This window comes from Strix aluco, chromosome 4, assembly GCF_031877795.1.
Source record: "Strix aluco isolate bStrAlu1 chromosome 4, bStrAlu1.hap1, whole genome shotgun sequence".
In the NCBI taxonomy this organism is placed as follows: Eukaryota; Metazoa; Chordata; class Aves; order Strigiformes; family Strigidae; genus Strix; species Strix aluco.
Window position 1 is genome coordinate 20,516,080 of NC_133934.1, and position 143,735 is coordinate 20,659,814.

At 39.1% G+C, this 143,735-nt stretch overlaps 4 protein-coding genes across 13 annotated transcripts; 3 read left to right on the top strand and 1 right to left on the bottom strand.

The window, feature by feature from the left end:
- Positions 1-17,836: 17,836 nt before the first annotated feature.
- SEPSECS (Sep (O-phosphoserine) tRNA:Sec (selenocysteine) tRNA synthase) lies at positions 17,837-47,736 on the bottom strand. 2 transcript variants are annotated; one of them, XM_074822272.1, is made up of 11 exons: positions 47,480-47,736; positions 45,952-46,106; positions 43,551-43,669; positions 43,305-43,463; positions 37,570-37,723; positions 33,575-33,677; positions 31,202-31,331; positions 30,992-31,083; positions 23,549-23,642; positions 22,819-22,909; positions 17,837-20,817 (listed from the first exon to the last, which is right to left on the bottom strand). In XM_074822272.1, exons 1-11 carry the CDS (start codon positions 47,591-47,593, stop codon positions 20,568-20,570), a joined length of 1,461 nt encoding a protein of 486 aa, XP_074678373.1. In that variant the 5' UTR covers positions 47,594-47,736; the 3' UTR covers positions 17,837-20,567. The 2 variants fall into 2 exon arrangements, with proteins under 2 accessions (XP_074678373.1, XP_074678374.1); XM_074822273.1 differs by lacking the exon at positions 47,480-47,736 and adding an exon at positions 47,018-47,447.
- Positions 47,737-51,191: 3,455 nt separating this feature from the next.
- On the top strand, positions 51,192-73,771 carry PI4K2B (phosphatidylinositol 4-kinase type 2 beta). 3 transcript variants are annotated; one of them, XM_074822275.1, is made up of 11 exons: positions 51,231-51,578; positions 55,552-55,594; positions 55,951-56,108; positions 61,337-61,537; positions 62,028-62,159; positions 63,407-63,560; positions 65,075-65,142; positions 65,606-65,705; positions 68,277-68,410; positions 69,475-69,534; positions 72,094-73,771. In XM_074822275.1, exons 1-11 carry the CDS (start codon positions 51,486-51,488, stop codon positions 72,265-72,267), a joined length of 1,317 nt encoding a protein of 438 aa, XP_074678376.1. In that variant the 5' UTR covers positions 51,231-51,485; the 3' UTR covers positions 72,268-73,771. The 3 variants fall into 3 exon arrangements, with proteins under 3 accessions (XP_074678378.1, XP_074678375.1, XP_074678376.1); XM_074822274.1 differs by lacking the exon at positions 55,552-55,594 and having other exon boundaries at positions 51,193-51,578; XM_074822277.1 differs by lacking the exons at positions 55,552-55,594; positions 65,075-65,142; positions 65,606-65,705 and having other exon boundaries at positions 51,192-51,578.
- A 202-nt stretch (positions 73,772-73,973) lies between these two features.
- On the top strand, positions 73,974-86,672 carry ZCCHC4 (zinc finger CCHC-type containing 4). 3 transcript variants are annotated; one of them, XM_074822278.1, is made up of 13 exons: positions 73,974-74,127; positions 74,444-74,562; positions 75,898-75,980; positions 76,695-76,970; positions 77,485-77,565; positions 77,869-77,941; positions 79,542-79,692; positions 80,192-80,292; positions 82,539-82,660; positions 83,276-83,351; positions 83,873-83,924; positions 84,667-84,811; positions 86,433-86,672. In XM_074822278.1, the coding sequence occupies exons 1-13, from the start codon at positions 74,016-74,018 to the stop codon at positions 86,554-86,556; spliced, it is 1,515 nt and encodes a 504-aa protein (XP_074678379.1). In that variant the 5' UTR covers positions 73,974-74,015; the 3' UTR covers positions 86,557-86,672. The 3 variants fall into 3 exon arrangements, 2 of the variants coding, with proteins under 2 accessions (XP_074678379.1, XP_074678380.1); XM_074822279.1 differs by lacking the exon at positions 77,485-77,565; XR_012623046.1 differs by lacking the exons at positions 82,539-82,660; positions 86,433-86,672 and having other exon boundaries at positions 84,667-84,755.
- Positions 86,673-87,640: 968 nt separating this feature from the next.
- Positions 87,641-107,360, top strand: ANAPC4 (anaphase promoting complex subunit 4). 5 transcript variants are annotated; one of them, XM_074822284.1, is made up of 29 exons: positions 87,754-87,816; positions 88,266-88,378; positions 88,463-88,568; positions 89,505-89,637; positions 90,902-90,976; positions 91,120-91,146; positions 91,252-91,296; positions 92,991-93,075; positions 93,464-93,574; positions 94,119-94,202; positions 94,450-94,536; positions 95,209-95,273; positions 95,368-95,410; positions 95,523-95,599; positions 96,044-96,144; positions 96,224-96,275; positions 96,583-96,638; positions 97,832-97,881; positions 98,796-98,852; positions 99,009-99,065; positions 99,585-99,678; positions 101,353-101,450; positions 101,949-102,010; positions 102,093-102,131; positions 102,215-102,316; positions 103,447-103,524; positions 104,273-104,443; positions 105,637-105,760; positions 106,098-107,360. In XM_074822284.1, exons 2-29 carry the CDS (start codon positions 88,376-88,378, stop codon positions 106,311-106,313), a joined length of 2,298 nt encoding a protein of 765 aa, XP_074678385.1. In that variant the 5' UTR covers positions 87,754-87,816; positions 88,266-88,375; the 3' UTR covers positions 106,314-107,360. The 5 variants fall into 5 exon arrangements, with proteins under 5 accessions (XP_074678382.1, XP_074678383.1, XP_074678385.1 ...); XM_074822281.1 differs by lacking the exon at positions 88,266-88,378 and having other exon boundaries at positions 87,641-87,816; XM_074822282.1 differs by lacking the exon at positions 88,266-88,378 and having other exon boundaries at positions 87,641-87,816; positions 97,832-97,878.
- The last annotated feature ends 36,375 nt before the right edge of the window (positions 107,361-143,735 follow it).

The window sequence follows — 143,735 nt, forward strand, 5'->3', positions numbered from 1 at the left end:
AGTCTCACTTCTTTAGGACACCAAGCAAAAGAAAAACCCCATAGACAGGATGACAATTCTATGAGAAAAAGAGATTTTCATATTTGCAGGGTGACTGCATTTCACTATTTCGCTATGTGAAATTTGGTATGCTATTTGGCCACCTAACCTCCAAAAATATCAATAAGGAATTTCAATTTTTCTCCTTCCACCTTACAATCAGAAAAAAATATTTCTGAATTAGACTTGTAAATGAAAGTAAAATTCATCCTTTATATTCTTAAGGACAGAATATCTATAGCATTGGCTACAGAAAAAGTGATCCACTTGTGGGTGGATTATGTCCTTTGAAATCAGTGAAACAGAATTACTATATTTTTTTCTATGTATGACCAAAGCTCAGATAACCTGCAGTCCCTCAAAAGCATAGGCACTTGAAAATAAATCCTTAGATAACTCATAATTTCAGATAACCCACAAAAAGAGGGAGGCTGTGGAAGAAGGAAAGCAGGCTTTGTGGGAATCATGGCAGGGGACTATTAGGATACAGAAGGCTAGATTTTGCCTTGTATATACCTGTTTACTGACAAATTGTACAATCAGCTAATAAATTTTAATGCCATTTGATCAACTGCAGTTCCCTGACCATTTCACCCCAATTCCGCTTATTGATTTCATGTGCACTGAACTACTTCAGACCTTGCCATTCAAACCAGGATTGCTGGACACAAACAAATCCTTATGGAACAAACAGTCACTACGTTTTAGAAAAGGACCAATTCTCTGCAGTCCCAGTTTCCCTGAAAATGACCCCAAATTGGCTTTTACACATTTGAGATGAAGCTAAAGATAATGTCCATCACACAACAGACATTGCTCATCTTGGAGGTTGTAAACACCAGGTTGTAAACACCAGTCAGACTTAATCTGACACAGCTTTATTTATGCTAGAAAGTGCTATGATATTTTATGAATTTCAGGAAAGTCAAACCCCATTTTCTCAGCAAAGGAGGACAGGCAGAACAGTTCAAGACCACCCAAAGAGTTGTGGAGCAGCCAGGGTGTATTTGCAGCATAGTATTTGGTGCCTTCTTTGCTAGATTTTTCTCACCTTCCTCCTAATTTCTAGGTGGTTTCAGTCTGTTATGCAGCCTGGGCATGCTAAATGCTGCTGGAAGTGTGAAGGGGCAGTGCTGACTGAAGCATAAAGGACCTTGTCAAGCTCTGCCTGCTCCTTTCTCTGCCTTGTAAGTCTGTCCTGATCCATTTCCACCACAGTATTTATACACTGAAATACTTGTAGATGCTTCTGCTCCCTCGCCAGCTCTTTCTTGATAAAGCAACTACCTGAAGGTGGGTTGCTCATCACTGGATGCCCTCCCACTTGTCTTGCCCACGTGGAGAGCATCAGTATGGAAGGAGGCTCCTCCATTGCTGTTTACACTTATTTCCATGCGAGAATCCCTCACTTCATTTTCTCTCATCCCAGTTCCATGAAAATCATGTGTGGTAATCACTGTGCTACAGGGTGTAATTAGTATTTTCACTAAGTACGTTCTGTGTTTAATGATGTTACATTATGTTAAAGTATGTTTTATTTTTATAATTTGCTAGAACATACAACCTAATCCAGTGCACAGAAAAGCTTATCCCAATGTACAACAGATAACAAAGAAGCCAGGTTTAAAACTGCAGCTATGAAGTAGGTGGAAATCATGATATGGAGACCTCTAGCTTACAATAATCATAGCATCATTTTGCCTAATTTGTCAGACTATATCACAGACTGAAGTTTAATCTAAGCAAAGCATAAAATTGCCAAATCCATCTATATTACCTATGTCAAAGAGTTAAGCAAGACTCATTTGAATTGATTTGAGACAGTACAAACATTCCTGTGTAACAAGATCAGGCATATCCACGTGTGTATTTTAGCAATTAACCAAGCGGGACATGCATGGAGAGTGCTGAGGAGCTCAGCGCTTACACTGCCGTTCCCCTCTGAAGGCAACACAAAGTCCCTGCTTGGGCTCTGAGTGAGCAAAAACTAAAACTGACTTGGGTGATGACTTCAGGTGTGTAACTCCAAGTGCCTTTTTCCTGCCCCTCCTCTGCCCATGGCTAATTACCCAACTCAGAAAAACTTCCTGCCATTGTTCAAAAAGTTTTTTAAAAGCTGTCCAGGTTTTTCACCCAAAATGTTCTTGACCAAATTTGAATTTTTCCTCTTGGCTCTCCTAGACTGTTCCCTTGCCAGCAAACAGAGTCTGCCCTCTCAGTTTACCCCACTGCTAAAATGCACCAGAAGTTACCTCGATCTGCTTACTCCCCCCTTTGCTCCAACAAACCGTATCCAGACCAGCCTTGGCACTTCCCAGCTGCCACCATCACACCAGGCCTCAGCGCTGAGAGGCAGGGTTGGAGGAGGAGATGACCACCAGTGGGTGAGGATCCAGCCAGGAACCTCGAGAGAACTTGACCCATAGGCATCCCTGGGACTTGGTGGGCTGCATCCAAGGCTACTCACAGTGCTGGCTGTTCCCCTTGTAAAGCCAGTGTCACCTTTGAAAGGTGCTGCAGAGCAGGGGAGGTCCCCAGAAACTGTAGGAAGGCAAATCTTGCACCTCTCTTTGGAAAAGGCCAAAAGCACAACCTGGGGAACACAAGCCTGACTTTGGTCCCTGAGACCTGTCCAGTTTAACATCTTTATCAATGACACCATGAGTGCACTCTCACCAAGCTCACAGATGACACCAAACCGGGGGGACCAGCCAGTACACTGGAGGGCACTTCTGCCACCCGGAGGGACCTGGGCAGGCTGGAGGAATGGGCCAGCAGGCATTTCCTGAAATTCAACAAGGATAAATGCCATGTCCTGCACTTGGGAAGGAAGAGTCCCCTGCAATGACACAACTGGGGCTGAGCTGAGCTTGAGCCAGTTGTGTGCCCTAGCAGCAACAGTGGCCAAGAGCAATCAGGGCTGTGCTAACAGCAGCATGGGCAGGAGGTCCAAGGAAGTAACTAAACTCAGCAGTAGTGAGACCATGTCTGCAGTCCCATGTCCAGTTTTGCTCCCCTCAAATAAAAGAAAGAGGATGATCAGCTGGGGTGAGTTCAGCAGAGGGCCCCCCGGCTGGCCGGGGACTGGAGCACTTCCCTGTGAGGAGAGGCTGAGGGAGATGGGCTTGTCCAGCCTGGAGAAGAGATGGCTTTGGGGGCACCTAAGAGCAGCTCCCCAGCATCTACAGGGAGGTCATTGAAGAGGCAGGGCCAGGCTCTTCACTCACAGACGTGCAAGGTAGGAGAATGAGAGACAACAGATGATGAAACAAGAGAGTTTCAGAGTGGATATATGGTTTCCCCAGGAGGACAGTCGGTGGGACAGCTGCCCTGGGAGGCTGTGCAGTCTCCATCCTTGGGGGTTTCAGGGAACAACCGTATCAAGCCCTGAGCAACCTGGTCTCACCTCAGAGCTGGTCCTGCTCTGAGCAGAGGTTGGACTAGTGACCTCCTGAGGTTTCTTCCAACCTGAATCACCCTGTGATTACATGAGCCTTGGTAATGGAGCCTTCTTATAGACTCCATAAACAAGAAGCCTGGTTGTAGGTGGTGTCACTGAGAATAAGAAATGCAACTTTGAATTTTTTTTCCTTCCCTATATTTAAATTCTCATTAAAATGATGGATAATTTCAGGAGGTTTTTTTACATCACCCAGATATATTCATATACACGCATGCCCTTATATATAGAAACAGAGAGTGTCTGTGCATTTTCCTCTGTGTATTTATCCACTAAATGCATGTTTTATAATCCTCGGTGTTTTGCAAGGCTACAGGGTAATCTGCTTCATTCAGTAGTTACTCTTGCTCAGGAAATGCACAACAGTCACAAATGCTCCACAGTTTGGTTGCTGGGTAAACGGTAGCTCATTTGTATTCAGCACCCTGCGTAAAAGTGATAAGAAGCCAAATACTCCTAGGAAACAGCACAAATGAAATACAGCACGCAGGAGGCAAAGTATTTATAGAAACAAAATATCAGCATTTTCCACACATTTACACAAAGCAATTTCAGTCTTTTCATAGGAAAAAAAGAACATCTCTGGCACTCATTTACTCATTTCCCTGCAGTCATATATTTTGGCCAAAAAGCACTGACTACATAGAAAACCTTCAAGTCACAGCAAATTAAAGATCAATGACAACCTAAAATAGACACTGTCATATTTTCACTCTTAACATGTCTTTGTAATAAGAGCATTGTTTTAGTAAGTAAATAACGTGACATTTCTGCTTGAATGGGATTTTAGCATCGTGGCTGAACCCTGCCCGCAGATCCCCAGCCTGCTATAAGAGAAAGAATTACATCTGCATTTAACTCCTTGGGATCTCTGGGTTGATTAGCTGAAGTCTGGTAAGTGCAAGGCAGAGGACTGCTGATCAGAGAAGCAGCTGACCACCTCTTCCTTCATGTACGCTTATCAGCCGTCTCTCTGTTCATCAGCTGTACCTTCTGCTATGATCCTTAAACTTAAATCATTATTTCCCATTTGTGGACTTTGGGGGTGGGGATTTAAGAATGCATGAAAAATACATGATAAGATCCCAGCTGAAGTGTGGATTTATCTTTTATTGCTCTTTTATTGCTGTAGTCTTTATTAGGAACATTGAGAAACAGGGAAAACAAGACAAAATGTTGTAATCTTCTAACACAAAACAAAGAAATAAAACAGTGAATAAAAGAAAGCACCTGAACTAGGAAACAGCAGAAAGATGTAAAAATGTCTTTTTTTGCTGCCATAGCCTACAATCAAGTCAAAAATATGTTAGACAGAAATTATCATATCTATTAGTAGAAAGGACATGAAATTTAATGGCACTTAGTAATCTTCTGCACATCTCTACTTTAACCTTCATTCTCTTCAATCTCTGTCAATGTTACATAAGTGACTAAACAAGTACTGGTCAGTATATGCCAGTGATTTACAAACAGCAAAAGGTAGACTTGGTCACCAGTGGAGGCTGTGTGGCAGGAGCCACGTGGTGCTGTTGATTGCATATAGTTCGAGAAGGTATTTTCTTGAATCTCTTTTCTGTCTGTATCAACACACATGGTGTGTGTAGGTAAAGCAAAGAAATTTGAAAAAAATTATTCCTGCAGCACAGCTTTCTTGCTCAACAGGACAGCAGTCTGCAAAGCTTCCTACCTGGCAGAGAAGTGACAATATATACCAGCTGCAGACAAGCCGTAGACAAGCCTGATAAAAAGGAATAAACTGGGGAAAAAAAAGATGCAGTTAAAAAATGTTTAAAAACTTGATCCTAAATCTGCTTCAAAACAGCAAATCCAAGACTTTCTGGCCAAAACTGTGGAGGCCATGCAAGTTACTCTGCTTAGGAGAAATTGATGCAATGCTGTTTCTTACAAAAGTTCTGAGTCCTGTCCCTTCTGGCATTGGAGGGATTAAGAAAACAAGGACAGTTTCTCTGCTTCTACCAAGTATCTTCCAGACAGTGTATTTTCAAACCTGCCCTTCTGGGCTTTTCCTCGGGGTCATGCTTATTTAGGGTAGGTCTGACTTTCTGCTCAGTTCTGTATTTTTCTCTTCCCTTACATCTATAGTCAAGCATCAGAAAAGTTCCTCTTCCTAGATGATTCAGTTTCTTCGGTGAATTTGCATATGTCTTATACGTAGTGCTGATACTAAGTGAAAGATGGTTGCTTCAACAAATTCTATAACACAGCTAGATTAGTATAAAACCTATTTGAGACAGAGATGAATATTCAAGCTCAGGACATCTGTTTCACCCTTCAAGACACTTACTGATTTTACTGAGTCTTTAAAATTAACGCAGATACTCCATTATGTTTTGGATCATATGGTTAACCTGATCTGGTTTCTCCAGAGCTGTAACATGGACATCAATGTTTCCAATTTGTGTACCGAAACAGCATCTCTTTTCCACATATCAGATTTCTATTTCCCTTGCTAGGATCCTTGTCTACATTTCAATACTCATAAATCATACTGATGCAACAAAATAATTTCTTTTATTGTGAAGTCTCTTACAGGGTCAGCAAGATCTTATCTAGAGCAATGCACACACATCAGAAGCTGCAATTTAGGAGTTGTACCTTTCAGTTAAAGAAAAAAAAAAAAGACAGGCTAGGAAAGTAAGTTAACAGCTCTCTGTACAAGGTCTAGGTGCAGAACAATGAAACCTCAGCAAAGTATCAGACAGACCTTGAAGGCCACATGAGGGAGCGCACAAGACTCTTCCCTCCCACAGGCAGGAGGATGGGACAACAGCTAACTCAGGGTAGGCTGGAGAGAAGAAAAAAGGAAAATCTGATGTAGAGGTGCTAGATTAAATGATTGAAGCATCTCTCCTTGTGCCTTGACCTTTCAGAGAAGAATAATTACATCTGAAGTCAGGCAGGCTGCATAGCTTGGGAATTTGAGCATCACCTACAGAACACAGTTTTCAGTAGCAAGGTATTGCCTCACTCTGGTGGGTCCTAAGTTCAAAAGGTGTTTGTGCCCAAAACTGCCCAAGACTTAGGGATCCAAATCAGACATGCTCAGATTCAAAGGAGATGCAGAAACAAGATATTTCTTTGCCTCTGTCCCCATGAAAGCCTTGAGCCACTATGTTTTCTCAGAGCACCTTAACATACCATGGGATCAAGGCCTTCATGAAATGCAGTTCCAGCCACTACTTTTAAAATTATTATAAGAGCCACCTTCCCTGAACAGCTTCGTGATCACCATTCTCAAGAAAATGACAAAGCTATTCTCAGTTTTGCCCCAGGCAACTCTCTAAGCCTCGAAGGAAGAGTCTTAGCCTGAGGCTTAGAGTGTCCTCTGGAGGAAGAGGCGGGATGTACTTCATCCTTCCAGGTGTGCCAAGGAGGAAAAAAAAAAATCCCCTCAACGTTCATTAAATTGAGCAAGAGGAACAAAGAGGTTGGTGACCTGTGGCCTCACGACTCAGGAAGGAGAGGGCAGTGCTCCACGGGTGCCACTGCTCTTTGAGTGAATGGTGTAGGTGCCCTAGCTAAGGCCCATCCGGGGAGTTCCCATGGCTGCCCACACCTCCCAGTGAGGCACTCTGGTTCTTTGGACACATCAAACGGCTCAGAGTTTCTATACTTTTAGGTCAAAAAGATTTCTGACAGCTTCTTTATAAACGCTCTGGGGGCTGTGGATGCCATTCAAAGGGGTTAGGGAGTGCAGCATTGCACTTCAAGGTACCCATTTTTTTTTTGTTGCTGACTGTTAGGAAATAAACCTCCAGGGAGGCAGTCTCTTACCAAAAGTGTTCTGGCCTAGACACGCCCTGAAGCAGGAATCAAGAGGAAGCTGAGGGACATGGACCGGCCATACTGTACCTCGGAGGCACTGGAGATGGCAGATTTCCTCCCCTTACAGGTTATGCCCTACTCCAGACCCAGGCTCGTAGACACAACCCAGAAGTACCCCAGTTAGCATATCCTCAGTGTTAAGTCTCTTGCTTTTAATAGCCAGCACCGGAAAAAAGAGGCTTAGCAAAGCCATTACAAATACAAATATGTACCCTGAGTATCACAGCTACAAAAAGAGGTATGCTGATGTCCAGTGTGGAGGCTTGGCTCAAGCAGTCCCTCCCTGGCCCAGCAGTCACTGGCACTTCTCGGCTCCTGCATGGGGCTCAGGAACATGTAATCTGCAAGGCTGACAGCTGAGCAGTGACAAGCCTGGTTCTCTCTGTCGATGCAAATCAAACATTATGACTTACATCAGGAGAATCAGTACTACAGTGTCTGCTAGGTGGGGTAACGGGATATTGCTCTGAACCAGTCACTGAAAACAGAAAACACCATTCAGTTTGAATTCTGAATCAATGAGCTAAAAGAATATCCTTGCCTAAGAGAAAACACTGAAGTCACCAGAGTTATTCTATACCGTTCATCTGACTTTGCTTTATATTTATGACCTTTTCCTTTCTTTACATTTTCCCTTTTGCTTTCAAAAGCAGAATTTTAAAAAAGTTGTATTAAAGATGACTTTGAGTGAAAATGATTTATTTGTTTGGAGCAACGTTAAGACCCATTTCCAGAAAGAATGGAAAAATACAGTCAAGATCAAAGAACTTTGAACAAAGACAAAGACAAAGGAAAGCTCTTCAGGAGTGCAGCCAAAGCGCTGGGCGCAAGAATCACGTTCCCAGAAGTTCCTGCTTGACAGTTGGCTGCAACCAACTGGAGCATGGGGAAAACCCAAAGACTAGCATGCAAGAGCAACTAAAGGTCATAGCAGCAAAGAAGGAATATGAAAAGATGAGATTAATCTGCTGGGAATTACACATTTATCAAGAATAGGCTTTGAGAAAGATCTGCCAGGAAGATCTGCCAGGCAGGCAGGAGAATCTGCTTGAGGAACAAATGTGCAGAACCTTGTATTGAATTTGGAAATAGTTAGCACCACCTATTGGTGACCATTTTAGGTGGGAAAATGCTGACATATTCTCAAGTACGCTTATGCAGATAAAAGAGAAAAGCCGTTGCTACTACAGTATTTGTTTTTATAACAGACACTTGAGATATTTATAAATGGGATTTACAGATGGGATTCTCAGTTGCACTTCTTGTGACATAGTTTAGGTTGATTCTCAATAATGCCCTAAGTACTTGAAAGATACATAGGTTTGAGCTTAACAAGATATGATTAGGCCAGCATTATATCTGGCCTCATTTCAATTAAAATAAGAGAAAATCCATTGAAAAGCCTTTCCCATGTCTCTCACACTTATTAGTATTTGAAAACGCATGCAAAAAACTCCATATGCACTAACAAGCAGCAGAGCAGAAAAGACTACAAGATAAATACCTGTAATAAAGCACTTGGTGCCTTCTTTCCAAAGCCCATCTAATCAATCAAAATGTATTTTACTCTGCATATTTGCCTATTATATTTGCTGACCTGTGTGAGCAAAGCTTACAAATATTGGCAGTCGGGTTTTTTGGGAAAGGAGATTTCAAGTAAAGTGCCATCCATTATAGCATCAGCGCTCTTCGGGGCTGTTTAGAAATAAGCTAGGATTTCCTGGGTTGTTCTGGGGGTTTTTAGTTAGCACTTGTCATTGTTATAGGAATCGTTACTGAATGTTTACCAACGATGAAGGGGTTTCTATAATGGCACATGTGACTTGGATATGGACAGTTGCTGCCCTAGTAAGCCTGCAGTTTAAATGCATTAATTTGACTATTCCCTGCATCTATCTTCTTCTATTTGCCTTTTTTTTGGTTTGGGTTTGTTGTTTGGTGTTGTTTTTTTGTTCTTTTATTGCTAGCCTGTTAGCTAGAAACCTCCACTCAGAGGAACCAGACTTGTCTGCACTTCAGGCAGATTAAACATTAACGGGAAAAGCCTGTGTGGAGAGACTTGATTAAGGTCCATCAGGAGCTGCAGTCGCTGCCCCAGCTGATGCCAAGTACCAGCGAGAACCTCAGCTTTCTTTGAAGTTCATTTGCTGGTTGTCAACAGCTGGTAGGATCAGGTCCTGCTCCTGCAAGCTCTATTAACATATAATTGGATTTGTTCAAAGGCATTCCGAACAGCGTTGTTTTATCTCGTACCTTGGTTATCTTTCTTCCATTTAACAATTGCTTAAATAAAGGGCACAGGCAAGAGCGAACAATTCTGCTGGGACCTGCCTGTGCTTGGCCCAGCCACGCGGTAGCGATCAATAACCGACTGATGTTCCAGCCCCCGCACAGACACAAGCTGGCCTGAAATGCTGCGTGCACAGTTTATGTCTCTGCTTACCACACGTGCATATTACTTAGAAGGACTTAATTTTTTAATGTTTGACATTTCTGAATGTTGTCGTTATTTCTATTAACTATTAAAATTATCCAGATTTCTCAAAAATCTTGGAAAGGTATTTGTATACTGAAAGCTTTCGTGTAAAATGTGAAATCATAAGGGAAATTTTGTGTATGTATGGGTTAAGTGTGGCTTAGATGATCAGGATTTATGGGACGTATTTCTTACTAAGATAATAATTTAAATTATTTGGATTTTTAAAAAAATATGTCTTAGAAGTGACCAGTCTTGTTAATTTTTGCCTTTAATTTTAAATATTTTTGTATGCCTTCCATTTATTTTATTGTTGAGACTTTGCAGTAAAACTGAAAGCAGAGCTCAGCCATGCCCTATGTTTGGACAGAAATTATAACCTCATTGGAAAACAAAGCAAATCTCTGTGTATAGATGCAACGTATGCTGCTGCTGTTCTGTACTCTCTGTTAAAATTAAAAGATCTACTCTGAGATAGAACCAGAAAAAGAATTAATATTTCCAACTAACTGATTTTTTTGCTGTCAAAATCTTATTTTTAGACACATTGTTTTCTGGAAAGCTACAAGTAACAGCTTAAAAAAAAAAAAGTTTTATAATACAAGCAGACTTCCATTGCATGTGGGCAAGTTATTTGCTTAACTTTAAGCAAGCTGTATTAAACTTTCCTAAAACCATAGACTTCAAAGGTAGGATTGGCAGTGTGCAAGAGGCTATGTAACTATCATTGCTGAGGTACTTCAAATACTTAAGAAAAATATCTGTTGACAGGCCTGAAAAAAAGGCATGTTCTGGCAGTGCATATTCAGTGAACTGAGCGCTATAGAAACAGTGATGGCTCATTGTCACTTCCCTGCTCCTCCACTGTACCTCTGGAAGGAAATCAGAGGTCTTTGTATTTTCTAAGCTTCTTTTATCTTAGGCACTTTGAAATTATCAAAGGAGCTAGCTAGTCAAAACCACCAGCCTGGAAAGCTGCTGGGAGCTGCTGATTTTACCCCTGTATATGCCAAAACGTGGTATTTGGTCTTGTGAATCCTACACCAAACCTTATTCAGGCAAAAAAAGTATTTATCATTGTTTTGGCAGAAAACAGTTAAAAATGGAAGAGTTGAAGTAATCTTCACCTTAAAGAGAGAGATGCAAGGACAGGTACAGTATGTGTCCTGCGCTACCTGTCTCTGGCATCAGACTTTGACCTGCTACTTTGGGCTTTCTGAGATGGAACCAAAGGGCATAACCAGCATCAACCAGGACAGCTACACAAAAAGCAATCGGCACTCAGAGGCGATCGATCCTTCTGTCTTTACTTTCTTACCTATAAAATAGGAAGGATACTTACATAGCTCCATCTCACAGAATGATGGAGAAATCCATCCTTTCCATTTCAGGCTTTGTAGACCTCAGGCAAAACTAAAAAATACACACAAGTGTTGTACAACTAAGATCATAAAGTAAAGGATGAAATTGAATTTTTAAATGAAAAGATTTAGGGGTTTTTGTACATGTAAAGGTTTCTCTGAGAACAGCTTTTCCCCTTTTTATGCTAGGCACTAGTTTCTACTGGTCTTTCTGGAAGGCCTTGAAGCAAGTCCCTCATGACATATGTGCTCTTAGTCTGGATCAGCGACACAATCAATCCTCTGAGCCACCGTCATCCCCTACACTTCAGGACACAATGCTTACACTGCTATATTTTACTGAGGAAATGAGGTCACGCAAGACTCTCAGACTCCTAAATACGAATGCCTGTTACTGTAGAGTAAGGCAGAAAAACAGGAGCAACCTCAACCCCAGTGTGACTGGAGAGGAAATAACAGCCCTGTCATGCAGGACATACGACCAGGGTATGCTTGTGCAGGGGGCCATGTAGCAAGGGGGCCATAGAACAGGATTTTGGCCAAGGAAATCTGTTTACATCCAGCATAGGGGTGAGGAAGAGAGAGAAGAGCTGCAGGACTGCCCCGTATATGCAAATAATGTCAGCACCGCTGTGGAGGAACAACAAAACTAGAGCAAACATTGGGGACGGGAACATTGAAGCCACCTTATCATTTAATAAACTCATGCCTGATCAATAAAGAAGCAAAACCAAATACAAAAACCCTGCATAAAGGACTGGGGTAAGGCTTGAAGTAGGGCTAGCCGCTTCACAAGCTCTGGAGTTACAGCTCCTCTACTCCATACCGAGTTTCAGACCTATTTAAACCTCTCCGAGCAATTCTGTTCAGCACTTTACAGACACCAGCTGCAGCTGTGGCACTGCCAGCCATGGTCACATTGGCCCATGAGGCAGCACCACCTGTGTCTCCTCCACGAACAGGCCCCACCTCGATTGAAGGTGGGACACAGCAGAAGGTAGGTGCAGCCACAGAAATAGAAAGCAGCAACACGCAGAAAGACAAACCCATAAGGTAAAAGGCAGGAGAACACATAGCTGCTATAAGAAAAAAACCAGGGGGTGACAGCGACCTGGTAAACTAACAAAGGAGGAGGAAGGAAGAACTGTTAGAAGGGTGAGAAGATTTATCATTAAAAAAATACCCGGCTCTTCCCGATGTGTTTATTTTGGTAACACATTCATTGTGCATGTGCAGCTTATCTCTGTAGCTCAGAGAAGAGTATAGATCAGCTCTCCGCTGTCATCTCGACTGACAGACAGCTGCTGCTGCAGCAGAGTGACAGCTGAAAAGCTGCGCGATTGATTCCAATCCCGTCTTGCTCCATTGCAGCTAACGAGAGGCTTGTGTTCATTCTGCTTTTATTGAAGTGATTTCTTCTAATTGCCTATTTAACACCTTAAAATATACCGGGAGATACAGGTCAGTGCTCCAGTAAGCTGATGTTCAGGCAATGTTTTCCAGGTACAAATGAAGATTTGCTTATGCTCAACACAAAGGCTGCAGAGAAAAAAATTAATGATCTTATCAGGTAAAGCAGGTGTTGTGGTCACACCACCAAGGTCACTAGCATTAACAAAACACTCTGAAAACAGAACTGTGGCATGTTCCCAGCAAGGTGCTGGAGTGTTGTAGAGATAATGTGCTCAGCCTCCAGGGGAAAAAAATATGATGCGCTAACACTCACTAACAGCTGTTAATGGCAGAATATTGTGGACAGGAGAAGGATGCTTGACCTACTAGTCCTTTGGAGGAGGATGTAAACAACTGGCTTGATTCCCCACTGCCTTGCCCCTGCTATGGTCTTCTATGCTTGTGCCAAGTAAATGCAGCATATATGCTAAATGCTCTCATATCGAAAGAGCTGAGTTTTACCACCACTTGCACAGATGTAAAAATCTACAGAAGGTGCAAGGTAGGGAAAAATTAGGTCCTGGAAATGCAGGAAGAGGGGCTTATGCAAGAACAAAGTGAACAAGGAGACTCAGAAATGCAGTTATATAGCAACTAAATGAAAACAGCATCTTTTAACTCTACTAAGTGGTGCCCCAGGAGCCTTGTGAGTCACAGCTACTTGCTTCCATGACAAAAATACATTGTTATTGCCTCTTCTTCCTGAGCCCACTGCAGAGGCATCGCATCTAGAAAAGAGAAAACACAACTCCATTCTGGATCAGCAGACCAAATAACTCAAGGCCAGCTGCACAGTTTGCTCCTGTCTAGCTTACACCTGCCAAAGGGCCACCACAGCCCCTGCCTCACTTGGCGGTGCAATGGCATTTCATCATTCGGAGCACAAGGCATACCATCACTGGAGCTGAAACACCCTTAGCCTTGCTCCACTCCATTAGCAAATCCACCCAGCCTGGCTGAAGGCGGCAGTACGTGCAATAAAGAAGCCTTTGTCCTGCCCATCTCAGTGTGGGAAGGGATCAAAAACTCTTTACCTGTAAATGAGCACATGGATCCAGAAGTCACTGTATGAAGTCACCACAAGGCACCGTGAGGAGTATAAATAGCCTACGAAGACCTCCAGCAGCCACAACAGATTCCTTCTAAAGACACAGAGTCACTGCAAAATAGTTCACTTCAAAAGGCTTTGGAGCCAATGACGCTGAAATTCCTAAGCATGCCTTCAGAGAGGGGAGAGGAACTGCGTGGGGCCTGGAAAAAACATCTACTGCTGGAAGATGGACATCGTGTGCATCTTTTCTGAAACTTGAAGTGCTGCCCTGATACAAATTTAACATTCAGCTGAAATGTTTAGACACAAAACCAAAGGGAAAAGCAGAGTGTGACAATTTGCGCTACCTGCATGGAATATGAGCTTAACTTTTAATAGTATCAGTTATATCATTATTAAAAAATATTTTTGCATTCAAATCCATTTACTGATTATAAACCCTTCAACAAAGTAAGCTAGCGGCATGTGCGCTTGCACCTGCTGCCTTTGTGTGCTCCAGTTAACTTCTTGCATATGAAGTTCTGCATCAGTGGGGATGGCAATAGACTGGTAGGCATCCTTCTCCCTCTCCCGTTTCTGATGCACTAGTACAGCAGAGTCCACTAAGAAAGTCACCTAGAAATACTCAACGGGGTGAGGGGAGAACAGGGTACTAGAAATTAATACTATTAGAGGGCAGGCTAATATAGCGATGCAACGAGCACTGTAATTTGACATTTGTATCCTCTGGTGCTTGCAGTGTGCAGCCAGTCAAGACTTCACTACGCATGCTCAGATCTTGCTGGAGACTCACCACCTCCTCAGCTGCACAGCAAGTATTTCAGGCTATTTCTATTTTTATAAACTTCCTAGACACTTTCCTCATCTTCCATTTAAAAATGTATCTTTAACTGTATCCCAAGCCCCTCCACCTACTAAGCCATTTGCAATTCCTCTACCACTACTGAAATAGATGCTGTATAGAATCAGAAGCCAGAATCTGCATTATAGCTTTATTACAGAGAGAACCAGAAGAAAACAATGAGAGTTGGAAGACAACTTGTATCTAGTCAAGAGTCTATACAATATGTTGCAGGTTTTTTCTCTTTAGTTACATTTGACAGATTCTTCTTCCCTCAATAGTTACATTCCTCCTTTGATATATTAAAGACCAAACTAAGCGCTCTTTCCATCTGCAGTTCCTCAGGCTCCAGAAAGACTAGTTATAGGATTAACTAATTGCTCAACAGTATTTGTGTCTGCAAACTAGTGCTACTTGTCACATCTGCTTGGCAGCCCAGTATCAAAGAGAAGCGGGAATGTTTTCCCCTGCTTGGGCACCAAATTCTCCTCCTGGGGCCAGACCTCACGGCTGTATTAGCGAGTGATCTGTCAGCTGGGGTGCCGGGGCAGCGCGCCCCAGTGCCCACGGAGGTGTCACCACGCTGAATTCAGTTCAGAAACAGTTTAGGTAAGGGATGAGAATGGCTGCAAACATTTTTTCAAGAGTTTAGACTGCAGTATGAGCTCTACACATAGCAAAAGCCAAACACATATAACCAATCTAGAAACCTTCGAGTGTGTTGGAGACCTTGTTCCTTTTCCCTGTATTTTGGCCATGTGCTCCTCTGGTACCATTTGATCACAAGAAATGTGCCTGAGAAACAGCCTTTGGAGAGAATGGACCAGTAGAAACACTACATTTGTCTTGAATTGCCATTGAAGGGGTGTGTTCCCAATTGTGATGACTAGATAAAAGATTAATAATGCACACTCCTCTGTTGCTCTCATGTTACTTGTACAAGACCAACTTCCCCTCGCCCCAACCAGCAGTAAGCATAAGATGGTAGCCTGATGTTTGCAGCTCTTTGAGAACAAGTAATAGGAAAGATAACACGCAGCTGAAACCACCGTGTTCTTTCTATTCACGTTAGGTTAAAATAAAGCAGTTATAATTTTGCTATAGCTGACTCAACCTGGATTTGAATCCAGGATCTAAAGGCAAATTAAATTTCACCATCCACATTAAGAAAGCAATTCAGCTTCTGAACTGGATCAGCTTTGATGCCACGCTAAAGAATTTCATTGAAATGTAGTATGATGAAAGACTCCTGTTCAGCTGCAGATATAATTATCACTCCAATCTTAATTAGATCATGAACTTGACTTTAGGATCCCCAAAGGAGTATTGAAAGCTTGGTCCAGTTACACTGATCTTGGTCCAGAACACTGAAGCTTATCCATCAAGATAAATATATTACTAGTTCTTTGATATGACAGATGTTTGATGAGTGACAGAGTAAATGTCTTTTTAACTATGATTTTCAAAAAGAATTCTTAAACTGTGTTAGAGTGTATGCTGTTATCTTCGAGGGAAAAAAGTATAATACATGAAAAACAATTATTACAGAGCACACAGAGCACAATTTTTCAAGCACTGGTTTCAGAATTAAAAACATTTGAACAAAGGTTTTCTCTGTGGAGAGTCACTTTGTAACCAATTCAAGCCTTTAAACAGCTATTGTTTAAAAAAATTGTCAGCTACAGAAATTGTTTTTCCTTCAGATTCCAAATACTGTCAGGCCAGGTTGATTAAAATGTTGCATTTAAAAGAAGAAAAAAAAAAGAAAAAAAGGCAATCTAATCACCCCTTATAAAAGTGAAAACAGCAACTCAATTTTTAAAGCATCACGAACAAAAGGCTATAGCCCATCTATCATTCACATATGGATTCATGTAATGATTCTTCAATTAGAATTATTATCTATACAGCAGCTGAAGACTGAGAACTGCTGATACACTGCAGATGAGAACATTTGCTAGTCTCTGGGCTCCAGCCTTTCTTAAAAAATGATGATCGCACAATATAGATTGCTCGGTTTATATGTGTATTAAGCTGCAATGCCAGCATTTACATTTGCAACATTACAATTTTGCTTTCTTAGGCTCAAGAGAATTTGCTGCATCTGGTAGATTTTATTTGCTTTGTATCTTAGGCAATCGTTATGAACAAAGTGTGAAAAGGCAGTATTATTGCTCAAACAGTCCTTCGTTTTGTTCATTATCTCAGATACTACAAAAGAAGTAAACTAAGAGTGGGCCTGTGAGATGGGTCATTCAGTGTCAGTTTGCTTGCACTATATTATCCCACTGCTATTTTTATAAGGCAAGTCCATCTGCTCCTTCATTTCTTTCACCTATATAGATCCAGATAGCATAAGATATTCTATCAGAAGGAAAGAAAAGCATCTCACAGAACAGCTACAGGCACCATAAGGGTGGAAAGTCACTTTGGCGATTCAATCTGCAGCAATCTGAGAGGTCCCTGCCTAACCACATACTCTGCCTCGTTGTCAAATGCTACTGGCTCCAGAAGCAGGGATCCATAGAACATACATACCACAGAAGCAGAATGGGAAACGTGCTAGCTCTACAGCCACTATTTTTCATACCTGCAATGCTCAAACACACCTTAGTTTCAATATTTGTTAATACACTGTATGAACTGTGGCAGCTTTGGAGCAGACAGATCACTTTGCTACCTCTGCCATAGGGCAGTAACTTTTGACAGAGCAGCAGACTAGGTAGCAATAATGGCAATCTCCTGAACTTCTCTCTCTGAATCTTCAGCTCTTCTGGAATATTTCAAGTGCTTGCCCATTCCTATTGCATGGCTGGTAACCACATGCTGTGACCTAGAAGATGACAAAGATAGGTAGCTCCACAAATAATAGCTGTGAGATAGCTGTACTAAACGGGCATCTGTTCTTGGTGCTTCCACTAAGAATTCTTGCTGTACGAACCCCAAGTCTGTTCTGAAGCCCAGGCAGCCTCCCTAGGTGTTGGCTTACATCACTAGTCATGTGGATGCTGAAGACAGCAAGTTGGTTCTTGCAGATTTTTGAGGTATGTGAAAGCCTTTAGTGACATGTGCTTATGTAGAGATTACGAAAAGGACTTTAAGAAGCTTCTTACTTCACTGTACAATCTTAGAAAGATCTTCATAGAAGGCAAATATTGTTAATATATTTGATTTACTAAAAATAATTTGACAAATTTATGCCCATGCTATTACTATCTTTCACAGTATTATTAGTGGGTGAGACCTGCCACAGCCATGAAGTCTCCCCATATCTGTTACACAAAAGAAATGAAAACTCTGATCATGGGTGTATGTTCCAATATTATTTCACTACTTTATTACAGATATTAGTGAATAGATATAAGTGATTTATACTCTTCCTTGAAAAATTATTTTTATCTACTGAATCTCCTAAATAACCAATTCATCTCCATTTACTTGAAAGTATATTGCCATTTGAATTACTTAAAATTTAATTCTATTTATAATGACATTATATAATGCTTCCATCTCTAAAAAGTTAACATTAACTTAAGACATTTAAGGGGACAAAGCAAGCAAACAAAACTGGAAGCTGCTACACCAGCTTACTAGAGTAACATAACACAAATATTTAGTTCAAGAGTTTATACACACGATGGGGCACATTTCCCAAAATATCTTAAATTTTATGACTTCGGGTGGTATCACTAAGATTACCAAAGAGATGTAATGACACACAAACTAAAATTTTTGGTTTTTATTTCAATTAAAGCCATTATCTTAAAATGTGTTTTTACATAAAAAAAGGTTTAAAAGGTCAAAATCAGAACAAACCACTAATTCATTCCATGGATACTTGTTTATAGAGAAAAATATAAATTTCAACAAATTTTTGAAAACATAAATATCAAAAATTTGTTGAAATTTTCAGCTTTGATTTCAAATGGGAAACATTTTGAAGACAGGAAAAACACTACCTGAGAAAGCAGTTCAATGTATAGTAGAAGTGAGTGAATTATTTGCAGCAATTTATTATGAGAACATAAAAGGTAGAGGTTTCTTCCTCTCAGAGAAGGCAACTGCTGTTTTCTTATTCAGTTTCAGGATATTATTCATCAAATGCTTATTTTAGCTGCTACCATACACCTCCCTAAACTCTTGTAACAATAGTTCCAATGCTTGCATTATGTGACTAGTCATCTAAATCAATAATTTATACTAATTCAGGCACAAAACAACAATATCAAAAACTAGGAAGAAAGGTATCACTAAGGCCTTGTGGTTTTTACTGGCTGTTCCAAAATACTGAATACTGAGGCAGTGAGCTGCAGAGTTTTGGGTCCCAAGCTTGTGGAAGAGATTTACTAACTGGAAAAACTGAGGTACAGCATGCTCTCAATAAAAAAAAAAAGGGGGGAGGGGGGGAAGAGAGAGAGAAAGAAAAGGAATTTACATCTCCTTATAGCCACAAGGACTCAGTCGCCAAGTTATATTACATTTCTCCTAGGATGTATTTGTACAGCAAATAACAACTATGACTGTAGTCTGGGGATCCATACTTTCACAAGCTTTAATCAAATGTGTAACTGTAGCAATAAAAATGTAGAAGCAGTAGTTCAATTTAAGCTTAAGATACAACAAACCTCACTAAATGAGAGCACCTTCATGATGATTAGCAAACTATTAACTTCTGCATATTAACATCACCTCTTGTATCAATTCATTGGAACACAGTGGATAGACAATCCTTTCTAAAGCACCACTATTTTGATTAAGCAATTTACAGAGGGCTCTGAAGGATATGTCTTGGATCCCACCAAACAACATAACTAGAATATTTCCTGACGTTTAGAACTCATTAATTGTGGTGTCCCAAGTATTACTACATTACAGACAGACAAAGAAAATGTCTTCGAACATTAAGCTCACTTCGAACAGTAAATGACATAAAAACTACGTACAATGTAGTAATTGCATTTAAGAATAATTAACTAAAAGTTTTGCAACCTAGAGCACTGTCACTCCAGTGATATGGAACCTTTGTTTCGGGAACAGACTCTGAATCTATTGTTTGCTTAATGAATTCAAATCAGCAACAGCACACAGCCACAGAAGCAACAGTGCCAATGACAAGAGACACTTCAGAAATGGAAGTCTATACATTTTAACAATGGGCTAAAAATGCCAAAATACCCTCTGGTCTCACTGGCTCTTGAAACTGCTGCATTAATCCCACAAGGCATTCCTCCTTTTCAGTGGGTCTATGACCTGATCGCCCTATCAAAGAAAAGATGAAATGGAAAAAAGAAAAGACCAAAAAAAAAAAAGTAAAAAAAAAAAAAGACTGCACCTCTCCACAACGCCTTGCTTTCATTATTAAAATTGTTTCAGGTTGCTGAACTGTGCAAATGTTTCCAAGAGCTGAGTACTGACAGGATATGAGGTATTCTAGGTTTTTCTTTGCCACTGAGGGCTGCTTTGTTCTAGGCAGTTCATGAGAGGTGAGAACACCTGAAAAATCCTACTAATCCAACTCTATAATTTCCTCATGCAGTTTTAACATTGTATTTAGTAACGGCTATCCCAACACATACAAATCTTTGAAAAGTGTCAAGTATGCTGATGAGAAATGAGATATTTTGAGAGCAGCGAAACATTTCTTGTTGGATGGTCTATACCTAGGAATGAATTCAATCACTGTCTCAGAAAATCTTGTTAATCAAAAAACAAGTGATTAAGCATTCTGTGATTTGGTGAACGCTGGTCCAAAACAGTCACCCACAGACTGAAAGGCCAGCTCAAGGTCTTTATGAATGTAAAGGTTTACTTTGGCAGATATTAAGTGCATTTATATGCTGCAAAAGACTTGTGTCTGGCCCTCTGTCTTGGAGAGAGTATCACCTCTTTCTTTAAAGCTGAATTTCACTCAACTTTTTTTTGTTATTGTTTTCAGATCAGGAGCAAATTTTCTGTACTGCAGATTCACAGGGCTAACCCAATACAAACCTGACATACTTCAAACAAAAGTGTATCTTCCTGTGTTACTAAATCTGTATTTTCTAGGCTTCAAGTTGTTCCGTGTCTGTATTACAATTACTTATTTCATTCACACTTTTTTCTTTCTTTGCTTCTTTTTTAGAAGTTTTCAAACACTTGTCGAGTCTTTTTAGGAATACATCTACATCTTGCTTTTTAATTCCAATTGCGGAGGCAGCATTGAGGTAAGCACAGGGATAGTCATTTGCATGTGACATAAATCCTTTAAAAGTGTAGTTATTCACTGTTTGTACAGACCCACAGGGAACAACCCTGAAACAAAAAAACAGAATTGTGATTCAGTTACAGATGCCTTGGATGTTTTATGTGATACCCTATGATGAACACATTTACACAAGTTCCTATACAGTGTAATATCTGCTAACTCTAAACAAATTAACATAAGCAGGCTTAGCTCAGGCATTCTCCAAGTTAGTGCCCAAGCATCACTATGAGTGACAGTAGTAGCAGACCCTGAATTAGCTCAATCCTGTGTGCACATGTGCGTGTCCCTTCCCCTCTTCAGTTAAATTATTAAGGTCTTTACTACTGTTTTTTATGAACTCCCCAGTGTGGGGGGAAAAGACATCTGCAGCAAACTTTCCTATTCCATAACAAGCCCTAACTACCTGACCTGCTCTGTCTCTGACCTGAGACAGTTCACCCTTCCTTAGGCAACCTGGTGACCCTGACCTCCCTGGGATCACCATACTGACAGCAGCTTTAGTGCAGACATCTGCTTGGCATAGTGTACTGCAGTCCAAAATGTCTGGGTTCAAGTGATTCAGAGGGCTCAGGATCCCAACTTCCCCCCATCCCTTCCTCTCTACTGCACCTCCCTTTTCCCCCATCCTGTGATATTAACCTCATATTCATTCCCTCCTTGTAGTGGATACTTTTTGCCACTGCTTCTCCCTCTTCCTCATACTAAGAATCTCCACCTATTACACCCTATTTCTCAGCACTTTGAGTACATATGCATTCCCTGATAAATCAAGACTCTAATCCGCATCCTTACTTGTTAAAGGAACAACTCACCCTGTGGCCACAGTTAAAGCCTACATAAGCAGTTAACACAAATCAACTGATAAGAATTACTACCTCTATACAGACATTCCCTGCAGTTCATAAAAGAAACTGCATTCAAATACCACTAGTTTTAGCAGATCCTTCCACTGTCTAAGTACTCCAATGACAGGTTATGCAAAAGCCTGTACGCTACTGAAGTAAGGAGTTGCTATTCCTACCACTGACATTCAGCACAAGCATAACACTTAAAATCTGTTGAAATGCCAGGTCAAACAGTGTATATATACTACAGAAGAATTACATAAAAAAAGGAAAAACCTGAATCCTTTGTATCAGCCAAAGAAATGGAGAGTTTTAACTTCAAAAATTGAACCCCCTGAATCATTTCAGCCAAAGATGGCTGAAATTGCAGGACAAGCCAAGGTTAGGACAGGCAAATTAAAAAGAGCATCTAACTACAATACATATAGATTTACTGTCATTCATCTGTGCAGGAAGTGGAATAATCTAAGCTAATGAAGCATACATTCTGATGTGGAAACATTCAGCTCTGCTACAAAAAAATGACATTAAGTCTACAGCAGAAGTTAGCATGGCAGCAGTAATATTCAGATTAAGGAATCCTGCCAAAACAAATTTTAAATCATTCTCTTCTTCTAAAAGGTTTAAACCAAAATCATTAAAAATTATTTGGCTTGCATGTCCACATTCCAGTGTCTCTAAGAAGAAATTCAGCCCAGACTGGATCAGGTTGTAGATTTTTAAATTTTTAAATTTTTTTAAATACAGTTAGTTCCTGAAACCAGGATTTTCTTCCATATGACAAAAAGCGATGTAGGGTGTTAAAAGCTTATTCCCCTGACATCCAGCACAACCATATTTGTGCTGCAATAAACAAAACAAAGATCTTCCCTAAGTAGCTTACAATTTAACTATAAGATCAGACAACAGCTGGAAACTAAATGAAACCAAGGGGTATTAGGGAACGATGACACTAAATTAAATGGGCATAGATTATCTATTTAGCCTACCAAAGCTAACAAAAGGGGCCTCATTGCTAACTCAGGCAGGTAGATATTATTAGTAGATAACTGTGATGAAGAAGGGTGTAATACTCTCTGACTCCTTATTGTCAGACTGTAATCTGTAATCATGAGACTATTATTACAAAACAAACATGATATGATTTAATAAAATATATGCTAATACAACCCCCCAAATTTTTCAAATTCATAGCATCCTCACCTTGCTCCAGAAACTTGTCTTGTGAAAAGCATAGATCCAAGCTGGGTAACAGCAACATCATTATTTTCATCTAGATTCTTCAGTGACATGGCTAAAGTAAAAAAAGGTCAGGTTAAAACTACTACAAAGCTGCTTCTTCTCCAAAGAACCACAGAGAACAAGCCGTTTTCCAACAATAAAAATCTAGCCAAATATTTGTGTTCAGATACAAGGAAAAAAAGAAATATGAATACTACATTTCATAATTTTTAATATCCCCACAAGCTGTCATAAATTACAATTCTGATTTGGTTAGACTGTATGTAAGGCAGATTCTGCATAGGTAGGCAATATTACTTTGGTGTTTTGGTTAGAACAAATATCTTGAGTAGGAATTCCATAATCTCTTTTACAGCACTATAAGATGAAAGGTAAAATAACGATACCCTAGTTTATTTTTAAATCTACTTTTTAATAAAGTATTACTACATGCTAACATCTTCTGTTTGCCTTGATTACAATAAATGAGTATGCTGGACAGGAATAATTTTGTAAAAAAATAAAGAGCCCAAGTCACTACTTTACTTTTATAGTAGGTTACCTTACTGGGTTCAATGGTTTCATATCAGCCTAAGCACAATTCAGTGGAGTGTAGTGAACAATGTTTAATATATAGAAACTGTATGTGAAAGTGTATTATGAATGCACAGCATATTAGAATTTTTTTTTAAAGATAAAAAACAACAATTACCTAAGGAAATGGGATTATGTGGCGTGTCTAACAGTCTCTCATTGTGGTTATCTGCCAGCTTCTTCAGCTCACTTGAAAGATAGGAAAACATCTCCTGGAAAAAAAAAGATGCAATATTTTTGTTATTAGTTATCAAACAGAGAAAATAGTACCTATTTCACAAAACTTTTAAGTCTCCATTATATCCTACAGGTACCCAGCTGATCCTCTTTTCATGTGTACCAAGTAAGTGGACAAGAAAATTCTCTGAAATCATTCTATAAAGGAACAGCTCCATTTCCTGAACATTATTCTTCCCCCTCAAGCTGGTACAAAGCTCTCTATCTGGTCTATAATACATGTGCTTGGGATGTCAGTCATTTTCTCTGTGGCCCTGAACCCTAGGGAGGTAAAATCTTGAAGTGGTTCCCACTGCACAGCAGGTCTTACCCCACCCCACTCCTGCAAGAGGTTTCCCCCACTCTAGCCCCTGAGCCACAGAGAATGAGAATGAACTGTTACCATCACAGGTAGCCATGTTATGGCAAATTGCTCCTTACTTTGTTTTCTCTCTATTAATAAATTCCAGACTAAAAGCAGTGTATTTTGTTACCATGTATCACATAATCACAATTACCACTAGTGCACAGACTTCTTTATCTGCATGAGAACAGCAATACAGTCTCTTAAGGAGAAGGCTACGAGTACACATTTGAATGTATTTTGTTTCACACAATATATACTCTCCTGAATACTCAGCTCTGTTGTGTAGCCAGTCCTCTTCCGCAGACCAACCCCTTCTGTTCAAGCCTACTAAAAGAATGGAGATATCTAAATTTCTGCTATCACTTAATTACATTGCACCTTTATTGAGAAAATGTCATAAAACTGAGGTTCATAAATGTTTTGGCTCAGATACAAGTCACACTGCACATAAAAGGCTGCTTCTCTTACTTCATCCGTATTTTATTTCCTCCCTCTTCCCCAGTAGTAATCTATGATAATTGCTCATGCTCTTCCTCAGTTTAATACCTTCCTCTCCACGTATCAGCTCAAAACACTTATGGACAGAGAGAGAATAAACACCATCCTCTTATTGTATCCTTTGGCTTCTTTTCCATCCTTTTTAATGCTTAGTCTCTCATAAAATCTAGCAAAAAGATACAGATACTGGGCAGTCTTTTTAAAAGATACTAAACACCAGATTTTTCCTCTTTCTGGCCATAAAGATTGTGCTGCTCATCTGCTTCAATTCGACTGCCTGTTTAAGCATCCTCATCAATTTCTAGACCTGACAAGTGATTTTTCATTCCTTAAATAGAGTTCCCTCTTCAGTCTGTAGACCAGTATCCTATTCTGACCCGTGCACTCTGACAGATACAAATTATAGCTTGTGATCAAAATTATGTTTTTGAGCAAATTCTCCCAAAGGTCTTACAAAACCAAATGAGCTTTGTGGTAGTTAAGTTAGAAGAATGTTACAGTTGCTTTTCTTGAGCCACTGCAGTGAACCCAGTCTCACTTCATGAGTGAGCAAATGAACACAGCTCCTGACTTGTTCTTCCTAATACCATAGAATAAATTCAGACAGAGGGGAAAAAGTACCATCTTACAGTCTAAATTAATTAGGCTACTGATTCAAGTATCAACAAGAGCATAAAGTTTCTGTAATACTTGGAACAACAACAAAAATTTTGGGAGGCATCTATGATTAATTATCAGAACTTGAAATTTGTGAAAAATCGTTCTTATTTTTCAGAGGCATTTGTACATTGAGTGGTTTCAATTCATCAACTTTATTTACAGTTCACTCACAGAAGTTGAAAAACATTTATGTTTCAAATGTTCAGACACTTTAGTCTTCCTTCTGGTCCCTCACTGAATACAAACACATTACACGTTTGTAACTGGCTTTCCACAATAAGCATCACCAATGTGTTAGCCATTTTACTAGTATTTTTTTGAATGCAAATCACAAATTAATTTGTGCTCCCTCTGCTGGCTACTTACCTCTACAACTGAAGCAAAGTATTACAGAAACATACATAAATTGTGTCTACTATGGAGATACTATTGGTGAAATTAGTACTGAGAAAAACCTGTATTGCAACAGGAAAAAATTCCCAAATAATTAATTTCAGTGTGTTGTACCTAGGAAATTCTCTGATTCACCTCTTAACAGTATTTATTACTGAAAGGATGGCAAGTTGGTATAACCAGTTACTCACTGTATGAGTGTATTAAATTAAATTAAATACCTAGGCTACTAGATGAGCCTTTACATACTCAGGAATTTGTAAAACAAGAGAGAATGGAAAACTGGCAAAAAAAAAATCCAAGTATGTATTTTCATCAGTTTGACTGAGGCTACCTGAACACAAATTCAAACCTTCATATTTTTATGAATGATGCTATTTTGCATCTTTCTGTTGGAAGCCCTCTAGGTATTTTATAGTTTCAGAAGTTAAACAGTTTGTTGCAAAATAGATTAATGGCCTTTCCAAAAAAAGGAAAAAAACAGTATTTCTGTGAGGTCAAATCTATAACCAACCTCTATTATAAAATATTTCTATTATGTGGAAAATTTTTAAGCACCCTAAGCAATTAAATTCAAATGAGCTCTTACATAATTGATTTTCTGTGGTAGGCACTCAGATTTTCTCCAATGAAGCTAACTATTATGCTAAAGTTTCACTGAACAAACCAAGCACTAAATGTCAATTAAGTTTCATTGTTTAATTCACTCTTTCCCCTCAGAAACTTATTACAAAACCTCACCAGGTTAGTGAAATTAACGTTAAACTATGTGAAAATACCTTGCACTTCTGTTCTTTCTAGCACCTAAACAATAAAATACCTCAAAAAATATGAAGAACAAGTCAACAATGGCATATGCATCAAATGTGCTAAATGACTCAATTATGTGGACAAAATAGCCTACTTCCACATACATTTACAAAAATATTTTCATTAAGTTTTCTAACAACTATTAAAAATATTTGAATCATACTGTATTTACATTATAAAACTATTTTTTAATAGAACCTACACTAATACGGGTGACTTTTCATTTGCTGCTCCATTTTGATAGGCACTGTTCTTCCACATGAAAATAGAGGGAAACAAGTAAGGAAAAAGCATAACTTCAGAGAAAAAGCAGAAGATGGGGGCACTGAATATGCCATTAGTCCCATATCAGGTGTCAGAGAGACAACTGATGAAGGCCAGGAAACTTTCCTAGCTGGTTCTAACCACCCAGCTTGCTTATGCCCTGAGTCTGTAACACTCTGCCTTCCTCCCTGTTTCACTCTCTGAAAAGATGAGTTGTTCTCAGAGAACAGCCTGTTTATGGTGCTGAAGACAACACTGCAGAAGAGTAATTTTACAGCCTCTTTGCACTAGATACAGACTGCCAGCTCTCATATGCTGTACCTAAGACTGATCTGGTCCCGTCTTAAATTACTTTGCAGCAGCAGCTGTTCATAAAGCAACCATCATAGCCTCTCTTCTGCTTTGTGTATCAGACTGACCAGCTGCATCTGACCTGTGATCTGATCCCTTTGCACACCACTTCATGCAGACAAAGAGGCTGCAGTGCTGAGCATAGAGACCTGTTACTACATGCCCCAGAAAGCCCCAGTAGAAGGCTTACTTTCTTGAAATGCAGCCAAACACGACAGAAACTGTACATGTACATCTGTGATGCTTACATAAACCACATACCCTCATATATAGATGCTCTTGCCTTGCAAGATCAAGAATCTTGTTCTGAATTTATAATACACTGAAAAGTTTTAAAAATATGAAATTAATTATGGAACCTTTAAATCTTTATATCATAGAAAAGTAATCTAACAAACTGTTGAGTAAGTCTTGCCAACCTGGTATGCTAACAGTAATGCTGACAAATCACCACACTAATTTTTTTTTTAAAAGGTCATTCTTAAAATCACCAATCATCACATTTTCTCTTCAGCACTTGCAAGACCTTGAGATCAGGCTCCTTGTGGGCCATACTTCTCCAATACACGCGTTAACTACGTAGGCCTCTTTGAAGCTTCCATTCATACTTGTCACTTGTTTAATTACACAACACCATTTAAGATAATGATTACATTCAGTTAAACTATCTTGCCTTTTTTTTGAGTATGGTTCCACATATTTCACACAAGGAAAATCCTGCAATATTCCCACGTTTGACAAACTACAGTGTAGCAAACTGACTAGACAAAGAGGAGTAACAAATGTCTGTCTTGAAAGAATATTTGATTTTTTACATTTTTAATATCCAGCGTTAAATGGCTTTTCTCTTATTCTTAAATTCAGTCACAAGTAGAGCAGCAATATAAACTCACCCTGAACTGTACAAATAATTTATTCCTATCAGAATAATTACATCAATAATAAACGATGAAACATAAGCCCAGTATTTTACTGAATTGTAAAACCCAAACGATTTCCTCCCACTCAGTGTGATTTTAAATATTTTAGATACATACTCCATAAGGACATAAAAATTACTCCAGTTAATCACTCTTAGAAAGTATACAGACAGATGGATACAGATATAAAAAGCTCCATCATGTCCCAAGTAACACAGAAATACATGTAAGAACATCAGAATTATCTTGATCGTTAGATTGTTAAGGAAAGTCTAATGAGGAAATCCATAACTGCTGAAAACAAAATGAAGCCATCACCTCTTCAATAATACCAGTGTAATAACTAATTAAATGGATTAAATGGACCACATTGGAAAGTAGTTAACAGGTATTAAACCTGATATGTAAGGTCCTGAATGTAAACCCTGAATTGCTCTCCATCAATTCTGAGGTGACAACTAAGTCTACTGTTTATGCTATTACACAGTGTAACCACTATATTTGCTACATGTGTCCTGGTTTAGACACACACATACATACGTGAAAATAGAGAGTTTTAAGACCTGAGAACACAAAATACGGGACACAACATAATCTGTACTGAGGAAATCAAAGGAGTTGCTACAAAAACATAACCTTTACATAACGTTGAGTTCTTTAAAACCAAAGACATTACAAATCTGACTAAGGATCCGTTGTCATTATCTGCATTACAAAAGGACCTAGAATCCCCTACTGAGATCAGAAAACCACTGTTCTAAACATCATATAAACATATAAAAAGGAATACTGAAAATTTAGAACAAGTGAGAAAACATTGTTGTTGGTGGTCGTCTTCCATCCTTTCTCTGGAAACACCAAGGCTATGTATGACTATTGAAAACATTCCTTATTAAGCTTTCATATATGGCCACCTTTATTCAGACACTTGAACAGCATGTGTGTGTTAGTCCCTTGTTCTTCTGTCCTCAGATCCACTGCACCATTTTACTCCTTCAGATCACATCATAACATATAATCTCATACTCTTGGACAATCGCGTACTCCATGACTGCCAGCTTGTCAGAAAATCCCACTCCATGTACGTGCTCCTCTCCCTCACATAATCTCTTCCCTTCCTATATTAAACTGTTCATCTGTTACCATTTTATCTTACACATCCATGTAAAAGAAAAACTGGGCAGACTATTTTTTTCCTTGGTTGTGCGAGATTAATCTCTTCCTGGTAATATTGTGGTCTTTCTGGCTTGAGCTCAAATAACATGAAGTAACACCCATATGAATAAGGATAAGGTAAAAAGAGAAACTAAAAAAAAATACTTGAAGTTTTTTATAGCTGACTTTTTGTGTGAGTAGGTGCAGCTGCACTGATATAGAAAGGAGTACTCAATGTCAAGCTATAAATAGCTCCTGCTGGGAGCCTAATAGCTCTGCCTCTGCTTTCACAGAGCACAGGCAATAAACTATCACTATTACATTTTTACAATTCAGGAACAGATTTAAGCAAAAAAAGGTTTCTATTTCTACAGCAAATCCAATAAAAGAAACATATTTATGCCATATATAAGGCTGTGTTTATAAAGTATACTCACATTTGAAATAAAAAGACCTGAAGTTGTAAAAATACAATGCTTTATTCACTTTAAAATTCTACGTCCAAGAAAATGACATGATTCAAAACATACAGCTATTCATTAAGACATTTTATTTATGAAAGAATTATTATTTATGACTTGGAGAATATTTATACTGCCCATTATGTACCTTCTACCAGTGTAAATCTAAGATCAAAATCAGCTTTGCAGAAGACACAATAAATTCACTTGAGATTCTTTTGGAGATGCAAGTGAAGAGGGAAAAAAATACAATTTGCTTTTAATGAAGACTGAAACCATACATGGCAATACATACAACAGTCCAGAATAAAATGTTAGAAACTATTGCAATAGTGGCAAAAGTGGTAACTGCTTTCAGTGTTTCATAAGCCATGTTTTCACTTTAGTTGCAAAGATCACTTCTCAGTCCTTGTAAGGCTGTCACATCCCGTTCACATAGGCCACTAAGCTGGTTTGGTTTTCTATAGTCTAGCTATTCCTATGCGATCTCAATTCCAGCACAGAATTTCTGGATGCCTCTACAAGCAGCTAGAAACAAGTCACAGCATCCAGCACTATTGCCCTGCCACGTAATCAGAGGCAACAGCAAGCTGTCAGCAGGAAACAATTGGAACATAGTTTCTAAATAAAATAATGGAACAGATAATGCAAGATTTAAAACTATTAACTTAACAGTACTTAATTCACAGTATTTCTTTACCTAAAACCCTCTACAAAAAGAATCCTCTGTGTTTATATATTAAGATAGCACAATCAGGCCTGTATTATGCCTAGAATTAAGGACGACTCAAGATGTACAGGTTCCAACCTTAGACGACTTGAATGTTTGTGCAATGCATTTATACCCAACATAAAACACATAGTCTGAGAGAGGCAAAGAAGAAACCTAGCTTTGTACCTAGATGAATAACTTAAATAACGGTATTTTTCTCTTTTTGTGGCGATGTACAGTATTTATAACTTAACCAGAAGCTGTGATTCTCCAGAAAACACGGTACAGAAACATTTAATTAAACACTATCATAGAACAAAGGCACAACAGGGCCAAATGAAGAAGAGCAGAGACCCCTGGGTTACAGACCTGGGTGTCCGGTCTCATGCTTTAGTCCTGCAAGCAGCATGACCATGATAACACAGCACAGCGCTTCTCAGATTAAGGTTTTGTGGACAAAATTCTACTGTATTAATCACACTTTAGAACAGCAAATATGAATACTGTACAAGATAGTACAGGACCTCAGTTTAGCTTTCTTGTTTGGAAAACAACATGGAAATCTTGCTTACTCATGAGCACCATTTAGCCAAGAAGTAATTATATCATACTGCCTTTTCAGATTCAGAGCTGAGAGCTCAGAAGCAGTTCAATGGCTTTCTAGACAGAAACTGTATTTACTACACAAAGCAGTTTTGCAACAAGACTTTGTTAACAGCTGACTTCAAGGATTGCTGCCTGCCAAAAAGCTTACCTTTCTCTCTTTCAGTAGCTGTTTGTAGCCACTGGCACCTAGAGACAGAAGTGTAATGAGGACATCTAAGGAAGGAGAGGCAGATGCTCTTCCTGAAAAAAACAATATACAGATTAAATTGGCAAAAATAAATTTTATGTGAAAGAAAGCTGATAATCAAGTTTTCTACAGCTATTTCGTACGGATGCAATCAGTCCATGAACCAGTTACCTGGATACATTTTGCTGATCTCCTGCACGAACGACTCGTTGAAGCCAGCAATGATAGCGCCACCTACTGGAACCATGAAATTTTTGTCCAAGCTCTGAACAAAAGCATCTATTCTGCCTACTCGAGCACCCTTTATCAAAAGGGAAGAAAAAAAAATCCAGAGCATACATTAGGAAAACACATGATAGCATCATAATTACACAGCAATGTAACTGAAATAAATATAATTCCTGAAACTCTCTCAGATACTGTATTTGTGATGAAAAATTAAAAATCATAGTATTACTTTTTCTTAGCATTGCTCACTATTATTACCGTTGTCTGCTTACATAGTACCTTACAAATTCCTATTTTGCTGTGATTTAAAATATTGATTTCAGTTCCTAAAAGTCTAAGTGTAGCTTATTTTCAACAACAACCAATAAGAAAATCCTCAGAATTTAGTGAGAATTATACAGTTAAAACTGTACAACCCAAAACATTTCACAGATTCTCACAGTAAAGGGCTACAGGTTAATGCTTCATTACCAAAGAAGATTTTTCTTGATACATGTATAAATTTGCATTAAAACAAATGGACTGTGACAGCACTCCTTATAAAGCTGCTTGCAAAATCAAGATGCAGATAACTTCCTATAGCAGATTTTCCCACTTCCCAGAAAACAAAACATCTTTATACCTAGCCACTCAAATATTTTTAAAGGAAAAAAATGTAGATTCTGCAATACGTCTTCAATTTGAGTAATATGCTACTGAGAACTGTACAACTAAAAAGTATGCAGCATAACAAAACCTGAGAAGTATATTAAAGAACATACATATCAAAGTATATCCAAATACCCACATATTAATGTACTACAAAGTAAACCCAAGAAATAGGGAGTTAACACTTGTGGCAAGAAGAGTGAAAAAAGCAGATCCAGCTAAATCACATTTGTTATTTCTATGTTTTAATAGCTTAGTACATGGGAGATAGGAAGAAACACTCTTGAGTTCGTCAGCTTTTTGATGGGAAGATAAATGCCAGCAGCTATCATTTGATTTAATTGACAGGAGACCACCAGAGGAAAGGCACGACAAATGAAAAGGTCTCAAAAGCTCTTTCCTGTGATACTCTTGCAAGTTCTGTTCACACTGTGCTCAGCATGTACATATTCCTGAGTATTCATTAATAACTACTTCCTCATAGACATTACATTTTCTATCACAGGAAATAAATTTTTGTAAATAAATGTAAAACAAATCAGAGCTCAGATGTATACATTTGCATAATCAAAGAACAAACAAACAAACCAACTGAACAAGAAGCCAAGAAAAAACAGAAACCAACACAGTAACAGTTCTATTTGTAGCTTTATGGTCTGAAAAGATTATCATTAGATACATTTAATGCCGTAAAATTCAGCAATCCCACAGTCCCTTCATGTTAGAATTTCACTAAACTTGTGCAAGTTAAATATAATAACTTGTACCAAGTACATTACAAATAAAGCATATGCCATTTCCTATTTCACATATCACTTCAAGTTTTGTCAAATCCCTTCAGTCTCTCCAGATTTAGAAGTGCCAACATGACATTCCTGTCATAATTATGTATCAAGCTGGTCTGTGCCCAGTTAATAACATGATGTATTCTTAATTAGAAAAAAAACAAACAGTAAATTTTAAATGCATAATAGTTCAGGATCCCCTGAATCCTGTTAAAAATATCCCCCTACTCTTTTGATATGGGCAACAGAGAGAAAAAAGAAATATTCAAGAAACAGTGCACATACATTGTAATGAGCAAAAATGCAAGAATTCCAAGTTTCATGGCTGATCTTAGATATGAAGCAACCTCCTCTTCAAACTAAACAGAAACAGAAATTAAACTTTTTTGAACATAACACTGAACTTAACCCAGTTTTCTCAGCCCTTTTCTGTGACAACAATATTTTAACAGTGACAACATCTATAAAGTGTTGCTGTAGAATTTTGTAGCTTCAATTGAAAATCTGTAACTCACATTCTGTTGAAGGCTTAATCCTTATCCAAGTATGATCAATTATTTTATTTTTAGTCAACAAGTTTAGGAAATATTTTAAGAAAGCTTATTAAGGACATTTTTCCATTATGAAAGACACTTGAACATAAACAAAACCTAAATAAATTTGGGTTTATTACATAAAAAACACATAATAGAAATAACAAATATTATTTTTAAGTTCTATTTTCCTCTGCTCCGCTTTCCCAGAAAATTGTTCAACTATCAGACATGCATGGGATTAGTCTCAAAGCTGTGAAACATCCGATAAAATTTACTAGTGTTGTCTACAATCAGAGATTTTCTTCTAGTTGTTTAAGAAAATATTATTGGAAATACACAGCTCCTACCTGCTGGATAAGATGCATACATTTGGAAGACTGAACTCCATATGCATTGTTGACAATATGGGGAATGTCATAATTTGCACAAATTACAGCCAGTTCCTCCAGCCTATGAGCATAAAATTGTAATTCAGAGAAGCATTGATAACTGTAACTCATGTTACAAATCAGACCATTAAAAGACTGAAAGGTCTCCAAGGAGGTCAGAATGAGAAAATAAACTTTTTTGATTAGTACCTCAAGACAGCACTTGTCACTTAAGCTATAAAGGTTAAGAAGAAAATTCTTTAGCTTTTACATATACTACAAATTGTTGAGCTGGGCTGAAATTTTTCATGTTTCACTGAAAGTTTTGTCTGGAAACCAGTAAGTAGATCCCAAATCATTCTGCTTCAGATATAAGCACTTTTTATACTACTTTAATGATAACCAGAGCTTTAGGTATTCACACCTTTTTTCCTTTTCTTCTAATATTCAACTTGAAGATGGCCTAATGGAAGTTTCAAGATGTGTCTTGAGAACCAAAAGCATCATGTAACAGGAAGTTTTTTACATGCTTCTGTTTATTTCAAAGAACTAATATTTCAGCCCTTTGGCTGAAATCTCACTTGTATATTTCAGATAAACTGATTAACAGAAAAGATATTCTTCAAAGGAATGCAGAGCCCTAAAATGTCTGAATGTGAAGATCAACAAATTAAAACTCTGTTCAACTGTTTACTCAGAAATAAAGACAAGTCATCATTTGCCTTTGGAAATCCTTGAAATCACAGTGAGCTCAGCCTGGACTGATTTCTCAGTCAAACTAGGATTTATGTGGCTGCATAAGTCATTTTGGGTAAGGGCCTTCAGCATTTTAAACATACATCTACTTAGTACCCTTTTTAAAGCACTCCAATCATGTTTTCTTTCTTAAAAAAACTCTTGATTTTCCCCAAACTTGTGAAAATATCTTAGAAATAAAATCTACTTGAAAAAATAAGGTAATATATAATAAAGTGATGATAAAGGTAATATAATTTTTTTTAAAAAAATCAGGAAACTCTAAACCTCCAATGCATTTTTACTCTATCTCCTTCTGTACAGCCTTTCACTGTAATTTACTGACATTCATATAAAATGCGACAGAGTATGAAAACATCTTCCAAGAGGTGACATTCTTTTGCATTGTAACCAAAATTCAGCTGCAAATCTCAGATTAAATTTTCTGAACCTCAATCCTTAGGAAAACATCACCATCACCATATTATCCCTAAAGAAATCACAAGTATTTAATGATTAAGAAACACCAGTAGTATAATATACGTATTGATCTTCTACAGTCAAGATATTTGGCAGGAGCTGCACGTCCAATAATTTTTCATATTTATCAAGATCCTGAATCCTGAACTACATAACATTAACAGAATACTTTAGGAAACATAACACTATACAGGGCAAAGTTTTTGCCTTCTGATCTAATCTTAATCAGGCTCATTCCTCACCTTCCAGAGACTCAGAGGAAAACAGTTCCCCTCTTACAGACTTCTGTATCAAGTGTAGGTCGAGAATTTCACCAAACTGGAAACATACTGCTCTTTATGTTTGTCTTTTTCAACTCCTGAGACTTAAAGGAGCAATAAGATAGCTTCCACAAGTACAGAAAACCAAAAAGTCTCTTTACTTTTCCTAAAAATATTCTATTGAACAATTAGATCCATATTACAATACAGGATGAGAGTGCTACAGTTTAAAAAGAATATGTGATTGTGCAAGGGAAGCAAACAATTATGCACAGCACTTGCCTCCAGGGCTTAAAATGAACCATTAAAAGTGCTGCTAGTCATATCACAAAAATAAAGCATTAATGTAAGTTTCGCTACTACTTGAATTCTTAAAAGTCACAAATAAGACTTACAGAAGTATTCTCCAATTTATTCTTTCTTTCTCTCTTGCTTGTGAAAGTTAATAAAAATAAAGCTTTGCTCTCTGCTAAGTACATAAACTTTTTCAAGACACCTTTTTTCTTTTAGTTCTCTTTTAAATACAGTAGTTTTAGAGACAAATCCCAGCAACAGCAGGTGAAAGACTGAGAACTGATGTCTCTCTGAGGAAGGGGGTTTATACATTAGTGGATTATTCCTGTAAAGTTAAATAATACTTCAAAGGAAGGCTATAGGTACACAGGCATAAAACTCTTACCACTGACCTTTCAATAATCCTAAGCCACTTAAAATTTTAAAACACCACCACCACAACTAAACTAACTCTTACAAATGCAAGATACTTAAAAATAGACATTTAAAATGGTACCCTCCAGAAATGCTGTACAGGATTTTCCTTCCTGTAGGAAGATGAATGTTATGGCCTTCAGTAGTTGACAGTATCCTTTAAATAGAAAGTGCTTTCAAATCCTCCTATATCTGTGGTATATCATAACACAGTGCCACTACCTAATAATTCATCTCTTAGTTGCAGAGGACAAAACAATTGCATGTCAAAAAGAGGAGGCAGATAAGGAAAAGATTCATTTACCCAAGCTATAAAATAGACCATTCAATTTTGATAGCTGTGATTTAACTTAGCCAATAAATCTGCAAGTCAACTTCAAGCAACGTTCATAGTATTCTGACAGAATTATACGGTTTTAACTTCCCTCTAGCAACTGGGTTAACCTATGATAAATACTAGCGCTTTTTTAAAGGTAGGAAAACAGAGTGAAACATATCTTTACTTGCCATGTTTCAGAGTCAATAATGTTTCTTTTCTACACTTGCAAATATTCAACTAAATCTTCGAGATAACAAAGTAATTAACAAAAAAGCATGCACTGCAGAGCAACTCTAAACATAAGTCTTTTCAATTTTGTGATAAACTGAAAATAATTAAAGTGGAATAACTGAGTCACTACATTTAAAACCATGTAAAAACAAACATCTTACTAGTATGTCATACTTCAGTGTACTACATAAAAGCCCAGGAAAATATAGCTGTTCAACTGTAAAACCTAATGAATTTGCTTTTTGATACTTATTTTTGTAAGCAAATAAAGAAAGTAGGTTTTGTGAGTAACAATGGTGCCCATTTCGGACAAATTACTCAATATACCAAGTACTTTAGCCACCTCTACTCCAACATGCCATTTTCAAATTGAGAAGTTTTTCAAATATTTCACAACCAAACTACACGTTGAAATAATGTCTCAGATACTCTCTTTCCCATCCATAACCGTAATGTTCATCTCAGCTTCAGCAAGTGCTTGTATGACATCTTTGTAGCAACTACGGAAGTTATGTATATGGACACATAATATTAGGAAAGAATGCAATGTATTTTAAGCTTCTTTTAATGGTGGTTTAACAGCTGGAAATTATGAGAAGTAGCATCATGCAATCAGGCAGCAAATGTTCAAACCAAGATAAGTTACAGCAGGGCAAATCATATGTTATACTCATACAGCACATCTGCCCTAGATGCTTCCAAGAGTTTACTTATATCAGTGTATCTTAATCAGCCCTATAAACATCAGTATAATACAGGAAAGAGTAACTCAAGCAAAGATTTTAAATTTAGCTGTAGATTATTTTTTTAACTGTATTAAGGGCCTAGGAAAATCCATCACTGGAGTAGAAAAGGCAACAGTAATATTAAAATGTGGCATTAGCTGTGGAACTACATTTCCTGGATTATGTTTCTATGAAAGTCTACTTTTACTACTTCCATGAAATGACAAGAAAACCACTGCCAAAATGGCATTCACTTCACCCCAAGAGATCATTAACCTCAGTCATATGACAGAAGGAAAACCTTCTGCATTATTCTCACTTTTTTAATATACTTCTCTGAAAGTTGAAACATTGTTTCAACCTGCCATTTTTCCTTAAGCAAGGGGATTAAAGTATCTTTACTAATCCTTGGCAGCAGTTAAGCAATTTTAGGAGCATGGACATTCAAACCATGGAGGTTTGCTTGTTTGTTTTTACAGTAACAAATAACACACACCTCTTTCAAAGATGACTTACCTATCAGGTACCCTTGGAGCAAAGCAAGACGTTGTAGAATGCACACAAAGAATATTTTCAGCACCAAGAGCCTTGATTTTAGCTTCCACTGCTTCGATGTCTGTCCGTAGCTCATCACCTTCTAATACGTTTTCTATCACCACAGGCTCAAAACCTGACCAAAAAGAGCAAGATCTGAATGCGTATCATCAAATCTCTGACTAATTGTGAGGTCTCAGTTCCAGTATAAATCTGAAGAATCTTCTTCTGTTGTTTTAACAGATTCTTTCAGACTTGGATTAAGAACACAGATACATAAACCGTTTTATTGTACAATGTCCACATACCTAAAAACTACAGTAATATTCTTGTTAAATACTGGACTCCAGACAAAAGCTTACCTTACATTCTTTGCATGCAACAGCAACAGGTTTGAAGATTGTTTTAAAAACAGATTAACCTCTTCCCTCCCAATTAAAAAGAAAGTGTTTGAGTGGCATTCTTGTAAAACATTAGCATATTAAAGCAGCCTCTCTAAAAAAGGATGGCATTAGATGTAGCAATGCAATAATGATCATTATGAATTGGCTTTCAGCATAAGCCTCTGCCTTATTCAATCTATAAACTTTCAAATTACTTCTTAAAAGATAAAAATGTTCACGGTTGACCTCATTTTGAAAGTGAACTTTGTCATATCATAAAATCCAAGCTATTTCCTAAGTCTTTTATTTTCTTAAGTTTCCAGTTTAAGTTTGTATTTAAGATGGACAACAGTTGAACCTCAAAAGGTTGTTTCTCAAGGACACATGAGAAACATTCATAAAAAGGAAGTTATTAACACAAGGGTTATTGATGTATTAGAAACCACGGAACCACCTGAGAATGGTCATGTAGGAATTAGGGCTTCTCCCCCCAAAAAGGTGGCAGAATCAATAGCCCAACTGGAGTGCATCTACACCAACACGCTCAGCATGGGCAACAAACAGGAGAAGCTGGAAGCCACCATGCAGCAGGAAAACTGATACAGTTGCAGATACGGAAACAGGCTGGGATGACTCGCACAACTGGAGTGCTACAATGGATGGATATAGACTCTTCAGAAGGGACAGGCAACAAAGGAGAGGCGGTGAAGTAGCCCTGTATGGTAGGGAGTGTTTTGATTGCCCAGAGCTTAATGACAGTCATGATAGAGTTGACTGTTCATGGGTAAGAATCGGGGGGAAGGCCAACAAGGCAGATATGGTGGGAGTCTGTTTTAGGCCCAACCAGGAGGAAGAGGCAGACCAAATATTCTATAAGCAGCTGGGAAAAGTCTCAAAATTGCTAGCCTTTGTTCTCATGGGGGACTTCAACTTACCAGATGTCTGCTGGAAATACAATACAGCAGCGGGGAAACAGTCTAGGAGGTTCCTGGAGTGTGTGGAAGATAACTTCCTGACACAGTTGATGGGTGAACTCCATTGGACCTGTTGTTCATGAACAGAGGACTTGTGTGTGATATGATGGTTGGAGGCTGTGTTGGGCATAGTGATCATGAAGTGATAGTGTTTTTCATTCTTGAAGAAGTAAGGAGAGGGGTCACCAGAACTCCTGCCTTGGACTTCCAGAGGGCAGATTTTGGACTGTTTAGGAAATTGGTTGACAGAGTCCCTTTGGGAGGCAGTTCTGAAGGGCAAAGGAGCCCAGGAAGGCTAGACTTTTCCCTTTTCAAGAAGGAAATCTTAAAGTTGCAGGAGCAGGCCATCCCCATGTGCCAAAAGATGACCCAGTGGGGAAGACCACCAGCCTGGCTGAACAGAGACATTTGGTAGGAACTCAGGAAAAAAAAAAGAGAGTTTATGACCTTTGGAAGAAGGGGCAGACAACTCAGGAGGACTACAAGGATATCGTGAGGTTACGCAGGGAGAAAATTAGAAGGGCCCAAGCCCAACTAGAACTTAATCTGGCTGCTGCTGTAAAAGACAATTAAAAATGTTTCTATAAATACATTAGCAACAAAAAGAGGGCTAAGGAGAATCTCTGTCCTTTCTTGAATGCAGGGGGAAACATAATGACAAAGGATGAGGAAAAGGCTGAGGTACTTAATGCCTTCTTTGCCTCAGTCTTTAACAGTAAGACCAGTTGTTCTTTGGGTACCCAGCCCCCTGAGATGGAAAACAGGGACGGGAAGCAGAATGAAGCCCTCATAATCCAAGGGGAAATGGTTAGTGACCTGCTACGCCACTTAGACACACACAAGTCTATGGGGCTGGATAGGTACTGAGGGAGTTGGTGGAAGCGCTCACCGAGCCACTTTCCATCATTTATCAGCAGTCCTGGCTAACTGGGGAGGTCACAAGTGGTGTTCCCCAGGGCTCAGTACTGCGGCCAGTTCTGTTTAATATCAGTGATCTGGACGAGGGGATTGAGTGCACCCTCAGTAAGTTTGAAGACAACACCAAGTTGGGCAGCAGTGTTGATCTGCTTGAGGGTAGGAAGGCTCTACAGAGGGATCTGAAAAGGCTGGATCAATGGGTCAAGGCCAATTGTATGAGTTTCAACAAGGCCAAGTGCCAGGTCCTGCACTTGGGTCACAACAACCCCATGCAATGCTACTGGCTTGGGGAAGAGCGGCTGGAAAGCTGCCTGGTGGAAAAGGACCTGGGGGTGTTGGTTGACAGCCAGCTGAATATGAGCCAGCAGTGTGCCCAGGTGGCAAAGAAGGCCATTAGCATCCTGGCTTGTATCAGAAATAGCGTAGCCAGCAGGACCAGGGAAATTGTCCCCCTGGTTATTGTTGGCACTGGTGAGGTCACACCTTGAATACTGTGTTCAGTTTTGGGCTTCTCACTACAAGACAGACATTGAGGTGCTGGAGCGCATCCAAAGAAGAGCAATGAAGTTGGTGAAGGGTCTGGAGCACAAATGTTATGAAGAGCAGCTGAGGGAACTGAGGTTGTTTAACCTGGAGAAAAGGAGGCTCAGGGGAGACCTTATTGCTCTCTACAACTACCTGAAAGGAGGTTGTAGTGAGGTGGGTGTTGGTCTCTTCTACCAACTAACAAGTGATAGGACAAGAAGAAATAGCCTCAAGTTGCACCAGGGGAGGTTTAGATTGGATATTAGGAAAAATTTATTTACTGAAAGGGTTATCAAGCATTGGAACAGGCTGCCCAGGGAAGTGGTTGAGTCACTATCCCTGGAAGTATTTAAAAGACATGTAGATGTGGTGCTTAGGGACATGATTTAGTGGTGGACTTGGTAGTGTTAGGTTAATGGTTGAACTCTATGATCTTAAAGGTCTTTTCCAACCCAAACAATTTTATGATTATATCCCCTTCTTCTAAATGATGGAATGTTTCCAGTTTGGGAATGGGCTGCTCAGGAGGGATGTTGAAAAAACAGAGGGTCCATCAGAGGGCTACCAAGATGGCTGAGGTATAGCACATTCAGCTTAGAAAGGCTGTAAGAACTAGACTTTTCAAGCCTGAAGAAGAGGCTAAGGAGAATATCTAATAGCAGTCCCCAACCATCTGAAAGGAAGTTACAAAGACAAGAAAGCCAAATTCCCTGGGTCCCACAATTTAAGACAGACATGAAGGTCCCTGAATGCATCCAGAGCAGGTCAACAAAGCTGGTGAAAGGGCTGGAAGGCATGTCCTATAAGGAGTGACTAAAGACTTTGGGGCTTGTCTAGTTTGGAGAGAAGTAGGCTGAGGGGTGACCTCCTGCCTCTTTACAGCTTCCTGAGCAGGGGAAGTGCAGAGGGAGGTGCTGAGCTTTTCTCCCTGGTGTCCAGTGACAGGACATGTGCGAATGATTCAAAGCAGCACCAGGGGAGGTTCAGACTGGACATTAGGAAGCATTTCTTTACCGACAGGGCATTCAAACACTGACACAGGCTTCCTAGAGAGGGGGTCAATGCTCCAAGCCTGACAGTGTTCAAGAAGCATTTGGACAATGTCCATAACATGCTTTAACTTGGTCAGCCCTGAAGTGGTCAGGCAGTTGGACTAGATGATCATTGTAGGTCCCTTCCAACTATTATATTCCATTCCATTCTACTCCATTCCATTCCATTCTACTCCATTCCTTGGTAGGATATAAGAGACAACAGCAACAAATTTCAGCTTGAGAGGTTCAGAATAAACAGCAAGAAAAACTTTTTTTTCATTCAGAGGATAGCACAGCACTGGAACTGCTACCCAGAGAGGTTGTGGAATCTCCACCCTCAAAGATTTTCAAGATTCAGCTATACAAAGGCATGGTTGACCTAACCTAGCACTTAAAAGAAGGTTTTTTTTTTTTCCTAAAAGAGGGAAGCCTGTCATGACAGTTGCTCAAATTTCTAGCTTATAAATCAATAAATAAATCAAAAAGGTTTTGTTTACAGAATAAAACACTGGAAACCATATATTTCCTTCCCCAACAGGTGTGGCATGGCAGCAACATCATGCTAACTGAAGTGACTGACTTAAAAAGCCAGAGAGACATTCAGTTTACTGAATGAAAATAAAGAAGGAAATGGGAAAAAGGAGTGATTTCCAAAGCAGTGCAACATGGCAGCAGCTATGCAAATTTTTCCTTCATGGCTTAACACCATGCCTTAACACTGACAGGTAAGGCTCAAACTCTACAGAAGAACTTACACCAGAATGATTTATTGACTTTGTTAGCCCTAGTCTGGTTTTCAATTAGTGATCCAGAAGACAGACATTGCATTTAATAGATAGTTGTTAGGCATGTGATACCTGCTTCTCTCTTATTTTTAGTTGATAATTCTTTTAATTAATTATGTGATAGCTATCTTAACTATTAAAAAAATTAACAGATCAATTATATTTTCTCACAACCTTCTCCATTACAAATGCAATTTCCTTAGCTTGATGTTCTAAATTGAGCATAATATGCTGAAAACACTCTCACTTTTCTTATATACATGTTCTATTTGTTCTGATCTGATTATTTTAAACACCTCTGACTCTTACCTGGACAAAATCCAGTCCCTGCTTCCAATTGTTTAGTCATTTTTATCTAATGAGTCTTTTATGCAAAAAATAAATGTGTTCTAGGAACTAGGTCCAGAATCTATGCCACCATCTGCAGGTATGTGCACTGAGCTGGAAAATTATGGTCTCCCTCACTTGCCCTCTCCTCGATCCCATGCATCTGTCTGCAGGAGGGGACAGCTTCAGTGCAGGGACAGACTTCTAGCCTTCGCTTACTTATAGCCTGGTAAACAAGGAATTCCATTTGAGAGAAATTAAGGTTTGAACTAAGAAAGGCACCGAACTAATTTCCTGAGTGAGCTGAGTGACACCGCAAGGTTAAAAACAAATAGTGCAGCTAACACTTCCCATGTTCTAGAAGAAAAGAACGTGCAAATCAGACAGCTTGTCACCTTCTGATCACAATTCCTAGGACACATATACTTTTTGCATAAATCTAAGAGAGAGATTGAACCATGAGCCTTGGCTTTACATAATTCTCAGGACAGCAAATTAGGCATTTAACTCTGAGAGTGAACAGTAACTTCCTTAGTATTGTGTTCTCTGTTGACTACTTTATACACCCCTGTACCTCAGCATAGGCCTACATTTTACAAGGCATTAAGACAACAACTCATGTGCGATTGCATGTTATAAATCAGGAGTGTACAGATAAAGCACTTAGAACTCATTAGGCCTTTTCCGGATCTTACCATAAGCATATGCATTGATCATTCTGCTAGACGAAGTTAGAAGAATACACTGCGTAATCAGTCAGCTCCTTCTTACCTGCAGTTATCATTGATTTGAAGCAAGATTTCTGGTCTATACGTGGCCAAATAATGTATTTTGCCTTTGGTCTCTTGTGCCGCAATGTTAAAAAGCACAGAGTTAGACTCATGCCTGTTGCCATAGGAACCACAAAGCAATTGGTCACTGTCCGGACACCTGCACATAAAAAGCAAGTCAGAAATTAACATGAAGAACCCGTGACATGCCCCCATAAACAAGAGATATTTTCAGATTTACACTTACCAGCCAGCTTTATAATATCCAGAACTACGGAATTAGTAAGTTTGTTCAAAAGGCTAGACCCTGCAGCTTTAGGCTGGACTGCAGAAATATCACCTGACCTTCCAATTCCATGGATCAACCTAAACAAAAAAGGTTGAAAACATACATCAAGTTTTTTCACATCCCAAAGCAATCATTCTTGCTGACTAAAGAGAATTTATTTTGATAAACCATTGTGGAAAATGCTGTATCCAATGCAACATCAGTATCTGCCATAATTCATTCCATTATCACAAGCTACATATATTCATATGAAACGGTCATATTTTTTTTTAACCGTAGATCAACAATATTCCAGTATGCGAGTAAAAACTTTGAGAAGATCCATAGTAGCAATACCTTTAGCATCTGACAAGCTTCCTTTTAAGTGTTACCTCAGCGCTCCTTGATGTCCACTGAATTAGCATTATAAATGCTGCCATGTTCAGACACACAACTCCAAGGAAAACAAAAATCAGTTGTTTATAGGGTAGCATACTGGTATTATACAGATACTCCCTTGACAAATGCTTCATTTCCACAGGACAAAGAAATAATATATACTGTGACAAAATGTCCTGAAAGACAGTTAGGTTAATGTATCTTCTTCTACATCTTCACTTCATCTACCTCATTCTACTATTCAATATTATGTATCATGCAATACCATCTCTCTCTGCATTCTGTTTATAAATTATGTTTACAAACTGCATTTATAAATGTTGGGATATTACTTTGCACCCTTCAGGAGTGGAGGATCCTGAAATAGTTCATAAAATAGAAGCTTACAGAACTAACTTTACCCATGGCTGAAATGCAGCAGCTGCTCAAGTAAGCTAGGAACAATATACATCTACTTATGGCTTTGGTTCTGTTTTTATCTTGGGAATAGAGTAAAATGCAGTCTGATGAATGTATGGAATTCAGAACTTCTTGGAGTATTTTTTTACAGCTTTAATTTTTTTCTCCATTTCAAGCTATAGGTTGAAATCAACAACAGCTTGATAATTAATTGAAACTTCCACATAAACCTCACTCTACCAAAAATATTTTCTTCCCTTGTTCCTGCTGCTATGTTCTTAAGAGCTTTCTCATACTACTACTTTTTCTTTTCTGCACATACGTACTCCTTCCTAAGCAGCAATCCTCCCTAAGACTGGTCCTTAGAATTTATTAAGCTGAAATGAAAGACAGCTTGAGAACCATCTCCTGCTACCTCCATCACTCCCAAAGGTACCTGTAAAACTTCCTGCAGAAATAAGTGGAGTGGAGGATGCCTCTATGCCTTTACGTGCTATTGCTGACACTCATAGGTGAAGGTGAGATGCCAAGTGACAGAGCTGCATCAGACCAACAGTAGCTAAATGCCAGCCCAGGCTCTCTCCAGCCAGAAGCTGGGCATGCTTTCTCCAGCACTGTCAGAAAGCAGTACTTCCTCAGATACTCTCCCCAGTGTGACCCTCCATCTCCCTCACCACACATATCCTAGACTAGAGAGCAGTACAGAAAACAAAAAAAGCCAAACCGCTGTATTACTGGCTTTCTTCATTAATTTTTCATGGTAGTGTAGGGCTTATGAAAGCCATTAAAGCCTAAGTAATTCAACTTCCATATAGTAAAGCTTACTAAATTTCTGGTCTCTAATATGCTTTTGTGTTAATCTTTCAAGGAGAAACATTCCAGGAAATTTCACTTTGTTTCATTCCTGTTAGATAAAACATCACAGCAAGGTACTGAGCACAGAACTCTAAGCAAAAAAAAAAAAAAAAGTATATTCATAAAGAAATCAACGCAGAGCCTCTAGAATTATAGCATCCAATATACCCATCAAGTGTCAGAAGGGCTACAAGCTATTAAAATCTCTTGTCTTTACAGATATACTTACTTCATATAAAAATCTATTATAGATGGACTGGGTTTTCATGTGCATATCAACTAATCACATTATAAAGATATTAATGAATATATCAAAATACAAATAGCTGTTCACTAGGAATGTTCGATACTTTGCAAGTGCAATATGCAGTAGTTTTTATTAATACACAGATGAAAAGCTGTACAGTATTAAAAAAGGCAAGTAATACATGGATTATTTTAAAACGGGAAGATCTCTGCTACCCTTGCATGCAGACAACTCAACATCTTAAGCTTCTACCAGTTCAGTATACAGGACACAACCCTGACAAAAGATTATTGTTTCATTCAAGACTTTCCAATGAGTTATTAATGAAAATTCAATACAGGAAGTTGTATCAATTCAATATCGCATTATACTGTTTTTCTCAAATGCTATCAAGGTGTCAGATGACAAAACACAATAAAATATGCCATTTGAAAGCATTAATAGTAAATATGAATAATTCAAATTGACAATAATTTGTACCTGTAATGCCTTCGGGCGACAAGTCCTGATGCCACTCTTCCTTCCCTCTCACCCACGCCACAGTTGCCCAGAAAGTTATTGCTATCCATTATAGCAAGTTCATGAAGAAACAGTTCAATGGTGCTTTCATCCCATCCATCTTCAGGACATTTTCCCTTAATAATGATAATATAAATGTAACTTCCAAACTTAGAAATTAAAAAAGAACAAAACTTTATCGTGGCTTGTTTGATTAATGTTACCCTCTCCCCCACACTGAACACCAGCTTGTGTTTTCATTATGCTTTTATATTATCTAATGCTATGAACTTGTATTCAGAGAGAAGTTAAATAATGATTTTTTCCATATATAAGTGCACTTACATTAGCATATCGTGGTATTACAATAGTCAGAATATTTTTCACTTTTAAGTGTTCCTTAAGGTACAAAACCACTACAGCACATAACATGTTAATTATTCCCTAGAAGACTACAGATTATTTGATGTATTCTCTACACAAGAATCTACTACTACAGGAATTCAACAGAGAAAACTGGATGAAAGGGTGATAATTGGGTATTATAGAACCAAAAATATTATGAGAAGGGAAATATAGTTTCATTTGTAACACATCTTCCTACCTGCATATTTTTCTTTCTAGTTATTATCTAATAGGTAAGGAAACCATTTACAGAACATAACGTGTCAAAACCTGCAACCAGAGAGGTGCTCTTTCTTGTGCTCTTCACTGCGTTAAGATCTGCACTTATCTTTGCAAACTGCAGAACAGATCCTCGGAGGAGAGGCACCCATAAACCCCTGAAGCATTACTATAGCAGCTCAACTGTTCAGAGGCTTTTTTCACATGTCCCAGTAACAGTAAAATGAGCTCAGTAAAACTACTTCATTTCTGAAGTGTGATATGAAGGTTAAGCTTGAAACAGTGGCTGACGTGACTAAGGATGTTCAAGAACTGAAACATCTGAGAATTCATTGGTAATGACTTCTGTACATTGGAGACGAAGTGCATGGATTTGGCACCTTGAAAGTATCATTCTTTACCTCATGTAATAATATATTAATACCTTACTGTTTTTAAAAATGTCTTGAACTGTTTCCTGGGCCTTTCTCAGCAAATGCACAACTTAAGGCAATTATTTTTTACTCCCAAACACGACCTTTCATTCCGGGGCTCCGTAAGGTCTCTGCCACTACAGCAAAGCCAGCGGAGCTCTCCTGAGCCACCCGGGCCGCGTCCGACACCGCGGAAGCTCCATGCCCCTGCCCCCCGGCGCCGCCGGTTGAAGTAAAACCAGCGCGGGAGCTGCAGGGGCCCGGCGGCGCGGTGCCCGGCGGGCCTGCGTGCTCACGGGGCTGTGCGGGGACGCTCCGGCCGGGCGGAGAACAGGCGGGGGGCGGAGCGGGGCGGGACGACGACACGGGACACGCCAGGCCCACGCCCCCGGGCGGTTCAGCGCTGCCCTCCCCCGCCCCAGGCCCCGGTGCTCGGCGGCCCGGCGGGGGGCGGGCGGCCCGGCCTCGGTTACCTGCTCCAGCAGCGCCCGCAGGCGCAGCTCGTGCGCGCGGCGGCCCTGCGCCCCCTGGCGCACATAGGCCGCCGTCACCAGCCGCTCGCTGGAGCCGAAGTTTTCCGCGTTCATGGCCGGGGCGGGCGGCGGCGCGGATCCCGGCGGCACTACCTCGGCCGCCGCTGTCCCTTGGGGCCGGCACCGCGCTGTCCGCGGGGCCGCCGAGCGGGCCAGCCGCCCGGACGGCCAGTCGGTCGGTCGGTTCCCGCCGGAGAAGGGCGGGTGGGGTGTTGCGCATGCGCCACCGGGGAGCGCCGGGGCCCCTCCCCTGACGGAGGCCCGGCCGCGCCCGCTCCGCCGCGGGTCGCCGTGGTGCGGGCGGTGCTCTCCGGGGCCATCTCCGCCCGGCACAGCCAACCGGAGGCGTCGGCCGCTGGGTGGGGCGTTGGACCACCCCCCGCTAGAGGTGCGGAGGCTGCAGGGGCCTGCGGCGGCCTTTGCCCGGAGCTGCCGTGGTGGGGGTGTCGGTGCTCCGCAGGCAGCGTGGGCTCCGGCGGCGTGAGGCCCACCAGAAACGACATTTCTTGATTCCGAAGAACCTGTCCGTGGGTTGTTTTTTCCTTCCCCGCCTCCTCCAAGTTTAGTATTAGACTGCTGAGAACAGCCACCTAACTCCCTTTAAGGCTCCTGTCAGGGTACGAGCCTTTTCCGCTCCCTCACAACGTTTCTGTGAGCAAAGGTGGTGGTGTGAATGTCCGCAGCAAATAACGACAAGCTACTCTCCTGGTGCAACTGCAGCCCGGCCTATTTGCCAGGGCTGTGAAGGCAATGCAAAGATTGCATTTGAGGAAGAAAGATGTTAGTAGGAGAGCTAATTTACTTTTTTTTTTTTTTTTACATTGTTTGGTGAAAGACTCTTAAACCAGTAGAAAATCTGGGACAGGCATTGCAGCGTTACTAGGAACTGCCAGTGAAGCCTCAGCAGGTGAAAATTTACCTGGAGCACAGGGGCTCCTCAGGGCAATCGGGTGGCCGCTGCCCCCCTGCACTCAGCAGCCATGGGGGCTGGCAGATTGCCACTTGTCTTCCTAAAATAACCAGCAATGAGGGTGCAAGAGTTGAAGAGGTGCGTTAAGTACACAATGTGCTTGTTCTGATGTTTAGTCTTAACCAGGCTGTACCTGGTCAGCTGAATTTGTTTATGAAGCCTTATCTGATTCTTCTGTTTTACAGTTTTAAACTCAGACGGCTAATTAACATGTGAAAAGTACATAGTGACCGTCCTGCTGCTGTAGATTTATTTAGCCTGATTAGGATCTTTCAGGTGTTCTGACAGAGTAATCTTACACACCTGTTTGAATTGTTGGCTCAGACTATAATGAACACCATTTCTTAGTCCTTTTGAACGGAAAAGAGCTTTGCAAGTTGAATTGTCCAACAACTTAGTCACCGCAGTCACGCTGCATCTGGATTGTTATGATGTGTCATGTTGCTGTTACTTTAGAAATAGAGCAGCTATTCATCTTGTTCTTTATCACAAGAGGGCGCTCACCTAAAGCTAGAAGTGCGCGATTGTGAATGTATTCCCTTTTTTTCCCATCTGTTTTTCCCACTCCAATGTTTCGACACGGTGCTCAGATTTATATTATAAACTGATGACAAAGTATGCTCTATGGATCGGAAGAACAGAGACAAAAGTGTTAGCATGAGAAAAATGATCCAACTTACTTGCATGATTTAATTGTTAGTAATTTTAATCCAGGTGGCTAATTGAGAGTATATTAGCTACTTGGAATTAAAATTAATAGTTTGTTAATAACTGTGATGGTGGTGTGTATTTTGTTTAATTATGAGCTGTCATAGTGTTTGAACTCTACACTACTGAAGATTGAGGCAATGTAAAGACTTAGATCAAGACCTGTGAGCAAGTTACAGAATTCTCATTGCAGTAAATGAAAACTAAGTTAACTGTGTTTAGACATACGCTAGCATCTGTTGATGAATTCCTAAACCAGAAGAAATGTCTAATGAGTTATTTCTTGTTTAGTTTATTCAAAAGAAAGAACTTTAAAACTTTTTAGAAGCCCATGGATGAACTGTTTGACAGAAGGTTACAGAAACAGCCACAACTCTAATACATAACTAATGTAGCTGAAGGGAGATGTAGTCTTCCTTAATGGTCTGCTGGGCAAAATATCATACTTCTCCCATTTTAGCTGTTATTGTTTGCTTCACACAGGAATTAACATCAGTGTAATTTTCTGTACAGGAAATTACATCCAGTTACTATAACCTTCATATACTTGTTTACTAGGTATAAAGTGGCTGTTCATCTGGCGGCACAGTTGACTGAATGTGTTTGCTTTTAATAGGAAGGAATGGCAACAGAAATGCAAGTTGGAGCAGATTTTATCAAATGTTACAGATATTAATAGTTACATAAGTAAATGATACTCAACTGAGTTCCAAAGTCCACTGGCTGGCAGGTAACCTGAGACAAAGCAAACACAAGTCAAGCATTTCAGTAAGGTTTTATTTTTGTCAGTAACCAACCAAAGTAATTTTCTTTCCGTGATCCAGGTTATGTACAGAATGAATCCTTATGTAATGAATAATTATGAGAATAATGAATAATAAATGTGTGCAATTACTATTTTAGCTGAGAACTGATTTGCTCCCAGTATAATCCAGAATCCCAGTTCTATACAAGTACTTCATGTGTGTATCTTTCTCCCATATTTCACCAAAATCTTTGAATACTGCACTGAGGAAAACCCCTCTCCTATAGAGAGGTGTGGGAGAAGGCATCCACATGAGCGTCTGACGCAGTCTGTTGGGGTGACAGTTGTATTCTTTTTTCGGGTTAGTAACGCAAGGATGGTTGTGGGAACATGGAAATAATGACAGTATATTCACATTGTTCTCACCTACATTGTTTTTAGGCTTCATTTTGGAAATTACCGTGATGGTGTAGAACAATGTCTTTCAAAGTACGGGGAGGGAGAGCAGCTGGCTAGTGGAAAGTGGTGGCTGGGAGATAAGCCTTGTTTCAGCCATGGAAAGGATAGTTTTTTGAGTAGTTGTTTTTTAATGATAATAAAACCAAAGTTAGTGCATTGCATATATTACAGAAAAATTAATTATTTTGCTTTTGCTTTTAATGTCTAGCAAGCATTTAAGCTTGTAGGGCAGGTCCTCCTATATATCAATTTACTTAAATGTTAGAATAGGAAAATAAGCTTTCCTGCATTTTCGAATTTCAATTGGTTTCTCAGTTTTGAATCAAGTTTCGGGGCTGTTTTTGTTAAACGACTAGCAGTGAAAATAATGCAAGTAGGGAGGCCTGTAGCCGTGATTTCCCGGAGGAACGCTGGGCAGGTCATGCCCCTCTGAGGTTGCCTTAAACGCTCTGCGGAGTCCAACCAGCCGACCGCAGCCCCTGATGCCGCCCGGCCGCTTTTCCCCCGAGCTGGCCTGCGACAGCGGCTCCAGCGCCGGACTTCGCCACACCCCGAGCACAGGTTTGCCGCGAGGCATAAATTCTCTGCCAATGGCCGTGCTCGCCCCATGCCCGGCGGATGGCCTGGAGAAGCCCGCGGGGCCCTGACGGGCCGCTCGGAGCGCGCTGACGAGCGCGGCCCAGACACACAGGCTGGTTCGGGGATGCTCCGCGGCCTCTTTAAGGCAGGGGGCGGGGTGCCGCTCCGCGCGCATGCGCAGGGCGCCGGCCGTGGCCGCGGCGCTGGCTGTGGCGCCGGCGGCGCCATGGGCTGCGGTGGAGGGGCCTGAGCCCGCCCGGCGGCGCCTCCCACCGCGCTCGGCCCGCGGTCGCCCATGGCGGAGCCGAGTGCTGAGGAGCCCGATGAGCGGCTGCTGCTCTTCGCGGAGCCGGCGCCTCAGGCAGGGCCGCCCCGGCGGGGGCCGCAAGGCGTGAAAGCCGCCCCCGGCGGGGCTGTGAGGCTGTGTGGGGAGCTGGGGCTGGAGGAGGAGGACTCGGGTGAGGAGGATTCGGGGCCCGAGGGGGATGGAGAGGACGAGCCTCTCCTGCGGGCCTCGGGCACCGGCCGCGGCCGCCGAGCGGGCGCCGCCCGGGACAAGGAGCCCCGCGCCGCCGCAGGTACGGCCCGGGGCCGCCGCCTCCCCCGCCGGGCTCGGCCGGACGCGGAGGGGAGCTGCGGGGGGCGCGCCGGCGCGGCTGGGGGCAGGCTGCCTTTGCTCGGGGAGGGCTGCCCGGCTGTCTCTGGGGCGAGAGGTAGCCCCTGCCCTGTCTGGCCAGCGAGGCTGGAAAAATACCTGTAGGGACTGAAGTACGCTTGCTGTGCCATGCCCGGTGCCTCCTTAAGGTGTCCCTGTCCCCTGGGAAGCATATTACCAGCTTTTATCGCCAGGCGGTATCAGCGAGGGGCAGCGGTGCGTTACCCGTGCGCGGCGTGTGGGCTCGCTGACCATAGCCCTGGAAGGGAAAGTGCTCTGAATGGCTCGAAATTCAAATGCTTTGTCTTTCTGTGCAGGGCTGCACGAACTCATTTACATTTTCATGAGTGTCTCCACTGTTAACTTCTCCTTGTTCTCTGTCTCCTGTTTTGTTGGGCTTTCCTTTGTTTGCTTCTGTTTGTATTCTTCGAAACTTAGGGCTTTGCATGTTTTACAGACTGTGTTCTGTGGTGGGACTCGCTGCTGCTTCCTGAACACTTGGTGAACTCAGTCAAGTTTTCTATTTGTCCCACCTATTCCAGCAGTTAGTTGCTTGTGACACCCATGTTTTCATCCTTTAAAAAATTTTTAGTCTCTGTTCTTTGCTCCAGACATCTGTTCCCGTCTTTGTACCATCACATGTATTAAAGAGTTTTTGATGTGGACACTTCTGTCATATTTTTGGTTTTCACAAAAATTTATCTGCTTTCCATGTTTTGAAATCTAGCCTTGGAGAGAGAAGGAAATGTAATGTGAAAATTCAGAAATGCAAAAACTTATTTATCAATTTGAAAGGAAGCATAAACATGGCCAGTATCTAATTCTAAATATACAGGCAAAATGATAAACTACACAATATTTATTGCTTACTTTTTTTCTTTAGACTTGCAAGCTTTCTGATTCTGTGCAGCTTTGTAAATAGATGTACATCTAGGAAAGGTTTGCTGATGGAAATCTGTGGACTTCTATGACTTAATAGTGTTTGCTGTTGTAATTATACCATAGGATTTCTTGCCAGAGACTGGTGAAAATTGTTCCTTTTGCAACAATAGTGTGTTAAAAAAAAAAATCCAAACAAAAACTCCATCCATCTGAGCAAAATATTTTAAGTTTTAAGTTATTAAAGTTGTTTTTTTAGTAGGCACAGAGAGTTTTTGCTAGTGTACGGTGTTAATCTCATCTTTTAACCAATGGTCCCAAGTGTAGACCAGACTTGTAATGCAAATGTGCCATTAAAATGTTAGAGTTCTCCTGTCTTGTTCCCACAAGGCTTAAGATGTGTTAATGCGACAGTGCTTTTAACAAAACGTAGTTAATGCTTCAGAGTGGAGACTAGAGCCATGGGTCTTGCACTACTGGGGCAGTTAGTGTAGTGAATGCAGAGTACTGCTTGGGAACTGCCCCAGGAGTATGTAAGAAAATCTCAGAACTGTGATTGATCGTAGCATCTCATCTCTTGCTGTTGCTTCCTTGTCCTTACCTTTTCTGTATGTCTAACACTTGAAGGTACAGCATTGTTTCATGTGTCAGGTGTAACAAACAGGCAAGGGATGTTATTCACGCATGTTATTGCAACGCAAGGAGTGTTTTCATAATGGAATTATGGTCAGAATATGAGACTCTGTATAGAAAAAGATGGAATTGGTTGAATGGACTACCTTTAATCGTGTTAATGTTAAAATAGTATAAAGTTTGTTTAGTATTGAAGGAGTTCATACATGTTACTCTTGTTAAGTGTATTAGTTTAGTTTATGTCATGTTAACACGATGGAAGAACAGGTTGAGGTGTATACGTGGATGATAGTATTTGTATCTTCTTTGGCACGTCCTCATCATTCCAGTACAGCAGCCTGAAAGCTGTAGGCCTTGTTCAAATTAATTTGAAAACAGTTATTGAGCTTGGTAGTTAAGCTGTGTATGTGTGAGCCCTGGTCTCCTGAGTGGGAGTTCAATGAGAAGAGTAGTTTTCAAGAGCAGTTGCAGGAAAAACCTTGATTAGTTACAGTTTTAAGTTTAGAGACTGTACTGGGAGTAAGTTGTGACCATGATATGCTTTCACAGTGAAAAACTTGGTTAAAATAATTTTTGAAGAGACCACCAACTCAGAAAACCCTGCCACATTCAGCAAATACTAGCTTCAATTAAAATGGCTTTTCATATGGAGAGTATTGATAAACTGAAAGGAAACTTCTTAAAACCGCCAGTTGCCTTGTTTTCAGCCTATATGTTTTTGTACAGCCACATCACTCTGGTAACAGCAGGCTTTCTAGTAGCGCAGTAGCAATACCACATGGATCATAAGCTTCAAAAATTATTTTTCTGTTCTTCCTTGAGCATACAGCATAATGTGGTTTCTTTGGTTTTAATTTGATTTTTAATTGAATATCTTTTTCCTGCAGTTATCTTTTATGTTAGAAAAGACATGGTTGAAGAATTTCCTTGAGGCAGTGAGACTAGTTACAGTTTTAGATTCTGGAATGAATGCACAGTCTGGAATGAATGCACAGAAATTAAAAACTGGCCTCTGAGAAAGTTGCTTTTTACATAGACAACTTCCGTCTTTGTGATAGAAAGTTCATCTGTAGGTCCTCTTCACCTGGAAGATGAATGTGCAGAGCAACTTAATATGGATGTTGCATTTCATCTGGTAACAGTATAATGCTGAACCATGATTTTGCCTTCACTGGCAAAAATATGTAGTAGTTGCAGCTCAGCTGTGTGATGTGATGTTTCTTGTGTAGGGGTAGTTGAGGCTTGAGTATGGAATAAGAACCACCATGTCACCAAGTGCCTTCTTCCATAAAAATAAGTGTATTGTAGTTTTTTTGGTTTATTTCCCTACCTCACTTAAGTACTTTGTGACCAGGAAATCTTAGAACCCTTTCCCTCTCTTGGTGGCTGACTCTATGAACTGCAATTTCTTGATTGTCCCTGACAGTCCCAATAAAAATCTTAAACTGTAATTTATTGAAGAAGTATTGGCCAAGTAGTCTAACAGATTCTGATCTAATGGGCTGTAGTTGATCCTTATGAATGAGCTGCTATTAGTTTTAAGGCTTCTCTTCCTGTTGCCAAATTATGTTAAGGTTTTCTTGTGTTTTATGCTTTTTAGTTGTATTGGTTTGGAAGCCATGTTATTATCGGTGAGTGGTTCATGCAAGCAAGTGGTAATGTTCTAGAAAACTTTAGAGCATGTCCTGTGCTACAAAAAGGAGTTCCAAAACACCAACAGTGATTTGTATTATTGATTTTTTTATTTGGCTATCCGCAAACTCCTTAGGAGTATCTTTTCTGAATGGATTCTGTGTCAGCTGTCATTCCAGAAGAATGTATGTGTTTTATCTTACATTTCTTCAGGTGCTGAAATGGGAACAAGGCAACTTTATCTGTGAATGTTTAATTTAGAATGATGTAGCTGTTACTTAATACAGAAATGAGCCCTAATCCACAGTCCCATTAAAATGCATTCAGTAAGAATGTGGTATAACCTTAGCCTGGAAAGTAAGGTACAAAAATCTACAGTTTCAAAACTTGCAAAGACATAGTTTGAGAAAGTTTAAAGAGCAATAGAAGTATTAAATCCTGGCAACTTCTTTTCTAGTTATCTTTCTAAATAGTTGCATAGATGCAATAGTTGCATAAATGCCTGTGTGGAGCTGATCTTTTGGTCAGTACATAAAGAAATTCTACTAGTAGTTGATAGCATTTGAACGTTGGAATGGTGATGGCATGCAGTACTTCACCGGGATATTGGTGTAGCTTGTCAGTGCTAGTGTAACGGATTGTTTTGTAAATAACTTCATTGTGTCTTAGCAGATAATGAACATGTTAGCCAAGCTGTTAAATGAATGGTATGATACCATTCTAATAGTGGGTAACGGACAGTTTACTTTCAGGTAGCTTTCTCTACAGAAGGACACACAAATCTTAATAAAAATGGTATGTAAAATCTTTAGCACATTTTTTTACAGATACGGTTTTGAAGGGACTTTTTTCTTATAGGCTTCCTTACGTAAATCAAAATTTGAAAAAATCGTTGGAAAGTATAAACACTTTGCAGTGGTAGTCTCAAATTAGTTGTTGCAGATTTGGCTGATTTACTTGAAACAAAAGGTTGATTAGAGGCGGGTGAATCAGCAGCAAAACTTGCACTGGTTTAATGGACCAGATTTTTCAGCCTGCTGTTGAATGGGCATTAGCAGGGAAGGCTGTTAGCTTCTCAGTGTGTTTACTTAAGTTGCTGTGAATTTGTAGTACAAATTACGCTCAAGATGGCTTGTTTTCTTATTTTTCAGGACATACAGGACATACTGCTGATATGAATATATTTTTAGATGATCCAGAATTTGCAGAAATTATTCTGAGAGCAGAGCAAGCTATAGAGTGTGGAGTTTTTCCAGAAAGGATCTCACAAGGATCCAGTGGGAGTTACTTTGCCAAGGATCCAAAAGGGGTGAGCATGTTATTGAAAAGTCAGAGAAACGGTCAGCAATGAGTTTAAAATGGAAATTTTAAAATTCCATTTAAATGGAAATTAATTGAAATAAGTTGCTTAATAATTTGTGGTATGCCAAAATCTATGTTGGAAAAAATCAATGCAAGAAATACTTAGATTCCCAATTATGTCTTGCAGCATAAGCTTCTCTGTTGCAGTTTTACCATTTTTTGAATGATCTGCACCAAAGAAAATAAAAGGGCCTCTAACATCTGAAAATAATTCAGGAATTCCTTTGTGCAGAATCTTTTTGTTCTTTGTATGTTTTAATTGATTTTTGACACAACCGAGCTTGTGATTTGGGTACTGTTTAGGTTTCATTAGCCAAGCTTTCTGTATTTTTATTTCTTTTCTTTTTAGACAGTCTTTTGTTTAGGTCATGTCTCCTTCCTCTTATATGATTGGTAGATGAGTAAGAAGAGTGATATAAACAAATCTACCTTTTTACTTGTATTTGTGTGCTGAATCTTCAGTTTCCCTCCTTTAGTGGTAGATGGTACCTTGAATAGTGATCATCAAAGAGGTGTTGAAAGGTTACTTTGAGACAGAGAAATAACAGTTACCTGAATATCTTGCTTGAAAAGTAACATTTGGTTAGCATTATTTAGTAAGAGAAAATTATGTTTCAGACATACTTTCACATTGTTTTCTTTAAATCAGAATTACTTTGTCTGCTTACCAACCTGTTTGAAAAAAGATGGCTCCCAACCCCCACACCATTGTTAATTTGTCATATCTGATTTTATTTTAAACTCAATCAGTAGTCTTCTGGTCTTAGGTAGATGAAGGTATTCATTAATCCTGAAGATACCAGTTGTGTTGGACATGGAATTGTAAAATTTTAAGTGCGTAGGTTTTTAGAACATACTCAAAGTTGTTCTTCACTGCATCCCCAGAATGGTCATTTCCCATTTGTTTAGGAAGTATTATGGTTTTTGTTTACCTTTTATTCATATTATTGGTCATTACAGAATATATTCCTGTTTTGCCATTTAATTTTCATAGATGCTTTGTTTTAATGACACTTTTCTGGTGATAATTTTTACACTTTATTGAATGAGTGGTTTTTAGAATAGTTACCTGACTTAATACAAATAAACATATGAATTTACGACTTCATGTCTTAGATGGAAAGTAACAGAACTACCCCTTCAAAACCTTCTAAGAACTGCACCTTGCAATTCATACTCCTGTGTTCCAGGAACACTTGTTAGTCATGACCCCCTTCATTCTGGTGGAGGAGAGCCAAAGTAGGTTGGGAATGAGGATGTCTCTCTTTTTGAAACTGGAAGGAAAAAAAATAATTCTTTCTCTGATCGCTTTGTGGGATTCTTGCTGTCACGTACAATGCTGTTAATATGAAAACCTGTTCAAAGTTTCAGCAGACTTCTTAAACTTCAGGTCACTTCCCTACTTCAGTAGTTTGTAGGTTTCCAGGCTGTATGCTTATATATACGTATTCAAAATTTACACTGTTTTTAAAGAAGTATTTTAAATTAGGATTATAGCTTATTTAATATGCAATAGGGAAAAATCTGAGTAAGTAACCAAATACTGGTTTAAATCAATACTTTTTCAAAAATTCAATGCATGACCTGTTTAAAGAATATTCTATAGTGCTATGCTAAAAATGCTTTAAAACTGGTTAAGGGTTTGGGGGTTTTTTGAGTTTTTCTTAATGCTGTTCAATTGAGATCTTTTATTTTTAGGACATCAGTTAGTTGAGAAATTACTTGAAAAAAAGTCATCCCTGTTATGGATTTTCATATGTGCAAATCTCTTTTGTCTGAAGCCTCTCCAGACTGATTTTGCAGTTTTTTGGTGACTGGCAAATGCCTGAGAGGCTCACTGTGCCTTGAGGCTGATGAGAGAGTACTTACACCTGATTTTTGTAACCATAGCATTTTGAATGGAGCACCTTACTTCCTTGTTCTTACATGGTGATTTTCTTGTTGGTTTTACTTCTGTTTTGCAGTGAAGTGTTGGTTTTGTTCCTAATTAAGTTCCTAGTAGTGACTTGCCCTCCCCCTTTATGCAGGTCATTGATTTCAATGTAAGTATTTAGGAGAAAAGACTGAAAAACCACCAATATTTTTAACGTGGGCCATAAAAATTTAATTGCAAAAGTATTTGCTAACATGGGACTGTGAGAATAATGATGCTGAGTTCCTAGCTGCCTTTCAATTTTGCTTTTATTCTTTGCACTAAATTTAGAGCTTATCTAAGTTTGTTATCCATATTAAAAGTCTGATAAAACTTAATTTTGTCAGTAGTGCAACGCCCATTTGTAGAAGGGATTTCCCATCCTGTTTGTCACAGTATTGCATCATTCTACTTCAGACCAGTTTTGTGACTTGCTTTCTCCTATTCTTCTTGAGTAATCTCCTCTTCCTTATGCTGGGAAAGAGCTTATTAAAGACGTGCTAAGCCTTCTTACTGATCAGCTTCTGAAGTGTTTACCCACACAAATACCAAGTTACAGGTAAAATAACCTGTTTCCATTAGGTCATCTTATTCGCTGACTTGAGTCTATCAGAAAGATAAAACTAAAATTGTCTGATTAACACTAGAAACTTTTTGCATTTATTGGCATAGTTGTATACTGGTATGAAGCAGTTCAGTACTTAGTCAATACTTCAGCAACAGTGCTGCTTATTTCTGCATTTGTTGTTCATTAAGTAACCAATAAAATAAAAGACATTGTGTCTGTTACAAACTGTTCTGCAACATGTTTTTGACAGTTTAGCTATTGGCTAATGCTAACGCCAGTGGAGTCAGTCTAGAAATTAATTTTGACTTGCAAAATTAAGCATGTAAGTTGTCAACATATTGAGCTTTCTGGTTCTACTCTGGTCCTCAACAGCAGTGACTTTGCAAAATTTAGCAAGGTTCTGACTTAAGTGAAACCTTGAAAACTGTCTCTAGATTTGACAGTATAGCACAGTATGGTCCAGGCAAGTGATGGAATGGGCTAAGCTCCTTTTTAAAATGGGCAGTTTGTAGGAAGTATCCAGAGAGCGATTCAGAAAAGAGGTAATTAGTGGCTCAGCATATACTACCAAATACACCACTGTTTCAGGGAAATGAAAAGCTGCTAGCTTTGTTTTGAGTGGGTGGATACCTGTGATTCAATAGGAAAAAAATTGAACTTTATAACAATTCTAAACCTAACATTAGAATTTTGACTAAACCAGTATACTAAGTGAATTCAGTTTTTAAAGTGTGATTTTTTTTTTGGGGGGGGGGGGGGGGGAATGTTCAGAGAACATCATCTTGGCCTTTCACGTTGCATAGAATATTTTTTGTAAGTGCAACCTTTTGTGTAGGTCTAAACTGAATTGTGTCTGTGAAGTTGCATAGAACTTGCTTATGATTTTGAAAGTAGCCTTAGAGTCACAGATAACAGCATACCAAAACCAAGAGAATTTTTGTCAATTTGTTTCCTTCCCCAGTTGATAGGAAACTTATTTTATAGGATGAATGCAAATAATAATATTTCATAACTTATTTCTTCTGGTAGTTGATGGGAATGAATCAAAATAGATGGACAATACAGGTGATGCTACTAATGCCTGGTGTCTTATGTAATCTGTTTACAAACTGAATGAAAAAAGTTCTCTGTAGTTTGTCTTGGACAAAGCAAGATTTTCTTGGACAATCTTGGACTAGTTGGATTGTCTTGGACAAAGTGGGTGAAAATTCTGGAGAAGCTAGAACAACTAGTCAAGTCTTCTCCCTAATCTAGTTGAACTCATTTCTGACTGCCAGCAAACTTGTTCATGACTTAAGAGTGTAAATCATCTATGAGTGATGGCGCAACAAGAGGCAGTGTTTAGCTTAATGAGATACTCACTTTGAGAAGGATTCAGGAAAGTACTAATACGTGAAAATGCTTCTTAAACAGTTCTTCTTAAATATTTATTAGATGAGAATTTCATTTATTCACCATGGTCCTGTGAGAAGGAATGAAGATACAGCATTTCTACAGCATTTCACTTGAGCTATGGAAGAGTCATTACATGGACTTTATGCACTAGGCTAAAGTTTATCACAGACAATTGGAAGGTTATATATTTTAGTGTGGTAATAATCTTGTGGTTTGAGGTTAACAAATATAGAATTGTGTGTAGGAGGCACCTTGAGAAATCATCCATTTAATGCCTGTGTTATGGACCAGGATCGTTTTAACATGATTTCTGATGAATGTCTAACCAACCTGTTAGTGGCATCCTGTTTCAGAGACTCCACAACCTGGCAGTCTGTTCCAGTCTTGAGCCACTCTTAAGGTTCAAAAGGGTTTGTGTTTTTTTTAACTTATCTGCTGGGATTTAAGCCTATCATTTCTTGGCTTGTTAACAGTAAATGTGTTGTTCCTTTTTTCTCTGTAGCAACCTATTACATAGTTCATTGTGCCCTGATTTCTCTTAGGCTAAACAATCCCTGTTATACAGGCTTTCATTATTCACATTTTTTTGTGCTTATTCTCATTGTTTTTTCAACTTTCTCCAGTTTGTTAACAGATTTCTTGAAGCACAGTGTCCAAAATTGGATACAGTACTTTGAGTAATTTTAAGCTTTACTACATGTCTCCAATGTAAATGGAGGCTGATAGTGTGAGCCATTCTCAGCTTTGAGTTGAGGAATCTACAGCAGTGGTAAACAGCACCACCCTTGGGAATTGCGAAGTGCAGAACATTTTGATCCATTCAAACTTAAAGTAATACATAAAATAGATGTAAAAGAGAAAAGGTAACATCTGATTATTAGCATTCTGTATGTTTGTCACTTTCCTGGAACCATTATGTCTCTGAAATATCTCATCAATGCCTTAATTGGTGGGTTGAACATGATTTTTAAAACTACTTTTAAATCCTCGTTTTTAAAAAAACTCAATATAAAAGAAATTATATTCTAAAATGCTGTCCTCTAATTTTGAAAAACTAGTAAATGCTAGCTGGCTTTGATTTTTCTCTTATGAAGAGCTTATTTTGAATTTTTACTACTGTTAGATAAGCATTTGATGATAAATTTATTTGGAATACTATTTTGTAGTTTTATTATTTGATAATCTAAAAAGAGCAACTGTAAAATGCAATGTATGGTATCTGACCAATACTTTCAAATAACTAATTTTCATTATTGCAACTCAAAGTATTCATACTTTAATTTTACATTATTTATCCTAGAAAATTATTGGAGTGTTCAAACCAAAATCTGAAGAGCCTTATGGACATCTGAATCCAAAATGGACCAAATATTTTCACAAAGTTTGTTGTCCTTGCTGCTTTGGCAGAGGCTGCCTCGTTCCGAATCAGGGATACCTCTCTGAAGCTGGTGCCTATCTTGTGGATGACAAGCTTGGGCTAGGAGTTGTACCTAAAACCAAGGTAAAAGTTAAAATACATAAATTACTGAATGCAAAAAAATACATAGTGACTGATTTGTCAGTCTTTGGACTGTAGTTACGGAGACATCCTTGTGTATCATGCATTATCCTTAAGTCATTTATGAACTATCGCAAGTCCAAAGGCACAGTGGTTTGGTGTAGGAATAATGGCTGTGATTTTTGTTTTAAAGGATAAGTTTGAAATCTGAATTGAATCTCTTCTTTGGAACTACTTCAGTTTCTAGCATTTTCTGACACTTCTGTGCCTCGTGTTCTGATGCAAAAATTGCAAAAAGCAGCATATAAAGATTCCTGGTTTTGTTTGAGATATGTAAAATAGCAAATACTCATCTTTTCATATAAAATTTGTCTGTTGGAAATGCCTGATGCTTCCTTTTTGCTTTTTTGACAACTGAGCATAAAATTTACTGTGATTTATAATTGAAATAATAAGGAATTCTGAGCTGTGTTTCTAACTTTCATATTTTAAGGTTGTCTGGCTTGTCAGTGAGACCTTTAATTACAGTGCAATAGATCGTGCAAAATCAAGAGGAAAAAAATATGCTTTAGAGAAAGTGCCAAAAGTTGCTAAAAAATTTAATCGAATTGGACTACCTCCTAAGGTAAGATGACAAATAAGTAATTTGTGCGTTTCTTGATTCTTACACAAAACTTTGAATTAAAAAAAAGAATATTTGTAGGTAACTTCAACAGTAGAAGAAAAACCTTGTTCCTTGTTGACAACTGTCTGAATGATTAAAGTTTGATAAATATGACTGTTTCTATGCAAAATCTATCCACTCTGTTACATCATTCCTTCATCTAACTGCTTTAATAATCTTGCCACTTTTTGTTTCAGTTTGCAGTCTAGCTTTTTGCTGAGGAGTAATATGTTAAAATGTACATCTCCCACCCCTGTGGGTTTTTCTTCTTGACTGTTTAGTATGTTTTCCTTCAGTGTCATGTTTTTATATTCTTAATTGTTTCTCCCCTGCAATTTATCTAGTGCTTTCATTTTTCCTGACTCTTCATTTTTTCCCTTCTATTGTTCATTTTATTCTTTTAGATGTGATTTTTGTGTTCATTCTACCTTCCTTTCATCTTGTGTGCAGTACTTCACTGACTAAAACCTCACATCTTTCCTGCCTAATGAGCCTTATTGTATCCCCAAAATGTTACCACAATTTTGATCCATGTGACATACATTACGCAAGCTTGTATCAGCATGGTTATTCCACATGCTGTGTGTTTATCCATGTCTCTGCATGTGTGCATCTATCCGTGTTTACTTCTCCAATATAAGTCCTTTTCTGAATTTTAATCTGGAGCACCTTTCCTGTTGCCCACACATCTGGAGCCTATGCTATCTGTAGTTTTTTTCCTTGGACTCTTTTGGGAAATGTATTTCAGCTATTTTCATGCAAAAAGTGTCTGTCTTGAAAAAATGGTTAATGCTGCTATTCTCATCAATGAAACATACAAATTTTTCTGAGAAGATTTTTCTCCTGTGATTTCTTATGAACTATTGAACAAAGTGTTTCCAGTAGAAAAGAGAACAGATGCTATTTCTTTTTCTTTTGTTCCAACGATTGCTTATTACACTGTGTGTTCATTCACATTTTGCTGTCTGGCTACATCTTATTCCTGGTAAACTCAGTGAGTGCTTAAACAAATATTAAAAAAAACAACAAAAAAACCCAGAAAAAACCCTCACGATTTGAGTCTTACATTTTTCCTTTTTTTTTTTTTAATGTCATACTTCCTGTTTTCTGAACTTTGAAAGTATGTAATCAGTTCTTCTGTTAATGTTAAGATTAGTTATGTGACCTGCCCAAGTACATTTTCCAAATGCAGTTTCGTAATGTTTCAGGTTGGCTCCTTCCAGCTGTTTGTTGAAGGATATAAAGAAGCTGACTACTGGCTCAGGAAGTTTGAGACTGATCCTTTACCTGAGAATACAAGGAAAGAATTTCAGTCACAGTTTGAAAGATTGGTTATCTTGGATTATGTCATCAGAAATACAGGTATTTGTTAATGTCTCTCAGTATCTCATCTACTTTTGTGAGGCAAAAATGGTAAGCAGTGCTGGCTGAAAGCTGCTGCTGAAGGCTTTTAATGCATTTCAGATGCTTTTCTCAAGAGTGAAGGCCAGAATGTTGCATTTTAAACTTTAAAAAATATACTTTGAATTCAAACACTGAATATTGCAATATGACAAAGTCCAAACAACCCTTTTTAGCTGTTACTTGATATTTTAAGCAGTGTAAGAATTCAAGAACAAATACTTTCATTATGCTTTAATTCTGTCAATAAGCTAAGTCTGTCCTCATTAGGATAAGGGATGGTGGGGTTTCAGGAACCAAGAGAAAGCCATGACTACCCTTCCTTTTATACTAAGCTGGAGCCAATAACAGCACAGGTTCACATCAGTGCAAAATAGTTCATATTCATTGTGACTAGGCACTGAAGTACAACTGTGATGTATATCTCTCTGTTCTCGTGGATTCTTGTTTCTTTTACTCAGAAGCTGGGATTTTTCTCTTGACTATGTAGGTTGATTTATTTGCTCAAAAATCCAGAGGCAGTTTTATATTTAAAATACTTCCTTTGCTACTTTGTCAGAGGTGGGCATCTTTACTCATCTTCAGACATACCAGTGCTAGTTCATTTTTCTTTTCTTAAATAAGTCACTCTAACCTGTGTCTTTTTAGAAGCGAACTAAAAGAGGAAAGTTTTGTAAGAACATAATACTTCCTACCTGTTGCTATGGTCTGTCAGCTTTATCAAATGGATCCCAGTGTTTCCAAACAATTCCTGTGTCCTGTGAAGTTCTTAAAATTGTAAGGAAAATACTCAAAATGCAAAACCTCATTATGTGGATGATTTTACCTCCACCTAATATATCTAACATGATAGAACATGAAAGTCTTCTGATGGATGCAGTCATCCTTTCTCTGAAAGACCTTGTCAAAGCCTTCAGTGTCTCAACTTTGTCTGAATGGTGCAGACATTTTCAGCTTCTGAAATGTTCTTCAGTTTTTTTCTCACCTCCATCTTTGGAGAGTCTCTTTTCTCCATGTAGTCAAACATCACAGTATCTGTGATTTTGGAGGGCCTCTCCCTTTCCCCATCAGCATTAAAACAAGCTTAAAAGTTAAGTCATTGTGGTAGCTGCTGCTGACAGTGTTTTCCCCAGGAAAAGTGCACACTACAGCCAATCTTTCTGCATAAAATGAGTGAAAGTAGTTTCTCTTAGTTTCCTTGATATTTTGCTGTATATTCAGCCAGTTGGGTAAACTAAAGCAGTAATACATACCTAAAAACACTTGGTAAATTTTTGGTCTTTCCAGTAAATCAGTTGCCTCATACATTTCAGTAAAGCTCAACCACGTGTATTGTGATGGAAAAAAACTTTTTGAACAGTTTTGCCTGACTCCTTTGGTAAATTCTCAATGTACGATATTACTCATTGTATATCACTTTAGATGATGATTTCTTTATAAATGATGTATTGTGACATGCATTTTCCTGTTTAAAGACAGAGGTAACGATAATTGGTTAGTCAGGTATGAAAAACAAGATGATGGACTTGATCTGTCAGATAAGGTAAGAAAATTGTACTCTGAAACTTATATTCTTTAAATTGTTTAGTTTTAAAACTTGGTCTTGCAGGGGATGAAGTGTGTGGCTTTAATTCTGGTGCGTGGTCTCAAGAAATATGATAACTGCAAATTATTCTAGGCGAAATGAATGGAAAAGCTATTTGGATTAGACTAGATAGAACAGTGCTAGAAGTTATTTTTATTGTTCTGTATTTTTTCTTTACTAGCTTGGGCTATAATAATAAAACTGCCCACTGTTGCTCAAGCACACTTCTTCAGCTATTTATGTGCTCTGCTTCTCTTGTATTTGGGGGAAGGGCTCCTCTTTAGTGGTGGCAGAGTAAGAATTGTATGTGCTGGAGTTTAAGCAGTGAAGCTAAAAAGTATATTATTTAGTATTTTTATTGTATTTCACTACTTTTGAAAGCACATAGGTATCACTTACTTCTGAAATATTTCTTCCGTAGGATAGCCAATGGACTATAACTAAAGAATCCACTATTAAAATTGCTGCAATTGACAATGGTTTAGCATTTCCTTTTAAGCATCCTGATGAGTGGAGGGCATGTAAGTATTGCATTCTTCAACCACCTTCCTTTTGGGAGAGTAACTTCCAAATAAGCATTTTTTTTAGTTGTGTGGTTGTAGTAAGAAACTAAGAAATCATTGCTGTAGTTTATATATCGAATTTTTAAATAATGTACTCTTCCTTAGAAAGTTAGCAACAAATGCCATTTTTGCAATGGCATGTGTGATTTAGTCCTTCATGTTTTTTTACCCTTATACCTTTAAACAATATTAATACATGGATATACATAAACATACTACTGTATGTAAACCTATTGATTTTGGAATTGGAAAAATTTAGCAACACATTTTTCATGTGTGTTTTCTTGAAAAACATAGTGGAAAATGACTTGAGTGCAAGGATACGCAAGTTCTGTCTCTCACAGCTGGATTTCTGTTTCAAAAGAAAGGGTACTGTTTTAGGTGAACAAGTAGACAAGTTACATGTTATTTTCACTTGTTCTCAGCTTTAGCTTACTTCTACAGGGTTAATCTTTAATTAGTATTTTCAAGCAGACTGAAAATGGATACTACTGTTAAAGCTAGATTGCTTCTGAACACATCTTTGACTACTTACAGTTTAGAGGGAAGTGCCCAACAGGATTTACAATTATTTCTGGGGACTATTAGCCAATCAGGTAATTACGGCAGTTAAGCGTGGGCTAGTTTTGCTGTCAAAAGGCTAGTTAATTACCCCACCCAGCACCCTGTATAGTCTCTGTGTATCTTGATACTGTCCTATGTATCTCTTGGCTACAGTCACTTCTGCAGCTGTTCTAGACTATTACTGTTTATTTTATACCATCTTTTACTTTATCATCCAAAGTAATAAACTTGGATGATCCTTTAGAATTCTTTTGCAGTTGGACGAGTGTGTGACAATTCTGTAAAGGTAAACTTGTAGCATAAAGTTGTTTAAAATTGCAGGCTCTTGACAGATAGAACATGTTTTCTTGGTGACTAGAGCTGGTTGATCATCAAGGATAACCTCCTCAAGGCCAAGAGAACAGCCTCTTCAGAAGGCAGGAAGTTGGTCCAGCATGGATGAACAGGGAACTCCTGACTGAACCAGGGCACAGAAATTAAGTATATTAAAAAAATGGATGTAGAGACTCCCCTGGAAAAATAGAGACTTTGTCCGAAAGTGCAAGAATGGAGTCTGGAAAGTCAAAGCCCAGCTGGAGTAAAGCTAACAAAGAACATAAAGGGCAACAAGAAAGGGTTAAGTAAATTAGAAATGAGAGTGGGGCTGAAGAAGAGTGCAGCAAACACCTAAAGGCAAAAGGCATAAAAAAGAACAAGTTATTCAATGCTGACTTTGCCTCAGTTTTCACTTATAAGATTTGCTTTCAGATCTCAGAGCTCATAAGCAGAGCCTCTGGGAATGAATCATTACCCAAAACAGAAGGGAGCATTTAAGCAAAATGGGCATATGGAAGTTCACAGGAGTAGATGGGATGCACTGGAAATATGATGGGAGCTGGCTGATGTTGTATGAGGCTGTCTTCCCATCACTCTTGAAAGACTGTAATAATGTGGGAGGTTGCTGATGACTAGAAAAAGGTGAGTATCACATCCATGTTCAAGCAGGGCAGGATGTAGGGTGCAAGGAATGCTGGGGTAGCCAGCCTAACCTCAGTCCCCATGAGGATTGTGGAATGAATCCTCCTGGAAGCTGTGTTCAAGCATGTGAACAAGAAGGTCATGAGGAAGCCAGCATGGATTTACCAAGGACAAACTGCTTGACTGACTAGACAGCTTTAAATAAGGTGACTGGTTCAGTGGATGAGGGAAGAGCAGTGAATATTGATTTTTTTTTTTTTTTTTTTTTTTTTCCTTCCCCTTCACTTTTGACAGGCCTTCTGTGCAGTCTCATAGTATTCCTGTAGTGAAACGTGAGATACAAACTGGACAGACTGAGGTGGGTGGGAAACTGGCTGGACTGTCAGACTCAAAAGGGCCATGTTAGGAAGTTCAGTGGGTGTCCTGCTACTACTGATGCTCCTCAATTCCTGCAACTGATACTGTTTGGTGTCTCATTTAACATCTGGTGGTATTAATTACTCTTACAATATCTCTTGAAAAAGCTGTTTAATAGCAATTATGTGAAAAGTTAAGAATGGTTTTCTCAGCGTGCTTAAAAGAAGGCATTTTAATAAACAAAATTTTATTAAAAAATAGTAGCTACTTTTTTGTTAATTCTTCAGTATGAGTCAAATGTCTGAAAGATTTCTGTTTGACTGCAGCCATTATTTTACTCCGAAGGAGACTGCATTACTAAACTAGAAGGCCTTTACTGTTGCTTACAGTATTTAATTTATATAACTTTTTTACTTATTGCTTCAGCTAACTATTTATTACTTAAAATATATTTTCACTGTTTGGAAAAAAGGCTAAGTAGCTGTAAAGCTGCTTTTCTAACAGTAGCCAAAAGAGGTATATTGGCTAACAATGGTGTGAAAAATGGTGTGTTACTGAGAACTTCCAGTAGACGACAGGGTACTGGCAAGCACTTGAGAATTTCATTTTTGCCTGTGGTTAATCATTAAGTGTATTGTTTTTCTGCATTAGATCCCTTTCACTGGGCGTGGCTTTCTCAAGCAAAAGTTCCATTCTCTCAGGAGACCAGAGACCTAGTTCTTCCTCGCATTTCTGATATGAACTTTGTACAGGATCTTTGTGAAGATCTTTATGAACTATTTAAGGTGAATCGAGTATTACTGAAATAGCTAATACTTGTAATGGAACAGTTAGGTGATTTTTGTTTTTATGAATTTAACTTCTGTATGTCATGATACTGTGCTATTTTAGCTTTGACATTGGAATGGTAGAAAGGGTTTATATAATTAAGAGGAAACTGTGTCACTAATGTGGCTAATTGATAGTAATCAGCTCATGTGAAAACATAATTACCTTTTATGTACTTAAGTTTCACATAATCAGTTGAAGGTGGTTAACTTCTATAGCACAAATCTGTGTAAAAACTCTATTTGACATACCTGTGTGGTTTGTATATGCTTAAGATAATCTGTAGCAACCTGAGCAAATTGTGTATTTAATGTAACTTGAAGTACCTGCATACTTCTGATATACTTAATTTTACATACATATGTTGTGTGAAGTTGATGCTGAAATCTTGACCATGTTTTAAGTCAAACTTATTTTAAAGATACTGAAACTGTGCTGCAATACTGACATGTAAAAAAGTGTCCTTCTCTGAAACATTACATAAACAATTGTGTCAGATATTCAAGTGAAATAATCCAAATGATAAGGATAGAAAGAAATAGAAATTTTAAACTTTTAATGAAAATGCAGCTGTAACATCGAAACTATATCCTGAAACACATTCGCAATATTTGCATCTTTGACTCAGTTGTATTCAAAGTGACTCTGGCTTGTCTGTTAAACCCGGTGGAAGTTAAAGTATTTAATAAATCTGAAGGAGGAAGTGTTCTTTTGCCAGAGTAAAGGTGAGAGACAGAACAGTGTGGCATTATGTGATGGTATTAAGCTTCCCTACCAGTGCCCTAAAGTGGTATCTGCTGATGTATTTTACTTTTATGATGTGGAACATCCTTCATTTTCAGGTATGTAAACTTGCTGCAATAAATAGACCTTTTTGTGGGTCATACTATGACTATTTGAAGCTTCCAAAAATTATTATGCTGTTAGTAAATATCACTGTGATGAATTTGTGTGCTATAAATATGTAACTAAAAATAAATGGGTCATTTCTTATAATAACTGTTTGTTTTCTTTAATAAAGGCTGATAAAGGATTTGACAAGTCTACTTTTGAAAACCAAATGTCGGTTATGAGGGGGCAGGTAAGACTGCTTCTTTATGTTTTTATTTATGTATTTAATTTGTCATCAATTCTCAGCTGGTTTTTTTTTAGAGCTACATAAACTGACTCCTGTTGAATGAATGACACTTGAACCTGTTTTCATCAGAGAAGACTAAATTTCTTTCTAGAGTTTACTCGTATTTGCATATAGATGAGACAGCAGAAAGTATATACTGATTCTTTTTGATATTTGTAGAAGATGATTTTTTTAAATAATGTAATTGGGTTTTATTGTTTTTGTGGGGGATGGGGAAGACTTAATACCTGCGTATTCTTAGATGGTACTTTAAAGATGAAACACTGGAGAAGAGTCATAAACTTGGATGAAAAATTTGGTGGGTAATTTCATTATGTTATTAAAAGAAATGTAGCTTTATTGTGGACAGTTAACTTGAGTATTGAAATACCTCTCACAAGAAAGCAGTATCAGGATATAAAAATTCTTCATCCTAGCAAATGTCAGAACCATACTTAGAACGAATCCAGCTATTTTCAGATGATTAAGTGTTGTTATTTTTTGACACGGAAACAAGAGAGGAGAAGGGTTTCTCCATCTCCTTGCTGCTTTAAAATTTAAGACTGGTGTGATATACTGGAAAACAAGGTTTAGCTGGGAACAAATTATTTAGTTCATTGTAGGCGTAAAACAGTGATTTGTGAAAATGTAAGGGAATTGGGCTAGATAAATTAATAGTCCCATTTGTCCTGAATTTATTGAAATTGACTTCTCTGTGTTCATAAATTTGGCATAGATAGTTTAAAGCCAGACATTCACAATTCCTAGAGCGGCTTAATCCGGCCTTTTCTGTGTAGAGCTTCCTATATCAAGAAGTACCTTGCACAAGACTGCAGCTGTGCATAGCCAGACATGATCCTAGTTAATGTTAGTTATGTGTGGTGGCTAAAAGCCAGCAAACCTTACTTATTAAATTGAATTATAGGAGTTATTGCTGAAATAACTTTTCTGAGAAGTTTGTGCAGTCACTGGAAGGTCACTTCTGAAGTATTCATCCATCTTAAACTGTGTTAAATAGCTTTTTTGTGATGAGACAATTGGCTACAGGGAATCTGTTATTTAACAAAAAGCTTAAGGAAAAAACCTGATATATATATTTGAGAGAGATCTAGCTAAGGTTGTCTAATTAATTTCCCACTGTAAAGGCTGTGTTTGGACCTTTTCTTCACACCCTTTTCCTGGGGTGGATTTCAGCAGAGATTTGGGTTTTTTTGTTTTGTTTTAAAAATCTCTCTCTAGCTGTACAAGGATGTGTTTCACTGTGGGAAATGTCATGTTTTCAGGCATGGATTTAGGGAAGAAATGCAATAATGAGTTATTCTTGGATGTGATTGGAAATACATCAGCAAATGTTGCCTTTTAGCACTGATTTTAGACTTGCTTTTGGTTTAAAACCAATGTTAAAGGGCATTATAGAAGAGTTGGTATCTAGATCACATAATAATGGATTCATTCATTTAAGATGAATTTGCAGGATAGCCAAAACATCTGTAAATACATCCTTAAAAGTGAAAGCTTTAAGAATTAGAAAATGAAAAATCTAGTTGATAAAGATAAGAAGGCTGAAGAGAAATATATCCTGCACAGAAGGGGTGAGATCTTTAAATCTAAGGTACCAAAAGTAGTTAGAAGCACTTTTTTGTGAAGTGGGGGAAAAAAAATACTGGGAAGGGTTTCAAACCCAAGATAAACAGTTCTCTCAAGAATATAGAGATTAAGAAATCAGGTAACACAGATCTACAAAGGTTTGCCTTAGAAAATGTAAATACCAAGTGGAGTTGCTGGAAGACCCAAATTGCAGTAAACCATGCGAGACTTTATCTGTCCAGGGTTCTTCAGCCATGAAAGTGCAGAATGAACAGCAGTAAGTCGCACAAGGAACAGAAGGGCATTGTGCAGGGGAAGAAAAGGCTTGATGTTAAGGATAATGCACATGTGTCACCATAACTAAATTGAATACTTGCCCCAGTTTTCAGCAGGTTAACATTGAATGTGAAGTAAATGATCAGGGCAGTTCATGAGCACTGAAGTTTCAGAAGAAAGATAGATAACAGAGTCCTGTGAGCTGAGGGCTAAATTTGGATCTTAGCACTGGGTCTGGTGTGGGTTAATAATATGGCTACATATCTTCTGATGTGAAAATAATTTGTAGCTAAACCCCTGGTCGATCCTATGTTAAATACATGTAGATTGCATTCTTGTAGGGTTTTTTTGTTAATGGTGCAATGCTCTTGACGTGCTAAATTTAAAATGCTGTTAGATTTTTGTCTCTAATGTTTTCCAAAAATTTGGAGAGGATTGCATGAAATAGGAAAAGAATAGAAGGGTAGTCAGATAGCGGTAGGATGTCACAATGTTACCAAAAAAATAAAGTATTTCTACTTCCAATAGAGTATCTTTTAAAAATAAATTTGACAGCATAGACCTCTATAGCACTGATTTAAGAGTGACATCTAAATTTATGAGCCTGTTAGCCACAGTTTTATTTGTGCACCCTCACCTTACTTGCTTTTATTCTTTTAGATACTAAACCTTACTCAGGCATTAAAGGATGGAAAAAGTCCCATTCAGCTTGTTCAGATGCCACGTGTGATTGTGGAGCGAAGTAGCACTGGAAGTCAGGGCCGAATTGTTCATCTGAGTAATGCGTTCACGCAGACCTTTCATAGCAGGAAGCCTTTCTTTTCCTCCTGGTAGCAACAAAAATATGTGAGAAGAGTAAGTTTCCCTTAACTGTAGAAAACTACGGTGTAAAGGCTCTGCAATAACGTACTTCTGCTGTATACCAAGAGCTCTGACTGCTGACACCTCAGAACTTAAATTCTAAAGACTTAAGAAATGTATTTTGAATGTAATAAAAGTTTACAATTTTTGTGTCAAAATTGTGAATTCTTATGTCAGGGAATGAGAAGAATTTGTCCATACTGTATTTTTATAGGCTAAAGTAATGTATTCTGAATAATACTCTGAATAAGGGAAGATACAGTTTGCATATGCTGAGAAACTAATTTTGAATACAATCAGAATTCTTTTTGTTTGAAAACCTATACACTCTCAATTTCTTTTTATATGGTCTTTAAAAAAAAAAGTGCAGATTGTTATCTTTGATTGTGAAAATGCTTTTCCTTGGAATTTCTTCCTGATATTTTAAGCTGTTTATAGATTTTCATAGGCTAGTTACTTGAAAAGTCATGCACTAAAAAAAAAAACTATATTCAGTCTGTCCTTGACAAACAAGTAAAAGAAAAGGAGAAGGGAAAAAATGCTTGACGTAGGTTGGTTTTTTGTATGTGGGGACCAAAAATAGTTAAATAGTTGAATTTACAGCAAAATTCAACCTAAGTAAGTACACACAGTTCCTACTGTGACAAAAGAAACTGAGTGTATGTTTCAGAGGTTGAAATTTCACCTCTAGCTTTTGGAACTTGTGTGTTTAAGCACATGTATGGAAAATTGTGATATTTCTTTATATATTCATCACAATGAAAGAATTGCACCATGTTGTTACAGGTTTTTGCCATATGCATATAAATGTGTTCATCAGTAGTCACTGAAGTGGTTCTGCACTGTTAATGATAAAAGCACTAATGTGTTTGTCACAAAGCCAGTCTGCCTTCTAAATTTCGATCTAAACACACTGTTGGGTTTTTTTTGACCGGAGGGGGGAAAAAAAAAAAAGTAATACATGGAGCACTGTTGTGCCCTTAGTGATGTCATGCTCATCTGCCAGTTGCCATTTGCATTTAAGTTATGTTGTTTAAGACTTGATGGTCATGTTTCTAGATCTGTGGCTTATGTAACATGGTAAATATTTTTATTTTAGTAATTTTCTGGACAGTTAAGACTGGGAATGGGAGAAAAATTGCTGCTTTTATGAAGCCTTCAGTATTTCAGACATTGCTGTATTTTGTAATTCAAAGCAATACTGTTAAACTAAAAAATAATAAAATGCTTGTATTTAATATTTACATCCACTCAAAATTATATAAATGTAGCATGTCACCAATTCACATGATTAACTAAAATGTTTAAGCCTTAAATGTAGAACTCGCTATAGGGTGGAGTTCAAAACAAGATTGAAATGACCACATTTATAAACTTTCCATGATGGTTTCTATCAAAGTTTAGTAAAAAATAAAATATGGTGTTTATGTACCAGACATGTCCCTTGAAGAAAATAAATGTCCTAGTCCCAAATGCACGGGGTTTAGGCTCAGCTGTCTTATTTCTGCTGCCGTAAGTCGCCCCTACTTTCGTTTTGTGGCGGCGGGTGACTCTGGTCCCAAACCGGCACCTGCTGGGGAGGGAAGTTTTCTCCCTTGGCGGTGGGGCCGCCGCGCCGCTGTAGGGGGCACTGCGGCGCCGCCTGCCCCGCCCCTGCCTCACCCTGCCGGCGGCGGCCGTGCCCGGCGGGGGGCGCGGGCTGCCGGGAAGCAGGCGGTAATATGGCGGCCAGCACCGAGGGTGATGCGGAGGGCTGGTGCGCTGCGGAGCGGCCGGGGGCGGGCGGGCTGGCCCTGCTCGGCCTGGCGCCCAGCGCTCCCAGCTGCCCGCACGGTGAGCCGGGCGGCGAGGAGGCACCTCGGGCGGGATGGGGGTGCGGGCCCCGCCGAGGGGAGGAGCGGGGTCGGCCAGGGCCTTTGAGGGGCCTGACTGAGGTGGCCGCAGTTCCCGGCCGCTGGGGGGTTTGACACCTCCCTGAGCGTCTCTCTTGCTCGTCTTTAGCTGCTTTCTCGGTTCCTCTGCCAGAGGTTGTGTCTTACAGCAGCCTCTGTTAACGTTTTATTCTGGAAGCCTGACACTTGCAGTGGAGGCGTTAAAACACATCTGTTGGTGTCGTGTGTGTCATCGTATAATCACGTTTGTCCTTTAGGTCCTGCTCTTCTGTTTGTAAAGACCAGCCAAGGAAAAGAGGAGGGACGAAGATTTTATGCTTGTTCAGCTTGTAGGGATAGAAGAGATTGTAACTTTTTCCAGTGGGAAGATGAGAAGGTAAGGGAGCACTACTTAAGACTATAGTAAATATTGGGGATTTTTTTTCCTATTTAATAGAAAATTGGGGAAAAAAGGTATATTCTGGAAATTTGCAGCAGTTGATATTTTGTAAACATTCATAGTTTATATTTAGCGGAGCACTTATTTCTGTCAGGAGAATATGTTTCAAGTATAACTTTCAAGGAAGGCTGTGTACATTTAGAGCAAAACTGGCATTTGTTACTGTATTGCCAAAACATGAAGGTATTAAGGTTAAGAAGTTTGCCAATACTATGCGATGTTGAACAAAATAGGGTAGTTCTGATCCCAAGATGTCTCCATCTTCTATGATTAAGACAAAATCTGGTGGATACAGGCAAACTGGGATATAGAGAATAGTGAGGTGGTGGGGATCAGTGTGATGCTCAGTAGTCTCAGAACATCTGCAGCAATTTCTCATCATCTAAAGAACTTTTGTCAGATAATTGCAGGGTAACAAAATTGGGATTGATACATTCATGGAGAGTTTGCCGTGGTTTTTGTCCACTACATCTTGTGTTACTTTTTCTGTTTCCTAAATGATTATCTTGTGTTGTGGTCATTGTCCTCAGCAGGCTGGAATTTAATTGGGTTCATAAGCAGTTCATTGCTGTGCTTGTTACTACTAAAATTTGTATAAAGAGAAAATGAGGTGGTTAATCACTCGTCTGTGTAGATTTAAATGCTATTCCTAGTGAAATTTCATTTTGATTGTCACTTGTATCATGGTGTCTTTTGTTCTATTGAATTTTACTGTCTCCCCCTTTAAACAAATCAGTTCCATAAGTTTTGAGCAAATGTCTTGAAACTCTGTTAACTGTGAAACCGTAAGTATGTTTTGTGGGAGCAAAGTAGAAGACTGAGAGGAGAGCTGTCATGCTTTTAAAATAATCACACTCAAAAGACTTGGGCAACATTTCTACTGTCATCAGTTGTTCAGGATCAGATCCTAGTTCTTCAGAGGGAATGCAACTGCTGGCATGCATTAATGGAGGTTATACCTCTTCTATCCTCATCCTGATCATCTTTTGAGTTTTTCCTGGATGTGGTAGAAGAATGAAATGCTTGTACTTATTTTTTTGCACAGTTTAAATTCACAGTGAGAGACTCGTGTTGTTTTGCAGCATGTCTCTGTGCTGCAGTCATGCTTGTTCTTCTGAAACAACAATCCAAAGAATGTGGTAATTTTTCTGTGCAGAGTAACTAAAACATGAGACCTTTGATGCACTCTTTTTGTTTAATATTGAGATTTAATGTGTGATACAGAGTGATAGCTCTTCATTTTGTAACTTTTTATGTACCTAAATTTTACAGGTGTCAGAAGCTAGGCTTGCCGCACGTGAAGAATATAATAGAAATCATCAGCCCTCTTTTACACACAGACAGAACGTGGAAAGGTATTGTTATGTATATTTTCTTGGGTAAAAATCAAGTAATAATGAGCTTAGGTGCTCTGAATGTAGAGATACTATTTTAGGATTTTTTAAGATATGAAAACATGCCAGAGGGATTTGGAAAAATAAGAACTGGTTGGCTGCAACGGGAAAATAGCATGAAAAATCTAATTAGAGCACGATAGCATGGTATTTGCAATCCAGGAGCTGTTTGTTGGTTGGTTTTTTTTTTGGTATGTATAGTTCTTCTTACATTAGTGCTTTTGATGTGCTAACAACAGGTCAGTAGATGAAACTTCTGAAACTGTTCAAAAAATTATTCCTGACTTTAGTATGCAAAAGTAACAGGCTTAACTTTGTGAAAAGAAGCAAAGGTAATACAGTAACAAACAACATCAGAGTTTTGTGTATAAACATATAGGACTGCTTGCTGGTAGTTGAGACGGAGTCTTCACTCTGTAATCCTGTTAGTTTATGGGGATTCTCAGTATATTTGGCCAGAATATTATATGCTTTTAAGTGTCCTTGAAATATTTTTTCCCAAATATTACTTCATTCACATGTAGATAGTAGAGTTTTGCAAGTGCAGCTTAAACTACATTGTCTGTTTAAATGTCTGAACTCTTAAAATATATGAAACCCCCTTCATAGGTCCCCTTCATGGCTTTTGTAGAGGCTTTGTCAAAGTCTGTTCCCTATTGTCTTTTGTATTTAAAGGTATGAGAATTTTGTTCTGTTGCCGTTATCAAAGAGGAGGTTTTGCCAGGAATGCCAGCAATTGCTATTGCCATCTGAATGGGAAAAACACTCGGATCACCAGTTCCTGTGTGATATCTCCACTGCCCAGTTAAAAAGTCCCAGTCAACTTCTGTATCCACTGGAGAATAAAAAAACAAATGCGCAGTATTTATTTGCAGACAGAAGTTGCCAGTTCCTACTGGATCTTATTATTGATTTAGGATTCAGACAAGTGCTCTGTGTTGGAACACCCAGGTACGTCAGTGAGAATTGTTACACTTTCAAATAATATTTCTGTCTCAAGTGCAAATTATTAATATTTAAATAATCGAGGATTCTCCCATAATAAGAGGTTCACTATGCTTTAACTGGTTGGGGTTATCCAAGCATCTCATGGGGTCTTGCTTTGAGCTCATAAGATACAGGAGAGGACTGTAGGTGCACTGCAAATAACACACATACACACTTTAAATTACCTGCTTTGTTTCTTACAGAAGTGACAGTGAGTTACTTCACTTATGTTTGGGGGCGTTTTTGTGCATGGTGATCTAGTAGCCTCCACTGACTTTTCATCTTTTAAGACTAATGTATTTTTCTAACTGTGAATATTAGCCAACTAGAATAATCCAAATTCAGATTACTCCATTTTGGTTTTAGGTTTATCTGTTTGGTTTTAGGTTTAGTAAAGTACCAGGCATTCTTGTCTTGCAAGATCATTTCTGAAGCCAATGATTATGTGTTAAATTTCTTTGCTCAAATTATACTTCAGGCTTCATGAAAAGATCCAGTCAAAAGCATCACAAGAAGATGATTTCAGGGTTAGAAGCCTTCTGCTAGATATTGATTTCAGGTAGGTTTTGACAAATATTTATCTGTCTGAAGAGTACATACAAAAATTTGTGTTCTTACTGCGTTAAAAGATAAACCAGTGGTTGTTTTCCTGTTTTTGCATCTCTGTTCCTACACATATATACAAATAACATCCAGTTTATGAGAAAAGTAATTATACTTTTTTTCCCAGTATTGGTATGTGTTGTCAGTAATCGGAACCCAAAGATATTTTTCATAAGGGCTTGTTTTCACTGTAAATGCCCCTTAGGGCAGGCAAGAAGTTGTTTATATTTTTCTACTACTATTAAAACTTATTTTACAGGTATTCACAGTTTTACACAGAGGATGAATTCTGCCACTACAACATGTTTAATCATTATTTTTTTGGTGGAGAGGTAAGGCCAAGTATTTCTTGAGTGCTTTGTGAAGAAGTACATGTTGTTGATGCAGAATTTTGTAAGAAAGTCAGGGCTAGTCTAGTAGGAAGCAGCTATCATGAGATAAAAATGGTCAACAGTACTGGAAATCAAAGAATGACAGTGCCTGTTCAGTAATGCTCTCCCACTTGATTCAAAGATAAAGTTGCCTATTAAATTTATGCTAATGTTACTTACACACCTTAACTGCTGCTTTATTAAAATGACAGCCTTGTGTAAGTTGTTGCCTTATATAAGTATTCGTTAGCACTGTTCTTGTATTGCTACAACAGAATTAATTGTTTTGTTCCCAGCCTTTACAAGCCCAATGGATACCACGGGACTTACTCACTGGTACTTGAGGTGGGAGGGAAGAGGAGGTTTTTCTGCTTTGTTCCAGGCAAGCAAGGTCAAAAGGTTAACCTTGTTGTCATATAATGAGGTTGAATTAGTGTAATGGTTAAAGAAAATGCTGAATTTCTTGTTTCTTTCTACATGTCACATTAAGTACTTAATTTTGAGTTTATTAGGAAACCGGCAGCTGTAGTAGGATATTTATTATAGCTTTGTATAGAGAATCACAGTGTAATTCAATTCCAAACATTAATTTCAAATGTTTATCCCAATAGCATACTCACTCTTTGTTCTTCTTCTGCTATTATTATTAGTAAGCCACCACTGATTTGCATAAACGTGTTTATTGCAATACCTTTCACACTATGTAGATAATTTTCAGATTTTTTTCATTCTAAAGGCTACTTTTGAATGGTATCTTGAAAGTAAAAAGAATCGCCTAGAATGAAATGGGAGGCTGGTCTGACATCCTTACCTTTGAATTTTTTCAATCCATTACTGTATTCAAGTTTTGTATTTTTCAATTAAAAAAATAGACTCTGTTCATCTGCATTATAAACACGGTAGCGTTCTTTTCAAGGTGTGAAAAAGTGACACCTGTAGTGCCACAGTATTACAGTGTATTCAAGGACTGAATTGCAGCACATTTGAAGGCATATTGGGGTTAAAAATGTGGTTTGGGAATGCAATAGAATCTAAGTAATAGATGAGAGAACACTGTAAGATGGCAGTGAATACATCGCTTTTTACATTTCCTTTAATAATAGAGTCCAGGTTGGATTGCTAAAATTCAAACACTTTATAACCAATATGGATTTAATTGCTTTTCGGTGGACTGAGTTTTTTCCCATTTCTTTGATGATGCTTTACAGAATAAAGCTAAAGAGCGTGAATAAAATGTATTCTGAGCCTGCACTTTGCTTTCTTGCTATGAAGAACATCTTTTTTCCAAGTTAAATTTAGCACTCTTTGGAAGAAGACTGTCTTAGGAAGCTTGAACTGCATCTGCCCTTGATACATTATCTCTAACTGAACAGGGCACTTCTTTTCAGTGCTTCAAATCTAGTTTTTTTTAAACGCTATACAAGAGGAAATACAGCTCCACAAGAGGAAATAACTTCCTTCTTCAAAGTTGAAACTTCTAAAATAACAATTTTACTGCCAAAGACAATATTTTTACAGTTCTTGAATCTATATTTCTGGAATTAACCTCTGTTTCTTACAGGCTTCACGTGAAACTTGTAGGAAATTCTTGTATCAAGACAATGGTGAAAGAGTCATTATGGTAACTGATCCCCCATTTGGAGGTTTAGTGGGAGCACTGGCTTCTAGTTTTAAAAAATTGATGTCAATGTGGAAGAAGACCGAAAAAGAAGGTATGTATTACAACCAGATTGGTGGGTTGAGCTGTAGCATCACTGTAAGAAAAAGTACCTAGTTAAAAGTCAGTGATTCTTGCTACTCAGGTGAATGTGAACACACTCGTTATAATTTCTAAAGATGAACTCGCATATATACTCTCCTGATACTTTTAGTTTAATAATACCCAATTCTCTAAGTCTCTGTTAAAAACTTTTACAGTTTTACAAATCTACTTTGCAGTTAAAATAGACTTTAAAGGTAGAGAAGAATAAGCTATCAAACCAGTAACATTTCTTGCCAGCCTAGGTGGGTGACGAGTTGTTAGTTAAGTGGAGCTTAAAGCTCCACGTATATAAAATATGCCAAAAGTTTCTGTTGCCTACAGGAGCTAGTTCTTACTCCCAGCATGACACACATATACGTGTTTACGTATTCAGAACGTTTAGTGTAAATTTTTCATGCTTCACGTACCTTGTTTTTCTTTAACGTACATCTAAGTCTTTTCATTACTAGGTCATAACAACCAAGAGATGCCCGTGTTCTGGATATTTCCATACTTCTTTGAGTCTCGTATTCTTGATTATTTCCCAAGCTTCAGTATGATGGATTACCAGGTATGACTGAACCCAGTGACTCTGTTAAATTTCAGTCATATGCAGTGTGAACAGGAGTATGAATGAAAGCAGGTATAATGGCAGCACTTGTCTGTAGATGGGCCGCCTTCTTGAACTTTAGTTTTGACCTCATTGGAGGTGCTGAAAACCCTGTGGTGCTCATCATGTGAAACCCAGATTCTGTATTTGTACTAGTTATACCTTTGATAACTTTGTCACACTCCTGCCGTTTATTACATATCTTTAACTCATCTGTCATCTATCCATTAACTCATTTCTTTTGCTGGGTTTTCAGTGTGACAAAATTTGCACTAATTTTGACAGGTGCATGTTACAGAGGTGGGAGGTAACTTGAAGAGTGTTTCATTTTTCCCAGATGTTGAAATGTCAGTAGCTTGGTGGGTAATGCCCTGCCCTGGTCAAAAAAAAAAAGAAAATTAAGGTCTTTCATCTCCAAAACTGCTGTCACCAGAGTAGAATTACAACAATGGAAATTTTTGGAATTACGTAATAAATAAAGTTGTCAGTGATAAAGCAATAATCTGGCATCAGCTTCTCCAGTACTATATCCATTCTGTAAGTTGTTCAAGAATGCATACATCAGTGACTTCAGAGCACTCAATCATGGGTGTTCATGATGTTAAAGTTTTACTTCTTTGTATAACAACTGCATGAAGTTTGACATGGGTGTTCAGAACTACATATTTGCATGTTGTAGAACTGAATTTTGTAGAAGAAAATTGGAAACTTGTGCTAGGCTAGATTCTGCATACCTGCTGGTGTTCAGAGATGAGAATTTTTGTGACAAGTCTCTGAAGGCAGTGCTGGAAAAAGCAGTGCTGAATGGATTTGCAACTTTGTAATTATTCTAAGATAGGTTAAGATGCACATCAGTTCTTGTACTGCCAAGTAGACCAAACAGCATAGTTCCATTTTTTTTAATGGGTTGCTGTTTTGTAGAACAACCGTAATGTTATCTTAGATATCCCATGCAAAAGAGCAAAAAGGGATATGTAAAATAGGATTATTATAGTATTGGGAACTTAGTTTCTTGAGTCTAGCCTGATAATATGGTTGCTAACTGTCATGGTTTAGGCCCAGTCAGCAACAAAGTACCGTGCAGCTGTTCACTCACACCTTCCCCTCCAGCGCTGGGAAGGAGAAAAATGAATCAAAAGGCTCAGGAATGGAGATAAGGACGTGGAGGGTTCGCTTACCCATTATGGGTCACAGGCAAAATTCAGGCTTGTTAGGGGAAGAAAAAAAGACATTAATTCAAAACACTTAACAACAATGACACTTAACAGGCAGAATGGGGCAGTGAGAAGCGTTACCATATCTTAAATATACCTCCCCCCACCCCTCCCTTCTTCCTCAGCTCAGCTTTGTTCCTAGTATCTTTACCTCCACCTCCAGTGGCTCAGGGACAGGGGATGGGGGGTGCAGTCAGTCCTGCCACTTCTTCCTGCAAGGGAGGGGGGACACTCGTCTGCATTCTTCCCCCTGCTCCACGTGGCATCCCTCTCACGGGGGACAGTCCTCCACAAACTCTCTCTGCCGTGACTCCTCCCCACGGGATGCATTCTTCTCGAGATGCTCCGGCGTGGGTCACCTCCACGTGTTACAGTCCTCCCAGTGCCAAACTGCAACAGCTGGGGCTGCTTCTTCCCACAGAGCCCTGGGGGTCCTCAGCAGGCAGATCCCTGCTCCTCTGGTGACCTCCATGGGTGGCAGGGGGGTGGCCCTGCCGTCTGATAATAAGATACAGGGGGACTCTCTGCTCTGGTGCACCTCCCCCCCCTTCCTCCTTCTCTCTTCCGCTGACCTCGGTGTTCGCAGAGGTGGCCTTCTTGTAACACCTCCTCACAAGTCCCTCAACCCCCTCTCAGGTTCCCCTTCTTAAATACATTATTGCAGAGGCACGGCCACCATCGCTAATTGTCTCGGCCTTGGCCAGAGGCGGGTCTGACTTGGAGCCAGGGGAGCTTTGAGAAGCTTCTCACAGGGGGCCACTGCTGCAGCCCCTTGCCCTGCTACCAAAAACCCTGCCACACAAACACAACAAAACAAAAATAAATGAGACAAAATACTTGCTGTACAATTTGTAATCTAATTTGGGGGTTAGAGTTTTTTTTATAAAACCAAAATTTTCATAAGGCACATATAGAGATAATAAATATGTAAATAGTTCTGCCTGTGGTTAGCATTCAGTTTAAGACTCTTTTTCTTTGGTTTTATTTTTCTAGGTAGACTATGATAATCATGCACTTTATAAATATGGCAAGACAGGTCGTAGACAGTCCCCTGTCCGTATCTTCACGAACCTCACCCCCAGTATGATTGTACTTCCTGTAGAAGAGGGTTATAGGTAAGATGTGTTAACACTCAAGTGACTGAAAGAGCGTGTTCTTAATTAGGGCACAAAATCTCTAAAGGACTTTGGGATGGTGCTGTTCAGTATTGTCATGTCTAACTTTGGGATGCCAGGCTCAAGACTGCATTTCTCTGTCTCATTCTAATGTCGCATGTTCTGTAAACTGGGTAGGAGGGCTGGGCACCTAAAAAGAAGCTTACATTTTCCAGTGTGGAATGATGAGATTCCTCAGCTTATCTGCAGGAAGTGCTGTGTATGCCTACAAGAGCGATTTACAGCTATGCCTGATCATAGCTTGGCTGAGGCAGTAGTTAATAAAATGAACACTAAGAGAAGCATCAAGGACAAAAGAATGGATTTGGTTTGATTTACTGCTGATAGTGTTACTAATTTGAATTCAAGCACCTGAATTTTACTGGTTGGATGTACCGTGTCTGGATGATTATGAGGTTCTGGGTCTAAATGGTGATTTCATGCATCAAAAACATCATCTTCAATTTAGCAAAGTGATTTTGCAATCCTTGTGTTTATTGTTGAGCTTCTATAAAATTAATTCATGTTGCTTTGTGAGCAAGTAGTGGACCAGTACATTTATATTTTTTTTCCCAGGTTTTGCGCTATATGTCAGCGGTATGTTAGTTCTGGTAACCAGCACTGTGAGATATGTAATTCATGTACGTCAAAAGTAAGTATTTTGACTTCTTTCTGGATGGCAGTCTTAGGAGTAATCAAGTAATAACTTCTGTATTGTTTGCTCTGGTAAAAACCTATTCTGATACTGATTTTCTTGGGAAACTGCGAACAGTTCAGTTTCAGAGACTTATTATTAACTTCACAGGACTGCATTCTTAACCCACTGAGAATTAATTTCTCTTTCCCCAATTCCTTTGTGTTGGAAAGAGGACAGGAAAAGTTTGCTACTTGCCACTTACACTTACACTGTACCTTATTCATCAGTGGTCTGTTGACACATACATTTATTTCTTCTTCTGTTTCAGAAGTTATAGAAGTTGCTAATTTCAAAATGCAGCCATTTTGCTGCAGTTGTCACAGATTCTCAGGACTCTTGTTTCTAAGTTACAGTCCTTCCTTCCTACAGAGGACTTGTAAATAATGGGGACCATCCATCAATAGTTCCGTTTTGAGATACAATCAGTGTTTTTTTAAAACAAACAAACAAACAATGAATTCATTCATCTTTTGTAGGATGGTAGACGATGGAAACACTGTGTTCTTTGCAAAAAATGTGTAAAACCCTGTAAGTACAGCAAAATATTTTCTAAATAAAAGTACACTTATTGTTTAAGCTATAGTCCAAAGAAATTTGAGATTACAAACCAGAGAAAATACTCTGTAAAAGAAATAAAATGTAATCTTTCAGAAGACATAAAGGAAGAATTTAAATTTGACATAAGTTTTTATTCAATAACTTGGGTATATTTGCACTGTGTGGAAATGTGATAAATTCTTGTCAAAACATACTAAATCCCATTTATATTTGTTATGGGAAAGCTTAAATATTTTGATTCGTTATATAAGTGTTTCCTAATTTTGTAAACCTTTTCATTAGGATTTCATAAACAAATAGGCAATTATTGAAATGTTTGAGAGGGCATGGTCAAACTGTGTTTCATACACAAATGCAGTTGTATTTATAGCTGTGTATTTATAATGGAAACAATCATTTTTGTTAACAATGCAGAAATCACAATTTCTAAGGCCATTTTAACATCTGGACTATTTTTCATGTTAAGATCACATACAGGATACTAGTTCTAATGGCAATATAATGCAGTTATATTGAAATAGTTACACAGTGTATCTAATGAAGAAGTACCTGGCTGCCTTTTGAAATGTGATAAGGGACCAGAAACTGACTACATCCATCTCTTAAAACTAAAAATTTAAAACCTGGTAATATAGCCTATATTTAAAGCTTCGTTTCAGAATGATTATTCTAAACCTTTTCAAGATCATAAATCATGTTACTTATTTTGCAGCTTGGTTTCACTGTAACAACTGCAACTGCTGTGCTCTTCAAAACCACACTTGTGAGAAGACTGATGCTGGCTGTTTTGTTTGTGGCAAGGCAGGTCACAAACGCAGTACCTGTCCCAGTCTCTCGTGCACCAGAACAGCCTACCAGTAAGTGTGATATTGCATTAATATAATAAAAGATAGCATTCAGGTGAGATTAGATCTTATTTCATGGAAATTATTTAGAAAGATAATTTTTGGCTTTGGGTGCTGATGTCAGCTTTCACTATTGCCCACTTGCTGTATTGCTGGGGAGTGTTTACTGAAGGGAGGGTATGATAAAAACCAGGCAGGTCTCTTACTGTGGCTCCCAGTTTCTTAACCGTGGCTTTTCTATCCAAACTGGATCCCAGACTTGGTGAATGGTGCATGGGATAGCTCTGTCAAGAAGATTCAGAATTAAACACTTTTATCCCCTTTGGATTCCTCATGAAAGGGCAGAGAAAAGAGTCACTGCACTGTTTTTATGGCTTCCTGTCTCTTTCTTCATTGTGGCATCTTTTTTTTTTTCCCTTCTGGTATTTCAGGCGCTCTCTGTAATATGGTCTAAATCTCCACCATGTAAGATCTGTATTAATGAGTGTCACATTAACTACTTTATTCTGTCATGATTGTGCTTCTGTAACATACCCCAAGCACATACTTGTATGTCTCAAAAGACAAAAAAAAATTGTGTGATGGTCTTCAGGAGATTGCTAAGAGACGATGCAGCAGTTGGCTCAGCCTTTCCAGTTTGGAGTAGTTGGCCTGCGCTTCTGTAACTTCCTCTCCGGAGTACATGGGTTTGTTTGTGATGCTTGACTTGAACGCCTGTAGCAGTGGAGATGCAAATCTTCTCTCCCAAAAGAATTACCTCTGTTGCATAGTGAGATTCAGACAGTTAACCTTTTGGCTCAACATCAGGAGATCAGCAGATGCCTGCTGGATGGTAGAGGACTACAAGTACGTTGCTTCATGTCCTGCTGTGACACTAATCTGAGTTTTGATTATGGAGTATTAGAGATAAAAGGTAGCAATATATCATTTCACATACCTGTCTTATAAATTCCCTCCCTTAATGTTTTTTTCTTCGCTTAAAAAAGTAAAGAGGATACTAAAAGAAATTAATGAAACTCATCTGTTTCTTCTGTCAAGTAAGATATTATTCTGTCCATTGTACTAGAACGGTTTAGTCCTTCAGTTATTTCTTTTGCTGATTTATTGCAGAAGATAACTTAGGTTTCTTTTTCTAATAAAAACATCTGTATATTTTATTTGTTAAAATTACTCAGTGTTTTGTGTTAGGAAATACATCCTTTGTCAGAGACAGAAGACAATCCACTTGATGGTTATTTAGGTCCTGTGTTATTTACAGGAGTCTTCATAATGTTGTTAAACTTTATGTACTTTCTTCTAAGCCTTTCTATTATATATTCATGTCTTCTGTACTGAGCACGAGACTGTATGTGTTTTTTTGTACTTGGTGAGTGGCATTTGTTAAGATTTCTTTATACGTTTAAAGGTAAATGCTGAAGAAGCGCATAAATGAAAAACAATGGCAGTAAAGTGGACAAACAGTTTTAGGAAGATTCAATGTCATAACATTGTAAGATGGAATGTTCCTTGTGCTTCTTGTGACAGTATTTCTGAGTTCATATACGTACACGAACACATTATTTAAAATACCAGCAAATGCAGAAGTACATTCTACATTTTATTCTAATCTGTATGTTCCTTTTTTGCTTTACAGAGGTGATGAAAAGCAAAGGAAAAAAACTCTAAAGAGGGTAAGGATGGGGATCTGTAAAAGATCCGCTATGAAGCATGCCATATTCTCCAGGAAGAAAGCAAAGAATAAGAAAAAAAAGACATGACTTTGCTTGCTGATACAAAGCTTTTTTTTTTTTTTTATGACCAGCCTTCGATTCCATTTTCTAAAAATGTTAGTATTAACATCCAAAATAAAACCTGATGGAATTAAAAGTGACAATTCTTTTACTATACATCATTACCGGCACAAAAAAAATGCTAAGTAAACCACACACCATGTATTTGTATAATGTAACGTGTGTGTTTAGGATTAGCTATTTGTCTAATTTAGCGGGTGTCTGCAGTGAAGGGAGGAGTACTGCCGAGAGGTGAGGTGGATACGGTGGCTTTGTGGTAGGTATTGGGGGACTTGGGGCAAGGGAGGAGGTGCAGTTAGGTGCTGGGCAGGCACACATGCTTAGGAATCCAAGATGTGTTGGTTCCTGTCCTTTCACAGTATGGTTTTGGGTTTTCTTGAATTTTCTCTCCAATGGAAGAAAGCCTAGCAACAACAACAACAAGAAGTAATGCAGAAGCTTAGTAAGTGGAAAAAAGTGACCTTGTTAAGTATCTTTAAATTTATTTTTAAAGTACTTCCATGAGTTAAATTTTTAAAAAATCATTGGTTTTAATATTTTGGATTGGCACTGCTGCCAGAGGCGGGTTACATTGTAAAGATGGTTGAAGTGCGGGGGTGTCCGCACAGGAACGAGGAGGTTTGTACTGCAGAAGGAGGGAGGAGCGAGTGCCGTTACCCTGCGTGGGGGCAGCGCGGTCCCGCGCTGCCGGGGGCTCAGGCGGGGCTCTCCCCCGGCGCCAGGAGTCAAACGCCGCCGCCACCACCCGGCCGCGGCCGGGGCCCTCACGGCCGCTGCCGGCGTTTCTGTCAGCCTCGTGCGGGAGCGAGGGGAGGGCGCCGCCCCCGCCGGGGGAGAGCCCTTGCGCCCGCCTGGGGGGCAGTCGGCAGGCGGGGCCTTGCAGCGGGCAGGGCGGGGAGAGCCTGCCCTGGGGCAGCCCCCGCCGCCGCCCGGGCTCGGCGCTGAGGCGCGGGAAGCCGCGGCGGCCCCGCTCCTCCCGCGGCCCAATGGGCGGTGTGGCGCGGCGGGAAGTGCCGCCTCCGGAAGCCGGGAGCGGAGGGCGACGCGAGGCCGCCGCGCTGTGGGGGTAGGGAGCGCCCGGCAGGCGGGCAGGGGCCCGGCGGGCGGAGCGGCGCCGCCATGCCCGCCTTCCGGCAGGTGGGCGAGAAGCAGCTGCCCCAGGAGGTGGTGTTCATGGCCTGGTCCCCCAAAAGGGACCTCATCGCCCTGGCCAACAGGGCGGGGGAGGTGAGTGCGGGGCTGCCCGCGCCCCGTTGGGGCCGCGCAGGGTCCGCGCAGGGGCGGCGGGAAGGACGCCGAGGGGGAAGGGCGGCCGCCGCCAGCACCAGAGCGCTGCCCCTTCCCGAGCCGCTGGGACGCCTCTGTTGGTGGCCGTGGCGTGATGCTTGTGAGCTTGGCCAAGCACCTAGGGGTAGCAAACCTTCCATCGAGCTTCTCGATACGTATTGCCCCTTCCTTTTTTACTTTCTAGTTTCAAACAGATTCACTGATGATACTTTCATCGCCTGCATCTGTGGGATTTCAAAGCGTGTGAAATGTCCTATTTAAAATAAATATATTTTCAGGTATTTTTTTTTTTCCCTGGAACTGCTGTAGGCGCTCACGCATGAAGGCAGGCTGTTGTGCTTTCAGGCTGTCTCTGCTGGAGAGGTGTGAGTAACCCCTGTTGGTTACAGGCTTTTAGGCTCGTACAAAGCCCGGCTTATTTCTCTGTCCTGCTGTAAACGGTATACTGCCGTCTAAAATGACACGGAAGTGAATCAACTACTAGAGGAGCTATTAAGATATGGTAAAAAAAATGCACATTGAACTGATTTACAATCTGGTATTAATAGGAGAATGTGGTTTATTTTTGTCTTTAATATGTTTGTAGGTTTTACTTCATCGGCTTGCAAACTTTCAACGAGTGTGGAGTTTGCCTCCAAATGAAAATACAGGAAAAGAAGTGACTGCTCTTGCTTGGAGACCAGATGGCAAAAGTAATGTCAAGTGTATGAGGTGATAACAATGCAACAAAAATCCCATTGGGAATCAGTGAAAGTTGTGGTGATGATACTTTTATCTGTGAAGGAAATTTTCAAGTAAACTGTTTGAAGAGAAGGGTGGGTTAATTTTATGTGGGTTTATTCAAAGTAATATATTTACACTGTTGAAAGCAATTGCAAAAAAGATTTGCAAGGAGGATTTATGTCCAAAATACTGCTTTTCAAGGCGTAGCAAAACTTCAGGTTCCTAACTAAGAATATTTTTGTGTGAACTACAAAATGTATTGGGAGGCTGTCTGATCAGGATTGACTGAAGAGCTTAGCTTATTTAGCACAGGCTGAACTTTAGAGACTAAAATGGCTCTAATAATACACCAAAGAAGAAAAAAAAATAATTTCCCTTATCAACAGAAATAATGTTGAAATTAGTAGCTTAATAAACCTAGGCTTGGAAATCAGTTACTTTTTGATTTATTAGAGGTGGGAGAGTGGGAACAGTCTTCTTCCATGACTTGTGGGTAAAAATACCTGTATTGTTTTATGATGGAGTCTGAAGAGTTTAAGAAACTTTCTTTTAAGCTGGTTGCCTGTGATTACAAGGAGGTAAGCACAGAAACCTATGCCTGCCATATGCTTTTTATGGATGAATAAAGTTAAGAAGAAAGTGATGCAAAAGTTGCTTGGCATGTTCAGTTCAACATGCAAATAAATAATTGTGAAATCAGGCCTTTGACTTAAATTTATTACCTAAAATATGGTAAGAGTTCAACCTTTCATCCTAATAAGTAGATTTCAAATGAGAATTTAGGACTGTAAATAGACAAAATTCTGTCCGGTAGTTGGCTCTGAAGACACTTTATTTTCTAGTTCAGTATAAAGGACAGAGTTTTTCACATTGGTTATTCATAGATTTTACTCATCTTTCTCTAGTTTTGGCTTTTGGCCTTACTGATACCAGGCGGATTATTCTGTGTGATGTAGAAAAACCTGAAAGCTTGCACTCCTTCTCTGTGGACTCATCTATTACATACATGCATTGGATGGAAGTAACTGAGGAAAGCAGGTGAGTCTGAAAAACCCTAGAAGTGAATTATGGGCAGTGTAGTGCCACCTTACTAATGATTTGTACTTAGTATGCTACAAGCAGTCAGATAAAATAATATAATATTACATAGCTGTGGCTTTTTTTTACCACTTGGCTAACATTTTCCTTTGCGTTAGATAGACACTTCATACGCTTATTTTCAGTGCTGATCTCTTAGTCTCGTGGTTCTTTAGGTTATACACAAAAATTTCAGCGTTATCTTGAGCATCCACCTCTTAAGAGCTGCTTAATCTAGTGTGTTAATTTATACAGCCTGTCTTCTGATCCAATTTACTTCAATACCAATTAACTTATTAAACTAATTATGTTATTATGTTCATTATTTTGTTAGAATAAGTATTATATTTAAATCTTTCTTCACTTGTGTTTTCAAGATCATTGGTTTAGTGCTTACATCTTTCACGATGTGCCTTTGGGGGGTGCCAACCCCGCTGGCAATTCTGTTGTGGGTGTACTTGCTCCAGGAGGTCAGGTTGCTCTTAGTGACCAGGAGCTCTGCAGCATTAGACAATTCTCAGCAGCGCCTGTGAGCTGGAGGACATAGTGGTCCCTATTTCTGTGGTCTTACAAAAATCTCTGATAAGTACCTTATTGCAGTGCAAGACTATAATTAAATAAAAGTTTTATTTTTAATAGGGAGGTTTAATTATTTAAAAAAAGGAGCCTGACTTGGGGATTCCCCCCACCTCTAGAAAGTACCAATCTTCAAACAGCAAGAAAATAACTGCATCTTAAATCACTGTAGCATTTTTCTCCCGATGGGGTTAGACTTATCCCCTTATGGGGAATCTCATCCTTCTGGCATGTCTAAGGTGTGGTATTAAGTATTGCACTGTAGTCTTCCTCTCGCTGTAATGTGTCTTTAGAGGGAAGGTTTTTTGAGGTGTAGGTCGGTTGTACTGCAGGGTTGTACAGGGTTTAAACAGAAAGCCTCGGTCAGTGACTGTATTACAGATGACGAGGAATTTGGTGGCAAGCTACTGAGCCAGCAGATACAAACTTTATATTTTCCTTTGGTGGAAATAAATATTTTTGGACTTCTTTTATTAATTTGATCATTTGATAAATTATTAAAGGCCCCATATGGGATTACCCTCTGATATTTGTAACTCTGATATACGTGACTTATTGGGTATATGCTGTAACTCTGAAGTTAGAAAGAAATTCTCTTCCCCCCATTTTTACAGCTTGGGTGGTAAAGACGGTCCTACTTCTTTTTCAGTGTTCTCACTTCCTTTTACAATGCTGAGGATGAATCAAATCTCCTTTTGCCTAAATTACCAGCGCTACCGAAAAAGTAAGCATTATACTAGTAAGCTTGAGAAGATACAGTTTGTCGTTTGTTGTCATTGGTTTGGTTATTAATCTTTAATGCTCTCTGTAGATGTTTTGAATTAGATGTCTGCTCATTTTTACTGAGAATAATTATTTTGTTTTCAGTTACAGTACCACTGCAAAAATTTTCAGGTAAGAAATTGTCATCTAGTATCTCTCTATTTTTTTTTGTTTTATTTTGTTTTCTGGTATTGAGACAAGCTACATAAACCCCAATCATATGTTTTGTATTTTCAGTGAAGAAAAGTCAGATGAGATTATGAAGCTTCTGGGTGATGTAAGGTAAATTCCATATGTGGAGGGTTGTGGGGTTTTTTGGGGTTTTTCTTCTTTTTTTTTTTTTAAGCTATAAAATAATGGATAAGTGGGTTTATTTTTAAGTTATTCATAATCTGGTTTTAAGGGTCCTGGAGAAAGAATGTGGAATGTCTCTCTTTTTTCATGTACATAAAGTGCAAAGAATATATTAAAGCCTCCATCAGTTTACACCTTTTCTCCTCAATTTAGAGGGATTATAAGGCACTTTATGAGGAGCTGCTCTTGGTGCCATATCTTCTTTTCCTCAGAAGAGGTTTTCTTGGGGTGCATTTAAATGCTATGTTGTATGTGTCACTTAAGCTGATCTTGCAGACGTTTGTGAATGCTTGTTATAGATGGTGGAATTCCTGTGGGTTTGCATGAGTGTGACGAAGCTGAACTTAAAATTAGCTTTGAAATCAGCTGTATTAGGGTTACTTTAAAATAAAGTAAGCATCTTTTATTAGGAAACACATGAGGAGCAGCTGGAGAAAGTGTAGTTTAGCACTGAGACTTTGTGGAGTGCTTGTGGTGCGTTTTTGAGGAGGGCGCTTAATGTCTGTGCCTTGTTTTTCCATTGCTTTCTTTCACAGTTCCTTACAGTCCCACCACTGAGAATCATCCCTGTTATTTCAAAATTTGTATCTGTGTCTATCACCAGCTGTTCCTTTTTAAGACTTGATACCTTTTCTTACAGTAGGAACTCCTTGCTGGAAAGAGGTGTGGCAGCTGTCTGTGGTGTAGGAGCTTTCTGGATTCTGTGCTCCTTCATCCTTTCAATTAATCAAACCAAAAGTTTTTCAGATACTGTTTTGTTAAAAAACTTATGTCTTGGCTTTAGTGGAAGCATTCTCCTTTAACATATATTTAGGTGTGTAACAGGCAGAAGTTGCAGTTAGTTTTATTGTTTTATAAGGGGACATGTAAAGCATTCTCATTTTTTTGTTGGAGAGCAGTACTGCTCAGTGTAATGTTAGCAAATATGTGTAGTTGAAGATGTATGGGTGTATGACAGCAGTAGCCAACCTCCCTGTCCAAAGTTTAATGTTTTAAACATAGGCAAAGAGGGAGGGGTCACAGAGAAGCTTTTTCGCAGGTCATTGTAGCAAGTTGAGTTTAGTAAGTGAGCAAAAACACAGACCCTGTTCTTTGAACTGGGTTTCTGTTTCTGATGCTATTGTTACTTGTGGCTGTTCTTTGCTGCTGCATCCATTTCAGATGTTTTTTGCCTTTGAGGTTTTGCTGAGGAGTGCCACAGAGTGACTGACAGAGTTACTCTGCACTTAGTTAGGATAAACTCAGAAGAATACAGAAGTAGCTTTGTAAGAATGCTGTGCAGCCTGTATGGGTATGTGGGCTGTTGCTAGAAACTTAGTTTTTTCTTCTGGAAGATTTAAAGTTAGTGAAGAAGGACTTCTGTGCCTAAATTGTGTTTTCTTCCCCTATTCTCTCAGTTAATTTAGTAATTGATACTCTTTCTGCAAATGTTAGAGGGAGGTTTTATCAATGAAATCCAAGCTAATATTTTCTTTTGTTTTTAAATGTCTTGGATTGTAGACACTAGCGCAGTGTTTCTTCTTGTTCAGTGATTCTTTAGAGGATCTTTAGTAAAGGGATGGAATCTAAGTGTTAAGAATTTATTTCAGTATGCTCATCAACATGTTCGTCTGTTTTCGTAGGCTTAATGCTCTAGTCCTTGGTGGCAGCTCAGGATTTATTGAGATTTATGCTTATGGAATGTTCAAGATCGCTACAGTAACTGGGGTACGTTCTGTTTCTTTCTGTATTTTTTCTTCATAATATACCAAACTACGGATGAATGAAAAAGATACATAAGTGTGCTTACACGTAAGTGGAATGGGGTTGCTGAGTTTTAAAGAAAGGAATAGTTGTTTCTCTTGATTGGGTTGTGTGGTTATTGTTGGAAAGACATTCTAACTGGTGATTTTTAACATCTTGTTTCAAATGAAACAAAGTTCAACATAAATCCACAGTAAAAAGAGTGCTTTTGTTCTGAACAGTAGCTGAAAATTCCACTTTGTTTTTACTCGTCATTGACTGCAACTTTCTTTGTATGTGAACGTGTTAGAGCAGTAAATACATCTTAGAGGAAATGAAATATTTCATTAACTTTTAAACTGGAATCCTTCAGGTGGCAGGTTCTTGTCGTGGACTATGTTTGTCTAGTGATTTGAAATCACTATCGGTTATTACAGAGATACAAGACTCTTCGGATAGAGAAGCAGAGATAACATATTTTCAGGCAAGTAAAGTATCTTTTAAATGTTCTTTAAAAGTAAAAATGCTTTTTTTCTGGTAGCTTTGTTCTTTCCCATTATTTGCAGAAAAATCACAAACTACTATTTCCAGCCTTTCTGAAATTCACCCCTATTTAGCTCTTGGATTTATCATGTTAACATGCAGTTTCACTGATGAGACTGATGATGATGACCTGAGGCATTCTTTTAAAATATTACTGTAAATATAACAATCATTTATTCAATTACAGTTATTCAGATTTTCTTCATTCTGCACACAGAGGCATAGCTGCAATACTGTTGATTACCCAGTCTATCAGAACAGTCATCCTTAAAAATATTACTGTTAGAACTCCAAAATGAGCAATGTTATCAGGAGTTTTTATAGATGTATTTAAAATATTTATTGCTCCTTTGAATTCAATGTATTTCCCTCTTAAAATCAACTTTAAGAGTTGATGACAGTTTTTCTGTGGATTCTCCCAACCTGTCTTTTCATTTCTGTAAAAGACAAATCATCTGTTACCTGTTGCTTGTTTCATGTTACAGCTGGACACTAGTCTATTATCAAGTTACTTACCTGAGGTAACTCGAATGGCCCGGAAGTTTACTCACATTTCAACTCTGTTACAGGTACAGTTGTGTTACAACATCCTTTTAATGTCACAGTTACTACAGGCTTTGATATTCTTAATGCAAGTAAAATGTTTTCTAGCTTAAGGCGGCTTTAAGTAAATGTAGAGCTCTAACTTGGAGTTTGATAATAAATTTTATATAATATCTACAGTATACCTTCCCTTTGTATTGTGACGTCCAGTCGTTGCATGTGTTTTGAAGGGGGGAAGAGGGAATAATGCTAATGTCTGTATCTGTCTTGCAGTATATAAAGTTGTCATTGACGTGCATGTGTGAAGCATGGGAAGAAATATTGATGCAGATGGACTCACGACTAACAAAGTTTGTACAGGTACTGTAGTATTAACCATTCTTTTGGAAAAACATTTTTTGCCGTATTTCTGCTGTTCATGTTAACATACTGCATATCTTAATGTTGCTTAAGCATAATGCCTTCAGGTAACCATCTCTAAGTTCAGAGGCAACCTGGAAGCTATTGTGTGTCAAGCACTCTGCTGAAGCTATCCGAGTACAATCAAGCACAATTGTATTGTGATGCTTCTTTATTTATTCTAAGTTATTCAACAGTGATAGTTTTCAGCTTCAACAGCTTTTGATCAGTTGCTTTGTATTTAAGGTCATGCTCTTTGTACTTTAGTCTGAATACTGTAAATGTTAAATAACAGCCCTTAGTTCAGTAGAGCATGTATAACAGCCATGATTAAGATGCTCTTGGATTTGCTTAGATTTTTGTGTTCATTGACCATGGCTAGAAGTTAATTGAATCAAATTTTTTTTTTTAAATAGATTCTTGGTGATGGCAAACTGCTTAGAATTGTTGCTGGGTAATACATTTGAAAATAACTTAAAATACTAGAAAATTTCCAGTGGTCAGTAGTCTGATTTCATCATTCAAGGATATGGGTGGGTTTTCCAATATACATTAATTGAAGTGTTTGTGAGATTACTTGGTAGCCTGGATTTAATCTCTTCTCCAATCTATTTCAATCATTTTGACTGACAGGAAAAGAATACAACCACTTCTGTTCAGGATGAGTTTATGCAGCTGTTGTTATGGGGCAAAGCAAGGTAGTTACTGCTGTTTTATCTGAGTATGCATTTGCATTTGATACTGAAATATAAAGTGAACGCATATTTGGTTCTCTTCCCCCACCCTCTTCAGTCTGGAACTTCAGGCGTTACTAATGAACCAACTGACGGTAAAGGTATGTTAATATTTTTTTAGTACATCAAAATAATCTGTTTCAATATCTTTTAATCACTGTTCTATTAAATTAGCAGAACATTATTATATGCTTGTATTTCTTTTTTTAACAGGGTTTAAAAAAACTTGGTCAGTCCATAGAGTCTTCCTATTCCAGTATACAAAAGTTGGTCATAAGTCATTTGCAGAGGTAAGTCATAGAGTGTCCAGTGAATTATAGATAAAATCGCATGTTATATGCTTTGCTAAAATACAGTATGCTGTATTGGTGGTTCTTTGTATGTAGGTGTGCTGGTGCAGAGACCATGATCATGGCAAAACGTACTATTTTAATTCTGGGTAGTGGAGGACTGTTGAAGTATTTTGAACAATCTCCATGACACATCACCTGTGTATCACTGCCTGGTGTGTTTATAGGATGAATGCAAAATACTCACACCAGCTTAGCGTGGTTAAAATCCTGAGGACAATACTTGCTTTTCTGTGAAGTAATACTGATACGAAACTCTTCCATGCCAGACTACCTTATAAAGCTCTTCACTTTGCACATTTAAATGATGAAAACTGCATGCAGTGAAGCAGTGACTTTCAAAGGGTGACTAAAAGATTATACTACTATGCTCTGCCTTTCTAGTGGTTCTGAGGCACTGCTATACCACTTGAGTGAATTGAAAGGAATGGCTTTATGGAAACAAAAGTATGAGTCTCTGGGATTAGACGCATCTGGAATTGAAGGTACAGTAGTGTGTGCGCTACTTCCCCATTCTAATTTCACTTTTGAAAGCTTAATAATAATGGTTAGCTCTTTTTGCAGAGGCTATTACTGCTGTTGGTTCTTTCATCCTGAAAGCAAATGAGCTGCTTCAGTAAGTATAAAGTCTGGAGAGTTTAACAAACGTGCCTGTTGAGCCTTTTATCTAAGGGGGAGCATGTGACTGGGAATAGCAGAGGTTGGGAGGGCAAGAGTCCTTTGGTGGTGATGCGCCTTTATCTTGCCTCACTGCATCTCATAGACTCATACCCCAACAATAGTCTTAACTTGGAATGTTGCATTGGGCGTTTTTTAAAAAATTGATAGTGCTTGCAGGCCTTTCTGTAGTAAAGATGGGACTTAAGCCTGGAGCAGCTTGTGACGTTTAGATCTGGTAATTTCTTTTCTTGTTTCTTGCTTAGAGTTATCGACAGTAGTATGAAAAACTTCAAAGCATTTTTTCGATGGCTGTATGTTGGTAAGCTTGATGAGATAGTAAGCATCCAGTGTCTGTTTCATATTGTAAGCATTGAAATGTTGGCAAGTAATTAAGCCAGTCTTAGTTATAAACAACTATTTCTATCATAGAAAATTCCTGGACATATGAAAGGTTACAGTTGATGAGGCAAGAATAATTATAATATTAAACAGATCATAAACTTGATAGTTCTCAATTAAATTTAGCGTGTGTACAGTGGGTATTGCATATACTTTTCCTGTAATGTTACTCCAAACTGTTGTCTGCTTCATGAGCAATTTGCTGGTCTTGACTTGAAGAAATTAAAGGACTTTCTTTAGTTTACACCAAATTTGAAGTATAGTCTTAACTCCCAATTACTCTGTCACTTGCTGTTTTCTCCTGTGGAGACCTAGTTAGCTGTAAGGTTGTGCACAGATGTAAACAGTTTCTGAATGTCCAGATGCACTTAATAGCTACCTCTAGTTGTAGCTGGGTAACTGCAGGTAAAATGTTGGAAGGAAGTGCAAAATGCTGTATTTTAGCCTGCTTGTTTTTATAAAGTGGTTATGAATAGGTTTATAATTTTTAATCAATCTTTTTAGAACTACTTTATGAAAATATAAGCAGTCTTACCAGATACTGTAAAAGCACCAAAAATGCAGTGTTAGCACTTACTAACAGGAATACAGTAATTTTAATTTTAAAAATTGCAGAAAGCAGAACTATCAGAATTCTCTGGCATAATGTTGATTCTTTAGATGTTCACTGTGTTTGCTTGTGTTGAAACTAAACAGAGAACTGTTTATCTGAGCCTCACTGATTTAAAACTACTTCTGTGCAATTCCCTTAAAACACACTATTCTGGGCATGACAGTATCCATGTATTTTATATATATCCATTTACTACTCTATGTACATGAATAATATATGAACCCTTTTTATAATAAACTTACCTCAGTCTTGTACAGGCTACAACGCAGTTGGAAAAGATTAAAGATAAAAATTCTTCAAGATTTGTATTGTAAGCTAGTGGGGCAAGTGAGGCTTAATTTTAGTCTCAATTTGTTATTCTTCATTCCAGACTTTTTCGCTTCTGACAGATTAATCTTTCCTATTTTATCAGCAGTGTCTTATTACATTTCTATGGAAAATTAAGAATATTAGGAAAACATATTAATATTAATGCAGTAAGAATATAATTTTTCCCTCAGCCATGTTGAGGATGTCAGAAGATCATGTGCTTCCAGAGCTGAACAAGGTAGTAGTAACATTTCCTAATAAATGGTGGTATACTCTGTATTCTGCTTGACTTGAACATGAGATTAAAGGTTTGTTTTTGTTCCAGAACTTAAAGGATAATGTCTGTGTCATTTCTTTGAGACAGTTGATGCCTGCAGAGTCACACTAATATGCTGTCTCATGAATTACTTTTTCTTTATATAAACTATTATTTTTAGTACATTATATGTGAGTGCGAGACCTCTGTTTATAGCAGCTCTTTATATGCTCTAAATGACTACGTTAACCAGAATGGGATTTTAACATCTTTACCAATGCCTTGGTAGAGGAGAGGGAATACACCTGCATCAGATTTGCAGACACCATCACACTGGGTGAACCAATTAATATGCTCAAGGACAGAGGTGCCTTCCAGAGGGAAATAGAAATAGAATGAACAGATAAGGACCTCCTGAAGCTCAACAAGGACACAAAAGGTTCTGTCCTGGGGAAGAGTAACCCCCTGCAGTTGCACAGCGGGGCCCCAACTGGCTGGGGAGCAGCTCTGCTGAGATGGACTTAGGGATGTTGGTGGATGCAAGTTAGGCGTGAACCAGCAGTGTGCCCTGGCAGCAAAGGCAGCCAAGAGTGCCCAGGGCCGTACTAACAGGAGCAGGGCCAGGAGGTCAAGGGAAGCCGTTACCCTCCTTATTTAGCACTCATCAGATTGCGTCTAGAATACTTTCTCCAGTTTGGGGCCCTCATATACAAAAGGGACATGAATAAACTGGAATGAGTTCAGCAGAGGGCTCCCAGGCAGGTTGGAGGCTGGAGCACTTGCCCTGTGAGGATAGGTTGAGCGAGCTGAGCTTGTCCAGTCTACAGAGCATGTGTTCTGTGATCACTGAAATGTATTTCTTACCCTTTGCATTTCTCACCATTTTTTTTTCCTTTTAGATGACTCAAAAAGATATCACGTTTGTTGCCGATTTTCTTACTGAACACTTCAATGAGGTAAGTTATATTGGTTTGCCAAGTACAGCATCTGACTGTATTTCAACTGCCAAGCATTGAATCCGAAAAATCTTACAATAATTCAATCATCTTTTTGTACAGTACTTCTCATTACTTTGGGTTTAAATAATGGTTTTGTTTGCATTACTTTTTCAGGCACCAGAACTTTACAACCGTAAAGGAAAATACTTCAATGTGGAGAGAGTTGGCCAGGTGAAGAGCTAGGGAATAAATGGGAGAACCCTTAGATGGAGAAACTTTTAAAGCTCTGCTCACTTTTCTTCTCTGTCCCTTTTGCTTTGTGTTGCACATTCCAGTAATGGTAAAGGAGAATATTTTTATTATTTTCCCCTATTATTAGGAAAAGGAGTGTTTAAAAACATAGTTTTACCTTACACTTGCTGTATTTTTAGGAAAAGGGTGAAACTTCTTCACAGCCAGCATTAGTAATGTAAAACTGAAGTGTGGTGTCTTTATGCCGTTAATCACCGGATTTCAAAACATTTGTGCTCAAATTTGATTTAAAATTCAGTTTCTTATGGAAATGTCACTACGATCTTAGACAATAGTTGATTTTTCTTACTGTTTCTAGAAGGGGTGGAATGTTTAGTTTTAAGACTAGTGCATGTTAAATTAAGAAATGTTTAATAGACTCTTGAGGGGCAATGTTGGAGGTGAATTCTTATGTCCCTTATTAAAATGCAATCTCACAAATGTCTGTTTCTCGTCTAGTACTTGAAAGATGAAGATGATGACCTTGTATCACCACCTAATACAGAGGGAAACCAGTGGTTTAACTTTCTTAAAAGTAGTACTCATCTTAAAGGTAACGTCTGCTTTAGTAAAAAGTGAATGAAGGATGTATGTAGTATGTAACAAATGTAGAAGAGTAATCTGGTTTTTCATCCTCAGGAGTTATTTCTATAGTGTTAGTCATGGGTCTTCATCTGAGTAGAATAAAATAAACAGGCCTTGTTATTTTTGTGTACGGTTTTAATGTAGCTTCTTACCCAGTCAGTTACCATTTTCAGGGTATTAGGAGTTTCCTACCTTTTATGTACCAGTCTCGGAAATGTTGGCTTGCAAGGAATCCCAGGAGATGTCTGTTTTAGGAGATCTTAATTCCAGTTCAAGGAAGTAGTAATTACGCTTAGGTCATACCTGGGGCAAGTGTCCTAACTTGTTCTCTTTCACTGGAGTCTGAGACGATTTTATTAATTAGTGGTGAAAAAGAAGTAAGAGACTATTACAAGTTGATGGCAATTATTCTTGTTTAACTTTAGAAATCATAGACTGTAAAACTTTTACAGCATCAGCTGTCTTGTAATAGAATTTGCTATAGCTGCCTTTTTCTGCCTATTTAATTCAATAAAAAGGGGTGAAGTGGTAGCATTTTCATTTGGAAAAGTAGTATTTAGAAAATGTATTCTTAGACATGCTTTGAAAATATGTTTGATACTTTAAATGTGTAAGCTGCTTGACTGGTCATTTTTGTTATTACCCAAGATCTATGATTGTGGAGATGGTTTGTAAGTGGTTTTGTTGGTATTAATTTGGCAAGTACCGAGATGTTTATAGGATTATAGGACAAGTAATGCTTCTGCCATTAATGCTTTCTACCCTTCTTTGGTGCTTTACATTGCTTTGTTGATTGATGTGATTTTATCATTTTTCCAGCTAAAAATTGGAAAAGAAATGGGTTGTGTACTTAAAATAAGTAGTGAGAAAGCTAGATGTCTTCTTACAAAGTAGTTCATTTCATGAGAAAAATCAGTCCTACTGAAGCCAAATCATAGCTACTAAAATATGGAAACTGTTTGCTTAAACAAGATATTTTATGACAACTGTGTTTCTAGCTCTTGGCTAAATGCACTTCCGTCTTTCTGCAGTTTCGAATGGGCTGTGAAGAAAAGCTGAAGGGGCAGGCAGCCCTCCATTTCTCATTCATTCACCTTGTTTCATACTGTAATATAGTTAGTTACCTGAGTTAAAATTTGTAATCGGGGAATAATTTAGGCAGTTGCCTAATCCAACCAAAGCAGGGCTAATTTTGAAGCTAAGATGGGTTGCTCAGGCTTTGTACAGTCGAGTCCTCTGTCTTCTGCAAGGATAGAAACCTTGCAGCTTCTCTGGACATCCTGTTCCAGTGACTAACCAGTCCTTGTGAAAACTTCTTTCCTCATATCTGATTGGGATTTCCCTTGCTGAAGCTTAGGACTGTTATATCGCCTCCCCTCTCTGTGTGCAGCTTTGAAAATGTCTTCTGTAACTTTTCCTTTAGGCAGCTGAAGAGACCAATGGGTTCCTGCTTGTTAGCCCTCACTTCTCTAGGCTGAACAAACCCAGCCCTCTCAATTTCTTCATGTAAATCATGTGTTCTAGCCCAGTGACCATCCTGTTGACCCTCCACTGGACTCATTCCAATTTGTCACTTTAATAAGTGTAGTATACTTTTATATAGATACAAACATTTTTTAAATGAACTTGTATCTGTTTACAGAAAGTCCACTTCTGTTTCCCTACTATCCTGAGAAATCACTGCATTTTGTTAAAAGGCAAATGGAAGGGGTCATTGATCAGTGTTTACAAAAGCCAGCGGTAAGTTCAATTTATATAACTTTCTTCTAGGGGTAGCAGTCAACTGAAGATAGTAGTCATGCTCAGTAAGGCCTGTAGGTTTAATCTTTGCCTTTGAGTGCCTACAGCTTAGGTGGTAGCAGGTAGCCCAGCTTCACCACTGCCAGGATGTCTCAAACCTTTGACTAGGGAGAGTGTAATGGGGGATTTTTGTTTCATGTCTTCTGTTCTCACATTATTGGGATCTATTTTTAATGTCAGTTAGCTTGGTGCATGTGCTATGTGCTAGATAACTGTGTTAGTTGGCAATGTTAGTCTATATATTATGAAGAAATACGAAGCAAGCATGTCAGGTGACAGTGGTGTTTGCATTAGGGATGTTTATTCCAGCATATTGGTGGATTTTTCTTTCAGATTTACTCAGGTGTTGTTGGTTGGTTGTAGTTTTTTGTCTTAAAACTGTGTATAATTATGAATAACTGCCTGCATTTTTTGGCCTGTTTTCATTATATTTGTTAGGATGTGATTGGAAAGTCAGTGCATCAAGCAGTCTGCATGTCTCTTTACAAAACTTCTCAAAGGTATTTCTTTACATTATTCCTAAAGCTCAGTTGCACAAAATTACAGTAGCATTTTATAAACTGGTTTGTTTTTTCTTTTCAGTGAAGACTCCACACCTCAGTTATTTAAACTACCATTTCTGTAAGTATGCTATTCCTTGTTCTATGTCATCTACCAGTTACTAAAACTTGATCTAAATTTTCATTTCCTCCCCCACATTACAGGTGGAATGACAAAACATCCAATATACATTATGTTCTCTTCACCATATTAGAAAATTCGATTTCTAAAATACACATTTTGAGGAGACATACTGATACTTCCAGGTAAGACAAAAAGAGGGAAAAGTGGTTTGTGAGCTTTGGCACATGCGTACAGAGACAATTACAACTTTAATCTATTTGTAAAAAGAAGGAATGAGCAGCATGAATACAATCTTTCTTGGATACTGGAGAAAATGGGGAGGATATTTGGAAATGCAGTAGGAAACTGCAGCAGGAGTTTGTGTTGTATTAGACTCAGACAATCTAATCACAAGACCCAAGATGGTTTTAGGCTTAGGAAGAAAATCAGGCTCCCTTAGTTTTGCTTCCCAGAGAATTAATTGCTTGTGCAAACTTGTGAAAAATGACAGGGAATCATGCTTTGTCTTACTGTAAATATTATTCTTTGATTAAACCCCGTGCAGCCTGTAATTTAATACTATAAGAAAAAATGGGAGGTGGATTCATAGGTATAACAAATAGAATACATCTCTTTGGGGTGTAATTTTGTGTACCTTCAGAAGTTTGTGTCCAAGATGCAGTTTATCACTGCTTAGTTGTGCTGATACAACTGTTTAAGATACATTCTGTCAGTGGGATGACTGAAATGACCTGGGTTTAGAAAACAACAAAAACTACTCCTTTCCGTGAAATACTGATTTTCATAATCTGTGTCATTTAATTTGAGGGAATAATGAACTGTGATGGGGTGGGAATTTTTAAAGCAGTTTTACTGCTGAAGAAACACATGATGAAACTATCTTTTGTGTTTCCAGTTGAGAGCTGCTGATAACAAAATTACAGCTTTGTGGTGTAGTTTCTATCCTATTTCCTCCCTCATTGATATCTAAACCAGTCTAAACTCATTTTCTGTAGATTTGAGTAACGAGTAACAAGTAACCTAACAGACCTGAGACTAGGATAATTGAGCCAAGAGTTCAGCAAAGAAGAACTGTATCCCACAAGCCAGATGCAGTTTCCCATTTGACTCTGTTGGTCACGTTTTGCTGAGGGGCGGAAGAGATCAAAAGGTTCCCATCCACCAGTTATATCATTTGGGAATATAGCCATGTACTGTAAGCCTGTCTTAAGATTTGCACACCATCTCTTACCACAGTTTCTGTTAGAGATTCTGAATTCCCTATGAGTGGAAAAGAAAATAATCACAGAGATAATGAACACTGTTCTTCTAGGTCCGTCAGTAATGGAATTCTTGCAGTAGAGTTTGGAAACTTCTTGAACAACAGTGTAAATGAGAGCTCAGACTCCAGGTCAGTATATTTGTTTTTTTCTTCTAGAATTGCAGATTGCTAAATTGAAGACCATGTTTTCTACTGTGTATTTTACATTAACTTCTTGGGCATTGTAGTTTGGCTTTTATCCTACAAGTCACTACTTCAGACACCAGACCAACTTATAGTCCCTGGGTGAGTTGGGCTGTAAGAAATGACACAGGTGCATGAAGCTGTGGGATTGTGAGAGTCTTATTTTACACTTCATCTCAAGGTCAAGTAAATTTTAGTTTTTTAGTTGAAAACTAGAGCTTTAGCACATGTGCAAGAAACAAAGCTAGCTGGAAACAGCTCTTGCTTATATCTGTGATGTTCTTTAAGATGGAGTGAAACTTGATATGCCTGAATAAAGGCAGACTAAGCTCATCCTTTTAATGTAGAAAGGTCAGGTGTGATTGTCCCCAGTACCTCAGTTGTGTTTCTGAATCTTCTTTGGTGTTTGTATGTGTTGTTTCTTACATTTCTCCTGAAATGGTAAAAAATAAGATTGTTAGTAAATTGATTTTTTTGTTTTTCCCTTTCAGAATCCTTGATCATGATACAGGGGTCTGCCATGGTTATGGCTATCTTTTCAGTGTCTTTGCTGCAGACTGACCTTTTTTATCATCTACAGTGAAGCCTACTGTTAACTACTGAATACTTTAACATGAATGCTGTGCAACTTAAAAATACTTTAGTTCTGTGTTCACTTATATTCCCTGATGCTTTCTAAATTATTTTCCTATAGATGCTACAGTTGTTTAGATGCACACTTCTATGATGATGAAACTGTAACTGTAGTTCTGAAGGAGAGTGTGGAGCAAGAGGGGAAGGAGAGAGTCTTGGCTCAGCTGCCTTTATCTTCAGTATATGCAGATGAGGACCAAGATAGGGAATTCATCTGGGATTCTACTAAAAGGTACTGAAAATCTTTGAGCACATCTGAAAATGCATAACTGAAAAGTAGATTAAGCAAATATTCTAAATGCGTGCAATTACTTACGCTGTATGTGCGTGTGTGTAAACATTTTAAACACAAAAACTCTTGTGCCAGGGAGAGTGGAGTGGGGAGATGGAAGCTTCCTAAACTGTTTTTGGGGGTTGGGTTGGGGTTGGTTTTGCTTTTTTGAGACTGAATAGTACCTGTGTACGTGGCTTTCTTGAAATGGGAGGACCAATTGAAGACGTCCTGTAGAAGCAGAAATCTTTTCTTTAGAAGATGCTAACTTTGCTGGTCAGGGTACTTGAAATTAGGATGTTTTCAGCATATTTGCTCATATACCTCTGCCTTGTAATAAGGATACACAGATATTTCTTCATCTTTCCCCTGGTAGTCACACTTACAACTATTGTCAGCTTAGCCTTGAAACATCAGAATTGGTGCCTCTCTGCCTTGGTATAGGGAGAGGAGAGCATCTGTGGGAATTGAACACACACAAAAAAAAAAGGCCAATATAGTTCAAGTGGTGAATCCCATCTTTTAGTTGTGCCTCACTTGCTTTTTCTTTTTCCTCCCTATGTCTCTCTGGTGGATTGCTTAAGATAATTTTTACCTCAAAATAAAGAGCCATACTGAACTGTAATTTTTTTTCTTAATGCCACAAATAAGTTATCCATTGAAGAATGAACGAAAAATATTAAATGCAAGTTCGAACTAATCCTGGCCACTGTAATAGTCAGGGAGTTCCTTCATACAGTCCCTATGAATGGAGGTAAACTGGAGTGTTACATCTTTGAAAGGTCATGGAGGCCAAACTTCCGTGTTTGGAGGCATCGCCTCCAGGATTTTGTTCAAAAACTCCTCTTCTTGTAGGGGAGAGGTCTGAAGGAAGACCTTCCTCATCCTCCTGTTGTAGCTGTTACTTGTGGGAAGATCAGACTTTACAACTCCCTGCTCACCTTTTATCTCAGTTGAAACATGCTGTGTCTCCACAGTTGGATCCCCTGCTCTAGAGTATCTGTAGCAGCATTATGATGGTTTCAAACGCTTATCTGCTTGTTGCATATGATATAATAAAACTTAGACATAAAAAACTGGGCTGACTGAGGGTTTTTTTAGTACTGGAATTTTCTTACATACTACCTTTGTGCTTTTCTTCTTGCTGTGTGCAGGCTGGATGAGCAAAGTGGTGAGATACCCACACGTACTGTCTTCTTGGAGAATCAGTGGAGAGTGCTGGAGAATATGAAAGCTCAGTATGTTTCTGTAAATGGCATTAGAAAAGTTTCCTGTGTGGTAAGTACAGTATCTGTGAACAAGCCTGTAAACTATGCTATGACTGGAGAGAGTGATTTTATCAAAACTTTTTTTTGACAAATAGATTATTCTCTCATAATCTGTCATAAGTGTGTCAGAGTACAGTCATACCTCTCTCAACATGGAAAAACTTTAACAGAAGTTAATAGATCTACTTTATTTTTCAGCCTACAGAGCAATAAAAAAGTTGCTAATTTCCTTGACTCCTCCATTTCAAAGATAAAGGCTATTTTTAAAGCTATTGGCTAACATTTGAAATGGTATTGGTGCATTTATTTATTTATTTATTAATAGAAACTTCTTAATGTCTCTGTAGCTAAGTTCAAACCTCCGTCACGTGAGGGTGTTTGAGATGGATGTAGAGGATGATGGGGAAGTTGAGGAAGAAGAGGAAGAAGAAACAACTCAGATTGCAGCTGGGGAACCTGATGAGCTAAATCAGTCTGCAGATAACCGGGACAATGTGTGTGGTGCATCTGCTGAAGAACTACCTGATGAAAATGAAGAACATGAATCAAGTCTGGATCCTTGACATAGGCTTTTATACTGGTAAAGGGACAAGACTAATCTGACTTCAGGCTGCTGAGGTGGTGTATCCTGTACATACTCAAGCAGCTGTAGTAGGATGTTGTGCGTCAGAATTCAGTTTTGCTTCTCCACTAAGACTATGTGTTCTAGAGTACGTTTATTTGACCCATTTTTGTCTGGCACATGGTTTGATATGAACTAAATTTTCTTGAGAGCTTTTCCATTTGCAAGTTTTTATAGGTGAGGAGAAAAAGAAATACCAACTGATGCTTTTGTAGTTAACCTGTTCAGTTCTGGATACTGTTAAGATAAAATGTATGTGAAAACATCAAAACTCAGGACTGAATTTTTTTCTTCTTGGACTTCATGTTCTAGTACTGGGTACAGAAGCTTCCTGTAGAGCCAAATTCTAAGAGTATGGCCAACAACAAGCTTGCAGATCAGCATAAGACTAGTTAAACAACAAAATTTAGCAATTGTTACTTAAATACGTGCTTTTAAAAACTCTTTTGATAACATCTGTTTCAATAACACAGTATTTCAATCTGTGCAGTTCTTCAGTCCTCAGTGCAACATTTGCGTGTGTGTAAGTTTTATCAAATGTTTGCATGTTTCAGCCTGCGTAACTTCTGTGAGATTGTTTCTGAAAGTCTGTCTTCTCCATCTGGTATTTTTGTAATGAAAAGTTACAACAGAGAGTATATTTTTTTATTCTGATGTGGCATTGTATGTTGTGCATAGGCTTCAGTATAATCATATTCCTTACTAACTTACATGTTGCTGTAGGAGTGACGTAGTGCTAAGCAGTAGAAACTAGAAACTGTTCAGAAATCTAAAATGTTTTCTTCTTCCCTACTACTCATCAGAGTTTTAACTGAATTAAAACTCAGCTTTTTGAATGAACAATGCTGCTAAATGCTTGATCTTCCTTCAGAACAGTGAGTGTACCTTGTGTTTGTGAAGAGGACCAGGCCATATGCATGTGCTCCATTCTGTACTTAAAAAATAAATAAATCTTCTGAAATTGCTGTTTGGCATTGCAAAATTCAAATACTAGACTTACTCTCTCTATCTTGTTTTTAAGTAACTGGTTTTTTTAAAGTGGACTTTTGAAGGTTTTGGGCTGTTTGGGGGAGACCCTTGTAAACAAAGCTGTTCAGTTTTGAGAGAGACTACTTATTTTTTCCCTTCCTTACCAACCTCCTTGAAAGCTGCTTACTGTTCAGCATTCTCATCTGACAGATGCTAATGGTTTGAAGGCACAGTGAAGCTGTAGGACAGGAGGGACAGAAATGTCCATTCAGAAGTGCTGTGGATTTTCTGTATAGAGCAGTTACTCTTGATGAGAACTTGCTGCTACAACAGAACTCACTCAGCTTAAGCCTGGCCTTCTCTTCTTCCAGGAAGCTTTTGCTTCTGGTCTAACTTTAACAATTGTCACGCTAGAGTGCTTGGAAACAATTGTTTTCCTGTGCTTTCTGCTAAGTAGTTTTAGTCCATGGGCATATGGAAATCTGATCTGTCCTGCCTATAATTGTTTCTACATTTGTGTTAATAGCAGCTGTGTCCCATGCCACAGGGGCATGCCCTTCAGAAATCTCCCTGAGGTTATTCTGTGCATCTTTCTAGTTGGGTCTTGGATATACTTGAGTCAATGGGAGTTTTGTTTCTGGCTTGGATAAGTACATGTGCACCTTCTACATTTCACAGTGACATGATACAAATGCACCAGTTAGTGCTTCTGAACGTGTTGCTGATTCCTTCTGTCAAACTTATTTTTATTTTGCTACCAGATTTCTGTAATAATGCGTCAGTGATGTGCTTATGCACCTGTTTTCAAAAGGATGATAGGAAATATTTGATCTAGAAGCTTTTCAGGATTTTGATGGTGTCTGGACAGGGTGATCTCACTTGACACTTTGATAATTTCTTCATCTTTTTTTTTTATGCTAGCTGAAGGCTCATTCAACTTTTTCAGCGGGGAGTTCTCATTCTTTCTTGATAGTTTCGTAGTCAAAAGAACTTTTATATTCTCAGCAAGTGTGCAAACAATCCACTCTTTGTAATACTAATCTTTAGGTCTCTTAAGAATCATTTACTGCTGCCCCTTTTTCAACGTCTACCCATTTTGTATGTGACACTTCTAGTGTTTTAAAGCTCTTGGGCAGCTTTTATTTTCTGCTGTTCACCTTGTGTAATCCCATTTCTAGACCTTTTGCCCATGCCTTTTCTGCCTGATCTCAGTGACTTCAAAACTTGCCACATTACTGATTTTCTGCTTCAGTGTCTCACCAGCTGGTGCTGTTTTGCTTCACAACCTGGGCATGCCCTGGTACTGTTGCCTCCCACTTAGATGGATTTAATTGCACACTTGCACCTGCCTTCATAAATGACCACTTCAGCTGCTCAAAAAGACAGGAGGTGGATGGAGAGAAATAGTGAACAAAAGCTTGCTTTAGTTAACTTTCTTTTGCGAGGGGAGAAGGGGTATGTATTTTTGTAACAATACATACCTACAGTTGGTCCTAATGCTGCTTGGCTTTGAAAAACTTACTTTTAAAAAGCATTAAGTTCATATGTAAGCCTTGACAGAATGGGAAAGCCATGCACATAAGTTCTTTTAGTAAGTTTCTGTGGCTTGTAGTCAGAGTTGGCTCATGGGTCTTGTTACATAGTGCAGTAATATCAGAGAAGATCTCTCTTGCTATGTTGAACTAGCTGTTGCTCTTGGAGTTGTGACTAATTTCTTGCTTCACAAGCTGGTTTAGGGGAAGAACTGGCCTAGCTTGTGCCATGGAGCAATGGTAGCAGTCTACAGAGAACATTTTCGAGAGGGGAAGGAAGACTTCACCATGGATCACTTCATAATAAGCAGTAAGGAGAATGCACATGAACGAGGAGAGAGGATGGAAGGAATTGTCATAGGGTGAGTTTCAAGGAGGGAGATGCCAAATGACATAGGGATCTCTATGGAGAATGCCACTGTGCAGGAATTCTAAGAAAAAACCCACACCACCTCTGGAAGTGGAAGAGAAGAAATGCCACTTGTAGGTGAATAAAATGTATTTAACTATACCTTTAGGCTAAGTAATAGAGCTGCTCGCAAATCAGTCTGGAGACCGTTGGTGCCAGCAAAGTCCAAGGTTGAAGGAAGTTTTAATGGGATATAAATTGTAGTGTGGGTGTTCCAGCATTCTTCCCCCAGGGGGTATTATACAGCTACTGCTCCTGGCTGGCAGTTCTGCAGCTCTGCTGGCAGCTCTGTGCAAATTATTTAATTATGCCTGCTCCTATGAATCAGAAGACCTTGGGTGGTTTTATGCAGTTCTCACACTTAACCTAGAGAATAAAGTAAAGAATCCTATCAGGTTTAATTCTTACAGTTCTCACCAGGAACCACACCTCCTAGAGTGAGCCTATTCTTACTAAGAGAAAAAGAAAATAACCACTTAGGGCCTAGTATAGGAAATAAAAGACTCTATTTCCAAATCCATACTCTGTCACACAAAAGGAGTTCAGTCCCATGCCAGTAGAGCTGTTGCATGTGGGATCTGGTGTTGGAGTTCTCTTAATATATCACTGAACCTGTTCTGCTATGAACGAACCCAATTATTTGTTTGCTTGACTGAAAAAAATGTTTGATTCTACAGTCTGGAGATTACAGTACATGTTAGCCACCTGAGAAAGTGAGGTTCAAGGCCTTCCAAAGTGAACAGAAAACAGGATTTGAAAATAACCCCTTCTTATTCTCATCCTAGTGATTCTTTTACAGATTTAGAGGTGCAATAATTTCTGCCTGTACTTTTTTCTTAAATTTGTTATTAAAGTCTTCAGAGGTTGATTTTGCTTCTTGTAATTCTCAAGAGAATTCATACGTACATTCTGTAATGAAGATGAAGACTTGCCCGCAGGTGCACTGAAAATCATTCTCTGAAACAGCCACTACAGATAAGACCCACAGGGGCAAAGGTAAGGAATTTGTTCATCTGGTCACGTATTTATTTTAGACTGTTGAGGTAACCTGTGGTTTCCTGAGGATAGCACAAAGACCAGTTCTTTCAAATGTTGCAGTAATCTGAAGAACAATAAACTTTATCTTTCCATATGTTGAATTAACCATATTCCCTTTGTAGTGGAATTCTACCAGACTAGAAGCAAATGGAAAATGCTTTTTGCTTTTTCTTTTAGAAATGTGTGGTCTGTCATGTCCTCTCTATTGCAGCTGATTTATACTACGCTCCAAGTACTTAGCTAATGTCCAGAATATTGAAATGCAGAAGGAGGATGGAAGGCATCAGTGAGCACCGTGGTTTCCAGATAGTGTATATTAATTTCGAGGTGATGTTATTTTGATCAGGTGCATAAAAAACAACATACTATTTGCCCTAATTCCTAATTATTTTATTTTTCTAAAAAGTACTATTAAGGCAGGAAGAGCAACTAGTGGGTAAGGCAGATGAGATTTCTGGATTTTCTTGTGGTACCTAAAAATAAGTCTCTTCTAAATTAGTTTATTTTCTAGAACATTTTTCAATGTAGAGTAATCCCTTGAGAGAGATAACATGGAATGCATATGGTCTTATTAGAAGACTATTAAAGACACTAACATTGGAAGACAACGCATTTATAACCAATGGCCAAATTGTGGTTAGTTCACTTCTTGCCTTAAAATACTGTGAGGTTCTGCTGTGCACTGAAACAGTTTCTCTGCTTTATTCTGCAGAGGGTTATAATTTCTGTAGTTCTCTTCCATGCTTGGTGATCACTGAAATTTTGGAGAATTGTAATAGATATGTTAAGGCTGGTATGAATGGGAATGTCTGGGAGTTCGAGCTACCAGAAGGAACAACAGCAGCAGAAGGGCTATAAGAATGGCATGTGTTGAAGTCACTTAGATTAGCAGGTCATCAAAATTCTAGCATGTGTCTACGTGCAGGTGGTCAGGAGGCGAAGGACCTGAACAAATGAGCAAATACTCTTGGAGGCAGAACAAGATGGACAGACTGATTATTGACAGTTCATTCAGGGTACAAAAAGGCCTATCCAAAACTAGCACACGGTTGCCAGCCTAAGAAAGAGCCCAAAGTGGTAAGAACTCAATAGCTCATGTCCCTTTTTCTCTGTGTTGTCACAAGGAGTCCTAGGCAGACCTCCTGGATTCAGGAGTCTTGGCACCTGAATTTTCCACAAACTGCTTGGACACACATATCCAGGTGCCTGTGAGTCTGTGAATATGAGGGTGTGAGTAAATGAAATCAGTTTTGTTTTAAAATGAAATCAGCTTCCCTTCTTACACTGCCTGGCTCTATGGTTCACTATGTTGCTGCTGCAATATTGATTACATAAGAAATAATGGCAAAGAGGATGGATGGATGTAGCCAAGTGTAGATTGGAAGGATGGACCCACTCTAAAGATGGCATGAAGGGAAAGTGGAGAGCACGAACTGGATGCAAAGATTTTTAGCGATGTATCTGAGATAATTTTGAAAAACTTAAAATACCAGTCCAGAGCTTAGGGGTATGTTGATTTCTTTGTGGTATCAACATCTTGATGTTTGAATGCAACTTAAAAGCAAATTGGTCTGGGCCAGATACCACTTTTGGTTATTCCTGTAAAAGATCACTGGAGGCTGTTGGACGCAAAAGCACAATTTTTCATTGCATTCCTACTATGTTTATGGCAACAGTTAGATCAGACCTACTTCTTGGTTTGATTTCTCACCAGAACTTATGACAGAGATTGGACATACTGTGGTCATGCAGAGTCAGTGATGTCATGACTTACAATAAATGGATAAAAACAGTTTCTCCTATTTGGTGTCAATGTCCAGACTACAGTAAAAAAAGATACAAGCCAGCAGAGCTGAGTGCTTCATATGAATTTAAAAAGACACTGATGTTCCAAAAATGGTGCCCTACAAGTAACAAGTGACCAAGGCTTTCAGTTTCCCAACTACACATTTCACTTCTACCTATGCTCTAAGTTGAAGCTCCCTGCTTAGTAGTTAAGTCTCAGGGTTGATCCCTTCCTTCTAATAAAAGCAGCCACTAATTTGAAATCTGAAGTGACTATTTGACTGGGCTTTCACTCTTCAGTTACTTCACACCCAGATGATTTTCTTCCTTACAATTTTTGAGTGTTTTTTTCAGCTGCAGGGATATGTACAGTGCTAGATATGCTGTGCTCCCAAATAAGAAGACATGGTTTGTACCTGGAAGATTCACATTCTAAGGACTTTTGCTGGTGATCCATAAATACATGGCTAGTTACACTGTGTCTTGGTTTTCCCTCTTTTCCTATCAAATTTTAAAATACTTTTAAAAATAGAATGAGTATTTTTTTGATGTGAAGAATCACTGTGGTTGGCAGGAGTATTGAAATGATCACATGTCAAATAACAGATGTGATATCCTCTTCTAAAAGATGCAGTCTGTATTTTGGGAAAGTTTGAAGTTACTGAAGGTTGAGAGAAAGTAGGATTTGATTTAAATCAAGGGATCTGATGGCTTACTCCGGAAGAATGACACTGATCATTGGGTTGGTTTTCAGGGAGGTGATAGATTGACATGACCTAAGTGGAAGGAATTTTAAACAAATTGCAGCTAGAGGAGAGTGAAAAGGCACTCTGTGCCCCCTTTCCTGTCTCCCCAGTATATTTTACGTTTGTAGATTACTGGTAATTCCTTGACCTGAAGCTTGCTCAGTACTAAGTGAAGGTACAGCCTTATCTGTCCTGGTTGAGCGTATTGACATTTTGCTGGCACGATCTCAGCTCTAGCCAAAGTCCTGTGCCACCCTGTCCTGTCCCAGCAAAACTGATCCAGGGCCAGCCTTTGGTTTCTGGTTGAAGGAGATCTCCCAGCAAGGGGAGGCTGCTTCCCTCCTCTCTTCCCTCCTAGCTTAATACTGAACAGCTACAAAAGCAAAGTTTAGAAGATGTCAGTGAACATCCTCATCCGATTCACTTCATAACATTAACATCACAGAAATCTGCATGTCTTTACAGGCAGTAAGAGTAGTAGTAAACAAATACAAGAAAAATGTTTACAATTTGTTGAAATAAAGTGCATTAATAAAAGCACTAATTATGTATTTTGTAGAACAAAATCCATCAGGAACTCTCGCAAAAGCTTTCTGCTACTGAAGTGAAGCTGTGCCAAAATCCCTGTAGGCATGTCAGAACTGGTTGTCTCAAAGTGAACCAAGGCAGAACTTCAAAATAAGTGCTCCCTGCTAATTATAGGGGGGGCCAGTCCTGGACAAATGTAGGTGAAATTTACACCTTCCATTTCCCCCGGATGTTTATTGATTTTTTTTTTTTTTTTTTCCTTTTTTTATGTTACAACTCAAGACTTTCAGATTTAATGTTCTCTAACAGACCCAAACTTCTCTTTCAGTTTTTCTGCTTGCGTTAGAGAGTATATATACTTTTTGTTCTGTAATATCCCTCAGATATGCTAACATGAACTCATGACAACAGCACATGCAGCTCAGTTATTACTGCATTGAATTTGTAATCTGAGGTGAACTCGACTTCCTAGAGTGGGCTTGTCCAATTTGTTGTGAGCCACTTTCACTAAAACACCAGCAAGGTTAATTCAGTTTGCTGTGGTTGTGTCCCCTTTCTACGATGAAAAGTATATGCAAGGAGTATTGTATATAGGAGGTATAGTTCTCAGTGCAGTCATCTGGCTGGAAGTGGCACTGCTTGCTCGTTGGGTCATACTATGTTCCAAGTTGTGCAAGGTGAAGTCTATTTTAAATGAACAGCTTGTATCCTTCAGTTGTTGTTTCTGTTGTTCATCATCTACAGTGTGGTTCTAAGATCTGGTTCATGGGTGGGACTTTGCTGTAGCTGCAGCTAAACTACTGTCCTCTACCCTGCAGCTCCAAAGTTGTGTGAGCAACAGCCTGAACTCACAAGAGAGCTCTTGTATCCTCAGACTACTCCCGAGTGAAATATTTTGATCATGTGAGAATCTGCAGGTCACTTTCAGTGAACAAAGTAGCCCACTCGGATGCATCTGCAAATGCTTTTAACAGAAACCTGTCTTCACTGTTCTTTCTTATCTCTCAGACTGGATCCTTCCATGACTTGAGACTGGACACGTACTTCTCTTCCTGCACACTTCGTGCCTTGAGGTGACAGACAAAGTGGTGATATTTTAAAGCAAGCCATTGATTTGACATCAGAGAAAGGTTTAAATCTGGAAGCTATACTTTCCTCCCTTCCACAGAACTTCAAGGAGAACATGCGAATTCAGACCGAATCAGTTGACTTCTGCAAAATCAGCACTTGATGGGTGTTCTGCAAGGTCCAGGCTCATGCCCTGATGTGAGTATTACCAGTTATGACAATATTTTTTTTCTTACCTTTGGATGTCATGTGGTTTTGAACATCTTAGGATGCTTGAAGTACAGAATGAGAGCAACTTTATAGAGCTGTTCTGTGACTGCGTGTGGGGGGTTCTTTTGGTGTGTCTTTTGGTGCTTGCTTTTTTTTTTTAAACTCACTTTTTGTTGGCCACTATAGCTTCATTTTTTATCTAGGTTTATGGATTTACAGCTTGTGTGATTTATCAGGTAATTTCATTACTTCATTTTCAAATCTAATATGAAGGAGGTGAATAAGTTCAAAGCTCTTAACAATCCTTAAAAGGGATTTGGGGGGCATTTAATAGCAAACTGCTGTGACTATCTCAGAAATTAAGTATGATTGGACTGAGGCAGGAGTCAAGCAAGACTTCTAGGTGCTACACAAACACCACTGGTGTTTTAAGGGGGATAGCATTTTTTCCCTGAGTCCTCACTTAAATTGTCAGACATATGTTTGCCTTGGTACCTATATTATTTTTCCAAGCTTTTCATTATTGCCCTCCAGCATAAGCTGATGCAGGTGTCTTTGCTCACATGAATTTTTCTGCTGCCTGTGCTTGAAGAGTAGTGGTAAGCGTGCAGGTAAGATGAACTCTGCTCAATTTAGATTCACAAAAGGAGATACCACACTTGGCAGTAAAGTAAAGCTTCCATCATGGTATTATGTCACTAAGGTGTCAGCACTGAAAAGTGATGTCAGTTGAGATTGTTTCCTGAAGCTCCCTCTCCCAAGAGAGTTTTGTTTTAAATTCAGTCTCTTTTGCCACATACAGTTTGAGTTACTACTGTTGTGTGTCAGCGCTTCAGCAATATCTGAAAATACCATCACTGCGGCATGTTGAGGTTGGGAAGTAGTATTATCTGTTTTGCAGAATGAGAAATAACTGTGGCAGGGTACAGATCATGCCGTGCATTACCTTCCTTGTCGTCTATTCTTCCAACTGCTGCTTTGATATAGCAGACTTCTACAGTGAAGGTCTGCTGCTCAAGCCAACTCTTAATATGAGGTGTGGATTTGTCTTCTCTACGGGCCTGGGATTTGCCTCTAGAGAAGCAGCAGTGGTGGAAATCCTGTACTGGTTTCTGCAATCAGGGCACTGGGCTGCTGTTTTCTGGTCAGATTTTTAAAGACTGCTTCCACTGTGCCTATCATAACCTTATTTAATCCTAATGCAAACTTCATAGTTATTTACAGTAATGTTCCTAAATATCACACATCACTATTGTTAACACTTTAGGTCGTGGCCTGTGATGTTTTGTTTTAGAGAGGGAAGACCTTTCATTCATTTAAAACCTCAATACTCCTCCTACCTATTTAGAAGCCCTCTGAAAATGCGGGACTGACACGAGGTGCTGTAGCTCCATGACAGCTGGAAGTCTGTTTTGAGATGTGAAGGAATGCGTTAGTCATAGGTAGCCAGCAAAAATTTCAGGCACTGACTTTGAAAAAAATATTCAGTGTTGCAGATGGCTGTATAAGCTGCGTAAGTGACACTCTTGTTTCAACTTTGTTCACTAGTTCACTAGAAAACAGAGAAAATGTCATATGGCAAAAATAAGTAAGCTGTTTTTGTTATCTGGTAGGTTCCTTAGTTAACTTTAAATTTTTGGTTACAGGTAAAACTCAGTTCTGATATTTTTCTGCATATTCCATACTCATGTTCTCCAATTTTAACCCATGTAATAGTAAGGACATGCTTCTATAACTGTATTCTTGACAAAACTCTTAAATTTAACGCTTAATTCTAAATACTTGCAGCTCTACAATAGATGATTTTGAAGGAGCTGGTCATTAATGTGAGGCAGACTGCATTTGCCTTTCCAAAGGACTTCCTATTCGATCAGAATTGTGGGTTGTTTTTAAGTATAATTATTACCAGGATCTTGTTTTCTTAGTTTATGGAAGTGTTTAAAATGGGAAATATTTGATAGTGCCAGTTAGACTAGGCAGGGAGGAAAAAAAAGTCTTTTTCATTCTAGTAGGCTTTCCAAGTGTTATTTTAAAACATTTTTCCAGAGTTGAGAAATTCTCTAAAAATAGTTTTGTTTTGTCAAAGAAGGAAGTTATTTGTAAGCATTGAGAAGACTAGATAAGTGAGAACATCCATGAGAAATGAAAGTGAGTACAAAGTCTCTCTTCCTACACAGACATTATCTACGTTATGGTGAAAAAGTTTTTGTTCCAAATGTTGCGATCCTTCCAGTGTCTTTCATTTCTCATTGCAATACCTGATTATGGGATTGCTTTCAGACATTTACTGCAGTAAATATGTAAGGAAGGCATTATTTCTGTTACTCATTGCTGGAAGTTGCTTCATTGTTTGGATGGAATTTACCTAACATTTGCTCAGTAATGTAAACATTTGGACAAATATTCATAGTTTCAAATAACTCAAAATCATTTAGCTAATAGAAGAAAAACTTCTTACCAGAAGTTGATTCTTTCCCAGAAGCATGCAGCAAGGAGTGTTACAGATCCCTGAAACACAGTATTTGAGTTGCATGATCTTCACTGCACTCTGACATTACTTGTGTTGCAGAGGCCTTCTGGAGAATGAAATCAGTAAACAAAGTCCTTTTCGTTCGTGTTTCCACACTTTGGATCATAAGCTGTTTAGTTTCAGGAAGAGCAATAGATGCATGTTCCTTCCACATTATGAATTCAGATATATGCTTTTGAAGTTATCATTTCATAAAATATATAACATGGGGCATCTCGAAGACAAGACAGATAGAAAAACTGGTTTTCTAATCAGGAAAATTCAGTTTGACTAGATATTGAGATAGGGACGGGAAAGAGAAAACCTATATGTGTGTATCAAATGTGTGCCAAATTTTCACTTTTATTGAAAAACTAAACCTGGCTTTGTTACTTGGAGAAAAAGAAAAGCAAAGCAAGAAAACTCTTTCAGTACTTTCCTTTAGCTAACAAAATATTTATCTATATTGCCTGTATGTTGCCAAACACATGTCAGACACAAGGTATGGTACGTATCATTTCATGTTTTCTACATATCCCCATAATCTTTAAGAGTGGAGTATTTTTCAGAACAGGAGTTTTTTGGGTGCTCTTGATGGAGGAAAAATACTTGGTAGATACTGGCTGAGAGGTTGTTTCTACTAGCATGGGTGGGATATAAGAAGGTTCACAGTTGAGGGTGGATAAAGAATCCAAAAGGGTCAGTCATCAGTAATTTGGGCAGAGCTTGGAGAGTGGGAGTAAATGGGAGAGACATAGGTGGAGGCAATACTGGTCAAAGCTGATGACGTGAGACCTTGTGCCTTGAAAATGGGAGACAGTGAAGGCTTTTAGAGCAGCCCCAACTTGACAGGTGCAGAAGGACATTTTGTGTCAGAGCAATGTGGTTCAGTATGGAGTGTACCCAAGAGAGCTGCTAGTTTTTTCTGGTTTATTTCCACATATAAAAATTACTTTTTTTTTAAAAAAAAGAAAGAAAAGGATAAAAAACATGAAAGAAAAAAAGTTATTTTCTTTAGCAGACTTCTATCAAGTATGAGGTCCAAACATATAGCTGTTCTTATCAATGTTGAGACAATTTTGTCAGCAATTCTGCAGAATTTATTTAACTAATGGAATGTGTCAGCCCTTGCTAAGGTGCACTATTTGCTATATAAGAGTAGTAGGCATGTTAAAGGAGTATAAAGTTGCCCTGCATCTAAAAATAGATGTTTCTGGCAGAAAGCAAATGGAAATCTGCGTCACACATTTTTATTTGAAGGAAATTAACTGTAAATCAGATCTGGACATAAGAAAGGATTAAAACTAACACAGTGTTTCTATTTGAAGGAGTGTATCTGTAAATCATGTCTGGACATAATGAAAGGTTTATTTTCAAAGTGTTGTAGGCAAATGCTGATAATACTAATGCAATGCCAAACATGTAAGGCCTCTTTTTAAAAATCTAACTGAAGTTTCTTACCTATGTGGAAAAATGTGAATTAAAATAGAGCACACTTTTTTTGGTGTCTCCCAGTACCTGCCCAGTACTGTTTCTGCATGCTAACAAGGCTGTTACTAGCTTAGCTCTGGGTAACTCAAAAGGTTGACATAGGCAGGTGGGGCTGTGCTTTAAAAAATCCTGTGCTTCATCACTTAATTAAAAAAGAAAATCTAGACAGTTGTCCTTGTTGTAGTATACGCAGTGACTTAACATAGTCTTGCTTTGTGCTAATCCGTTAAATGTCTAACAGCCAGGTTAAATGCCTAAGTTTGTTTAAAAATCTGGACCAGTGTGTATGGATCCCCAAACAAGATACAGCATAGTGGTAGAAGTGTTTGATTTATAAAAATAAGCTACTGGCTGGTGAGTGCCTATGCACGCAACTCTCATTTGGTAGCACATTTGAGGTACCTACTGTGCAGTCATAGTGGAGTCAGCTCACGGGCACCATGTGGTAAGGGCATGCGCAAGGGCAGCTTTTGTGAAATGCCTAGTGTGCCATAATTCCACACCCTACCTTAGCTCACAGCAACTCATTTAGGTAGTCATGTCTTCATAGCTTTCTATCAAGTAGAATTGGTTTTGGTAAAAGAACAACCTGAACCTTCTTTTTAATATAATTCTAATGAGCCCACAGAGTATGTGCAGAAAAAATGCTCAAGTTCTGTTGGATGATATAAATCTACATTGGTTCTAGTTATTCCTGGTTCACCAGGACTAACGGGATGTTTTGTGTGCCTATGAGAGGTTCTGCACACCAGGTAAGTAGCTCTGAAAACCTGGGCTTAAGTCAGGAAAGTTTTCCTGAGAATGGGACTGAAGCGTTTGGGCACATGGTCCTATTGTTATGAGCACATCTGAAATATATGTGGACCTGATGCATGGTCACGACAGATTGATGTAGATTTTGGTGAAAGGCATGATTTTTATTTTTACTGCCTCTGGATTAAAAACTGGTGGTCTTCAACCTGCTTGCTGCAGTGACTGTGCACACATTGTAGGGTTTGTCTGTATATGCAGAGTGGCCATTTATCAAGGACTTCTAAATATTTGATAGCCCCACTGGAGCAGCAGTTACCTAACATCCAGAAAACACAGAAAAATGGCCAAACAAAATACCTAGAGGGGAAGAAAAGGGTCTGTGTGGGGAAAAAACCCTCAGAAGTTTGGTGGTACTACTTCCTGACCGCTGGATAATTTGCATGTTTTAGTACATAAAGTGCTACAATTATTTTAAAGGGCCAGGTGTTTGGCACATTCATTGCTTTCTCAAAGTCAAACTTTAACTTTGTACCAGGGGATAGAAATCATTGAAGGCTTTTGATACTGTCCTTTTTCCTTGATGTCATTTCTGTTTCAGCTGAAGACCATATTTGTGACTTAAGATTTCTGATTAAACCTGTAGTTTCCCATATCTGACTACTTGTGATGTGATGCTAAAGGAATATTACCATGCCTTCTTGGCTGGTCCTTCAGTTGTTAGACCCAGCAGGGGTGGTTAAGAGATCTGGGATGGTTAAGAGTGTGAGAGCCCAACTGGAGAAGAAAGACAGCAGCATTTTTCTCTCTGAGTAGATAAAGCTGTTTAAGAAGCCATTAGATCCACTATTTTGAATGAAACAGAAAGGGGGGAAAAGGAGGAATTATATTGTGAAGTGTGATTTCAGAAACCTTCTGTGGGTTTACTGTGTTACTGGGGAGACTAGGAGCTGGGGGAGCATGTGGTTGGAGTGAATATGGGCCTTAAGAAGCCAGTTCTACCCATTACTTTTATTACTTGTGTATTTTGACTACACAGAATTGCTTTTTCTTTTTTCTCTCTGCTTGTTAAGGCTGCACTTGTTCAGTCTGCCTTCAGTATGTATGTTTTCTACCCTAGGTTCAAAGTGATCTCTTTGTAGTAATCAGTACTTATTCCACCTATTCAGATTTTTTTGCAATAATAAGAACAGAGAGCATATGCAGAAAATGAGAACACAGATTAGGTGGATTTGTTTTAAAATTGAGTGGAAAATATTTACAGGATTCATTGTTCTCTAACTGTAAAGCTTCTATTGAATTCCTGTTTGTCTTCATATTAAGTAAACATTTATTTCTGGGAGCCTTCAAGCAATGTTTTTTGTTATATCAGATGTGCACTTCAAATGCACATGTTTTCTGCTTAATGATCTGCTGGAGGCCTTGTTAGCTTTCTCTATTGACCTAATCCTTATGTTTGGGAATCTTCTGATATGAAGGTGTGTAGGTCAGCTAGTGTCAGTAATCTTGTCCCATGCTTTGACCATTTAGAGTTCATCCTAAAGTGCTTCAGGGAAATGTACTTTGCTTACTAATAACTTCATTTGGCCTATTTAAAGCTGTACTGTCTTCATTTGTGCAGTCGGAAATGCTGTGGCTGTATTATTGGCACTTCAGAAATACAGGTTTAATCCTGCTTCAGAGTTTGTCCTAAAATGAGTCTTTAGTATGCAAACCTATCACGATCAGTTGTTGTTGTGGTAGTTTTGATACATCTGTGGTGTTCTGAAAGGCAATATTTATAGGAAGAAGTTAATATATTTTAGCAGACCAACAGATATTGCTGCAAAAAGCAGAGTAGCTTTAAGGAAGAAAAGTGCTTTTTCAGTCTCTGACAATTTGTTACAGCAACTGATTGGTTGAAATAACCCAAAATATTACTTCTCTCTAAAAACCTGTTGGCTTTCCTTTTGAAAAAGCTTAATGACCTTCTTTCAAGGTCATTACAATCTTCTACTCCACTCAGATAATTGCTCTAACTAAAAGTGGTGTTTGTCTGAATTAACCAGATCAAGAGGGGAGAATGATTTTACCTATGTGTGGATTCGGGTGAAATGGCAGAGTGGTTGTGAATGTTTCATTAACATCACATTCCCTAGATTTGTGTCTGATTAAGTTGTTTGGTTGCTGTCTCAAGATGCTTTTCAGAAGATGCCTGAAAGAACTTGAATAAACGTACTGTACTATGTGCTAGCACAGATAAACTAGAGCTGGTGGCCTGTGGGAGTCTAGAGATGAGAATAGAGACCCTCCTCCTTTCTTTTCTTTCACTTGCACAGGGCTTTGCCTTCTAAGCCATGGCATGAGGTCTGCTCTCTTTTTCCCAGAGCAATTGCTGTGTTTCCATAGTCTGTGTGAGCAGTGCTACCTTGGAGATAAGCACTGATCAGGTGCAAAGAGAGACAAGCCAATTTTCCTGTTGCAGAAATCCCACTGTGCTGTGGCTCGCTCTTTCTCCTCATCTCATTCACCTTATGTTGTCACTGTAGCTGGAAGAATAAAGCATCATTCAGCTGTGTCTCTTTGCTGCCCCAAAAAAGAAAGATTGGAAGAATAATGCTGGACTCATTCTGCCATTCTTTCCTGCTGGGATTAGTGGATAGAATATACTGAAAGATAGTTTGGACCAAAGCAAATGGGAAACTGGTAGCTAAATAATTGGTTAGACAGCAGACCCATCACTTGGTACCAGAATACCAGTGAATTTTGGACTTAATATGCAAACTCATCCAGTACAAATCTTGGACTGCAGTGAAATGTGATGTTTGGGGTGGATTAATGATTCCCTCTGTTAGAAATTCCTAAATTAAAAGCATGAGCAGCCTTTCCATAATCAGGAAATATAGGCTAATTGTCAGAACTGTTTGAAGGGGAAGGATTTGATTGCCCATCATTCTAATAGCTTTAGCTGTTTTAAATAGTTTTAAAATCTCTTTTAATTGCTTTCTAACTTTTTAGGTTGCTGTATTTATTCATTTAGTCATCCTCTATATAAATATATTTCAAGGTAAGGTGATTAAAGAAGCTTTTTCTTCCTTTTCCGATAGAAACAATAGGGGCCCTCAGCTTTGTTGTAAGGCTTGTTTTGAAAATACCTAATAATTATAGGATGAATGAGCGATTTGTATTGCTTATTTATGATGCCTCATCTGGATTTGCCCTTGCCTGTGAAGCTTCATTTGGCCCTAAATTAATTAGATGACTCTACTTAAAGGAAGGCCTTTGATTTGAGGAGCAGGAAAGCATGTTTGCATGGAGGCTACACCCTCTTCTTTATCTGACAGCATCCTTGAATGTTAGCAGCATGTAGTAATTAGGCGTGTCAAGTTATGAGTCGATTCATCTTCTATAAGTGGTCCCAGAGGAAGAGGTGGAGGACAACTGTTCTCCAGGGGAGGCTGCAGACAGTAAGATGCATAATGTTTCTTGAGTGAGTATCAGTTTCTGATACTTCCTTAGAATATGTAACTGCTAGTATTTAAGTTCTTGAGCTCTGCGACATCCCTGAAGTGCAGACACAAAGGAGGCAAACGCTGCTAAAGTAGAAGGTAGGAGAGTGAGGAGAAACACAGCATGTGCAGGAAAGTAATGTAGCTGTGTCAGGGAAATAGACCAGAATTAGTTCATTTATAGAGGTACAAAAAAATGTTCACATGCCAGTCAGCACAGCACTTCCACCTGTTTTGTACCATTTACTGTGTGTGTTTCAGCAAGTGTATACACTTAGTCCGTCCTGTAACTGACAGAAGTAAACAGTCTTCTTTTGAATATGGAGCCCCAAACACCACAAGCTTTATGAATTATTTGTTCTAGGGGTGATTTTCCAGAGTTGCTAAGCGCTGTTGATCCAGTGTTGAATTCATGACTGAAGTTAACAGTATTCTTTAGCTCTGATTTTGGATTGCAATCCACCTACATGTGGGTGCAAGTGCATCCTGAGAAGAAGTTGCTATTAATTATAAAGCAAATTCAAAATACAAAGTCATGTTCTTCATTCCCGAGATTCTGTAAGAGCATCTAGAAGTGGCTAACCTTTCTTAGGATGTTTTAACAATTTTTGGGTACATGTCAAATGGACAGCCCAAGCACAAAACTTTGTTCAGATTCCTGTGTCTGGGCCAGTGCTCCACGGTCTTCTCCTTACACCTGGTTTGATTTCGGCAGCTCTGGTACCAGAGAAAGAGTTGGGACTTCAGGTGTGTAGGGGGGATGATGAAAGGTCCTACCTACAAGGTAGAAGAGCTTTGTTTCTGAAGAAGAGGGTGCTGCAAATAGGACGATAATGAACAAATGAGAGTAAATTTTTTTTCTGTTTTCTGGCTCTTCTGGGGAGAAAGCCACCATGGCTATCCCATGCTTCCAGATCTCAGTCTGAAGGAACTTGACTAAAGTGAGGGATGTCTTAGGAAGGGAACTGAATTAGGAATTTGTGCTACTAATTTGTGTTTTATTTGCTGTTACAAGGAATCTGCTGCTGGAAATACACATCCTAACCCAGTTGTTTCCCTTGAAGGAAATTTTTTTTTTTATGGTTTATTATGGAAACTTTCACAATATTGCTGTAAATAAAAATAAATAAATAAATAAAAGCTTGGAAACTTCATCACTGGAAGAATATGGATAAATGTAGAAAAATTCACAGGTAACTTACTGATGTTTTGAACCTGTAACTGTGTCCTGGTTTTGGCTGGGATAGAGTTAGTTTTCTTCCTAGTAACTGGTGTAGTGCTGTTTTGGATTTAGGATGAGAATAATGTTGATGACACACTGATGTTTTGGTTGTTGCTGAGCAGTGCTTACACAGAGTCAAGGCCTTTTCTGCTTCTCACCCCACCCCACCAGCGAGTAGGCTGGGGGTGCACAAGAAGTTGGGAGGGGACACAGCCAGGATAGCTGACCCCAACTGACCAAAGGGATATCCCAGACCGTATGATGCCATGGTCAGCAATAAAACCGGAGGGAAGGCTGGTAGGGGGGTGGTGGCCCGCTGCTCAGGAACTGGCTGGGCATCAGTCAGCAGGTGGGGAGCAATTGCATTGTGCATCACTCATTTTGTATTATTCTTTTATCATTATTATTTTTTTCCCTTCCTTTTCTGTCCCATTAAACTGTCTTTATGTTGACCCACAAGTTTTACCTTTTGTCCAATTCTGTGTCCCATCCCACTGCAGGGGAGTGAGCGAGTGGCTCTGTGCTGTTTAGCTGCCTGCTGGGTTAAACCACACAAACTGCTGTGAGATGAGCAAATGGTGCAGGATGAAGGATATATCTGGGATATCAGAATTTTTGCTGTTAAATGAGAAGATCAGACCCCAGAACAGAAGCTAAATCCAATAATATCTTCTACATGAGGTCAGGGTTCTTGTCTTCAGATAATTCAGTGTGATAAGGCGTAGGCGTTAGTTAACAGTCATAAAGTAGAGATAGGGTGTCATCTAGGGCGTTTCTTTCTGCTCACAAAGCAAAACTAGCAACTTGTTTATCTTATTTTTAAGATGTTAACCCCAAACGCAGTAAGGGAACACTGAAAGCCAACATAGAATTAATTGTCAAGAAGCTTTATCAACATTAAGGCCACTTATACTGAGAAGAAGGTAAATGAAAATTCCAATTGTAATGCTAATTGTAAAATTGATGGAGGGAGGGGAAGTTGGGACCTAACCTTCCCTCCTTCTCTAACTTGCCTTAGAAAATTTCAGATCTTGGTCCACACCTGGCTGACATGTTGGTGCTGTAAAACTTGTGTTCCCAGCTCCAGCTAATGGGATATGTCCGGGAACTCTCAAGCAAGGGAGCCAAAAGCATCTCGGAAGGTATCCAGCTAAATTGACTGGCTTCTGTTCTACACCTGTGACACTTCTGTTTTCAGTCTCCTAGCCTCACCTGAAATCTTCCTAAATAAGCTTTTGTTTATTTTGTCTTTAAGGTCCTTTGGCACCACAGGGGACAAGGACTCTTAGGGTGATATCAACAAATTTTGGAGGCTGCAGGTCTAGGAAACAAAGAAAAAAAGGATGTGTTCAGACACCCCTGTGAGAGGAGCATGGCCAGCTGAGCATGGGGAACGCAAGACCTGAGATGGTTTTAGATCGTAGCACAAAGGACAACACTGGGGTAGACCAAAACCAAATTCTTCTCCTGCAAGGGACAGACGGCAGTGTGACTCCCAATTGCTCTGGGGGAAAACTTAAACCACTGCCTGAGGGACTTTCCACAAGGAAAGGCATTCTAAATATTGGGGTAAGTAGGGGAGAGGCAGGAAAGTCAGTGAAGATAAGGTAGGAAATACAACTTGCAATTTTACACGGCATACTGAAATAATGAATGCTGCCTTTAAAGGGAGTACATGATCCTCATCTGGTTTTGGCATAAACATATCAGTGCAGGTTAGTGAGTACATACTTTTTTATGGTTGCTGTAGGTTCAGTTGGGCTTTGTCCTTCCTGAAAGATAACAATCTGGACATGCAGCTATCAAGCTGTCTTTCGCAAAGAATACTTGAACATGTGTATGTAAGCATATGTGTAGCAAAAAGAATTTGATTCACATCCAAAAAAATAAATCACCTTGTTGTCAACACTGTTCCTATTTGCCTGCCAGATATAAGTTATGTATCCCAAGAATTACAGGGAAACTGAGTCCTCAAATTGTCATTGTGTGGTCTTAAAAAGGGCTATTCTTTTTTCCTAATTGCAAATTAAATTATTTCTTCTGCAAGTGAAACAGTTTTATGTGATACCCACTCTCTCAAGCACAAAATAAGAGTTATTGGAATACAGGTCTACAGTTGGTCGATATATTCATTGCTGATGTGAACTGATCTGAGACTAGGTTGTCACCAAGGTGCAGCCCAGTCCTCCCCACCCTGCACTGGCTCTATGTTCTTACTCTGTAGCTAGATGTTGATAGCTGCTGGTGGCCAGACCAGAAAGGCAATCAACAAATTCATCACGCTAATGTTTAATTGTCTGGTTTCAGATGATCTCTTCTGAGCTCAACTTCATCTTTGTAGATAAACAGTGATTTAGGAGTGCTTTCCTACTCTGATAACTGTATTTAATTCATTACCACACTAATGAAATTAATAAACAGATTTGATAATTATACTTTTCTGTAATTCTAATATTTCTCTAAGATTAAAATGAGAAAAAATGTTCCTTGCGGAAGTCAACTGTCTGGCATTATCTCTCATGACAAACCAACTCCCGAAATACACTTAATGAGTTATACGGCTTCCTTAACCAGGCTAGATGAATCATTAGATAATGTTGATGGTTCTTGTTTACAACTTTTCAGGTTCTGTGTTCTCCCATGCTCTAATAAGTATTAGTATAATAAACAACATTATACTTAGGTTAAAAACCACCACTCAAAGATCAGAAAGGGATGTACAAAAACCCCTAAAGTTTCTTCTAACAGATCCATAACTGCTTCTGGGCTAGGTGGTGGTTAATAACACGATATGAACTCCTAATTCCTGCAGGCACTCCCATTCAAAGCAAGTGTGCTGCTGTTTAAAATAGAAAGTAGCTCTGTAGCTTGTACACAGGGAAAGGCTGAAAAGGCTCAGGCTGAAAAGCATTGGATTGCATCCCAGAAGCTGAAGAAAAGTGTGTGCTTGGTGGCACAGACTCAGATGCTCCTTCATCTCCTCCCTCTCCCCAGCCTGGTCATGTCTCTCCCCACCTCTCCAATCTGAGCCTGACTTAGCCCCGTCCCTTGTGCACCCCAGTTGCTTTGTCATCTCCTCTGCTCTCTTTAGGTATCTTCTACCAGTCTCCTTCTCCAGCCAGTCCTAGATGTCCCCCTGAGCTCGCTATGGAAATCACTACCGAAGATCTTTGAGCTTTCTAGCTGCAAAACTCTCCCCTCCCCAGACACCACTCTCCTTTCCGAGGTGCCCTTGTCCTGTCCCCCATCAGTGCCCCAATATCTTTTTCCCATTTTGCTTGTTTAGCTGGTTCCTATTGCACCTAATTGCCCTTTTTCCTAATCTTTGCCTCCCTCTCAAGCGCAATTTCTTTTCCCAGTCTCCCCCTGCATTCAAAGCTTCCCTGTTTCTTGGCTCTGTCTCACACTCTTTTCCAGCCTTACTAGTGCTCCTCCTCAGATCTGTCTCTCTTCTTGCTCATCCTAGGCAGTTCATTAATTTCTAAATCCTAATCTCCTTATCTAGCCAACCCTGATGACTAGCTATGACTGCAACTCCTCACTGTTAGATAATCAGTTCTTGCCAGACTCTAATCTATTTCCTCTCCCAATCTGTTGTTTCTACACACCTTTGTTCAGGTTAAATGTCACTCCCTGCCCTGGTGGTGGGCAGTGTCACCAAGGCCACCACAGGCGTAGGAGGCCAGGCTTCCCCCATCCTAGCTCCAGTGCTGGTTCCACCTGCCATCGCTCCTGCTGCGTTGGGCTGATGTGTGCTTTGCAATGCTGGAGCACAGAGTCTAGTGCTGTGCTGAAGTGAGCCAGCTTAGGTGACTTTATGTATAAAACCCATTGCTTCTTTTTATTGTTGGTATTTTTAAGAGCTTTTGTGTTGTTCTGCTCTCTTTGGGAGTGCTTATGGTTACTGTAAGCATAGCAATACTCTCATCTAGTGCAGACTGTACATGTTCTATCCAGCTTCAAAAATAGGCTACACTGATTTTAAACAGGACAATGAAAGGCGAGCTGGAGTTGTCAGTAGAGATTTTTACACCTTTTTCAGAAGGGCCAAGATTTGTCTCACAACACTCATAGCTTTTTATTCTCATGCTCATAACACTCAAAGCGTGGCACGCTGCAGTTATCTGTGTAGGTAACCTGTGGGTGCGCTTCTCCAGGAATTAGCTGGAAACACAAAAAGCCTGTAGCAAGTACTCAGAATTCTGTCAAAATACAGCTAGGTAAGCCTGCACGTGTGAAACACATGCTGTTTCTTGTTTACTTGTCTTTGTTATATAGCATGCCATTTCTGAAATAATATGCTATCAGGTCATGTTTTTTTCCCCAGTTTTTTTGGGAGTTGGACTCGATGATCCTCAAGGGTCCCTTCCAACTCAAGATATTCTATGATTCTATGAAATCAAAGTGCATCTTGTAAGACTGAACACAAATGAATTCAGCTCTGTAGTAGCTCTGGCTTGATCAATTTTTTTATACTGTATATAAAGTTTTAGAGAAGTCACATACAAAACCAGTCATCAAAACACTGGAGAAGCTGTCTGAGAGAAGACATTATTTTTAATTTGCAAATGAGTCTAACTTTAAAAAAGAAAAAAAAAAAGACTTTTTCTACCCTTAGCACTTCAGTGACATGGAAATTGTAGCTATAATTTCTTTTCACTTGAGATTCTAGGAGGAATTTTTGAAGGTGAAGAGAAAGAAACCAAGGTCAAAGACTTGTAGGATGTTAACAGAAAATGGAGGAGAGTGACAGAGGACTTGAAAAGGCAAACACCTTTTATCAGAACTGTAAGAGAATTAAAGGAAAAAACAGAAGGCTGGCAGTGAAGCAAAACGAAGGCAACATACCAAGCAGAAGAGTGCAAGCGCCTGTGTCAAAGGTGGGGATGCAGCACCTAGGGCTGAGGTCATTGCAAACTTTGGCAAGACAGGTTTCATGAAACTAAATAACTGCATTACATCTGAATGTCACCTAGCATGAGATAGGGTGTGACCCAATACCTTTTGTTTAGTAAGTATAGACATAACAGCAACAAGTTTGAGAAATACTGCTTCTGGAGCAGCCAACCTTTCACAAACCTGCGGCTGCAGTACTGGCAGTGTGGGACCACTTTATGAATCCTTTGCCTGCTCACTCGTAGCAGGGTTTAAAGTGGATGGCTGCTCTGCTGTGTGGGGTAGGGATTTTTTGGTCTCTCCCACTGCAACGTCTGGAGGTGCACAGTCCATGGCAGGTGCTGTGCAGGGGGCCCGGGTACCTGCCTCTGGCTGTGCTGGTAGGTGTGGAGCTGCAGTACCCATGGGTCTCCAGCTACACCACCCTTCTGCATGGGGGAAGGAGAGGGACCTTTGACACCCTTTGTCTCTTCTGGGGCACCTGTGCATAAGCTGGCACTTGTTATTATTAAACTCTCTTTTGTTTTTATTTATGTAAATACTTTCTGTAAAGAACGAAGAATAAAAAAGCAAATATAGTAACAAAAAAAGATGCTTGGTTGTCATCTGTGGATTTACAGAAATCTATTTTTAGGCAGAGGGACTGCACTATCTCCATGGCCACAATACTGATCTGCTGTCTCTGGTAGGAATAACATAGTCTTTCGGTGCATCTCCAGTGACATTATAGCTGAGGGATGAACAGAGCTGAATGTGTACAAGGTTTGTGTGATTCGGTGTGTCAACAGGAAATAAGTCTGTTGACCAACAGGCAGCATAGCTGGTGTCAGTTGGTCACAGGTGATGAAGTTTCAAATGTAAATACATGGTGGAGATGAATTAAAATTTTACCAGCTATGGGAAAAGCTGTTTTTTTCGCCACTGCTGTCATAGTCTTCAATGTAAATACATGACCAAGATTAATAAAAAATTTTACTTGACATGGTAAAGGTCTGGTAGTAGGAATGTACAAGGTAAATAATGGAGAAGAAACCATAGAACAAAACAAATTGATATAGAAATTATTCTTTAATTTTTGCAATGTTTTTTCTTCCACATGATAGCATAATTTGTATTTCTTATCTGTGAATGTCTATTTGCAATTTTAAACCCACTGAAATTTATCTTCTAATTATAAATATGCTAGAATAAATACAGAAAATGAAAAATGGATTTGTGCATGGATTTGACTGTAGCATTCAGTTCTGAAGTAAAAAATTATCTTGAAAAAATTACTTGCTCTGCCCTTAAAATCCTTTTTTTTAAACTCCTATGCAAATTCTTCAGTTTGACAGGTCAGCAGACACAATTTTAAGTATGCTCAAGCTAGACATGTCAAACTGAACTTGAGTAATACTAGATATTTAATTTCATTGCATCAAGAAAAATATTAAAGATCTTAAGGATGGACAGAGAGAGTCTTGGAATACAGTTCATGTTTTTACCTGTGAGGATCATTTACCCTGGAAATAGTTAATTCAGCAACATACTGGCTTTCTCATCATCTAGTCTCTTTAAAACCAAGACTAAGTATTTTCTGTAAGCCTGATACTTCAACTTAATCTAAAATTGTGGTTTTGATGCAAAGTCATTTGGTCAAATTCAGAAACTGCAGTTGTGCAAATCAGAGGAGATAATAAATAATCATTCCCTCTTATATTTATAAAAAATTGTTCCTCAGTTGTTGCTTTCATAGAACTCTACACTTTCTTTAATGTATTTCAAGGCTATAGTGCATGTTCTCAGGTACTTAAACAATTAAAATTATCATCACAATTAAGCAACAAGGTATGGCAGCTCCAGCCTCTGGTTTGGAGGAGAAAGCAGAGCGGATAGCAGTCTCCAACCTATTAATAAAAATGCCAGTGCTGTTGCTTCTTTCTCTACCAGGGACAAATCGCCTAAATACGCTTTGCTTGTTCTCCCTCCCTGAGTTATTAGGGGAGTCTTTCCTCTTGTCTTTGTGGAGCAGTCCAGGTCTGTAAATGGAAAATACATCCATTAGATTCTGATACTTATGTTGTGAAAGCTTTTCTATAGGCCAGGTGATTTAAATAGGCCTACTGTAGTGAGAAAGGTGATGGTTCCTGTGAGTGAGAACACAAAAATGCAGCCCTTTCCTTGTCCCTCTTACCTGCAGTGTGTGTTATGCAAACCAGTACTCGCTGGTTTGTTCTCTCTCAACTTTCTCAATTTTCCACAATAAGACATCCCGAGCATGCAGTGCTAAATTGGTCAGCACTGTGGACACCTGCAGTTCTGGGTGTTATGCAGCTTTAAAATTTGGTGTTCATTAGTTATTGTTCCCTAAGTCATTTCTTGCAAAGGCTGTTTTATCCAGAGCCATCTCTCTGGTTATTGTTTTCTTTTTGGTTGCAAAGGCAGAGGCTTCCACTCTTCCCTGAGAAGTCAGTGGGTGGTGAGCCTGCATTGCTGACAGAGAAACACACCTTTTGATCACTGACCTAGGACTCAAGATAGTTGGGTTCTATTATATGCCAGCTTGTGCCTGCACGTCTGGTCCAGGCAGAGTACTTGCAAACTTCACAGGGGGTGTTATTCATTTACTAGGACTTACTCTTTCCATAGTGCGTAGTCTTCCTAGACCTAGGCTGGGGTGCTCTATTGTCTGACTTTCCTTTCATTGTAGGAATGCGACTCTGCTTGTTTCGTTAATATCCAGAGAAGCACGTTGTTGGTGCTAAAAATAGTAACGAATAATCATGACTACAAAGCCAAAGGAAACAAAGAGAGAATCTGGGAACCCTCAGTATGTAAGTCTTCAGGTTTGGCTGGTGTTTGTTTGGCCTTTTTATTTGGATTTTTTAATTTGTAATCAAATGAAACTTTGATAGATAGGTTTGCAGCTAAGCTGACTTTATCTGAAAGGCTAACAAGCTTTTCAAACAAAACATTTATTTTTCTTTAATTGGATCATAAAGCTGTCTTCTGTGATACTTGCAGGAATGAAGCAATATTTAATGTTCTAGAGAGGCTTAGCCTGCAGAATCTGACATTTTCAGAGGCCAGAAAAAAATCTAGGCTTCTCAGCTGCTTTGTCTATCTTTATCTGCGGTTCTTTGCCACCCCAGCTGGAGGCATTTGGTCATTCAGATACTGCAAAATAGAAGAAAAGTAGAACTGATGTAAAAAAATATATTCTGGCAGACCTTTTTCATGTTCTTCTCCCATTTTGTGAGATGGGGGAATTCGTTAACATCCCTTTTCTACTTATTTACTTGCATCTACATTTCAGCTCCATCTGCTTTGTCAGCTATGAGCACAGGGGATAAAACGCAAGAGCAAAACAAGTAACTCTTAGCAAAACCCTCTGTACGTGAGTGTTATAAATGATGGAGAAAATTTATTATCTGTGTTTGGTGAAAAGCTTAACAAGTGAAAGCAGGGCTATAGGGCCACAGAAAAGGAGAGGCATGGTTCTGCAGGGTTTTTGTGCTGAAGTGCAAGCAAATGTTTGGACCCCAGATTTTGGTATTTAAACCACCAATGCCTCAAAGGTCAAGCCTCTCATCACCTAATTGTCAGCATCCTCAGTGTTGCTCTGGAAACTGCACAGCTGCAAAGTGTGACTCTGGAGTCCTGCTGCCCATGCAACAGAGGTGTGGAGAGCTGTACCTCACAGCCTGCAGTCCCATCCATGCCTCTCCTCTTACGAGGCTAGCTTCTATTTTTATTCTTTTTTTACAAATGGAACTATTTTTATTATGCTATATGTCTATTATTGTTACTATGTTGGTTTATATATTTTTAATTATATTCAGAGACATGAAGACTGTTGGTGATCAACCATATGAACAGCTATGAGAATAAGGGGTACTGAAGAAGTACACTGAAATGTGGGATGTTGTGGTTCCTCATGTGTGCCTCTAACGACTGTTTTGGCCAGAAGAGGAGTGTTTGTCACAGTAAAATGAAGCCTTTGGTAATGTCAAAAACTGTGTCATTAGATGTCTATGGAATTTGGGCTTCTAATTCATAGAGGCCAGGTCTGCACCAGCCACTGGAAGATGGCACAAGGAAGGCTTGAAGGTAGTGCCAACCCAAGCCCATCTATTCATAAACAGTGCCTTCGCACTGAACTGTGTGCTTGGATCCAAAATCAAGGTAGTTGTGTTAGAGAAGTGCTGCACCCTATCATGTATGACCTGGTAGTTCAGACACCGCTTAGCACTGATGTGGTGGCACCACTCGATCCCTCTGAATTCTGCTTCCTCAGAGGTATCTGTGCTCTGTTGTGACAGTTCATGGAGACCAATGTAAGCAAGCAAGGAACCTGAGACACACACATCAAGATGTGCTCCTTGGCACTTTCACTGTAATCTCATGAAGCAATTTTTCTTACAGTCCTACTTGCATTAGATATAAGACTAGTTCTGTGGAAGTCAGGGAGTCAATTTGAAAAATCTGAGCACGATGAAGCTTTTAGGGAATAAACTTGGATGAAAAACAAGGGATCTGGTATTAATTATTATGAACACAGAAAACCACAGATATGTAACACTTGCCCACTTCCTTCCCACTTTTGTGGATGCGAATGAGTCTTAGGTTTGTATTGAATTCTCTGAAGTTGCCATCAAACATCAGCCAGCACTTGCTCATCCAGAAGCTGTCAACATCCCTTCCTACCGATGTCAATGGAAAGAGTTGAACAGTTTGTTTCTGATTTTGGCAATTGGGTATAGTATAAATTCAGCGCAGTTATGAATGTAGCACAAGTCTAATAGAAATCAAGAATTAGGTTTTTGAATGTGAATAAATAGACTGAAGACACACATTTGGGGTTGGATGTCATACTGGATGACTGTACATTTTTTATAGGCTTACAGGTGGGGCAAGGAATTCTCATATCTAGACCTACAAATATTAGTATTTCTTAATCAGCACTATGATGTACAAAGTCAGTAAAAGCATCTATTTAAAGTCTTGATGTTACTTCTGGAATAACTGCTTTAGAATACATGTTGAATTTTAAGAGTAGTTAAAATAAGTATAAAAGAAGCTTGCAACATTGACACAGATCCAAAGTAATAGACATAGATCCAAAATAATAGGCAAAGCTCCTTAAAGTACAAAGCTGATGCAACCTCTTCCAGGTTCTTTTAGAAATACCAGAAATACACTACTGAAAATCCAACCTAGAATAATGGGAATGGTGAAGCTGAACTACTCTTTATATTGAGCAGGACCCTGTTATGCTATTAGTCTGTTATGCTTTATTTTTTAAACCTAAACAGTTCCACTACTGTGGAAAGATGAAAACAGTGGAGTTGGATAAGCCGTGCATATTTTAAGGTGTCTTTATTTTAAACCCACTCTTCCTCTCACTTGTTTGAAGTCAAGCAATGCTGCTTAGCTTTGGCTTGGTTTGGATTTAACCATACAGAGATGTAATCCCCCGATTACTTAAAGGGGAAAGAAGAGCTTAACTACTTCTACTGCACCATGTTTTATGAAGTTAACCATTTTTCTGAGAATGGCATCTTTTCATTAATAGGAAACATCTAATTTATCCTTTCTTTTTTTTCTTTTTTTGGCTTGCAGTCACAGAGCATTGGCTTGTAATCTTCTCATACCTTGGATGCTGTTTGTCACCAGAGGCAAAGCTGAGGTTTCTGTAGCATATACATCAACAGTTGAGCAATGGGAAATCTTTCGTTTGTTACTTGCTTCCTTCTTGTGAGCCAGACATAAATTAGAGTTCCTGAATATTTAGTATGTTTAAGTATCCCATGACATTTCTTTCCTGAACTGCGTAATTCAAAAGTCAACACCCAATCTTTCTCCACCCCAGTGATAACTGCTGATGTTGGCAAAGTGCTGTGCATTGTCCTAGTTGAACTCTCCAAGACAAGTGCATGTGGTACAATGCACTAATGTGGCTGCAGCGCAAGGGCACCTGAACAGTGATGCTGTTAAACTATTTCAGTCCTGGAGCTGGTTTGGCAGTAGGTCAGCAAACCTAAATACTGACTCCATTGGGCATGTAAATATGTATCAGACCTCTGTAAAGGTCATTGGTAGACAGCAAGTTCAGACTGCAGTCCCGCCTACATCATAACTGGAAAAATGGTGGGTTTTTCCCTCCCTCCCCTCCCCCCCCCATTTTCTTCTCCTTCTTGAGGGATCTTCCCTTAATATTCGTAGTGCTTTGCTTCTGTGTTCTGACCTTACCCCACTGCCTTTGCTCAGGAAGCCCCATCTTCCCAAGGAGAAGACTCACTGCTGGTATGTCTAAAGACATCAAGTCCTTCAACCTAGTCCAATGGACAGGAAAGATGTTTATCACTGCCTTCTGGGAGATCAAGGTACCAAGGTTATTCCCCTGACATAACCCATCAGTCAGCAGGGGTCACAGTGTACTGATTTAGTTCAGAAAATTAGTTGAGGGAAAGAATTCAAATGAACAGATGTTTGTAGGCTGCCTCTTCAATTAGCAGATAAAAAGGCTGTTTTTGCAGGAGTACTGTGGTCTGTTGGTACCTTCTGAACACCTGGAAGAACAAGTCTTCCTCTATTGATTGTGATTGACTGGAAATTAGCAAAAGTAAGCTTGTGAGGCTAAAACTAGCTATCTTGGTGCCTTTCTTTGTTACCGGTTCTCAGGCTTTTTACATCGTTTGTCTAATAATATTTTTAACACAATCATGCAGCTGTGTGCTTTTCTGCAATTCCCAATTATTTCTCTCTTCTTTCTGGATGACATTCTTGCTGTGCCTTTCTATCTGCTGCATCTTCCAAATTATCTCCAAGACTTTCTGCAGTGAAGGTATATGTTGTCAGAACAAACCCTACATGATAGGAAACCCATAATTCTTTTGGTGTGAGCACATTCAGTGTAAAGCTATATAAAGAACTGGCCTAATACCAGTAGCTGAAGGTGGGCTGGCCCAGGCAGATGCCAGGCTGATGCAGATGGACTGCTTCCAGCACCTTCGTGTATTGCTTAGTGCTTTTATAGCTTTCTTATCCATAGGTTGAAAGGAGTCCTCGTGTGGAGGTAAGTGAAATACAGATGTCAGGAATTTGTAAGGATTTTTTTTTTGTTTTGTAGACTATGACAAGACAGTGACTATTCTGCTAGTGTTCATTTCACTGAGCTTAGCCTCTGAAGAGACCGGTGGCAGTCCAGGCTGCCTACAGTTAACAGAAAGCACATCAATCTATTTTAGGTAAAATGTTTAATGAAGGGGAATGAAACAGCTTTTTGAGGTATCCATGTTTTTCCAGTGACTAGAAAGGGGAGCCTCACTGTTTCTGTTGCTCCAGTTTGCCAGTGGGTCTTTGCATCAGGGAGCATGAGAGAAAGGATGAGAAAAAGGAACCAGCTCAAGAGAACTATGTGAACGTAACGTAGCACCTCTGTAGTTAGGTCCTCTTCAAATAAGGGCTGCAAACTGAAATTATGGAAAGTAATTACAGACCAGTAGCTATATCTTACAACTAAAACCCTGCTTTCAAACTGAGTATTCAACGTGTGTTTCTATGTAACAACAATGTCCTTTATTTCTGTTCTATGGAGTGGAAGGTTCTAGGGGGCACTTTCCAGTATTGAGAGAACTGGCAGAAAGCTTGCCCTCTTTCTCCTTTCAGCTCAGCGTTTTTCAGCTTTTCAAGAACTGATTTTGCTTCGCGTCATTGACTAGCATTTGGATAAATACTGGATTTAGAAATATCTTCTTTTTCTTCCTCTCTAGTGGGAATAAGGCATTTACAGAGATGCTGCATTTTTCTAAACAGAGGAAGTTAAGATCAGTGCTAGAAAGGTCATGTATTTTCTTGTTGGTCTGTATCACTTGAAATGCCAGCTTTTAATAACGCCATTAAACTCTACAGATCTCTGAGCTCTTTGATGATACTCATCACATTCATAAGTACTTTTTACCTCTTCTTGGCAATTGCTTGTTATTCTTATAAACAGTCACTGTTAGATTTAATCAGATTTAAACATCTGAATCGTATAAATGTAAAAGCAGTAGTGTTGAGAAAAGGGAACTTTAATGTGAATTAATGCGCAAAGGTGGAATTATCTTATAGTTTGCTTATATATCTGAAATATATGGCAACAGCATGAGGGAAGTGTTTCCATGGGAGCATCTCTTAAAAGTGTTGTCCTCAAATTACTCCTATGAGTCAGTAGAAGAGGCATGTTTAAGGAAATGATCAAAATTGGAAACTCTGTTTTGCACATCTGTTTTGGATTTTTAAAGCATCTTAAGCTTTGTATTTAACTACATTCTTCATGTGGTACTGTAACTATTGTCTATACCCATTATCTTTTTTTCTCTCCTCATTTGCTTCCTTGAACTTCTAAATTTTTAACTTTCATTTATTATGACCTTTATGTTTTGTTTGCCTATAAATGATTTTTATTTCTTGAGCTTTGCTGTGACTTACTATTATTAGAATGAAAAATTTCTTTCACACCTGGCCCTCAATTCTTTTTGCATCCAGGAAAATAATCTCCAGTATGGGCAACAATAAAAAGGCTATTGTTTTCTCTATTTTCTGACCACTAGGTGAATATAAGATATAAATTTTTAATCTTACCATGTTTCCTTTGTAGTCTTACTCACCAGACAATCAGTACTTGGTGTTAAACATACGAAATTTGATATGCTGATTGCTATTGAAAATTTTGGTCAATTCTGATTGTATGAAGGGTTACTGGGTTAGCTAAATGAGGTGTACCTTCAGGCCCCTGACAGATGGCCGCCTCTGCTCCAAAGTCAGCTCTGCTGCTGAATTGCTCAGGTTATCAACTCCTAATCTTTTACAGTGAAAATGAGTTTAAGTAGCTCTTGGCCCCAGTGATTGCTATTCAAATGACCCTGTCCACAGGTGTTTGCATGGAATAGCTGTGGTTGGAAGAGGATGTACAGTCAAGCCTTACTGGGAGTTACTCATGAACTAAACTTTCTGGGCTCACATCCCACAAACCTTTCCTCTTTTTTGAACAACAGTCCAATTCCCAGTCCAAGAAACCTTTCCTTCAGAAGTTTTATCATTATAAACTGTATGAATCGTGAAGAGTTTTGACAAATCAGCATTCTCTAAGAAATGTAAGGTCTCAAACACCTTCCTCCAACTCTAAGCTCCTTTTCTGACTGCTTGGGGTTTTAGGCAATGCTTCAGAAAGACAGCTTGAGTGATCTGCTCCCATTTCTCTTGAAGCGCTCAAATGACAAAACCCCAAATATATGGCCAGTGAGACACTGGAGTATTATGTTGTTCCATCAAGCTATGATGAGTGGCTTGACATGTCTAATTTCAGTTCCAAGTTCCTGATTACCTTTATGTACACTATTGTCAAATAAAGGCTGTGTTTACTGTGCTGGCCTTCTACAAAATATGAGTAATAAATGATACAAGCTGTTTGAATCAAATGTAAGAAAACCAAAGTTAGTTGAAAAGGCTTAAAGGTGGAGGGTGGTAGAGTGGCTTCCTTATTCTCCAGGGTCCCTGAGATCTGCCATGCTGGTTCTCCTACCCAATGATTTCTGTATTAGTCGAGGCTCAAGTTGGGCCAGTAAGCCTGACCAATTCCCAGGAAAGGGGGGAGGACTTTCCTGTGAGCTTTTCCACCTTCTGGTTTTGTATTCAAGGGCTATGGATTGGTTTTCTTCTCAGAGGCTTCTTCTGTTCTGGCCTTTTCATCTCAGGGTGGGCATAGGAGACCTTCCACTGCAAGTTTAGCAGCCATCCTGACCTGGCTCTGTTTGCTTGTGTCTTTGGCTGGGAGCAGCAGTCCTGAACTGAGCCAGTACCTTTCAGAGGCACAAGCTGTGTGTGACTTGGCACCAGATGAAGGCTGCACCAGATGAAGGCTATGCCAGCTGCTCTGCATGACACACTAAATAAAATTTCTCTGCTGTCAGGTAGGAAAGTATTATTTACTGTAATGACTGAAAGCGTCCCCCATTTTGTTTCTCAGGCATTTTTGACACACTGCTTTGTATGCAACTGCAGTTGGTGAATAAAGGTTTCCAGCGAGTTCCATGCTGCACGTGCAATCCTAGTTGCAATGTGCTCTTACATGCTATTATTTGATGTAACAGCAGCTGAGGTGATGACATGCTCTTATAAGGCAGTTCTTATATCCAAGATCTACCTAAAGAAAGATAATTTAAGAAAGGATTTTTTAAAAGTGATATTATGTTCAAAAGCCTAGATCCTCAAAAGGCTCATGAGTGTAAAACAGAACGAATCCCCCGTACAACCCTTTTCTGTTTCTGGAATTGATAGGTGTGTGTTTTGTCTTTAAATAGCAGATAATTTGTCTTTGCTTATACCCCTAGCACAGAGAGGGTCTATTCCATGGTGGGTCTTAGGTAAATGGATTTGTTAAACATTGATTTCTTTCTTTACCACTAAAAGAAATTTGGTTATGTGGGTGTCTGTGTCTCCTGTTGATCACCAGGTTAATGGTGCATCTTCGAGGGGAAAAAAAGAAAAAGACAACTCTTCCTGGGGAAAAACACAGGGCAGTGATTAGGGTCAGAGGTGTGGGAATATACTGACCATACCTGAAATGGCAGCAAGAGCTGCAGTGTGCTGGGGAGGCTGGTTACTTGTGAGCCCAGATTCTGAAATAATGGACAGAGGAAATTGTGGGTCAGATGACTTAAATGTCTTCCAGTCCAAGAGGGAGACAACAGGACTGGAAATAGCAAGTGTAGCATGTTAGCCATGTAAGAAGGGAGAAAATGGTGACTAAACCGATACAGGTATGTTGTAGTGTGCAAGGCCTCAGAAAAATTTTTAAGGTAATAATTATTAAAATATGGAGGCTGATAAAACAGAAAGTCAATTGCAGATAGGTTTTGCTAACCCACATATTTTTTAAATAAAAACATTTATTTTCTAGGCCTGCTGAATTCCTTATTTGTGTCCCTGTGGAACTGTGAGTATATTTTCAGAAAGGAAGGGATATCCAAATCTGAAGGAAAAGTATTCATGTGAGAAGTGTGATGTTGGTGAAGAGCTATCTGACAGATATATGTCAGTCAATTGGTATTGACAAGGTTCAGAGTATCATACCAAAAAACCATCAGGACTGCAATACTAGAAATCAGTCTAAGCATACATAAAATACAAAACGGGTGGATAGCAAGAATATTAGCAGTCAACTGTTGTTTACATTAGCTGGAGAAGTATGTATAGGGAGAGTAACTTATCTAGCCAATCCTGACTCCCCGTTCTTCTGTAGCACTGGAGTCATCTTCCAACACTAGAAACTCCATTGTAGCTCTAATGCCACATTTTAACTTCTTGACTCCCAAGCCAAGGCTAAAGTTCCTTTGGTGAGGCTTGTTCCACCTGCCAGAATTAATACTGTGGCAGAAATGGCCTTAGCATCCAGATTGTCCTAATTCAGAACAACAAAAAGGAAGGTGGAGCTGCATCTTGCAAACATTTCTTGCAATCCCTGCAATCCAAAGCCCACAAAAAACTATGCATTTTCTTACCTGAGAACAGGAATCTACAGACTAGACAAAGCATTAGCAAATTGCACCCTGAATCTCCAGGTCTGTGAACTTTCTTTCCTTCTGGCCGGTTGTAAACTCGTTGAGGGGGATGAGATCTGCACGTCTCACCCTGTTCATTAGAGCTGGTGAACGTTTCTGCGTGGCAACAAATTACAGCACAGCTGGATTTGCTGGTGGCTGAGAGCAAGGACCAGCTCACTCATTAACAGCTGTGGCTGTGCAGGGAACACCTCAGCCCTCGACCCTCTTCCCTTCCGCCTGTCCTTGCAAACCACAACCAAGCTGTCAGACACGTGGTTTATGGGGTTTAGTGGCACTGCTGTGCCCTTCCCCAGCCCTGACAGCTCTTCCTCATCACTGAGCTGTGAACCCCCAGTTTGTTCCCAGAGGATGGTCCACCTTTGCGGGTGCTGGCACATTACGCTGGGACAGCTGCATGGGGTGAGCAGCCCTGATGTGCTGGGTTGCTCCTGCATCCCACAGAGCAGCAGCTGCCCACTGCACCTGAAGCGATGTGAGCTCCATGACTGCTTCTGCCTGCAACGAATTCAGCTCTTCTGCCAGCCTTGGAGAGCTGCCGGTGCTGCGGTCAGGCTGCCCTGGGACCTGGTGCAGCGTGGCTGCCTGCCTGGGTGGAGGAGGAGGAGGAGGAAGGTGTTTGGCAGAGGGATGTTCTTCACTGATGGTGGTCTGGGGATCCAGCTCAGAGCAGAGCCTCCCGGCAAGGGCTGTGGCTAGGGCAGGAAAGTTTCCACTGTTTACTTACAGCATGTGTAAGCCCGAATGTTGTTTCAAATGGCAGCAGCACGGGCTGGGGTGCTGCAGCCAGCCTGACCGGCTGACCAAGGGGCCACAGGGAGTCAGAGGGAACTGCTCCAAGGGTAGAGGCAATGCGATGCTGTCACCTGACTGAAGGGTGGCACATTTTGAACAACTCAGCAGAAAGTTTTTCAGCTTTCTCGAATTGGCCACCTCAGTGTTCCTGTGCTTACTGGCACAGATAAAACTTCCATTAGACCCCTTCTTTTAAGAAAGTACTTTCAAGCAGAGGAAGTTTTCACAAATGGTTGTTCAAAATGGGCATCTCCCTGGCCTCCCCTTCAAAGAAAATTTTAAGCTCAGGACCACCTGAAATCTGGGAAGTTTAAAATAAAGATTACAGAACAGAGACGTGTTGGTATTTCGCATATGGTATGGTATCTATCCCAGGCAACATTAACTTGTCCTTCACCAGGAATTGCTATTAACCATTTATATCTCTCTTAATCTTACATCTGCAACATGCTGTAACAGATTAATTCCCTATAATGTGAAATGCACTATTCAAACACCAGATGTTATTATTATACTATTATTAGACATAATTAGCCTTATGTATTTTGTTTACAGAATACACCAAAGGTGCTGGAAATGGTTCTATATGCCTCCTGAATAGATTGTGCTGTCTTTGTATTAATACCATTTAGGGTCTGCTTTACTCTTCAAAGTGCAAGACCAATAGTTGACTCTGCCACATGGTAAGTACTACACCTTTCAGAAAGTGGTGGGACTAAGACCAACAAGAAGTGGTGACTTTCCAGATGAAATACCAGTAAGTCAGTAAAAGAGACACAATAACATGCTTGATATTACATGTAAATGGGTTGTACGAGCTATTTCTTCATCCTCATGCTATCCTTTGCTGTGATGGTTTGCTGTCTCCATCTCTATAATATCCTGCTACGTAAAAGTGCTTCATCTTTGCAGACAAGTGCATGATGTATCACAGACATGAAAGACAAACTGCGACTAACAACATTTATGTGGACTCCTTCTGTGAGTAAAAGGGGAGGGAGTTGGACCGGGTCTTGCGCACTTGTTTGGTGTGTGCAATCACACTGTAAACTCCAGTGGAAACCTTGACAGTTCACTGTGTTCCCATTTTCCCATTTTCCAGGGCTTGTACTGCTTCACACTGCTTATTCATTCATGAGGAATAGCTATATGTTTCCCGAGGCACCACCTCTAGAAACTGATGCTCGCTTGCCCCCAGGCCTTAGTGTAGCTGTCAGAGCATGCTAAGCATCCTTGAAGGACCAGGGGCAGGTCTGGGGCAGCGAGCATGGACGGTTGGCTACTTCCCAACTGCATCCCCAGCACCGTTTGTCCCACAGGCTGTGGTTCCCAGCATGCACCCCAGACAGGCTTTCATCCTGGGCACGGTGTGCCCTGTTGTCCTTAATGCACCTGGGCTGAAAAAAGTCCTGATCATTATTCCTGATGCTAAGTCTCAGTGAAAAGAATAACCACAAGCATGGAACAATTAAATCTGATCAAGAGCTTCAGTCTGTGGAAAAGTCATATATAATAGTTATTTTGAAATGTCTGGTTTGAATATCTCTGAATATCACAAGCTCTATATTTCATCCTCTTTTATTCAATAATATTTTTCAAATAAAGAAGCTCTATGGACTTTTTTCAGACTCACATAATAATGAGACAAAGTGCACTGTGGTATATGGCATGTGAAAACCCTTGCTGTGACTAACAGGGGAGAAGGCTGATAAGTCAAATCTTATTTCCTGTAACCAGTTTGAGGCCTGTGGAGACTGAGCTGATAAAGAAATAGCAGACCAATCCAAGCATGGTGTGGGGATCAACGACAGCACATAATGTATTTGTAAATGGGCTATACATAATTTATTGAAATTAGCATAAAGTTACAGTTTTACAACTCTGTAAGTCTTGAGTTACACATCAGCTGTAACAGAGACACCTCTTTAAATCTTAATATATGCAAAATGACACTTGTTACCTTCAGGTTTTAAAAAAAGGTCCTTCCAGTACAATTAAGAAGCAATTCCTGTCTTCTCGCTGCACTAATTTATGCTTGCTACTTAAACAAAGAAACACTTAATTTTAAAGTAATGGAAGTCTTAGGTTTGCGATATTGTAATTTTTATTGATACTGCAACAATCTTAATCAAAGTAAACTAACTGATTATTAAGACTGTGTTCCCACAGAGGGATAGAGATAACTTAGCAAGGCTCAAAAGCAACAGCTTAATTAGGTCATATTATGCCAGGAAATTTATGCTCATCAGTAAGCATAACATTTGGGTTTAAGTTTGAAGAGGCTTTAGAGAGCAGCCAAACTATATATCCAGAGGTTTCTCGATAAATCCTTTTTAGAGAGG

Coding starts and splice junctions, on each gene's coding strand:
- PI4K2B (XM_074822274.1), top strand. CDS start 51,296: ATGGCGGAGCCGAGTGCTGAGGAGCCCGATGAGCGGCTGCTGCTCTTC. Junction 65,706..68,276: donor TCCTGATGAGTGGAGGGCAT/GTAAGTATTGCA, acceptor TTTCTGCATTAG/ATCCCTTTCACTGGGCGTGG. Junction 68,411..69,474: donor ATCTTTATGAACTATTTAAG/GTGAATCGAGTA, acceptor TCTTTAATAAAG/GCTGATAAAGGATTTGACAA.
- ZCCHC4 (XM_074822278.1), top strand. CDS start 74,016: ATGGCGGCCAGCACCGAGGGTGATGCGGAGGGCTGGTGCGCTGCGGAG. Junction 74,563..75,897: donor TCCAGTGGGAAGATGAGAAG/GTAAGGGAGCAC, acceptor TAAATTTTACAG/GTGTCAGAAGCTAGGCTTGC. Junction 83,925..84,666: donor CAAAAAATGTGTAAAACCCT/GTAAGTACAGCA, acceptor CTTATTTTGCAG/CTTGGTTTCACTGTAACAAC.
- SEPSECS (XM_074822272.1), bottom strand. CDS start 47,593: ATGAACGCGGAAAACTTCGGCTCCAGCGAGCGGCTGGTGACGGCGGCC. Junction 46,107..47,479: donor TGCGGGCGCTGCTGGAGCAG/GTAACCGAGGCC, acceptor ATCATTATTAAG/GGAAAATGTCCTGAAGATGG. Junction 31,084..31,201: donor GATCAGCAAAATGTATCCAG/GTAACTGGTTCA, acceptor TGTTTTTTTCAG/GAAGAGCATCTGCCTCTCCT.
- ANAPC4 (XM_074822281.1), top strand. CDS start 87,709: ATGCCCGCCTTCCGGCAGGTGGGCGAGAAGCAGCTGCCCCAGGAGGTG. Junction 91,147..91,251: donor ACCACTGCAAAAATTTTCAG/GTAAGAAATTGT, acceptor TTGTATTTTCAG/TGAAGAAAAGTCAGATGAGA. Junction 102,317..103,446: donor AGACATACTGATACTTCCAG/GTAAGACAAAAA, acceptor CTGTTCTTCTAG/GTCCGTCAGTAATGGAATTC.